Genomic DNA, 144,179 nt, shown 5'->3' with positions numbered 1-144,179 from the left:
ATGATTTCTCCGTATCCACTTTACTCCTCAGTGCAGACATGTAGGCAGTAGTGAAAGCATACAGGCATTTAGCTAATAGTTACAAATGACATATACTGTTTTTATTACAACCATATTGTAAAGTACATACAAAAAGACTTCCTACATTCACTTTTCCCCAAACTCACTAGAGCACATTAGGTGAACCTGGATCTAAGAGCCTCATTGCATACAGTGAAACCACAAATTGGTAGTAGTGGAACACTAAAGTCTAGCCAAGAGAAAGCTGAAGCAGTCATGCTAAGTAGAAATAGACAAGAATGCTACGGCTTACAAATAAAAATGTGACAAGAATGAAATTTTCACTCTGCAGTGGAGCCTGCGCTGATAGGAAACTTCCTGGCAGATTAAAACTATGTGCCAGACCAAGACTTGAACTCGGGACCTTTGCCTTTCTCGGGCAAGAGCTCTACCACTTGAGCTACCCAAGCACAACTCACAACCCAGCCTCACACTCACAACCCAGCCTCACCCAGCCTCACAGCTTCAATTCTGCCAGTACTTCGTCTCCTACCTTCCAAATGTCACAGAAGCTCTTCTGCGAACCTTGTAAAACTAGCAGAATTGAAACTGTGAGGACAGGTCGTGAGTCGTGCTTGGGTAGCTCAAGTGGTAGAGCACTTGCCCGTGGGAGACAAAGGTCCCAACTTCGAGTCTCGGTCCGGCACCAGTTTTAATCTGCCAGGAAGTTTCAAAAATGTGCCGCTCTTAAAGTGTCCACCTCATGTATTTCTGGAATTACACAGTGACATAATTGGAGGGAGACTATCAGGCCTGGAACACTGACCTACAAATAACATTCAAACTTAAGACTCACTACAGCAACTATTTTGTGTTACAGCAAAGAAAACTGAGAGGTGTCCATCAACAGGTGTAACTAGCAGTGACAATACTTGTTTGTTGTTAAAAACCCCATATCAGTATGGTGTGTGAATCAGAGAGGTTCTAATTGTCTGCCTGTAATAGTCATTCACATACCTGTTTCATTGCCTCTCCTAATTAATAAGGCTAGGGAGATGAGAAGGAAATGTTGCTGAGTGACAGAATTATGTTCCAAGTGGGGAATTAACTGTGTTCTAACTGTTTTGAAAACTGTCACAGTAAGAATAAAATCCTACCATGCAGTAGTCTGGCACACTTACAAGGGAACCTCCCCATCGCACCCCCCCTCAGATTTAGTTATAAGTTGACACAGTGGATAGGCCTTGAAAAACTAAACACAGATCAATCGAGAAAACAGGAAGAAGTTGTGTGGAACTATGAAAAAATAAGCAAAATATACAAACTGAGTAGTCCGTGCGCAAGATAGGCAACATCAAGGAGAGTGTGAGCTCAGGAGCGTCGTGGTCCCGTGGTTAGCGTGAGCAGTTGCGGAACGAGAGGTCCTTGGTTCAAATCTTTCCTCGAGTGGAAAGCTTACTTTCTCTATTTTTGCAAAGTTATGATCTGTCTGTTCGTTCATTGACATCTCTGTTCACTGTAATAAGTTTAGTGTCTGTGTTTTGCGACTGCACCGCAAAACTGTGCGATTAGTAGACGAAAGGACGTGCCTCTCCAATGGGAACAGAAAACATTTGATCGCAAGGTCATAGGTCAACCGATTCCTCCACAGGAAAACACGTCTGATATATGCTATACAACACTGGTGACGGCATGTGCGTCACATGACAGGAATATGTTGTCAACCCACCTAACTTGTACACTTGGCGAATGGGTAAAAAGATTCTTCTACCTTGCCCGATTTAGGTTTTCTTGTGGATGTGACAATCACTCCCAAAAAAGTGATGAAAACATAAGCGTTTGTCACATAAACTGAAAAAAAAAAAGTTAAAACTTTTCACCTGAGGGAAGGTTTGAACCAAGGACCTCTCGTTCCGCAGCTGCTCAGGCTAACCCCAGGACCACGGCGACCCTTAGGTCGACTATCCTTTATGTTGCTTATCTTACACTTGGACTACTCAGTTTGTATATTTTGCTTATTTTTTCATAGTTCCACAAAACTTCTTCCTGTTTTCTCGATTGATCTGTGTTCAGTTTTACAAGGCCTATCCACTGTGCCAACTTATAACTAAATCTGAGGGGGGAGCAATGGGGAGGTTCCCTTGTTAGAAGAATATGCAGTGGCAGCAAGACAACAATGGATTGGCAGCTAAGGTGCATGTGGACACCACTGCCGGCATTGAAGAAATGCTTTACCTGTAGTCATTATCTACATCTACATCTACATGGATACTCTGCAAATCACATTCAAGTGCCTGGCAGAGGGTTCATCGAACCACCTTCACAATTCTCTATTATTCCAATCTCATATAGCGTGTGGAAAGAATGAACACCTGTATCTTTCCATACGAGCTCTGATTTCCCTTATTTAGGTCGGTGTCAACAAAATATTTACGCATTCGGAGGTGAAAGTTGGTAATTGGAATTTCGTTAGAAGATTCTGTCGCAGCAAAAAACGCCTTTCTTTTAATGATTTCCATCCAAAATTTTGTATCATTTCTGTGACACTCTCTCCCATATTTCGCGATAATAGAAAACGTGCCGCCTTTCCTTGAACTTTTTCGGTGTACTCCATCAGTCCTATCTGGTAAGGAACCCACACCGCGCAGCAGTATTCTAAAAGAGGATGGAAAAGCGTAGTGTAGGCAGTCTCCTTAGTAGGTCTGTTACATTTTCTAAGTGTCCTGCCAATAAAACGCAGTCTTTGGTTAGCCTTCCCCACAACATTTTCTATGTGTTCCTTCCAATTTAAGTTGTACATAATTGTAATTCCTAGGTATTTAGCTGAATTTACGGCTTTTAGATTAGACTGATTTATCGTGTGTCCGAAGTTTAATGAGTTCCTTTCAGCACTCATGTGAATGACCTCACACTTTTCGTTATTTAGGGCCAACTGTCACTTTTTGCACCATTCAGATATATTTTCTAAATCGTTTTGCAGTTTGTTTTGATCTTCTGATGACTTTATTAGTCGATAAACGACAGCATCATCTGCAAACAACTGAAGACGGCTGCACAGATTGCCTCCAAAATCATTTATATGGATCAGGAACAGCAAAGGGCCTATAACACTACTTTGGAGAATGCCAGAAATCACTTCTGTTTTAATCAATGACTTTCCATCAACTACTATGAACTGTGACCTCTCTGACAGGAAATCGCAAATCTGTCACATAACTGAGACGATATTCCATAAGCACGCAATTTCACTATGAACCGCTTGTGTGGTACAGTGTCAAAAGCCTTCCGGAAATCCAGAAATATGGAATCGATCTGATATCCCTTGTCAGCAGCACTCAACACTTCATGTGAATAAAGAGCTAGTTGTGTTTCACAGGAACAATGTTTTCTAAACCCATGTTGACTGTGTGTCAATAAACCATTTTCTTCGAGGTAATTCACAATGTTCGAACACAATATATGTTCTAAAATCCTGCTGCATATCGACGTTAACGATATGGGCCTGTAGTTTAGTGGATTACTCCCACTACCTTTCTAGAATACTGGTGTGACCTGTGCAACTTTCCAGTCTTTGGGAACAGATCTTTCGTCGAGCGAACGGTTATATATGATTGTTAAGTATGGAGCTAATGCATTAGCATACTCTGAAAGGAACCTAATTGGTATACAGTCTGGATAAGAAGACTTGCTTTTATTAAGTGATTTAAGTTGCTTCACTATTCCGAGGATATTTACTTCTACGTTACTCATGTTGGCAGCTGTTCTCAATTCGAATTCTGGAATATTTACTTCGTCTTCTTTTGTGAAGGCATTATATTGTACACCTGACAGTCTGATGTATTGCTCTATGTTGAGGCAGGCTACATTATCTACTTAACTGAATGTTAAAATGAACCGAATATCTGAATATAGTTAGGGAATGCACAGTGCATTATACAAGGTCTGTTCAAAAAATTCAGGCACATTTGTAATTTAGCACCAATGGTGTGTTGGAGTGAAATGCGGTTGGCGGCCCTGCATATGCCTGTGTTTAATGTGTAACTGCTGGAAGTTTCATTGCTGTATGTATGTAAGTTATTGTTCAGTGCAGTATTGAGTAGAACATTGTGTTGCACAGTTTGTGAATTTTGAGAAGGCAAAGTTAGAGAAGCAACACATCTGCATTAAATTTTACGCGAAACTCAAGAAAACCTTTACAGAGACACACCAAATGATGCAGGAATCCTATGGTGATGAGTGCTTCAGCCATAATCAGTGTGACAAATGGTTTAAAAATAGCCAGACAGAAGTTAAAGCTGATCCTTGTTCAGGCTGCCCTTCAACATCTACCGACGACACTCGTGAGGAGCATCAACAAAATTGTGCCAGTCGAAGACTGAACGTCTGAGAGATTGCATAAGAATGTGATATATCAGTTGGATCATGTCATGGAAGCCTGACACAGCATCTTGGAATACATCATGTTGCTGCCAAGTTCGTCGCACGGATCATGAGTCAAGACCAGAAAGATCTTCACCTCACAATCTGTGAACAGCTTTTGTATCGTGCAAATGAGATTGAGATTTTCCTTACCAGAATCATAACTTTTGATGAGATGTGGATCTACGATTATAATGTTGAGACCAAGATTCAGTCTTCACACTGAGACAAAAAAAAAAAAAAGCTCACAAGGTCACGTCAAATTTGAAAGTCCTGCTGATAGTTTTCTTTGACTTTGAAGGATTAGTTCATCATGAATTTGTGCCACTGGGGAAAACTGTTAATTGATGGTACTACCAAGGTGTGTTGCTGAGCCTGTGAGAAAATGTGAGAAGGAAACAACCTGAAATGTAGTGAGACAATTCATGGCTCTTACATCTCGATAACACACATGCACATTCATTCGTGTTGGTGTGTGACTATTGCACAAAAAATAAAATCACTGTGCTGCCTCATCCTCCAAACTTTCCCGAACTGATTGCTGTGGTCTTTTCTTATTTACAAAGTTGGAAACCCCAATGAAGGGACGAAGAATTGCAATGATAGACAAGGTAAAAGGAAATTCAGAGATGGCGTTCTGCACCATCCAGCAAGACTGCTTGCAAAAGTGGAAACGGATCTGGGAGCAGTGTATCAATTCCAGAGGAAAGTATTTCAAAGGGGGGCATACACAATAAGTAGTAAATGGTAAGCATAGAAAAATTCTGTGTACAAAGTTCCATAACTTTTTGAACAGACCTCGTACATATATGGAAAAGTTTCAGAATATAGACAAATTTATGTTTTACCTAACAATATTTTGTGGTTCTCATTGGTAGATTGAAGTTAGCCAAGTGTGACTGTTGAGAGGCAATAATACTGCAAACTTCTATTTAATGTGAAGAATATTACATGAACTGGAGTACTAGAAACTCTTTTGCCATAGCTCAGACTTTTATCCAACAATGAAGTCAGATATTCAAGCATGGTTTGAAAAATTCTCAGAATCACCACAAGAGGACAGCACTAGCACAAGTTGTTCATGTGATACTCATTAGACTGTTGTCTGTAAACACGTGCTACATCAGTGCTCTTGGAAGAGAGCTGTGGTGGTGACACGGCTCTGTTGTTCCCGCATAGTGACTTGTGAAGATGGGGGGGGGGGGGGGGGGGAAGAAAAAAAAAATCGAGATTCGAGCAGTGATTAACAACTTCATAAAGAAAGGTATGAAAGCAAAGGACATTCATGGCAATTTCCTGAATACACTGGGGGACTCTGCTCCTTCATATTCAACTGTTGCCAAGGGGACAAATGAATTTAAATTTGGGCAGGAGAGCTCAGATGCAGATCCGCGCAGTGGTCAGCCAAGATTGTCACTACTCCAAAAACCATTGCAAAAGTGCACAAAATGGTCATGGAGGAGCACCAATTGATAGTGAGTGAAATTACTCACACTTGCCAGATGTCATCTGAAAAGGTATATCACATTTTAACTGAATAATTAGAAATGAAAAAAAATTATCTGCAAGATGGGTGCCATGTCTCTTACATGGGATCAAAACTGCATGTTGCGGCCATGGCAAAATTATACGAATTAAGATGTGAATTGTGGCCACACCCGGCTTATTCACCTGATACAGCTCCATCCAACTTCCATATCTTCTGAAAACTGAAAATTTTTCTTGGTGGACGAACATTCACTTCAAATGAAGAATGATAGCCAAAGTTGACAACTATTTTGTAGCCTGGAGGAAACTGATTTTCGAGATGGGATCAAGGCCTGGAACATTGTTGGGCCCAGTGCATACAAGGAGACTACATTAAAAAATAAAAAAAAGTTTCAGTGATGTAAGTACTTTTTTTCTATTCTGTTCCAAGAACTTTTTAAACCACCCTTGTATTTAGAGCTATAAATAGACAACTTCCCTTGTGTATCCATTGTAGATTTTGAATATTAGGCTCCATGTCGACGGACATTTCACCTGGATCAAAACTGAATTATTTTTTGACGACACAGGAAATAGGAGTGAGGGAACTGACATGCAGTTAATTAAACTCAGCCCACAAACACCAGAAATGCCACACTAGCAATCCTGCCAGGATCTTACTGGCATTAGATTGATATCACAAATTGTAATGGATGAGCAAGGTGATCAGTGGCAGTATGGGGACTTCAACCTGTATGAGAGACAGTGGATGTGCTACTCAGCTTGTGGCGTCGCAACTAGTGCGCGATCACCCATTTGTCTATGAAAAGCTTTACTTCAGAATGTATGTGGGCTGCAATGTAAGCCGGTGGAGTATTATGCGGTAAGTAATGGACGAGTTGTGTCCTGCAGACTGACATCACGACCATCTGTTGCAGCTGCACATGTGAAAGCAGTGAAGCAGCGCTGGCAGGCCACTTACATTATACGAAACTAAAAATACTAATAACTAATAAAGGAATAACCTGAGGAACATCATATTTGATGTATAACCTTCTGTTGTGAAAACAAATAATATGTCAAAGTCTGAGATCAAAAATAGTTGTATTTTGGAAGTTAGTAAAATTCCATAAAAAAAACAATTTTCTGACAGTCAAGAATTTAAATAAATACAGTGATGTAATAGTTCACCTTCAGTGACTATGTACGATGATCTGATAACACCTTCAGTGTTCATATATAAATTTGGAAAGTTTTTAGTTTCAGAAAACCTCTGTGACTTTTCTATAATAATAATTCCAAGAATTCTAAGTAAATATGTGTATTATGTGTTAGGGTACGTGTGAATGAGAATGCATGTGTGAGAGTATGTGGGACGTTCAGCATTATTAAAAATCATTCATGTAATTCTCTACAGGAACTGGCAAGTGTTCCAACTCTGTAACGTGGGAACAAATCCACTAGTGGTTCCCCTACTAGTGAATGTCGAATGTCCAAGTATGTATGTTTATGTATAAGACAGCCAGAACATTCGCGACTACATAATAAATTTCCAGATATAGAGTAAAGCTTATAGTTCATTTTGTTTTGTTTACTTAATTAGAGAGTTTTGTGTTACTTAATTTGATGACGTCAATGAGCCTAGAGAAGTGATTTGTGCTTGCTAGATTTTGGCGCGAGCCGCACCCTAAAAGTGAGTTCTCATTGGTCGTAAGTGCTGACAGCCAATGAGAAGCGAGACGTTTGGCTGCCTAGCAAGGAGATATAATTTTAAGTGTGGGAGAGTGAGAGAGGTGTCGGGAGCTAGCTTTGATTGGAGGCGGTTGTGCTGGATGTGACTTTTCGCATTATGTGTAAGATGAAGTCTTGGGATGACTTCCGCGTTATGGTCCAGTGTTAATGGTATCTGGTAGTGACCAGAAACTGCTTATGGAAACTTTAGAGTGTTGTGATAATTCGTTCCGACAAAAATAGCGAGTGAACTTTGAATTATATAGCGTGGCGGTACTGAGTATATTCTTACTGAGTATTTTATGGCGAGCATAAACTTTTACTAAAGACAACCACTGAATATCGTGTGCAGAAGTAATTGGCTGATCATTGACTGTGTTACAAGTAATTGGTTTCGGAATTTGGGAAGGTAAAAGTTCTGGCTGTTTTTAGGTATGGTGATAACTGTGAGCAGAAAGTTTAGTAATTTCATAATGTGGGCTGATGATCTTGCTTAACGGCAATAAAGATCTATTGAAGGTTTAAATTTGAACTTCATGTTTAAAGTACGAGTGACATCCCCTTTCCGAATTATTTCTTTAAAGTACATAGACAATTTTCAGCGAATTTTACTTTTAGCGGCCTCCGGCGTGTAGCTATGACGTTACAGTTTCCTCAACACTGCTTTTCTGTGATCTCGTAAGTAGTTGCAGTCAGGAGTTTACGTGCAAAGATCTACCGCTGTAAAGAGGTAGGTGAACAAAAATTATAAAAGAAATTGCATTGCAGCAGCAACGTAACAATCCGTCACAATTGGTACATCGCACGCACGCACATCAAAAATCCGTCGCAAGCTCATCTCTACATCAAGCGTGGCTCAGTTCCTCTCTCACTGCATCCACTGGAACTCTTAGCAAGTTTGGAGTGGAGTTCACAGTGCCAGCTGCCTAGATAAAGGTGTGTGGTTCAAGACTTCGAGGCGGCAGGACTGTTGCCCTTGCAGAGCACACAGTGAGAACACTAGCTAGCTAGCTTGCTTTATTGAGGCTGTCCAGACAACGTTGTGCTGTCTCTGGTGTATTCAGAACCTACCATGAGGGGACACAGTACTCGCTCCAATTCTTGTCAGATGAGGCACTGACACTTGTTGCCAGAAGCAAGTGGTGGCTTCACACTCTGAACCCTATGTGCAAGGGATCTTCCAATAACTTGTTTGGCTGTTTTGCAATCGAGGAGGCTACATGTATATGACAGACTGTGAAGGAGTTTACAAGAAGGATTTGTTTACTTTGTTTGACAAAATAGAAAGTTTTCTAAAAAGATCAGGAACTGTAGAAAGTTACAGTAACAAAACTGTAACTGACAAGGTATGTGTGGGATGAAATGACGAGGAATCTAGTACATGTGGTAGTGAGTCATGAAATGAAAAAATACCCAGTTGGGTATAGCGTATATTGTTCAAATATGACTAATCACAAGCTTACAACTGAAAATTAATATCAGAAATGAGAGCTAATCTTGATAAATTCAATTATGATTATAATGAATTAAAATCTAAATTTGTTAAATTAGAAGATAAGTTAATTATATGGAATTAAAATTGATATACAATTTCATACTAGTGAATTAAGAAATAAAATTAGAAAATAGTCAATTAAGAAAAGATATTAAAACTGATATTAATCAATTACAACATGAGGTTGAAATGACTGGGCTGGAGGTAATAAATAAAACTCGAGATAATTTTGTAAAACGTAAGGAAAGAGACACAGAGGATTTATATGTAGCTTGTAAGAAAGTGCATAGTTTCAGTTTTGACACCACTAATGCTATGGCTGATTTGAGAAAAGAACAAGCTGAAGACATCTGTTCACTCAGAGGTGAAATTTTAAAACAAAAGATTCATGTGAGGCAGCATGCAAGAATCAATCAGTAGTAACTGAAAATTTACCTAATAATTTACGTCAAATGAAGTCTGGAGTGACTGAGTAGGTAGAGGAAATAGAAAATAAGTGTCTAATGCAAACTGATGAGCTCAAATCCTGTGTAGGAACCAATTTTAGTAAAACTCAAGGAACACAATAAGAATTAACAAAAGGGTAAAGATATTGGAACCTGCTATACCTTCTTTAGAAAACATTACATGTCTAACTAAACAAGGGATTACAAAGCAACTGAATCAAGTTAGGAAACACATTTTAAATTAAATTATTGTAGTTAAAGATACCACCTTAGAGGTACAGGAATTAAAACTACACAATTTTGTTCCCTACAGTTTAGCTGGGCATTTGCATCCTGTAATATTTTTTGAAGTCATTCCAGGATGTATTCCCAAAAGGATGGACTGAGGAATGGAAAATTATATTTGCTGTAGATTATTTATAAGAGGTGTTGCAGCACACTTGGGATTTACATTTCATGAATTACAAGTAGCTTTCGAGAACCAATTTTGGACGGAGGGTACTATAAGTAAGATAAGCTTAGATCTAGGGGAAATTAACTGTGTGCTAATTGTTTTGGAAACTGTTGTATTAGGAATGATATGTGATCACAGTGGTCTGGAGTGCTAGGGAAAGATGTACCTGACCTTAGTGATGTGGGCGGTGATAATGGACAAGAAGCCAAGGAACAACCAGGTATCACTGCTTCTGTAAAAGAAATATTTTAAATGCTCTGTACCCATTAGTCACTGTATTGTATAATCAACACACTGAATAACGAAAACATCACAAGGTTCATTATATGCTTGGATCCTACCAAGTAACAAAATCACATCACAGAGGGTTTATATGTAGCTTGTAAAAAAGGTGCATTGTTTCAGTGTTGACACCACTAATGCTATGACTAACTTGAGAAAAGAACAAGCTGAAGCCATCTATTTACTGAGAAATGAAATTTTACAACAAAAGATTCATGTGAGGTAGCATGCAAGAATCAATCATTAATTACTGAAATTTTATGTAATAATTTAATTCAAGTGAAGTCTGAAGTGACTGAGTAGGTCGAGGAAATAGAAAATAAGTGTGTAACGCAAACCAGTAAGCTCAAATTTTATTAAGAAACCAGTTCTTTAACAGAAGCAGTGATGTCTGGTTGTTCCTTGCCTGCTCGTCCATTACCACTGCCTACACCGCTAAAGCTAGGAACTTCTGGAATAGAGCATGGATACTATATTACTACTAGTGCCTGTCTAGTTTTAAAAAACTCACAATTCATGTTTCTTTCACTTGAATGTGCCTATTAGATTTATGATTAGCCAATGACCTTTTTATCAACCCACATCTAAAAAGGACACTGATGTGGTTGTTATGTTGTTCTCAGCTGCAACCAGTCAAAATTTTTGATCTGTAACTTTCTTTATACTGAAGTCAGACACTGATAATACTGCGGGGTCTTCCTGAAACAGCAAAAGTAAGATATCATAAACAACGTGTTGTCTCGGATAGAGAGTTGTCGTCAGATGTACAAGTAGTTTCGGGTGTGCCCTAGGGAAATGTGTTCGGACCCTTGGTGTTCATGTTGTATATTAATGACCTTGCAGACAATATTAATAGTAACTTCAGGCTTTTTGCAGATGCAGTTACATCTAATTAAGTACTATCTGAGAGAAGCTGCATAAATATTCAGTCAGATATCAATAAGATTTCAAAGTGGTACAGAGATTGGCAACTTACTTTAAATTTTCAGAAATGTAAAATTGTGCACTTCACAAAGTGAAAAAAAAAAAGTAGTATCCTACGACTGTAATATCAATGAGCCACTTGTTGGAATCTCACAACACCTGGGTGTATCATTTTGTAGGGATATGAAATGGAATGATCGCATAGGTTCAGTCATGGGTAAAGCAGGTGGTAGACTTTGGTTCATTGGTAGAACACAGGGCAAGTGCAATCAATCTACAAAGGAGGCTGCTTACAAATCACTCGGGAACTGGTTCTAGAATACTGCTCAAGTGTATGGGACCTGTACCAGATAGGCCTAACATGGGATATTTAACATGTACAGAGAAGGGCACCACAAATGGTCACAGGTTTGTGAGAGTGTGTCACAGAGATACTGAAGGAACTGAACTGGAAGACTCTTGAAGACAGATGTAAACTATCCTGAGAAAGTCTATTGACAAAGTTTCAAGAACCAGCTTTAAATTATTACTCTAGGAATATACAACAACCCCCCAATGTATCGCTCGCACAGGGACCATGAAGATAAGATTAGAATAATTACTGCATGCAGAAAGGCATTGAGATAATCATTCTTCTGAAGCTCCATACATGAATGGAACAGGAAGCAATCCTAATAACTGGTACAATGGGACCTACCCTCCGCCATAGACCTCATGGTGGTTTGAAGAGTATAGATGTAGATAGACACTCATGCTCATAAATTAAGGATAATGCTGATACATGGTGAAACAATTCTCTCGTGGGCAGTTTGCGGGTTTAAATCACCTCGGGGTATGACCATGTGGTGCATTTGACCTGCGGTCGTCGCACGGTGGCGCTGGCAGCTGTCCACATACACAGAGGTGTTGGTGCATGTCAGAGTATGGTGCAGCGAGTAAATGTGCAGACATTTTCAGGCGTGCTAACAGTGACTGTGTGTTGAAAATGGCTCAAAGAACACATATGGATGACGTTATGAGGGGTAGAATACTAGGGCGACTGGAGGCTGGTCAAACACAGCAGGTCGTAGCACGGGCCCTCCGTGTGCCACAAAGTGTGATCTCAAGATTATGACAACGATTCCAGCAGACAGGAAACGTGTCCAGGCACTACAGTATGGGACGTCCGCAGTGTACAACACCACAAAAAGACTGATACCTCACCATCAGTGCCCGCAGGTGGCCACGGAGTACTGCACGTAGCCTCGCTCCGGACCTTACTGCAGCCACTGGAACAGCTGTCTCCAGACACACAGTCTACAGATTACTGAATAGACACGGTTTATTCGCCTGGAGACCTGCAAGGTGCATTCCACTGACCCCTGGTCACACGAGAGCCCGTAAAGCCTGGTGTCAAGAACACAGTATGTGGTCATTGGAGCAGTGGTCCCAGGCCATGTTCACAGACGAGTCCAGGAATAGTCTGAACAGTGATTCTTGCTGGGTTTTCATCTGGCGTGAACCAGGAACCAGATACCAACCTCTTAATGTCCTTGGAAAGGGACCTGTATGGAGGTCATGGTTTGATGGTGTGGGGTGGGATTATGATTGGTGCACGTACACCCCTGAACATCTTTTACAGAGGAACTGTAACAGGTCAAGTGTATCGGGATGTCATTTTCCACCTTTTCAGGGGTGCAGTGGGTCTCACCTTCCTTCTCATGGATGATAACACATGGCCCCACAGAGCTGCCATCGTGGAGGAGTGCCTTGAAACAGAAGATATCAGACGAATGGAATGGCCTGCCTGTTCTCCAGACCTAAACCCCATCTGGAATGCTCTCAGTCGACATATCGCTGCACATCTTCAAACCCCTAGGTCACTTCAGGAGCTCCGACAGGCACTGGAGCAAGAATTGGAGGCAATACCCCAACACCTGCTTGACCACCTGATCCAGAGTATGCCAACCCATTGTGCGGCCTGTATATGTGTGCACGGTGATCATATCCCGTATTGATGTCGGGATACATGCGCAGGAAACAGTGGCGTTTTGTAGCACGTGTTTTGGGATGGTTTTCTCAACTTGTCAGCAATACCGTGGACTTACAGATCTTTGTCATGTGTTCCCTATGTGCCTATGTTCTTAGCGCCAGTTTTGTGTACTGCCACATTGTGTGGCACCACATTCTGCAATTATCCTTAATTTGTGAGCACGAGTGTAGATAGAGAAGTGCTCAAAGCTGTTTATACCTTTCTGTACAGGACGTACCATAATTAATGGTGTAAACATCGCGAGTTGAATGTACACAATATTGCAAGCAAAAACATTTCAGTTAACATGGGCTCTAAAATGCATACCAGTACCTTAAGAGCCATGACCACTTGTTTAATAGAAGTGCTCATGTAGTTCCTTAGGTATGCACTTTAAGAGTGCATGTTTACTGGACTATTTTTCTTGTTTTGGTCCATAGTAGCTCCTCAGAAAATATGGAAAGAAAAGAGCTTTCAGTAGAAAATATTTGTTTCAGAGTATTGATGATGAAGCACTCTTAGCTCTTAAGGTCTGCATTTTGGAGGCCATGTTTACTGAGACTTTTTTTGCGTCTAGTACTGTGTTCTTTAGACTATACGTTTTTACGCCACTAATTATGATGCACCCTGTATGTGTTATATTGATGTGATTTACAAGGTGGATCGGTGGAAACCATAATGAAATAGAAGAGATGACAGAACAAGCTTTCTATATTCTTTCTGTATCCTGCTAGTAGTGTGTGTGGGTGTGAGTGGGCGGAGTGTAGTGTCGCTACATGTGTGTACTTAATCAAGTGCCAACTGTATCGGAGCAGGCCGAACACTAGAGGCCACCTGTGGGATACCTGCACCAGGCACGGTCTCTGCCACACCATCTATATATACTGGGGCACTCAGATGTTTAGGATGGGTGGTAGGGACAGAGCATCGAGTGACATTATACTTAGTGCACTATCCGAAAATTACCTCGAGCAATTAAACAGAGAACCGACTCGTGGAGATAACATCTTGGACCTACTGATAACATACAGACCCGAACTTTTCAACTCTGTAAGTCCAGAACAGGGAATCAGTGATCATAAGGCCGTTGCAGCATCCCTGAATATGGAAGTTATTAGGAATATAAAAAAAAGGGAGGAAGGTTTATCTGTTTAGCAAGAGTAATAGAAGGCAGATTTCAGACTACCTAACAGATCAAAACGAAAATTTCTGTTCCAACACTGACAATGTTGAGTGTTTATGGAAAAAGTTTAAGGCAATTGTAAAATGTGTTTTAGACAGGTACGTGCCGAGTAAAACTGTGAGGGACGGGAAAAACCCACCGTGGTTCTACAACAAAGTTAGGAAGCTACTGCGAAAGCAAAGAGAGCTTCACTCCAAGTTTAAACGCAGCCAAAACCTCTCAGACAAACAGAACCTAAATGATGTCAAAGTTAGCATAAGGAGGGCTATGCGTGAAGCGTTCAGTGAATTCGAAAGTAAAATTCTATGTACCGACTTGACAGAAAATCCTAGGAAGTTCTGGTCTTTCGTTAAATCAGTAAGTGGCTCGAAACAGCATATCCAGACACTCCGGGATGATGATGGCATTGAAACAGAGGATGACACGCGTAAAGCTGAAATACTAAACACCTTTTTCCAAAGCTGTTTCACAGAGGAAGACCGCACTGCAGTTCCTTCTCTAAATCCTCGTACAAATGAAAAAATGGCTGACATCGAAATAAGTGTCCAAGGAACAGAAAAGCAACTGGAATCACTCAACAGAGGAAAGTCCACTGGACCTGACGGGATACCAATTCGTTTCTACACAGAGTACGCGAAAGAACTTGCCCCCCTTCTGACAGCCGTGTACCGCAAGTCTCTAGAGGAACGGAAGGTTCCAAATGATTGGAAAAGAGCACAGGTAGTCCCAGTCTTCAAGAAGGGTCGTCGAGCAGATGCGCAAAACTATAGACCTATATCTCTGACGTCGATCTGTTGTTGAATTTTAGAACATGTTTTTTGCTCACATATCATGTCATTTCTGGAAACCCAGAATCTACTCTGTAAGAATCAACATGGATTCCGGAAACAGCTATTGTGTGAGACCCAACTCGCTTTATTTGTTCATGAGACCCAGAAAATATTAGATACAGGCTCCCAGGTAGATGCTATTTTCCTTGACTTCCGGAAGGCGTTCGATACAGTTCCGCACTGTCGCCTGATAAACAAAGTAAGAGCTTACAGAATATCAGACCAGCTGTGTGGCTGGATTGAAGAGTTTTTAGCAAACAGAACACAGCAATGGAGAGACATCTACAGACATTAAAGTAACCTCTGGTGTGCCACAGGGGAGTGTTATGGGACCATTGCTTTTCACAATATATATAAATTACCTAGTAGATAGTGTCGGAAGTTCCATGCGGCTTTTCGCAGATGATGCTGTAGTATACAGAGAAGTTGCAGCATTAGAAAATTGTAGCGAAATGCAGGAAGATCTGCAGCAGATAGGCACTTGGTGCAGGGAGTGGCAACTGACCCTTAACATAGACAAATGTAATGTATTGCGAATACATAGAAAGAAGGATCCTTAATTGTATGATTATATGATAGCGGAACAAACACTGGTAGCAGTTACTTTTGTAAAATATCTGGGAGTATGCGTGCGGAACGATTTGAAGTGGAATGATCATATAAAATTAATTGTTGGTAAGGCGGGTACCAAGTTGAGATTCATTGGGAGAGTCCTTAGAAAATGTAGTCCATCAACAAAGGAGGTGGCTTACACAACACTCATTCGACCTATACTTGAGTATTGCTCAACAGTGTGGAATCCGTACCAGATCGGGTTGACGGAGGAGATAGAGAAGATCCAAAGAAGAGCGGCGCGTTTCGTTACAGGGTTATTTGGTAAGCGTGATAGCGTTACGGAGATGTTTAGCAAACTCGAGTGGCAGACTCTGCAAGAGAGGCGCTCTGCATCGCGGTGTAGCTCGCTGTCCAGGTTTCGAGAGGGTGCGTTTCTGGATGAGGTATCGAATATATTGCTTCCCCCTACTTATACCTCCCAAGGAGATCACGACTGTAAAATTAGAGAGATTCGAGCGTGCATGGAGGCTTTCAGACAGTCGTTCTTCCCGCAAACCATACGCGACTGGAACAGAAAAGGGAGGTAATTACAGTGGCACGTAAAGTGCCCTCCGCCACACACCGTTGGGTGGCTTGCGGAGTATAAATGTAGATGTAGATGTATATACATGCAGAGCAATGCTCACCCAGCCTCACTATGTTCTTTTAGTTTGTATCACTCACATAAGTTGTTCTGTGTATCACTTATGCTGCACCTTCTGTAGGATTGTTTAATCTTGGTATGTGTGGAGTCACGAGAGGCTTACTCTTCTTAATGTTCAGAGGTTTACGAATAGAGTCATATTTGTGATACCTGGATCGGTTTAATCTATTACTCAGTTACTCACGACTGGCAACGAGTTTGGAACAGTTTCTGCGTGTGCAGTCTTTAAGTGCAGTTTCATCAGGTGTAGTCATTATGGACACCATGCTACTGTCCCTGACTGAATGGCTGACTTCAGCACTGACCACCTTGTCGGCTTCCATTGACAGATAGGATACAATTCCACTGGTCTACCCACCCACTTTTCTTCTGTACGATGATTTGACCAAGGATTGGGGAGCTTACATAAGAAAGACTCAGACTGCAATTTTTTGGCTTTCAGTGTGACAGATCTGAATTTTTGCAAAGCCTTATTCCTCTCGTGGGTTCCACCTTGGGTGTATCATTTACTGTGTCAGCCTGCCCCTTCACAAGAACTGGCAGCTCTTACTTTACTTTCAATCACACGTGCAGTTTATTGTTCAGTTACCATCGCAAACGAATGTACATTGTAGTGGCACACCTTGAATTCTACCGGTGCCGCAAGAAACCAGACCTGTCATACAGGGCAACAAAACTTCACTGCCTTAGCCGTAAGTGTCAATTTATTACTAACACCCATAATGACTCGTAGGCAAACTCTGGTACTTGACGCAATTATCTGTTTAGCTCTGGCCAAGGAAGACCACCAGGTTTTTGTCCGTGAAACAGCCCCTCCCCCCTCCATTGGCAGAAGTTTTGCAAATAGCACAATCTCTTGAAGTTTCTCTGGTAACAGGTGACCAAATTGAGGTATGGGACAATGTGGCAGTAGTGTCACAAGATGTGCCCACTAGGATGACAGATAGCTTGCACAAGGAAGTGACAGTGGCAGTGGTAAATGTGCAGGACCAGTGAAGAGCAGCAGGTTTAAGCAGGTTAGTCATTATGTACGCCACGCTATCAGCCCACGTTGAACAGCTTACTTTGGCACTAACCACCTTGTCAGCTTCCATTAACAGACAGGGTATGGTTCCACCAGTCTATCCACACTTTTCCTCCGTATGATGATTCAGTCGAGGGTTGGGAAGCTTATGAAAAAAAGACTCAGACAGCAGTTTTTGGCTTTTGGTGTGACAGCCTCAAATTTGTGAAAAGCCTTATTTCTCTCACAGATCCCACCTAAGGAGTATCATGTACTGCAACAGCTTGCCCCTTTACAAGAAATGGCAACTCTTATTTTTGATCACATGTCCAGTTTACTGTCCAAATACCACCAGAAATGAAAGCACATTGCAGTAGCATGAGTTGAATTCTACTGATACCGCAGGAAGCCACACCTGTCATATAGTGTGAGGACGGCTGAACTTCACAGCCTTATCTGTAAGTGTTAATTCATTAGCAATACCATAATACTCTTGTGCGCAATCTATGGTGCGTGATGCAATTATCTGTTTAGCTCCAGACATGGAAGTGCGCCAGAAAACTCTCTGTTGGCAGAAGTTTTGCAAATAGCACAATCTTTTGAAGTTTCTCAGGTAGCTGGTAACTAAATTGACGCATGGAGGGATGTGGTAGTAACATCAAAAGATGCGGCCATTAGGATGACAGATAGCTTGCATGAGCAAGTAGCAGTTGTAGTGGTAAACATGTGGGCCCAGGGCCGAGCAAACCGAGGCCGGCCCAAGCAGCTGCGACCGCCACACTGCCAGCATCAGCATTTTCTGTTTCCGTATTGTCCTTTATGTTTTGTCCAGCATGAACATTTGGCATGCCCTAAGTGCTGGGCTACTGTAATGCTTGCCAGAATAAAGCCCACATCACCTAAATGTGTTGTCGCTGAAGGTTGCTCAGAACAGGAACACGGACACAAACTGTGGGACTCCAATGCTTGTGACTTCTCCCAAGTTGTTTATCGAGTTAAGCTTTTTTCGCCAAGTGCTCCGACTGCAGGTCGACACAGATGCTGCAGTGATGTTATTGAATTCTCAAACTTATGTGAGTTTAGGCTCGCTGCCATTGACACTGGTCACGCAGAAGTTGTTCAGTTACAGTAAACAGAACATTGCATTGTCGGGACAGTTTGCGGCATCTGCCTATTACAAGTCAGTGGTTCATTCCATTATATCTTTGGTGGTTGCTGATTCGGGTGTTGAGAACACATTACGGATGGATGCATTTCAGGAATTTTGATTTTCTATCACTACTATACTTCACCTTGCGTCCGATCAGGCACCAAATTCTCAATTGAAAACACAGTACGAGATATTTTAGAACTTGTTTTCAGAAGGTATAAGGGGTGCTACAAATTTGCTGCTCATATTTCTTGCAAATCCACAGCTCAGCACCTGATAAAAGATCAAGTGAAAGCAGAATTGTACAGACTTCAATCTACATGGGTTGTGCAATCTGTTATGGCTTGTGAATGGTTGTCTCTGCTGGTTGTAGTTCGGAAGCTGCTGAGAAAAAAATCACCTCTCTAGCGACTTCGGTACTACTGTCAATGTGTAGTCTATCGCAGATACGTATCCTCTCCCATGCCAGGAGGATCTGTTGGCAAAAACATTGTGTGACCAGTACTTTTCTAAAATTGATTTGCCTGAAGCATATCTGCAGGTTCTTGTGGATGAAGAGTCTCAACAAGTTCTGCTCTTGAATATTCCTTTTTGTGTGGTCAGCGCCCCTGCTATTTTCCAAGGTGTTTCAGGGCAATCGACTATGCCTCTCCTGGGTTGCATTAATTATCTGGACGATATTACTGTCATAGGTTTCTCCACCCTAGGGAAGATAGCTAACTACCATACACTCCTGCCAGTGGCAGCCACATTGACCCATCCACTGCCTGCCTTGTTATGCAAGAATGTAACTTTTGCTGGAGCCCGGACTACAAACGTGCTTTTCAAATGTTGAAACCCAAACTACTCTCAGCCCCTTGTTTAGCTAAGTTCTCTCCAGAACAGCACATAGTTCTGACGATGGCTGTCTTACAGTACAGCCTCGGTGTGGTCCTAACACACAGATATGCCAATGGCTTTGAATGACCTGTTGTTATCGCCACTAAGTCTCTCATTCCGGCCCAGCAGCATTATTCTCAAGTGGAAAAAGAGGCTCGTGCCACAGTCTATGCTGTCCAGAAATTTCATGGTTTTCTCTCTCCCCCTCTTTTTTTTTTTTTTTTTTTGGCTCCAAGTTTCACCTTATTACTGACCATAAACCCTTGGTTTCCTTGTTTAATCCTCACATTTCTTTCCCTGAAAAGCCCACACAATGCCTACAATGCTGGGCACTCTTCTTGTCTCACTACAACTACAAAATGCATTCTCAAACTCAACTACAAAATGCATTCTCAAACTACGTCTAAACATGCCAATGCGCACATGTCTAAACATACCAATGCAGATGCCTTGTCCCACCTTCCCTTCAGTCCTGATCCCAACTTTGATCATGAAGAATTGCTTTGCTTCCATCTTGATAGTGAAATGCAGGCTGTGGTTGAGGGTTCCCCAATTACGAGCTTGTGCATAGAAGCTGCTGTTGCTGCTGACCTGGTTCTCCATCAGGCGGTTCAGTTTGTTCAACGGGGCTGGCCAGATAAACCACCAGGTCGGGCTTCAGACCCCTTGCTCAACTATTTTTCCTTACAGTATCACCTCTCTGTTTATGAATGTTTTGCTATTGTCCACAGAACCCCTCTCTCCCAGAACAATCAGCCCCGCCGTGTTACAGTGTGAGGTTCTATGCCTTCTCCACCAGGACGATTGGGAAGTTTCACACTTGAAACTGTCAGCTAAAAGACATGTTTTTGGCCCAAAATTGACAGTAAAAGTGTCCATTTTGTCACAACTTGCCAGCAGTGTGCCCGAGAACAGGCAGCTCCCACAGTGTCTCTGTTCCCCTGGTCCACTCCATGCCAGCCATGGGAACACATTCGTGCAGAGTTTGTGGGACCCTTCTCAAATTTCTATTAGCTCTTGGTTGTGAATGCACTTTCCCAGTTTCCTTACAGTCTCTGGTGTGCATCAACTTCGGCGTAGGTCACAATTAATATGCTTTTGAGGTTTTTTTTGTACTGAGTGGTTGCCTTGTACCTTAGTTTCTGATAATGGGACCCAGTTCGTTTCCCACACACTTTTCAATTGGTTTGTTCCCATCATGGCACACCTCCGCAGTTCCACCCTCAATCAAGTGCCAATGTGGAATGACCAGTGCATACATTGAAGTCCCAAATGAAAAAGGCTGTCATTGATTCTTCGCCGGATGACACCCGTCTCTGTTTGCTGACGACCTTTCGCTTCATGCCTGCGGGGGACCAGCCATGCGCACTCCTCCACCTTCTGTGGCCTGTGCCACACTTGCCATAGTTGGGTTCATCCTGCCGCTTCATGCCAGGATTGTCGGTACGGGCGTGAGGACTGGTCACCAGACCAAGTGCATACTGACCACTGTTGTCCACTGCCGGGGATGCTGTCTTTGTGACATCCGTATGGCCAACAGGCTCATGATGGGCCACTTTGATCAGTTGCGGCTCCACTCGCTGCTGGAAGCTACCAGTTTGCAGGTGTGGCCCCCATCGCTGCAACCCGCTCCCACCAGCCACCGCCTCAGGCCCGTCACCACCTGCTGGGAGGTGCCCCCATCTCATTGGCTGAATCCTCCATGTGCAGCAACATAGGGTTCCAGCTTCCCAGTGCCAGGTGCCGATCCGTCTCAGGCGTCAGGTCTGTTGCCACAGCCTGCTGTTCCGTTTGGACCACCTGTACCGGCCCCGACCTTCATCACTGGTGGGTCAAGCCCCATTTCCTCCACGCTGGAACCTGCCTGCTGATGATGGCGCAGAGATGGAGATGGCACTCTCCTCCCTGGTGCTGTAGTAATTTCTTGACAGTTCACATATTATTGGTGTGCACTGCCAAAAATGTACAGGAAATAGCTACAATATTATAACAAAATATTACACCACACTGTATAAAATAGCATAAAATCAATGTGAAATTGATATTTTTGAACTTCACGTGAAGTATAATGAGAACAGTCCACAGATATAGTCACACCAGATGTTATATATACGTCACGACAATTTAGATATCCTTGAAAATGAAAATCTTCCAAAACAGCTGTCATAATAATCAGTAATTGGTTTACGCAGTGATACAGGAACCTTACTTACAACGTCCTTTGAAGACATTTATTTCATTGTAGGCCCATTTCTTCAAGTAAGTTTATTCTTTTTCCTTTGTTGGCCAGTTGGAGTATTTGTTTGTCACAAGATATGTCTGTCACTTGATGTCCACTTTCAGCTACATACAGGGCAAATGTGGATTTTCTTATGTTTTTTAAATGACAAGCATCCGTGTGTCTCCAGGAACAAATGTTGCAATTTCTTCCTGTTTGGCCAATGGAGACCAGTGAATAAATAAATTATTGTTGAAACATTTATCCCACTCTCTTTCTCCAACAAACAAGGTTACATAGTGATTGCACAAATCTCTGAAATTACTACAGAAGCAGAAGTTAAGAGCAGACCAAGTGCCATCCAGAATGTTTTTCCTCCACAGCACCTAAATTCCACAGTACCCCAGCTCTGCCTAGTCAATGGGAAAACAGTTTCAGGTAACTGAGATGGGAGAATATAAGTGAGATGTTTGGTGGTGAAAATGCAATCATTCAATATTGTTTGAAGCTCATTCATTGCATTCTGCCATGTCTCGAAATACACAGTAGCCCAAGGCGCTATTACACTATGAGTTCAGAGTTGACTTTACTTTACTGCCATTGAAGTAACCTAGTCTTGCAGTTGTGCAGTTGCTGCTGCAGGTTATTCACCACTTGCTTCAGAATCTACTCCACATACCAAACATGTATTATGCTCATGGTATGGAAGATTACTTTCAGTTCACAGCTGGGCAACAAAGACTTCTATTCACTGTAAAGATTTCACATTGAGTTGCAGGCAGGCACAATGAAAAGATTGTCACACTGTGCTTTCAGCCAAAACCTTTTTCAGAAAGGACACAAAGCAAGCAACACCTCAGACACATATGACCTCTATCTCCAGCAGTTCTGTGTGTGTGTGTGTGTGTGTGTGTGTGTGTGTGTGTGTGTGTGTGTGTGTGTGTGTGTGAAGAAGGCTTTGGCCGGAAGCTTAATATGTAACAGTCTTTTCATTCTGCCATCTGTAACTCAACATGCCACCTTCATGGTGAGTAGCAATTTATACTTTTCATAACATTGTTGATATTCCAATCAGAACTTTCCATTGTTTTAAACAAAGACTTCTGTCATGTGTTATCTAACTGCTTGCTTAAGACTAGCCATCTATGTACATCACCATTTTCTGATCAAAGATCACATACAGTGCCAACATTAACCCGCAAATAAATTTGCTTGACAGTCCTACTGCAATTCTTACTTTTACAAGGGTTGACTGAAAAGTAATGCCTCCGCCTTTATAACTCTTCAACTGTTGGCAGCATTGGTATGCAGCAGGTACTGGTTTATTCCGTAGCCTCTTCTCTACAGCTCCAGTTGGCGGGAAGCCAGTTGTGTTGTACAGTGTAAAGTATGGAACCCTGGGCAGACAGTTCGTCAATGTGATTTAAGCAAAGTGCAGTCATTGAATTCTTGACAGCTGAAGGTGTTGCCCCAAAGGAGATTCATCTGAGAATGAAAGCAGTTTATGGTGATTGTGTTGATCCGAGTACTGTGTGTCGTTGGGCGAGTAAGTTTAAAGATGTTGAGGCGGGAACATCTGACCTGCTTGATAAACAAAGAGTTGGACATCCTGTGACAGCAACCACTGAGTTCCACAAGCAAAATGTTGACAAATTGATTCAGGATGATTGTCGTATCACTCAGAGAGAAATTGCAAGCACAATCGGCATTTCACAAGAACGTGTGGGTCACATTATTGCTTTGCTTGGCTGTTGGAAGATCTGTGCATGATGGGTACTCTGGATGCTGACTCCTGAAATGAAAGTGCACAAACCTGAAATTTGCCAGGAACTACTCTCGTGTTACAAGAATGTAGGTGACGCCCAACGACACACACAGTACTCACATCAACACAATCGCCATAAACTGCTTTCATTCTCTGATGAATCTCCTTTAGGTGACACCTTCTGCTGACAAGAATTCAATGACTGCACATTGCTTAAATTGCACTGACCGACTGTCTGCACAGGGTTCCATACTTTACACTGTAACAACACAACCGCTCAATGCTAAAGCTTCCTGCCAACTGGAGCTGTAGAGAAGAGGCTACGGAACAAGCCAGTACCTGCGGCATACCAATGCCGCCAATTGTTGAAGAGTTATGAAGATGGAGGCATTACTTTTCGGTCAACCCTTGTACCACAATCTGCTCATTTTGATTTGTGACATGTCTGCTTAATTAAACCCCACTGCAACTGGTCAAATGGGATAGCATCAATAACACAAGGAAATTTTCTTTCTCAGAATTTACTAAGAGCTCTACAGTGGACATATCAGTTCAAAAGAAAATGGTGGTACCCCCTGCAACAAATTACCACATGATACAGTGAGGTAACCAATATACGCTTTCAGAAACCTGACGTACGATCAATATTTTGTTTTCCCTCAAAACATGTTACAGACAATGTTAAATAAACTCTATTTCTTCCAAAATAATAACCCCTTATCACATGTAATCACAAAGAAATATCAGCAGTGAGTGTATATCACACACAAGCATAAACTGCTTAATTCACTACATTAGCATCTGGCATTTGGAAACATGTATAACCAAATAAAAACATAGTCTGTAAGCTACAAGGTGGCATGCAGATACTATTATCAATTATTAGTGATTACATGCAAATGAAACTAGCACACACTACTACTTATTGCGGTTTGTGCTACTGAAGTGCAGTTTGTGTGTTTTACACCAGGTGATAACAGCAACTGTATTCTGTTTTTCAGAATAACTATTGTTTACTCATACGAAACATTTACAAGGAACATGGAACAGCTAAACACAAATTAGAGTGTTATATCGACTATAACTGCCATGTTAATCACACACCAGTCCCAAAAGACAGCCTGGCTGACACTCGTATAGTCTGCCATACTGGATAAAATCTAGACCCACAAATAATACACACTATCAAACAAGGGAAACTCCAGATAGGAATATCAACAACATAGGAAAAGACAGATTGCTACTCACTGTAAGGAAAACATGCCAAGCTGCAGATAGGCACAATTAAAAGACACATAAAGCTTTTGGCCTTCATCAGCAAAAGAGAGACACATACCATTCACACACACAAGCAAGCGCACCTCCTGCACACACAACCCCCAACTCCAGCATCTCGGGCCTGAGATGTGGTCATGTGTGCATGAGATGTGCCTGCTTGTGTCTGTGAATTGTGTGTGTCTCTCTTTTGCTGATGAAGGCCAAACGCTTTATGTGTCTTTTAATTGTGCCTGTCTGCAACTTGATGTGTCTTCTTTGTGGTTAATAATACAGTCTGCTTTTTTTAACAAATATAACAGCAAAGCTTTTCTGTGCTTCAGAATACCACTCACAGCTGCAGAAAATTGGGGAATACTCCTCCACTGTTCGTAAAAGGACTTCAGTTTTAATTTGTGATGTCATCAAAATGGTGGACAAAAGCAGCTCACCTAAATCCAATACAGCAATTATGTCTCTCTCTCTCTCTCTCTCTCTCTCACACACACACACACACACACACACACACACACACACACACACACAACACACACAGAACACACAGATGCTCAAAATAGTTTATAAACCAATAAGTACTAACATAACATCCATGTAAAGTGGAGCAGTTTGGTTGAGGACACACTGCTCATATAATACAACCCAAAAATGCTACAAACTTGGTACTGTTATACCTAGATTTAACTTAGCTAAACTGAAATCTGCAATAGACCCAAGGGGAAAAAAAAAAAAAAAAAAAAAAAAAAGAAGACGGAATAAATTAAAATATATAAATTGGTATTATGAGGGTTGTACCAAAAGTATGGTTCCCATTGAGCTACAGCCATGAGGGAAGGTGCTAGGCAAAATCCGACAATAGTGCCGTGCACATTGATTCCCCCTCTCTCGAGCCCACCTGTCCGCAATTCGCTATGTCGCTCAGTGTTGGCTTGGCAGCCGTCAGAGATGGAAGTGTTGATCACCACCCCCAACAAGTGCGAGGTTCAAGCAGTAATCCAGTTTCTCCACACAAGGAAGTTACCGCCCATGGAGAATCATCAGCAACTGACATGGTGAAGAGTGCATGTTCGTTCAGCACGCCCCACAAATGGCGCAGGGCTTTCGCCGAGGGTCGCACGGAAGTTCACGATGAAGAATGGAGTGGAAGACCACCGATTTCAGATGTAATCGTCCAGAAGATCAACAGTGAGCTGCTCAGAAATCAGAGGGTCACTGTCCGTGAACTTGTTCAATGCATTCCTGAAGCTTCCCACAGCACAAATGAAAGAACTTTGACAGAAACGTTGGGTTATTGCAAGGCGTGTGTTTGCTGGGTCCCCCAGATGCTGACTGATGGACACACGGAGCAACGCCTTGACTGTGCTCGCAAGTTTCTTCAACAATGTGAGGGTGGAGGCAACAAGGAGAAGTTATTGGACTCTATTGTCACGCAAAATGAAACCTGGGTGTTTCATTATTACCCCGAACAAAACAACAATCTCGTCAGTGGTGTCACTCTGGTCACCGCCACCAAAGCTATTCAAACAAATACAGTCAGTAGGAGAGAATGATTGGAAAAGAGCACAGGTAGTCCCAGTCTTCAAGAAGGGTCGTCAAGCAGATGCGCAAAACTATAGACCTATATCTCTGACGTCGATCTGTTGTTGAATTTTAGAACATGTTTTTTGCTCACATATCATGTCATTTCTGGAAACCCAGAATCTACCCTGTAGGAATCCACATGGATTCCGGAAACAGCTATCGTGTGAGACCCAACTCGCTTTATTTGTTCATGAGACCCAGAAAATATTAGATACAGGCTCCCAGGTAGATGCTGTTTTCCTTGACTTCCGGAATGCGTTCGATACAGTTCCGCACTGTCGCCTGATAAACAAAGTAAGAGCCTACGGAATATCAGACCAGCTGTGTGGCTGGATTGAAGAGTTTTTAGCAAACAGAACACAGCATGTTGTTCTCAATGGAGAGATGTCTACAGACGTTAAAGTAATCTCTGGCGTGCCACAGGGGAGTGTTATGGGACCATTGCTTTTCACAATATATATAAATGACCTAGCAGATTATGTCAGAAGTTCCATGCGGCTTTTCGCGGATGATGCTGTAGTATACAGAGAAGTTGCAGCATTAGAAAATTGTAGCGAAATGCAGGAAGATCTGCAGCGGATAGGCACTTGGTGCAGGGAGTGGCAACTGACCCTTAACATAGACAAATGTAATGTATTGCGAATACATAGAAAGAACGATCCTTTATTGTATGATTATATGATAGTGGACCAAACACTGGTAGCAGTTACTTCTGTAAAATATCTGGGAGTATGCGTGCGGAACGGTCTGAAGTGGAATGATTATATAAAATTAATTGTTGGTAAGGCAGGTACCAGGTTGAGATTCATTGGGAGAGTCCTTAGAAAATGTAGTCCATCAACAAAGGAAGTGGCTTACAAAACACTCGTTTGACCTTTACTTGAGTATTGTTCATCAGTGTGGGATCCGTACCAGATCGGGTTGATGGAGGAGATAGAGAAGATCCAAAGAAGAGTGGCGCGTTTTGTCACAGGGTTATTTGGTAACCGTGATAGCGTTATGGAGATGTTTAGCAAACTCGAGTGGCAGACTCTGCAAGAGAGGCGCTCTGCATCGCGGTGTAGCTTGCTGTCCAGGTTTCAAGAGGGAGCGCTTCTGGATGAGGTATCGAATATATTGCTTCCCCCTACTTATACCTCCCGAGGAGATGACGAATGTAAAATTAGAGAGATTCGAGCGCGCACGTAGGCTTTCCGGCAGTCGTTCTTCCCGCGAACCATACGTGACTGGAACAGGAAAGGGAGGTAATGACAGTGGCACATAAAGTGCCCTCCGCCATACACCGTTGGGTGGCTTGCGGAGTATGAATGCAGATGTAGTTGTAGAGATTATGACAACTGTGTTTGTGGATCAGAAGGGGGTACTCCTCATCAATATCATGCAACCTGGGACGACAATAAACTCAGACAGACATTGTGAATCATGACCCAACTCTGGAGAGCACTCTAGAATCACAGGAGGGGATGACTGACGGCAGGAGTAGTGCTTCTTCACGACAACACTCGGCCCCAGGTCTCTCGTCAAACACACGAGCTTTTGAAGAAATTTTGGTGGACTTTATGCCCCATCCCCCGTACAGCCTGGACGTAGCCCCCAGCAATTATCACCTATTCCCCAAGATAAATGAACATTAGGTGGCAACCGCTTCAAGAGTGATGAAGTCCGAGCAGAGGTCACACGCTTCCCCCACAGGTTGGCGGGAGTATTCTACGACTTAGGAACGCGAAAGCTGGAGAACCGTCTTCAAAAGTATGTCGAAAAAAATGGAGACCAAGCTGAAAAATAGACAAAAGTGTAAACTTTTCAACGATGTATAAATTAATAACAATAAACAATGTTTTCTATTTGTAAAAAGTATGGGAACCTTACTTTTGGTACAACCCTCATACCTTCAATGGAAATACGGAAGCGTGCGATCCCGTCCGTCTGCTTTGACCCATGACGTCACAAATATGGCACAAACGACCATAAACCACGATTCCAATATGGCACATATAAAGTCATTACGTACACATTATGAGGACGAAAATATATCGAAAAACAAACACATGCACGTTCCACAAAAAGCCTAATGACACTAACGGGACAAGCGCGGGACATGGGGTGTTTTTGGGTGGGGGCAAACTAAATATACACAAATTTAGACACCCACCCCCATACAAAACCACACAAAAAAAAAAAAAAAAAAAAAAAAAAAAAAAAAAAAAAAAAAAAAAAAAAAACGACATCACAAAACTCCCCAAATACCACTAAACACAACATCATCTGGAATCGGACACTTCCCTTGACCTATATAGCTCAACAGCAGCTTCCGTTCAAATAGGTTAGGGTCAAACACTTCCCTTGGCCTATATAGCTCAAAAACATCTCCCAGTACCAACACCAACATACACAGCCACACATTGGGATCGAACACTTCCCTTGACCTGCGCAGTGTTAATTTTATCCGTCATATCCATTTCTGAACAAAAAGAACAACCGATTAGTTTTACTAAAATTACCACACAACGTACAGCGAACAACACTAAATGAGCCTTCACACAAAATCGTTAACTCACTGAAATGAATTCCACTACAAACACAGCCGACACTCGAACAATTCTGGATAATGAGCAAAAGCAAACTGAGCCCATAACACCACACAAACGAAAACCCTGAACATACCACCAGAGAGCACAACAAACCACAACACGACTACATCTACAAACACGCCACACTCACAAACCGAACTTCGCGCCATCATGATGTCACACACGACAACACCTTTACGTCACAGGTCAAAGTCGACGCGTGGGATCTGACGCTTCTGTCGACCCCCATACAAAACCACACAAAACGATGAAAAAAACCGACATCACAAAACTCCCCAAATACCACTAAACTCAATATCATCTGGAATCGACCAAGATAGCCAAATTCTAATCCATATTGCCTACAGAAGGGCACAGAGACAAACACAAAAATGATGATAAAAAAGATAGGTTAAAAAACAATATAACAAACTTGACACCTTAATTTTTCAAACCACTTGTCCCTGCAAATCAGTCTTCCTATGCTGTCTTTCTAACGCCACCACAAAAACTCCTTTGCTGGTACAGCCAGCCAAAACATTCATCATTTTCCTACATTTCAGCATTTATGACTATTAACATAAGCGGTCAATGCACCACACTTTTGAAGAAAAGATATGGTACATGGCACATCTAACATTTCAGACTACTTGAAATGCAAGATCGAATAAAAACAATGTGAATTAGGACTCTGATACCTAAGTATTCTCTTAAATGTGCATGTCTGCCTCTCAGCACCCCCTCCACAGGCAGAATAGCAATCTATCATATCACATTAGAATCTGTGGCAATTACCCAACATACCAAAGACATAGAAGAAATCTCTAGATACAACTTAGAAATTATTTAAGACTCCTTCCTGCTGTAATTTAACACAAGAGAGTGCTATCTCAAACCAAGCGTACTTCAAAACAATCAATTCTGCACACCTCTCTCTCTCTCTCTCTCTCTCTCTCTCTCTCTCTCTCTCTCTCTCCCCCCCCCCCCCTTCAGCCCATCTCAGCTCAGCTATTTACTCGTAGGCCAGCATAATTTGAACTGAGCTACCTAAGACAGCATGTTGCAGTAACTTATAGGAAACTCGGGTCAAATGGAAGTGTCCTATTCCATCTGTCCGGTTTGAACTGTGACATAATAGTGGTGTGGTGTGGGATTAACTAGGCCCAGTTTTTGAGTTGGTTGTGTTTGCATGTCGTGTTGTTGTACTTGATGGTGCACCCTATTGTGGATGTGGGCGTGCTGAGTTTAACATCTGGTATCAGATTCATTTGAGTTTTGGTTGTAATCATGCTACCAGAATTTTGAGTTTAGGTAGTTGGTGTGATAATGTGGGTTATGGAAGCATTTTCAGTGAGTTATTAAGAATTTTTTTGTTTGTGTGTTTGATGTTTTTGTTAGGTCTGATTAGTCTGGTGTTTGTTATGTGGGATGAAGTGTAATTCTTGTAATTGCCCCCCCCCCCCCGCCATTTCTTAAGGGCCCTGTTTTTAAGCTCACAAGAGTATCATTACATTCGGAGATGGAGATGATATGATGTCTGTCATATAGCTTCTGCAGATGTTTGGTCTTCCTGTTGAATATGTTAGATGTCACGTTTGTGGCAACAACATAACATAGACAAGAGCTCTGGAGGCTTGGGCCAGGAACAAGTACATGTGGTTTCCTCAGTGCATATGCGTGCATGCATCTATGTGGTATTGTGGGAAACTTTTGTTGGTTAGTAATTTTTGCTTTGGTTTTTTTCCTACAGTACTGGTGATGTTTTGTATGTTGTATATTTATGGCAAGTCAGTTGTGTTTTAAAAGGTGTAGTGAATATGGGGTATTTGGGTTTTCGAGTTGTTGGGGCTTTGGTTCTGGTTTTTGGAGTTGTAGGTGGTTTTTTGGTACGGCAGCTGTGGTTGAGCTATACAGGTCAAGGGAAGTGTCCGATTCCTATAGTTTTGTTGGTGTAGCTGAATGCTGCAAATGAAATTTTTTTAATATTTTGTTTTGGGATGTAGTGGTGTTCTTTTATTGTTGTATATTTAGCTCGTTCCCACCCTAAACACTCCATTTTCCGCGGTTGTTCCGTTAGTTTCACTTTATTTTTGGAGTGAGACATTATTGTATCATTTGTATTTTTTGTTCGTGTTTGTTGGCGTGTGTATGTAGAGCTGTTACTGTCGTCATTTTGTATACGCTAGAAGTGGCCATTTCGGCCATACTGATGACGTCATGCGTCAAAGCATGTGGGTGGAATCAGACGCTTTGGTAATGCCGGAAACTGTATAGAGGAGAAACTCATGAAAATTGCTTACCGTGGAGCTAGGTTCCAATTGCATCACTTCTTTTTTCACCCAACCAATTGTTTCATGTTCCATAGCTGCTGCAATTCTAGTTTCCTGGAAACAAACCAATTAATTTAAACTACCTGAATCTAATTTCTTGTACTACTGTGAGATGCAAATTAGTATTTTAAACCTATCTTTGCCGAAAGCACAATAAAAAATAGACAGGGCTGGAAAACCTTCATAACATAACACTTACTTGAAATAATTATTTTCTATAATGGGAATAATCTATACGTTCTGAACACTATAAAATATTTCTTTAATTGTATATGCACACAATTCAGAGTTAATTAGCTGCATCTTCATATAAAGATCTAACACACACACACACACACACACACACACACACACCTGTTGTATGGATGGACACTAATTAAAAAAAAAAAAAAAAAAAATACTGCATTAAAGATGTAATTTCTTAGTACTCACAATTTGGGCAGACACGCGAAATGCACTGGGCCTATCTATCGTGGCATTTACTGAAATTGTTTAACAAGTTAGTGCCATGACTCAATTATGTAGCGGTAAAGCAATGATTGAGTTATATATTCGGAAAAGCAACAGCAGTTTGGAGTAATATAGGCCTTGTCGTCCTCTAAAAACACTTATTATGTCATGCACAGAGTACATATATTTGCTGTGTTGAATAGAAGATTTTGACTTTACATATTATCTACAATATAAAAATGAGTACAAACCTGTTTAATCTTCACATGACACAACACGATACAACAGCCATATGCAGTATTATAACCGCTACTTCAGTTAAGAACTCATTATTTAAATCATTACTGCACTAATTAATTGCACCACAACACGCGTAATTTGTGATGATTAAAGAAAACGGAGGCCTATCTAAAATACTTAGATGCATAGTGGAACTAGAATTGTTTGGTACTGGTGAATATAACAGTCACATGATATCAGCTAGCTGACCTATACATCGAAATTGTCAACACTAATTCAACCACCATAATCGACGATTACGATTACTTTGGAGCGCGTTGAGCCAACAAGATCAAAACAGTATATTTTCGACGTTACGTTGACCAAAAATGCACGATGTTGATAAAATCGCTTTACGAATAATCACGAACTATTTCTCGGGTTTACAACGTTGAGATAAGTATATATGTGACTATCAGCGTCAGCCTGTAATTTTATTTTTTATTATTATTACGACACTGATGTATTTCTGCAAAATTCAAGATCGCGTCAATGTACACATAAACATTCCCACCATGACAGAACGTCTGCTTTCTCTGGCTGATTGTCTCTTGTTCATCATGGAACTTAGAACTTCACTTCGCTTAACCATCGACACTTGGCACGAAGTAAAAAACAAGCAAGCAATAAAATAAAGATCAAGAATACACTAAAGCAAGTCATATCATGAGTAAGTGCGACAATAATATGTTAACTTTACATGTTAGTAGAAGACAAAACTGACTACAGATAAATCACTATGTGGAATAAAGAGGTTTTATGACATGCTATGTAACCGTATTTTCACTGTACAGTATACTATATGTGAGACGAGACAAGAGACCGGCGTTCTAAGTACCATGATCAACAGCGGCCAATCACATGGCCGTAGGCCGTATCCAAATATTTACGTGTCAGTTTTGAAGTGTGTGGAACTGCTTCATAACATACCAAATGATCACAAATAAAAAGACAAACTTACACCAGTGGAGGAAATACACATACTACAGAACTCCTACGGTGCGACGAGGCACCTGAAATGGTGTTTATAAAGCAGTGTAGTCAACAGTAATCATTTCTCGTTATAAATTTCAGTAAACTTAAAGACGAGAACACACAGTTTCAAAGTTATTTGCTACACGTAATCGAATCATAAGCACAGCTGCAAAAGACTAACGCGAATTCTTTACAGACGAATGGAAAAAACTGGTAGAAGCCGACCTCGGGGAAGATCAGTCTGGATTCCGTAGAAATGTTGGAACACGTGAGGCAACACTGACCCTACGACTTACCTTAGGAGATAGATTAAGGAAAGGCAAACCTACGTTTCTAGCATTTGTAGACTTAGAGAAAGCTTTTGACAATGTTGACTGGAATACTCTCTTTCAAATTCTGAAAGTGGCAGGGGTAAAATACAGGGAGCGAAAGGCCATTTACAATTTGTACAGAAACCAGATGGCAGTTATAAGAGTCGAGGGACATGAAAGGGAAGCAATGGTTGGGAAGGGAGTGAGACAGGGTTGTAGCCTCTCCCCCATGTTATTCAATTTGTATATTGAGGAAGCAGTAAAGCAAACAAAAGAAAAATTCGGAATAGGTATTAAAATCCACGGAGAAGAAATAAAAACTTTGAGGTTCGCCGATGGCATTGTAATTCTATCAGAGACAGCAAAGGACCTGGAAGAGCAGTTGAACGGAATGTACAGTATCTTGAAAGGAGGATATAAGATTAACATCAACAAAAGCAAAACGAGAATAATGGAATGTAGTTGAATTAAATCGGGTGAGCTGTGGGTATTAGATTAGGAACTGAGACACTTAAAGTAGTAAAGGAGTTTTGTTATTTGGGGAGCAAAACAACTGATGATGGTCGAAGTAGAGAGGATATAAAAAGTAGACGCAGCGGCAAGGAATGCGTTTCTGAAGAAGAGAAATTTGTTAACATCGAGAATAGATTTAAGGGTCAGGAAGTCGTTTCTGAAAGTATTTGTATGGAGTGTAGCCATGTATGGAAGTGAAACACGGATGATAAATAGTTTGGACAATAAGAGAATAGAAGCTTTGGAAATGTAGTGCTACAGAAGAATGCTGAGGATTAGATTGGTAGATCACATAACTAATGAGGAGGTATTGAATAGAATTGGGGAGAAGAGGAGTTTGTGGCACAACTTGACTGGAATAAGGAATCGGTTGGTAGAGGCATGTTCTGAGGCATCAAGGGAACACCAATTTATTATTGGAGAGCAGCATTGAGGGTAAAAATCGTAGAGGGAGACCAAGAGATGAATACACTAAGCAGATTCAGAAGGATATAGGTTGCAGTAGGTACTGGGAGATGAATAAGCTTGCACAGGATAGAGTATCATGGAGAGCTGCATCAAACCAGTTTCAGGACTGAAGACCAGAACAACAATCGAAAATAGAGGAATGCGCTGGATAGTGTAGCCAAGTAACTCTATTATCGAGTTCATTAACCACTATAACTAACCCCAAAAAGTAGGAAACTAGTAATTTTACCACAGGTTTTTCTGTTGACTTAATAGGAATCTCGTTTTGTGCATTTCCTCCAATTCTTATAAGGAATTAATAATGATATAGCTCAACAAATCAAATGATAATCATCAGACATAGTTTAAAGTTATTTGCCCGCTGTTCTGTAATTCATTGCATGTCAGCAATAATGCAACCCCACTGTGCATGCTGTTCTTGAAGGGATGAGTCAGTTGATGTGCATAAGTACATAGAAATCAGCCTGAATGCAGTAAAGTATTTGGCAGCTGCTGCGATTAATGTGTTGGAAGAGCTCCCAAGAGTCATGTACCTGTGGTACCAGTGACAAAGGTACTATCGTTTCCAACAGAGCCTATCTCCTCTGGCGAAAGTATAAGATCTGTCATCATTCATCCACTTCACTGCAAGTAGTGTTTCAATGGTAGACCTAGGAATCCTTTACAGGGTGGATGGGAACCAAGGAGGACTCAGGTTATACTGATCCCCCTCACCAACAAGTTTGAGGTGCTGTCTTTCACTGAAACTGAAGCTGAGCCAGTGGGGTGCCCTTCACCTGTTTCAGGGAATCCTGTTTTATCTGGTGTCAAGGACGCAAGAATAGGGGGCTATTAATCATCGGCAGCTCAAACATAGAGTGAACGATCTTGGGGAAATGGCAGGGAGAGACTGGAGAAGACACCAAGTGCACTCAGTGTGTATGAGGCCTTGTTCAATGTGCTAAATAGGCTATTCCATCAGTATTGATGACACAGGTTGCAAACAATTGCAGATTGATTGATTTATTGATCCATTTTCATCTACAGCTGCACAATGTGCAAAAGATATTTGGATTTTTATGTTAATATTACTTATAATATACCTTTGTACATAACAATATAATTGAGGGAAACATTCCACGTGGGAAAAATTTATCAAAAAACAAAGATGATGTGACTTACCAAACGAAAGCGCTGGCAGGTCGAAAGACACACAAACAAACACAAACATACACACAAAATTCAAGCTTTCACAACAAACTGTTGCCTCATCAGGAAAGAGGGAAAGACGAAAGGATGTGGGTTTAAGGGAGAGGGTAAGGAGTCATTCCAATCCCGGGAGCGGAAAGACTTACCTTAGGGGGAAAAAAAGGACGGGTATACACTCGCACACACACACATATCCATCCACACATATACAGACACAAGCAGATGTGAGTGCACGACACCAAGTCCTTATGCAGAAATACAGGATGGGGGCGAGTGTGGTTGAGGTGGAGGCACGCAAATGTTAGTGATTGGCTCCTTGACATGTCCGACACATGTTGAGTTGCAGATTTGATCTGGAGGAAGTGAAGGCTCGACTAGCTCTGCTGGGGGTGTGAGGAGCTCTCCATGCAGTACTTCTGCCAGGGACGCACCGAGGTCCTCTTTGTACACGGCCTGAACGCCTAACATTACCTGTGGTAAGGCGCCGGCCCACTCACCTCTGTGGCACATCAGGGAAGCTTTAAGCATTCGGTGCCAGTGTTTGACAAGCCCATCGCTCTGGGGGTGGTATGCAGCAGTCCTAAATCATTTCACCCCACACAGTTCGCAAAGCTGTCAGAAGAGGGCGGACTCGAACTGGTGGCTCTGGTCAATGGCGATAGAAACTGGGTAGCCGAAGCACGAGATCCACATTAATAAAAGGGCTCGGTCCACTGTGTCGGCTGTGATTGTAGTGAGAGGAATTAACTCTACCCAGCGGGTAAACCTGTCAATGGTGGACAGTATGTAATGGAAGGGGCCCGAGGGGGGTAAGGGCTGGACAATATCGATGTGTATGTGCTGGAATCTTCTTCCGTGGGGGGTTATACATGACGTCCTGCTTTTGTGCACTGACAAGCCACACACACTCTCGTCCAACTGTGACATTGTTTTATCAACCCAGGCCAAACGAAATGTTCTGATACCAGACGTGCGGTGGCGCGAATGCCAGGGTGTGCCAAGTCGTGGATACTATTAAAAATGTCCCAGCGGAGAGATGCAGGAATCACCGGACATATGCATCCTGTTGAAATAGTGCACCAGATGGGTGATGAAAACCCAGGAAGTGTCCGTAACTCTAGTTTGAGTCCTGTTTTAACATCAGAGCGCAATGCGGCGAGTTCAGTATCCTCTGTTTGCAAATTAGGGAGTTCACTGAGATCTAGTTGTGAAGATAAAACTGACACACGAGAGAGAAAATCAGCAGTGACATTGTGTGCCCCTCTGAGTAACATATGTCATTCATAAACTGACATACGAGGTCCATATGTCGAAAACGTCTCGAGGATGAGTCCTTGCCTGGGTTACGGAAAGTGTATACCACTGGCTCGTGGTCAGTAAATACCACGAGATGGTGGCCTTCGATATTGTCCTGCAAATATTTGGTTGTTGTGTGATCTAAGAGAGAGCTCTGCAACAGCAGTTTTAGCTAGCTCACACAATAGACGCACCAACACATGGCTAAGAAAAGGCAATATATACAGTGAGACGGAAGGATTCATGATTGCAATACAGGATCAAACAATAAACACCAGATATTACAGCAAGCATATTATTAAAGATCCCAATACCACAACAGATAAATTCAGACTTTGCAAACAACAAATAGAAACAGTAGATCACATCACAAGTGGATGTACAATACTAGCAAACAGAGAATACCCCAGAAGACATGACAATGTAGCAAAAATAATACATCAATAGCTTGCCTTACAACATAAACTTATAAAACAACACGTTCCCACATACAAGTATGCACCACAAAGTGTACTGGAGAATGATGAATGCAAATTATAGTGGTACCGAACCATTATAACAGATAAAACAACACCACATAACAAACCTGACATCATACTCACCAATAAAAAGAAGAAATTAACACAACTAATTGAAATATCCATACCCAATACAACAAATATACGGAAGAAAATAGGAGAAAAAATTGAAAAATACATCCAACTGGCTGAGGAAGCCAAGGACATGTGGCATCAGGATAAAGTTGACATTATACCAATTATACTATCGACTACAGGAGTCATACCACACAATATCCACCAGTACATCAACGCAATACAGCTACATCCAAACGTATATATACAACTACAGAAATCTGTAATTACTGATACATGTTCAATTACCCGAAAGCTCCTAAATGCAATGTAACATATACCATACAGTTAAAAGGAAGTCACGCTTGATCAAGGTCCGCATCACTTTCCATTTTTAACCAGACCTAAGGTCTGAGAAAGGAAAGAAGATAATAATAATAAAGCTATAAATACTTATGCTATACAAATATTGACCTACTCATTTGGAATAGTGAAATGGAGTAACACAGACCTAGAAGCACTCAATACACTTACATGATCACAATGCCACAAATGTAGAATACATCACATACATTCAGCAACAGAAAGATTCACATTAAGCAGAAAGGAAGGAGGAAGGGGATTTATCAACATAAAAAACCTACATTATGGACAGGTAGACAATTTAAGAAAATTCTTTATAGAACGAGCAGAAACTAGTAAAATACACAAACCAATCACTCATATAAATACATCGGCTACACCTTTGCAATTTCTTGCAATTTCATAACCACTTCTACAACCCTTTAGATCACATAACATCAACAGATACGAAGAAAGTAAATTGGGAAAAGTAAACACTACATGGCAAGCACCCGTATCATCTAACACAGCCACACATCGATCAAGACGCATCCAACACACGGCTAAGAAAAGGCAATATATACAGTGAGACGGAAGGATTCATGATTGTGATACAGGATCAAACAATAAACACCAGATATTACAGCAAGCATATTATTAAAGATCCCAATACCACAATAGATAAATTCAGACTTTGCAAACAACAAATAGAAACAGTAGATCACATCACAAGTGGATGTACAATACTAGCAAATACGGAATACACCAGAGGATATGACAATGTAGCAAAAATAACACATCAACAACTTGCCATACAACATAAACTAATAAAACAGCACGTTCCCACATACAAGTATGCACCACAAAATGTACTGGAGAATGATGAATACAAATTATACTGGAACAGAGCCATTATAACAGATAAAACACCACATAACAAACCTGACATCATACTCACCAATAAAAAGAAGAAATTAACACAACTAATCGAAATATCCATACCCAATACAACAAATATACAGAAGAAAACAGGAGAAAAAATTGAAAAATACATCCAACTGGCTGAGGAAGTCAAGGACATGTGGCATCAGGATAAAGTTGACATTATACAAATATACTATCAACTATAGGAGTCATACCACTCAATATCCACCAGTACATCAATGCAATACAGCTACATCCAAACGTATATATACAACTACAGAAATCTGTAATTATTGATACATGTTCAATTACCCGAAAGTTCCTAAATGCAATGTAACATATACCGTACAGCTAAAAGGAAGTCACGCTTGATCAAGGTCCGCATCACTTTCCATTTTTAACCAGACATAACGTCTGAGAAAGGACAGAAATAATAATAATAATAATAATAATAATAATTTGACCCATATCATGATTACTGGTGAGAATAATCTGTTAAATGATTTCAATAAATGGATATGCAAAATTGAAATGAAATATTTTGTTTCAGTGTGCTTCACATCATGACACAGAACTCTGTGTGTTAAGAAATCAGTTCCTTCACTCAGCATAATTGGTGATGGAATATTGTGCCATAAAGGAGGATTCTGCACTACTAGCTGTCAGCTATGGCTAATGTCTTAATGTTAATGGATGCTGTGATGTCAATTTGTGGTGAGTATTGTGAACAGAATTTCCTCATAGTGATGCTGTCATGACTGCATTGTTTAGAGAGAAAATATTTCTTTACTCTCTACTGTGTGTAAGAAATATTTCTTTTTCATTAGTTTGTACTAACAGTTAACCAACTTGATGACGAAAATTGAAATTGATCAACTGTCCTGCTTGTTATCTGTACACTGTTTGTTAGCCAACTGACCTGAGTGGCACAGTGAAGTCAAGAACGACCATCCCGATTTATGTTTGTATGGTTTCTGTAAGCTGTTTGAGATAAGTTACACAGTGTTTCTTGGGAAATGATACTGCGTGTTTCCTTCCCCATTTGTGTCTTTAAATGCATTCGTGCATTGTCTCAAGGGACTTCCTTGTCTTTGGGACTATATATGACAATCCTACTCTCTTCCTTTATTTTGCTCTTCTTAAGACATTTTGGCAACACTGAAATTATTGGCAAGACATAGATACTAATTTCTTTAAAGGTTTTTATGACAGAGTAGACCCAAGTTGTATTTTTCTTGACATTTACTCTGGTCACTGTAATTTTGGTTTATGGAACACTCACATATTTTGAAAAAAATTAACTCAAATAACTTTTAGTAGTAAGTTGTATTCTTTGGATATTAATCTACTGAATTATTTCAACAGGATGTCTCTCTCTCTCTCTCTGTCTTGCTATTTGTTTAGTTGATTCAGGCTCTCCATAACTCCATGAACTAAAGCATGCCAATGTCCTCTGTCCTGCACTAGCCCACACAGACCTTCCAGGTCAGAATCCACTACTTACATGGCACAGTCAATCCATCTCATCCTTTGCTGCCCTCTTCTCCTCATGCCTTCGATCTTCCCCAACATATTTTCCAGCAAATCATGTCTTCTCATGATGTGCCCAAGGTAGTCAGTATTTGTTTCAGTATCAGACCTTCCAGGGAGCAGTCTGATTTTATTTGCTGTAATACTGATCTATTTGTTCTCTTTGCGGTCCATGGAATGCTAAGCAGTCCCCTCCCCCCCCCCCCCCCCCAATACCACAACTGAAAGGGGTTTAAACTATGCCATTCAGCCTTTCTTATAGTCCAGGTGTCTCATCCATCACAACACAGAGGATCATAGCCCTTACTATACAGATCTTTGTTGTTAAATGTATGTCTCTATTCCTTCATACTGAATAATAGCTATATCAGTGTAGTAGAAAACTTAAAATTCGAAAGAAATAGTCAAAAACAGAAGGGCATTAAGGTAGCAAAAAGATCATGCAGTACTATGTTCTTAAGACCAGTCACGGAAGATGAATTGCGGAAAACTATACAGAAACAGAAATCCAAGAAATCACCTGGTGATGATGAAGTATCAAATCATGTAATTAAGGTGGTAAGTGAGGAGATAATAACACCACTGCTGAACATAGCAAACTGTTCTTTCAGAGATGCAGTTTTTCCAGAAGAACTTAAGATAACGAAGGTAGTGCCAGTGTACAAGAAAGGGTATAAGGATGATCCCAACAACTACAGACCAGTTTCACTGATATAAGGTTTCTCAAAAATCCTAGAATTGCTTATGTATACAAGATTAAGTTAACTATTTGGACAAACATAACATTCTCATACCCTCACAACATGGTTTCAGAAAGGGTAAATCTACAGAATCAGCAACTGCCAGTCTAACAGAATACATTTTACAGTCCTTAGATGAGAAAAAGGTTGTCTTTGTAATGTTTCTGGATCTTTCAAAGGCATTTGACACCATTGACCGTGAAATGCTGATAAAAAAATTAAGCAACTATGGCATTCGAGGGCAACCAGGTGAATGGATAAAATCATACTTGCGCAACCACAAGCAGTATGTATCATTAGGAAACTCATACCAGTCAGAAACCAAATCCATCAAATATGGAGTGCCGCAGGGTTCGGTAATGGGGCCATTGTTATTTAATGTGTTTGTTAATGATATAGGTGTTGAGGAGGAAGAAAAGAAAATATTGTATACTGATGACATGACAATACTAAATAGTGACCAAAATATAGAACAGCTTGAGAGAAGAGCATACATATCTGCAAATGTCACAGCTCAATGGCTGTTGTAAAATGAACTGGTTACAAATCTAAAAAAGACTATGTATGCAGTGTTTGAAAACAAGGAAAAGACTGCAGACATGGTTTTGGAGGTTGATGGAACAAGGCTGGAAGAAGTAGAATTGGCTAGATTCTTAGGTATTCTTGTGGATAAGGAACTGAAATGGAAAAAAACATATTAATAATATCTGTAAGAAACTGAGCTCTGCCATATTCTTAATGATGCAGCTATCACAGTATTCAGACAAGAACCTTCTGTGTACAGTGTATCATGGACTTTTCAAACCATACTTACAGTATGGAGTGACTGTGTGGGGAAACTCAAACAAACAAGAGACAAAACGAATGTTCACATTACAAAAAAAATCAATTAGGACCATTTTAAGAAGAAAGACCTCTGAAATGTGCAAAAACAGTTTCAAGAATTTAGGTATCTTAACTTTTTCATTGTTGTATATATACAAAACAATAATGTACATCACAAAAGGTAGTGAGGACTGGATTACAAATGCTAGTGTACACACCCACAATAAAAGAAGGAAGAATGAAGTACAGAGCATACCCCACCGACTGGCAGTGCTAGAAAGGGACCCCAGTACTCTGGTATCAGACTACTAAGAAGTCTGCCCAAAAACCTGCAAGATAGTGTACTTCACAATGACTTTCGAAAGAAACTTGAAGACTATCTCATTGAAAAAGAGTTTTACAGTGTTGCAGAATACTTATGCCATTAAATTTATATATATTGTTATTCATTAGCAATGATGTAAAAATGTAAGCTAAAGGTTTAGAAAAATAAGTGATAATGAATGTTAATACTTTGACATGTCCTATATTACACGTACATTTACTGTACACAATGTAATATTACACGATCAAATAAAATTCAATTCAATTCAGTTAAAACATTGTCAGGGCTGGACATTGCCTTTCTACCAAGCAACAAGCGCCTCTTGATTTTGTTGCTGCAGTCACCATCGGAAGAAACAGGAGAAATCTGGGAGATAATTGAACATAGAAACTACCTCCCCTGTTTCTCCTCTTTTATGACATGAAGTGATAAGCGTAGTTGCAATAATTCTTGTTTTATTTATATGTACTGAAGCAGTGAGTAAAAATTTTTACCTAGCCTGGGAATCGAACCCCGGTCTCCTGCTTACGAGGCCACTGAGCCACCCTGGTAGAACGGTTCACACAAGTGCATGGATCACCCTGGCATGCCTCCCTCCTCTATCCAAATTCTCACTGCCACCCCAGTCTAGTGTAAATTCCCCCTTACCTACGAACAGAATTGCTGAGGCTCTTCACGTTCTGGAATATCACTACAGCATCAAAGATAAATGGGGGATCCAGGCTGAAACCAAGGTGTAGATAGTTTCACAAATGAAAATGACACAACTTCAGAGCCTTTAGTGGTATTATCAAGCAGATATGATTTTTATTATATAGATTGAAGCAGTGAGTGAAAGTTTATACCAAGGCCGGGAATCAAACATGGGTATCCTGATAACTAGGGATGTGCATTAGCCAGTAAGCCACCTTGGCACAGTGATTCACACAACTGCACGGGTTATCCTGGCAGGCTCCCTCCTCGACCCAAATTCTCACTGCCGCCCCCAGTCTAGTGTAAATTCAAACCCTGACCTTGGTACAAATTTTCACTTGCTGCTTCAATCTACACACATAAAATTGTATCTGTATGAGACCACTAAAATCTCTGCAGTTGTGTCATTTTCGTTTGTATAAATTCTTGTTTTGTTGACACTCAGCATTAGACCAGCCTTTGCACTTTCTTCTTTCATGTTCACTACGAGGATCTTCAAACCTCCTTCACTTTCTGCCTTCAAGATGGTATTGTGGTGCTCTGCATACAGACGGAATAAACAAGATGGAATGCATATGGGAAAGACAGATTAGAGGCCACAGGAGGGGGAGTCTTCATTGCAGTTGACAAAAATATTATTTCTATTGAGGTCAAAGTTGAGTGTGACAGTGAATTTACCTGGATGTGGATAACAAGTGTAGGTGAATCCGAGTTAATTGCTTGATGTTCTTACTGGTCACCTGATTCTGTTGTGACAGTTCTAGAGACATTCAAAGAAAGTCTATGGTCAGCAGCACATAAATACCCAGATCTTGCAGTACTAATTCGGGCAAGTTTAATCTGCCGCAAGTATAGACTGGAATGTCTATGGATTCATTGCAGGGAGGGGCAGGGGGGGGGGGGGAGCAGACAGACAGTTATGCAAAATACTTTTGAACATGTTTTCTGAGAACTGGCTTGAGGAGCTAGCTTGGCAGACCACACACTACAGAAATATCTTACACCTTGTAGCAACAAATAGGCTGGATCTTATCGACAATGTCAGTATAGAAATGGGGATTAGCAATCATCATGTTATTATAGCAACTATGATTACAAAAGTTAATAAATCAGTCAAAAAGGCTAGGAGAGAGTTTCTGCTAGGAAGAGCAGATAAGCAGTTTGTACCATCTCAGTTAGAATTGTGCATTGTCATCACGTAGATCCAGTAAGACAGGCGTAGAGGAATTAAGGGCAAAATTTAAGGAGATTTTAAACCTCAGTCTCGAGAACTATGTGCCTAGTAAGTAGATTGAGGATGGAAAAGACCCACCCTGGTTTAATAACAAGGTATGGAAAATGTTGACAAAGCAAAGGCTGCTGCACTGTTGGTTCAAAAAAGCATGCACAAATGATGACAAGCAAAGGTTAGTAGAGATTCGTTCATCTTTTAAAAGATCAGTGTGTGATGCATACCATAATTACCGCCACCATACCTTAGCAGATCTGGCACGGAACCCGAGAAAATTCTGGTACTATGTAAAATCGCTGACCAGTCTGGTGTGGTAGTTGATAATAGCAAAATGAAAGCCAAAGTTTTGAATTTGACATTTAAGAAATTGTTCACACAGGAGAATTTTACAACCATACTGTTATTTGACCATCAAACAGACTCCTGTATGGACAACATAGTAATAGGGTCACTGGCGTAGAGATACAACTGAAGTAGCTGAAAACAAATAAGTCACCAAGACTGGAAGGAATCCCAATTCAGTTTTTCAAAGAGTACTTACTGCATTGGCCCCTTATTTAGGTTACGTGTATTGTGAATCTCTTTCCCAGAACAAAGTCCCAAATGACTGGAAAAAAGTCCAGGTGACTCTGTGTATGAGAATGGCAAAAGAACAGACCTGCAAAATTACAGACCAATATCGCTAACATCGGATTGCTGCAGAGTCCTTGAACATATTCTCAGTTCGAATGTAATACATTTCCTTGAGGCTGAGAAGCTTATGTTCACATATCAGCATGATTTTAGAAAGCATCACTCGTGCAAAACTCAGCTTGCCGCTTTCTGACATGATTTACTGCTAACTATGGATGAAGAACAACAGTCAGATTCCATATTTCTAGATTTCTGGAAAGTGTTTGCCACGGTGCCCCATTGCAGGCTGTTAAACAAGGTATGAGCATGTGGAGTAGGTTGACAGATATGTGAATGGTTTGATTTCTTATGTTATAAAACCCAGTATGCTGTCCTTGGCGGCAAATGTTCATCAGAGACAAGGGTATTGTCAGAAGTGCCCCAGGGGTGTGTGATAGAACTGTTGCTGTTCTCCATATAGATACACAGACAGTGTGGGCAGCAGTCTGCAGTTGTTTGCTGATGATGTGTGGTGTACAGTAAGGTGTCATCATTGAATGACTGTAAGAGGATACAAGATGGCTTAGACAAAATTTCTAGTTGGTGTTTTAAATGGCAGCTACCTCTAAAAATAGAAAAATGTAAGTTAATGCCAATGAGTAGGAAGTAGACAGTTGTAATATTTGAGTACAGCATTAGTAATGTCCTACTTGACACAGTTACATTGATTAAATATCTAGGCTTAATGTTGCAAAGCAATACGAAATGGAATGAGCATGTGAGGACTGCGGTAGGAAAGGTGAAAGGTCAGTTTCAGTTTATTGGCAGAATTTTGGGAAAGTGTGGTTCATCTGTTAAGGAGGCTGCATATAAGATACTAGTGCAACCTATTCTTGAGTACTGTTTCAGTGTTTGCAATCTGCACCTGGTCAGATTGAAGGAAGATACCGAAGAAAATCAGAGATGGACTACTAGATTTCTTACCGTTAGATTCAAACAACACGCAAGTGTTATCGAGATGTTTTGAGAACTCAAATAGGAATCCCTGGAGGGATGGTGACATTGTTTTTGAGTAACAGTATTGAGAAAATTTAGAGAACTGGCATCTGAAGCTGACTGCAGAACAATTGTGTTGCCTCCAAAATACATGCTGCATAAGGACCGTGGATATAAGATACAAGAAATTAGGACTCACATGGAGGCATACAGACAGTCATTTTTTGCTTGTTCTATTTGCGAGTCGAACAGGAAAGAAAATGACTAGTAGTGGTACAAGGTACCCTCCAGCAAATGCCATAATGTGGATTGTTGGATATTGATATAGATTTAGATTTAGATGTAGACGTAAACAATATTCAACCTTGCTGTATTTCTTTCTGAATCTTGACCCATTTCATTGCTCCATATATAGTTATGACTGTGGCTTCTTGGTCAGAGTATAAATTCCATATGAGATAAATGAGGTGATCTGGTACTCCCATGTTTTTGAGTACTTACCATAGTTAATTGCAGTCAAATGCTTTAGCAAAAAAAAAAAGGTTCACATCTCTCTAGAATTCTCTTGCCTTCTCCATAATCCACTGAATGCTTGCAAATGGATCTCTGAGCCCTGTTTCTGTATGAAATCCAGCATGCTCTTCAGGTGGCTCTTGGTCTGTATACTGGCAGAGTCTATTTTGTAAGATCTTAAGCACAGCACTGCTAGCATGTGAGATAACTGTGACTGTTTGGCGGGTTGAACACTCGATAGAAATTCCCTTATTTACACCCTGGATGAATACAGAAGTTTCCCAGTCTTTTGGCCACTGTTGGATTCTCCATATTTTCAGAAATATTGAGTGCAAGGCTTTCGCAGCATTCTTTACAATTGGTTTGAACAATTGTGCTGGGATTCCATCATATCCACAAACCTTGTGTTTAGCAATATTTACAGAGCCCTTTCATAAGTATACATTGGCCTTTTTACATTAAATCATATTAAGATTTCTTCTTACTGGATAATTTAACCAATTTTTTTGCATGTTTCCCTTTCGTTCTTACAGTGCAACATTATTGTGAAGTTTAACACGGAATAATGTGAAGATGTATGGTTTCCACAGTACACCATCTGTGTGAGTGGAAATAGACTCCACAATAAACTGCATCTAGTAGGTGTGGCCACTGTCAGTAGTCACAGATTTATGAGAATTACAAGTGATTTTTTTTAAATATGAAACAAACCATTTAAAAAACACACAAATAGAATTGAAGCTCGCACAGTTGATATGTAAATACATTATCAAGTATGTACATTAACTGCTTTTATTACCTTTTTTTGGAATATAGAAGTCAGTATCACATGGATTGTTGACCACTGATTAGCAGGAGAAGCATTTGCGAGCAGAACCTTGATCGAGCTCACCTCACTACAGCATATTTCACTGTCTGCTGTTGTTAATAACTGAATTGGTGGCATATTCTATATTTTTGCTGCATATTTTTAACATTTGTCTACACATAATTTTCTGTAGTCATGACTGACAATCTGAGCCACTAAGCAGCTCACCCATTACAAACACATTACCTTTGGAGTCACCGTTCTTAAAAATGCTGCAACTTTTATTTGTTCATTTTAAATGTTATTCTGCATGACTTATTACATGATTCACAATCAGTGCCAGTCTGTAGTACTTTAAGACAGATGTGGGACAAGAATTTTAGGACAAAAGAACATAGATGACAGTTTTGGTGGACATAATTTTCAGTATCCTGTATTGTGTTTCTAATTTCCAAATGCCTATGTAAATTGTTGATATTCAATAAAGAAGTTATTATGGACAATGAAGGAAAAGACAGATTGCTACTTACTGTAAATAAGACATGTTAAGTTGCAGACAGGCACGATTACAAGTCACTTACATAAAGCTTTTGATGACAGCCTTCATCAGTAAACGAGAGGCACATAAACCATTCATATACACAAGCAGGCACACCTCTTGCACACATGACCATCATCTCCAGCATTTCAGGCTGGAATGCCAATGCTGGAGTTGGCAGTCATTTGTGCATGAGGTGTACTTGCTTGTGTATATGAATGCTTTATGTGCCTCTCGTTTACTGATGAAGGCTGTCATCAAAAGCTTTATGTAAGTGACTTGTAATTGTGCCTGTCTGCAACTTAATGTGTTTTTTTATGTTAAGTAGTAATCTGTCTTTTCCTACATTTATGATATTTCTACCAGAGCTTCCATTGTCAGAAGTCGTTATGGGGAACACATTAAAGAGGCAGTTACAGCTGACACCTCGCTTCAAACACACCTCAGTAAGACAAACAGAAATAGTTAGTTCATCGCATTCATCAATACCTGATAATAATCAGTGCATGCCTTCTCTCATCTTATAGATTTAATGTTTGCTTTGGTTGCATATTTGTTCCACTTTCACATGATGAGCCATCAAGTAAGGTCCTTTATAGTCCATTAAATTTTGGGCATCAAGCCGCCCAAATAAAGTTTCCTCCACTGGTATTTCAGCCACATATCATCCAACCATCCCCAGAGTGAGTCACAAGACTGACGACAAGATGCCAAGTGCCTTATGTGCTCCACCACGGCAGCACTGTACATGCGGGTCAAAGATGCTGGTCAGCAACAAAGAAATACGCTTACACATGCACTGCCTGTGGCAGAGGTGCACAGACATTTGATTCGCTTATCAATGTATGTTCGGAGTCCATGATACCATGATGACTGCTCTGCAGTTTAATTACCCCAAGAGCCAGATTCCATGCTTTGTCCAAATTAGAACCATTATCTCTATTTATTAAATTATTAGCTGTAGCTTCCTTGAAAACAGACTCCCAAAAGGAAGAGGTGGATGTCAAAATCTTCACATCAGTGTAATTCATGGAATGCCCTGTATCAGTACAATGTTCAGCCACAGCTGACTTGTCTGGCTGTGATAAGCATGTTCAATGCTCCACACATCTATCATGAACAGAGTGTGTTGTTTGATCTGTGTAAGACTTCTCACAATTTCCACAAGGAATCTGATACACACCTGCTTTATGAAGCAGTAAATCGTCCTTTACAGAGCCAAGTGAAGCTGCAGTCATTGTGGGTAGCCGGAAGATCACCTTAACACAGTGTTTCTCAAGAATACGGCCTATCTTTGAGGAAAGAGCACCCACATAGGGCAAAAACGCACTTGATCTCCATCACATACTTACATTCTAGGTTTTGCATTAAATGCTCTATGAATTTGTTGTGGAGAAAATCCATTCGCTTTAAAAATTTTCTTGAAGTATGTGAGCTCTTCTTGCAAATTATCTTTATCAGATATACAGTGCACCGTATGCACTAAGGTCTTAAGGACACCTAAGGTCTGTGAAGAGTGATGGTAGTTACTGGCATATAGATATAGATTTGTTTGTGTTGGTTTCTGATATACGCCATATCCTGATGTGCCGTCAACTTTACGGTGAACGACAACATCCAAAAAGGGGAGGCAGTGGTCTTTTTCTATTTCCATAGTAAATTTGATACTAGCATGGCTAGAATTCAAATGCTCAAGAAATCAATGTAATTCATCCATCCCATGCAGCCATACCACAAATATGTCATCCACGTACCTCCAAAAGATGGTTGGTTTAAAATTTGGTGAGTCCAGTGCCTTGTCCTCAAAGTCTTCCATGAATAAATTAGCTATCAGAAAGGAGAGGGGGGTTCCCATAGCAACGCCATCAATCTGCTCATAAAATTCACCATTAAACTGAAAACAAGATGATAAAAGCACATGTTCAAATAAGACCGTAATGTTCTTACCAAATGGTGGTCAATAAGAAATAAAGAGTCCTTTAAAGGTACTTGTTATAAACCTCATAGACAAGTCCTCTAGACACTCACCCTTATCCGTCTTGTGACAGAATTAAGTAGACCACATATCCTTTCCTTGTAGACTTCCTGAGGCAAAAGGACAGCAGCATTACCTTTATCAGCACGCAGAACAACTGTGTCAGTACCTTCATGCAGCTTCCGTATCACATATCTTTCTTCCTTGGAAACATTACTTCTTTGTGGACAATGTTTCGTAATTACTTGATAGGTTTCACATCTGATTTCTTCAGCAGAATCCTCTGGTAGCAGTCGGACTACTTCTTCAATGGCGCTGATGAAAGATGATGTCAGCAAAGTCTTTGGAATAGGGGCAAAGTTTAGCCCTTTATGTAATACAGATAACGTAGCTTCATCCAGATACTTACCCATCAAATTTATGAGAGGACATTGAATGACAGAGTCCACCCGTGAAGGCTGGTCCAATCGGCTGTACTTCGCAATCTGTCTTTTTGTAGCCACTTCGCGAACCCAGTCAGACTTAGCCCATGTCATGCCATCAATCCAGTCCCATGAGTCAGGAGATAAAACAGCTGCTACCTTCAAATGCAGATGATATAGGTGTTCAGAAACAATGACCAACTTCCGATGAGTAAAACGAATTCTTTCTCTGACAATAGCAGAACTAACCCATGTAAAATATCAGTGGAGGAAATTTTATTTGCATGGCTGCATGCCCAAAATTTAATGGACTATCCATTATGCGGTGAAGTTCAAAATGCACAAGGACCTTTATGCTTTTTTCTAGTACACTTATTCACCACAAGTATCTGTAAGTGATTAAATACGGCAAGGGTTAGTTGCAGTTGGAAGACAGGTGTTTATTCAACTTCCTGCTACGAATATTAAATATTAGAAAACTCTGTGTGTGCTTTAATGGAAAAGCAAGAGGCTGTCTCAGTGACATAGTTTTAATTAATGAGTCAGATAATAGCAGGCAGAAGACTTTCTTCACAGTCATGACCTGAGGGTAATCTTCACTATCATGACTGGTGTACATATTTCGAATATGCAATATATTCTAAAAGATGTAAGGAGCATAGTAAAGTAAACTCTTACCTCCCAGCATAGTCACACTGTGGACTGCACTATATATTCCAAGAAATTGCAGAAAGCAATGAGCAGTGTTTAATAAATACTAGAATTCACCTGCAAAAAGTCATTTTTTTGCATCCTGCACAAGTACAAGGGATGCCCAGAAAGTAATGTACTGCATTTTTCTTCAGCAATCCTTTATTGAACATAATGAGAATTACAAACACAAAAGAATGGTGTTTTATCTACACACCCTATTTTTCCACGTAATCTCCGTCCTGTTATATCCATTATGTTTTATAGGTTCCGGATGTCAGTTTGTAGGATGGAGTTCCATGCCTGTTCCATTTGGTCAGTCAATGCAGGGATGGTTGTTTCTGTTTGTCGATTTTGTTGGGGTTGTGCTCTGATTATGTCCCACATGCAGTCAACTAAAGGTAGATCTGGAGATTGAGTGGCCCAAGACAACACGTCGACTTCTGTAGACCATCGGGGTTGAGTTACAGCAGCAGTATGTGGGTGAGTGTTATCCTGTTGGAATATACCCCGTGGAGTGCTGTTCATGAACGGCAGGACAACTGGTCGAATCACCAGACTGATGCATAGTTTTGCAGTCATGGTGCTTGTGATAACCACGCAAGTGCTACTTCTGTCAAAAGTAACCAAACCCAAACTACAACTCTAGAGATTGATCCAGTGTGTCTAACATGCAGACAGGTTGGTTGCAGTCACTCAACTGACCTCACCTGCCTCGAGATGACTGGATGTTTGTGTTGTCCTCATCATTTCATCATCATTCATGAAAGTGGTGAAATTGGACTGAGTAAAGTTTGAGCAGTTGAGCACCCCACAAACCAATCATCATCATCAACTGGCCTCATTCTACTCAACACACAGCCATCACTGGCACCGAGGCAGAACCAAATTTTATCAGAAAAAACAACATACAGTTTTCCGATGAGCTCTCTCTCGACACTAATGGAGTTGCAAATGACGATGGTTTGGGGACAGGGCATCTGGCTTTGAACTGTCCTAGAAGTAACTGATTTGCAACAATTCCTTGCATCACTGTGGTAACAACTGCTGCTCAAATTGTTGCTGCAGGTGTAGTATGATGAGACAGAGCCACATGTTTGACATGATGGTCTCCTCTCTCAGTAGTCCCACGTGGCACTCCATAGCCTGATCTTCTTGCGACCGTACATTCTCATGATGGCCACTGGCAGCAATCGTGTACAGTGGCTGCATTCCTGCCAGGTCTTTCTGCACTACTGCAGAAGGCACATCCAGATTCTCATAACCCTATTACTTGACATCGCACAAACTCGGTGAAGTATTGACAACTGTGTCTTTGTCACCTTCAAGGCCTTTTTGACTAACATGAGCTCACTGCATGTAATTCCAAAGGTAACTAATGCTTATGAACATTACAGCTTGAATTTAAAGCAAACATGATATTTATCTTCATAGTTGCACTACTAACACCACTGTTGTATGTCTGGCACTAAATTTGAATAGACATCATGTCTCGGATGTAGAAACACACCTAACCACCTACGTTTATGTCGCACAACTCCTCCTTGGTGTTGTAATTTTTTTCCCCCATCAGTGTACTTGAGCTATTTATTTTCACTGAATTATGATAACAAACCTTTTGTCATTGTGAGATGTCCATCCCCCGGTAGCTGATTGTTCAGCACAACAGAATGTCAATCCTACGGGCCTGGGTTCGATTCCCGACTGGGTCAGAGATTTTCTCCACTCAGGGACTGGCTGTTGTGTCGTCCTAATCATCATCATATCATCCCCATTGACGTGAAAGTCACAGAAGTGGCATCAAATCGAAATACTTGCACCCGGCGAACGGTCTACCTGACGGGATGCCCTAGTCACACGTTGTTTACATTTTACATTGTGCGATTGATTGCGGAGTGAATATATAAACACTTCACTGCAATGTAAAAGATTCAATCTGAAACAACCCCTAGGCTGTGGACAAGACATTTCTCTGTGGTAACCTCCGTCCAGGGAGGACGACGGTTCAATCCCGTCTCCGGCCATCCTGATTTAGGTTTTCCGTGCTTTCCCTAAATCGTTTCAGGCAAATGCTGGGATGGTTCCTTTGAAAGGGCACGGCCAATTTCCTTCCCAATCCTTCCCTAACCTGAGCTTGCGCTCCGTCTCTAATGACCTCGTTGTCGTCGGGACGTTAAACACTAACCACCACCACCACCACCTCCGTCCAGGAGTGCTAGACTAGCAAGTGTGCATCACAGGAGGGAAGTTCTGACTAGTGAATCTGTGAGGGTGGTCTGTCAGTCACAGTTGTACACATTTCCCACATATTGTAAGGCTCTGGGTTTGTGTCCTGGTATGGCACATGGATTTAATACATCATCATATTTTAAAAAGTGCACGTCTTGCTCCAGAGTGCGACATTCACTCTTCTCTCTCCCTCTCACAGAAAGGATTTCCCCAGATGACCACTAGCTCTAAAATCCAGGTTGCTACTGCCTCCTCACACTCTTCTTTTGATTGCTATTTACCACCTCCATCCAGACAATAGCTAATCTGCAAGCAAACAAGGCACTTCAGTCTTACTACAGTTGCTCAAATTTGTGAGAACCTATACTTCACAATCAATAAAACACATTCAGTAATTACAGTTACAGCAGAAAATAAGACTAGACCAAATGTCAGACAGACTGCTCTTCCTCCAGTGCACAAAAGTGTGGCAATGCACCAGCTTCTCCTAGCTGAGGATTGCCCAGAATGTAATGCACCAGGTTTTGTTTCTCAGCCAAAAACAATGCTATGAATATGAAACATTACTTATGTATTATTTGAAGTCTCCTGAATGAGTGAGTGTACCAAGCTTCCATCACTTCCAAGAGGTAGTGTAGCTGCAGGACAGTTTCAAAATGGCATCTGTAGGTGATGTATGTTACAAGTAATGTGCTGTCATTGAATTTCTCACTGCAGAGAAAGAAACCATGGGGAATATTCACAAACACTTGTGCAAAGTCTATGGAGCATCTGCTGTCAACAGAAGTACAGTTAGTGGCTGGGCACGGAGGGCAAGGCCATCAGAAGGTGATTTGGCAGAGCATCATGATTTGCTGAGGTCGGGGAGACCATCCATGGATGCCGATGTTGTCATCGCATGCTTGCAATGAACATCTGGCAGTTACAATGGTTATTAATGTACTGCATTTTATATGTTCAATGGCTTATCACACATCTTAAATTAACCTGTGATCTTGCAATGTTACATAGACAAATGTATGTTGAAATTTTCATTACTCTACATTAATTATTTTTTTGGTGTTGCAATGTCTTTTCCATTAGTGTGTACATATAAGTAGAATACTGGTGTATAAGGATGTTTTTTTGAAGTGCGGTGTAACATTTGATTGTTTGGAATGATATGTTCAACTTTTACCCTCTTAGGCTAACAAAGGATGTTCATGAGAGTTGAAAACATAATTTAAGTTAGTGTTGAGTGAAAAACATCCCACTGTGCATGCTCTCTCGTCCTGTACATGCAGATGAAATGTCAGGCACATCAGTTCCAGATATCAACAAGGTGTGACAGCGAATAAACCTCTCCACCTGCTGGGCTGGAGCATTTGTTCTTTGGAAATCATCGCTTGGCAGTGCATCTGAGATCAAGGAGCAAAAAGGGCGTGCACAAGAATATAAACAATCAAAACAACTAAGGAATCATTGAAATAAATGTCTTTCATTCAATTTCCATTGTCAAAGCAAAACAGATATATATTGTAATCTGTCATGGGCTATAAAGTAGGATAGACATATTCACCCATCATTGTAACTGAAGCTGTACAATACGTCATTTAGTGGCTTGGACAGATTGTAGCTCTATTCTGGTACCCACACATCACAAGGTGAAGTCCAAAGGCATGGCCCTGAGGCACTGCATAACAAGACTATGATAGTAATTAACCTTGAGAATGGCAACCAAAAGTTATTCATGAAAAACTATTGATATACACATGTCGGGATGACAGATAGTACATGGAGTGTATCCACATTCCTAAAGCAACTGAAAAACACTCCAGAGGAGAGGAGAGGAGAGGCTTAAGTTAGGAACCATGCTGGCATCTACCTGAAATAATTTACGAAAGAGATACAAAATATAGAGCATGATGTCTCCTCACATTTCTACATTATCACTGCACACACTAGGGGAGACAGTTACTGATCTCTGGCTCACGAATATGCTGAGTTTCTTGCACGTTTCACTGATTCAACAGTTGAAGTGCACTTTCAGTCAGAATCAAACAATGGAAAATACAGGATGGAAAGATTACAATATCATGAAAAGGACAGATTATCACTCACCATATAGAGGCGATGTTGAGTCGCAGACAGGAACAATAAAAAGGCTGCTAAATTTGATCTTTTTGGACAAATGCCTTCTTCTAAAATAGGCAAACACACATGACCAGTGACTCTAGCCAGAGAGGCCAGACTTTCAGGCACTTTGACTGAGTCAGTTTTTTTGCCTCTGCATGCAGTATTCTAGTGTTGAATTATCATTTTCATTGCAACATTGCTTTTTGTTATTGTGTACAGTTATTTTGTTTTGGTCAGATTAGATACAGGAAACCTGTATGTGTAAGCATTATTATGTCATAATGTACTTGCATCGTCACGTATATGTTCTTTGAGTCACAGTGATTATAGTGGAAATTACAGCACTAAACATTTCCAAAATCTGGCATTAAGTGCATTTATTTAGATGAAAGTAACTTAATTTTGCATAGGCAGGGCTGAATTTGCAATGCATTTGCATAATAGCAAATGTGTATGTATAACCAATTTACTAGTACCAGTGCTGGAATACATAACTAAGTTATCCAGCAAAATTGTCCACACTGGAGCGGCGGCAGTATTAATTAGTAATAATTATTTTTAGCGAACAGTGAGCACTGTGAGCATTTTGGTCATATCAGACACACAGAAATTTATACATATGTATACATAAATTACAACATATGTTACCTGAAGTCTGATGGGAGAGGAGACAGTTGTGGCGCCCATGAAATAGACACCAACATCGAAATGCATTCATCTTTGGACTCTAAGCATTATGTCAGTTCTTTGTGATCCTTGTATGTGTTAAAGTTAATAAATGAACTATTGCTAAATGGGTGTGCTTATTGGTGCAACCAACCTGGTAATCCTCCTCACTGGTGACCCTGAGTTGTAACATCTTCTGTTTTCGCCGTTTTACTGTGTCTGTGACCTCCACGTCGTTATTTTTGGGTGTATTACATTGACACAGCATTCAAACAATGACTTCAGCCCAGTACCTAATGCTGGATTTTGTGATCGACATGCATCATGTTGCGGGCGATGTACACTCGCCAGGACTGCAACATGATGCCTCTCACTTGATGATTCCGCCGATTTCGCCGGACGTTTTCGAGCATGCAACAATAAGTGAGGTTAGGAGTATGCATGACTCCGGCTATCAAACGCCTTTGTTCCCGCCACATGTGCCTCCCTCATCTACTGTTGAGTTACCTCTTATGGATCTACGTGCAGTGCAGGACCAATGCCGATTTCTGCAAATGCTTCGTCAGACAACCTAGTACCACCAGAACAACGATTTGCCACGCCGCAATCCATGCAGTACCACATGGATACCTGCCATGTGGACAGAACTGCTTCGTTCACAGGTCTACCTCCTCAGCATCCGACCACGCCCACGCCTGCCTCGGATCAGCATCAGCACGTGCCTTCCTACTTCGATACCTCGGCCTGCAACAGGAACAATAACTTGTTATCTGTGCCTGACCTCCACCTCCATCCCACTGCTACACCTCAGTGTTTTGTGCCATGACATTCACCTTCTCCGCACACCATTTTGAGTGGAGTGACTATGAACAGTGAACATTCACACACTCCGTCCCACATTCAACATCATTTCCCACACTGTGCTTCTGGACAGCCCGCACCTCCGCAGCCAACACAGGTGGCCCCGGCTCTGATCATATGTCAAGCTTTCCACGGACTAAGACACGTTCTCAAAATTTGAACTTTTTCTCACCTGTCATCTGCGTTGGTCTTCCGCACCACATGAAACCAAATCCATCCGCAACGTGTTGAGCTTCTGCAACTGCAATCGACACATTAGGGTGCCCCACCAGCGTCGGCCTTCCGCATCATGACGGCTCGCGCTCAACCACATGTCACCTTCACGCTGCCACCTGAGCAGCCGTCATTGCCACATCCCCTGGAGGCACACTCTCCTGGAATACTACAGCATTAACAGCTCAGTTCCGGCAGTGCCCCAACGAACTCAACTCAACCTGTTCTTCTGAACATTCTACAATGCTTACTGACGCTGCCGCCATTTAATCTCGACAGAGCAACAACCTGGTTCAACTTGGTGGACGAAGTGTTCGACCATTACAAACTCGACGAGTCAACCAGGTTTCTGTGCCTCATCACCCACCTGCACGACCAGGATGACTTGATTGTTGACCTGGTCGATGCCCCGGACTCATCTACATGGTACACTCTAGCCAAAAAGACAGTTCTACGTCGGCCTACATGCTCAGCTGAGGCAGCAATACGGCAAGTGCTCCACATCGAGCAACTAGGCAATGACAAACCTTCCCACCTCTGGAGACGGCTATGTGCTCTGGTCAGCGACAATCTACTCTGACACAGCTCTCCTCGCCATCTGGTCAGATAAACTGTCTCCTCACATCCGCTTTGCTCTGGCTCAAAGGTCTCCTGAACCTGTCGAGCAAAGAATGACAATTGCTGACAAGCTACACGATGCATCACTGCTCTATTTCGCCAGCCACTGCCTGCCTGATAAGTCTCAGGTTCAGGCTCATCGCCATGCGTCTGTACGCGGGTTGGGCCATACTGTGCCGACCGTTCCGCTTGCTCCGGGAAGCAGTAAACAAGCAACTGGGATGTCACCGGCTCCGCCCACGATCACGCCACCTCCTGCGCACAACATGACAGGCACCCCCCAGTGCTCCATTCTGTCTGGGAATGACCGGATAATTGCAGACGACTTTACATTAAAGACATTTCGTTGGGATACCTTTTCCTAGTGGACACAGGCGCCCATGTTTCGCTGCTGCTTTCATCCTTAGCGTTCTCGAACATCTGCCCTCATCAATCGAACATCTGCCCTCATCATACTTCACTGCAAGCTGTGAATTCAACTAAACTACAATGCTCGGGTTCAACTTCCCACGTCGTCTCACTCTCCGCAAACTGCAAACTCGAGAGGACTTTTTTAGTGTGCAAAATTGCGAACCTATACCAGGCATTGACTTCTTGCGACACCACAAACTTTCACCGGACCTAGTGCGGAACACCGTGTTTCATCACCCGTCCAAAACTCACTTCCCCTCTGCTCAGTCGAGCAACCTCCCCTCCCCCCCATGACATATCAGTCCGGGCTCATCTCATCCGTACATGCTCGTCTCTGTCGACGACATTACAAGAAACCACGCACAAGTGCCTTGTCGAGCTCGAACACGTCACTCGCCTACGAAAAAAAGCTTCGAGCTCTCCCTCCAGCTCCATGAAACACAGCTCGAGCACTCCGATGCAGCAAAGCAATTACAGACACTACAGCATGGACAATGCAAGGTCATTAAGTGTGCCGAATCTGCTTGCAATCAAAGCAATCGAGCCTCCGTGTGTTTACCTCCCACTACCCCTCGCAACTGTGCTATCGAGACAGCCATAACGTGTACTGACAGTTCCACAGGATCACACACTCCTAACACGGCAGCATTGGACACTCGGCTGGACACAAGTGCGCATGCATCACGTGTTCCTGAACTGACGGCTCCTACCCCGCCCCTCGCGGACAGCACCTCAAACTGTGCAACTTCAGCTCTTGCGCGCTGCTGTGCGACCACCACTAACAACACAAACAGTGCACTCATGCCAAGCATTTCGCCCGCCTCCGTGCTGCCATAGGCCGCGCCCTTGGACAATGGACTCACTAATGGCTCACGAGCTCTACCGAGCTCACCCGACCATGGTGCCACTGCTTTGGGCCGGCGGCCATCTTTTCACATTGACTCCTGGTACACTTCGCCACCTCGGCTCCCATTGGATCCGGCGAGTGGCTCCGAACACCACGAAAATGCCTCGCCTGCTCCGCCCACCGCACATTGTAAACAAACCGCCTCCCGTGTCGCCGGCAACATTTCCGTCGTCACCAACGGCATGGTTCACAAGCTTCGCCTCATGCCAGGTCCCCCGATCTCCAGTAAACCATGTCAATGTTGTCCCTAGCGCCTCTCTGACCTTAAAAATCAGATTCCTGAACTACTAAGCTCCGGCGTCATTGAACCCTCTGCCAGTAGCTGGTCTACGCCCATACATATGACACCCAAGAAAGACGGGTCCTAGTGCATGTGCGGAGACTACCGTCGACTAAACAGACAAACAATTATGGACACCTACCCCATACCCAACATTGTGGACTTTACCAGTTCCCTCGCAGGTGCGTCCACATTCTGTGTCATTGATTGCAAACGGACCTACCACTAGATCCCCATGGTACCTGAAGACATCGAGAAGACAGCAATCACCACCCCAATCGGGTTATTTCAGTTTCGATTCATGCCCTTCAGTCTGAAAAACGCAACCCAGACCTGGCAACGCTTCATCAACGAAGTGCTATTCGACCTAAAATTCTGCTTTGCATATCTTGATGACATTCTTGTGTTCAGCTCCTCCCTCGAGGACAACATTCGACATGTGCAAACTGTTATGAACACTCTCATGGCAGCAGGCATCGAGACCAACCAGGACAAATTACAGCTGCATCAACCCACTGTCACTTTTCTTGGTTTTCAGGTCTCTGCCAACAGCATTTCACCACCCCCTGGGAAAGTACAAACAGTACTGAACCTACCCAGATCTTCGTCATTCAAAGAGCTCTGGCACTTTCTGAGGAAGGTTAATTATGATCGCCGACATCTACCTCAGCTGCAGAGATTCAGGCTCCACTGACGGACGCCTTGGCAGGCACCAACACTTCCGGATCTCGGCCTGTTCCATGGACCCCTGCTACGACTGACTCTTTCACTGCCCTCAAAAATCTTCTTGCCGAGGCCTGCACAATCGCCCATCCTCACCACAGATGCAAGCGATACTGCCATCGACGCTGTCCTTAGCCAGACAATCGACGCCCAAATTTCGCCTCTGCAGTTTTTCTCGCGCAAGCTCACCAATGCAGAATAGAAGTAGTCTGCATTTGACAGGGAGTTGCTCGCGGCCTACGAAGTGATTAAGCATTTTAAGACTGACGTTGAGGGACACCCTTTCTATGTTTTAATGGATCACAAACCCCTGGCTGTGGCCATTGCAAACTCGCCAGCTGACCCGCCTCCTCGCCGCTTCAGATACATGGACTTCATATCTCAGTTCACCACTCATGTCAGACACACAAAGGGTGCTGACAATATAGTCGCTGATTTCCTTTCACGAGTCGACGCCGTTCATTCGCTGTTAGACCTCTCTGAACTGCCTAACATCCAACCCGCTGATGAGGAAACACAAAACCTGATCTCAGACACTACCTCTTCATTACACTTTGTCCGCACTGCCTTCCCTGGCATTTCTGGTGAGATTTGGTGTGACGAAAGTATGGGCATGTTGTGCCCCCTCATCCCAACCATGCTCCGTCTTCAACCCATTGCTTAATTTAGCCCACCCCTGTGTTCGTGTGTCCGCCTGCCTCGTAGAGGAGTGCTTTGTGTGGAGAAATATCAACAAGGACTGCCAGCAATGGGCACGCTCCTGCGTCGCGTGCGAACACTGCAAAGTACACAAGCACACTTCATCCCCCCTCGGCGCCTTTTCGATCCCTCCTGGGCGTTTCCAGCATACTCACATTGACATTGTCGGCCCTCTCTCCCCCTCCACTGGCTTTTGTTATGTTCTCTTGTCTATCGACTGAACAAATCGCTGGGTCAAGGCTGTCCCCCTCCCCAGTATTACGTTTCCGATGTCCAGCTATCATCACGATTGACCGGGGCAGACAATTTGAGTCAGCCCTGTTCAACGGGATTTGTAACGTTTTGTAACATTTGCACCCGTACCTTAGCATAACACCCGCAAAGTAACAGGCTAGTCGAGCACTGGCACCGCACATTCAAGGCAGCTCTTCAATGCCACGACTCTCTTTGGATGGAGGCCCTTCCCCTTGTGCGACTCGGCATTCAGACGATCTATAAGGAAGACCTCAAATGCACAATAGCCTAGTTCGTATATGGCCAGAACATTGTTCTCCCTGGCGAACTTGTGAGCCCTTCCACTTCTCTCCCTCAGTCTGACTTACCTTCCTTCATGGACTACATCAGATGCCACTTCATCAACCTCCATATCCCTCTAGTCATTCCCGCCCTAAGGTTCATGTCCTGAAATCTTTGGACAATTGCGAGTACATCATGCTCTGAGATGACACTGTCGGTGCTTCCCTCCAATCTCCATATACCGGCCCGTACCGAGTTCTCCGGCACTCAGCCAACACCTATGACATCCAGATGAAAGATTCACCTGTTACAGTCTCTCTCAACACACTTAAAACTGCTCATGTCGAGCCTTCTTCTACCCCTCTTCAGGCCATGACCACGCCACTCATTGTCGTAGCTCACGATGCTCTGACCACTCCCTCCAGGTCGGACTTACACACTCGATCAAGTGACTTCCAGTTCCAATCTTCAAGCTCCCCTCCAACCTCGCCCTCTACTCCGGTCTCACGCACTCCGTCGAGTGACCACATACTCCCCACGTCGAGCTTGCTTACAATCACACCCTTGCCGCTGGACCCTTTGCTGGTCCCTTCGACCTCTCCACCATCACCTGCCTCGCCCTGTCGAGGTTTCTCACACCCCCCGTCTTGAACGTGCCCTTGCTCGAGGTGTTCGTGCCTGTCCCACCAGACATAATCCATGACATCTCAATAATACTGCACGATCTACACTGTTTGTCGTGTGTTTCTCTTCATCCAGTGCTCATGACACGATTCCCTGCCTGGTGAAATGTGTTCCCCTCCCGCCCGACGTCGACCTGGACATGCTTCGTGTGTTCGCCACACCCACTGGTGACATCACCGTCGTTGCTCCGTTCCACCTGCAAACTGCTGGCCTACCTGTCGCTGCACGACCAGCACGCACAGTAAGACGCCCGGCTCACTTCAACGACTTTCAGGTTCGGTGGCCGAACCTTCCTTCACGACATCTACCCACACAGCTCTCCGACGATGCTGTCGAGCTGACCATGGTCGACTCCTGCGGGCCACGCCACACCTGCTGACGCCATAGTCCCCCCCCCCCCCCCCCTGTACTCTTCTGAAGAGTACTCTGTACAGGTGGGAGGCTACGTGCCACCGATGAAATCGACACCAACATCGATATGTGTTCATCTTTGGACTCTAAGCATTATCTTTGGCTGTTCCACAATGTTCAAGTCATTTCTTTTTGATCCTTGTATGTCTTAAGGTTAATAAATGAACTATTGCTAAATGGGTGTGATTATTGGTGCAACCAACCCGGTACTCCTCCTCACAGTCATTTTTAGCCATACTGGTAGATTTACATTTCCCCAGGCCTCTTCAGTTGTTTCAGAACCAGCTGCCTTATTTCCAAACTTTTGGCTCATATACTGGTGTTGACTAGTTTTCTGTTCAGTGTCAATACATTTGAAGTAACATTATGTAAAGTTTCCTTTTACTTCACATTCCTCAAGAAAGAATTTGTGACATACCTGGACATATATCAGCTTGTAGTTCCTTGATGGCAGTGGTCACAGCAATAATTTGACTGTAAATATGGGGGGATACAGTGTTATCTACATCCAATAATAGTGTAGAGAGACAGACAGACTGAGTTTCACAGATTTTACTTCCATAAACATCAGCCCTCCCTTACTGAATTAGTTATGACCAGTCTGTGTCTTTCTTCTTCTTCTTTCGTTTCACCATCTTTGGGATATGCTGGATCAATCATTTCTTTGTGTGTTGTTCTTTTCTTAGGGCCCAGTATTTCTTCATTCTTTCTGATCTTTTCCTCTCTTCTTCCGAGATGCAGGGTTTGGACTTTTGTGTAGATTTGTATTGTATGTTTTCATTTTTAGTAATTAATGTAGCTATTCGGTCAATAAGTGAATTTTCTGAAATCTTTAATTCTACTAGGTCTTCCTCATTTTCTTTAAACCAGGTGGGTTTCATTTTGCGGTTATGGAAAAAGTCAAAGATTTGTTTAGTTAATCTGTTGGAATTCATTATGAGAAGATAACCATAAAAATTTATCCTCCTTTTTTGCATAGTATCTGAAAGTTTTTCAATTTTTTTGTAGAGTGTTTCATTTTTTATGTAAATAATCATATTGTCTTGAAATTTTGGTCCTATGATTTTTCTTAAAATTTTTCTTTCCCTTAGCTTGAGTTTCTCCATTTGGCCTCTGAAATTGATCTTTAGTGTTTCTGATGCATACAGTGCTTCTGGCTTAATCGCTGTCTTGTAATGTGTAATTTTGTACCCCCATGAAAGGGATTTTTTGTTGTATGTATTTTTTGTTAGTTGGAAGGCCAATTCAAGTTTTTTTTCTATATTCCATTGCTTTGCTTTCCCCAGCATTCCAACTAATCCATTCTCTGAGATATTTGAATTCTTTTGCTATTTCAATCTTTTGTTCTTGAACTTTGAAGTATTTACATGAATGCTCTTGATGTTTGTCAATACCTTAGTTTTTTCAAAGCAGATGTGAAGACCTATTTTAGCTGCTTGTTTCTTTAGTTCAAGGATTTGCTCCCATGCTTCTTCCATTGTTTCAGCAAACAGGACCATATCATCTGCAAAAGCAATGCAATGTACTTTAAGATTCTGCTTTTTGCAACCCAGTCTTATACCACTCTTAATATTTGTGTTCCATTCTCTGACTACTTTCTCAAGCACACAATTGAACAGCAATGGTGAGAGCCCATCCCCCCGGTGAGAGCCCATCCCCCTGTCAGACTCCTGTTTTTATTTCAAAGGGTTACAATAATTCTGTCATAAATTTAACTTTCGAAAATATATTTGTAAGTGTCACTTTTATAATATTTTAGATGTTCTCTTACCCAAACCAATTTCTTCCATGACTGATAATAGAGATTCTCTATCAATCGAATCATACGCTTTTATGAAATCAATGAAGGAGATTATGTATGTCTTTGCCCTTGATTTTTGGTATGCCATGATGTTTTTTGAAGTTTAGTATTCGTTCCAAACATGATCTACCCTTTCTGCCCTGTTCAAAAGGACTTTAGACAGAATTTTGTATGTTATATCCAGCAGTGATATTCCTCTGTAATTGTTGGGGTCTGTCTTCAAACCTTTCTTGTGGATAGGGTGGATGAGAGCTGTTCTCCATTCTTCTTCTTTCCAGATTTTATCAAAAACACACTGAAGGGATGTAATTGCGTTTTTGTCAGCCTTTTTCCATAGTTTGGCCACTATTTGGTTTTCTCCGGACACTTTGTTGTTTTTAAGTTCTGAAATGACCTTCTGTAGTTCTTCAGTCGTTAGTGGTTCTGAATCCGGCTTCTCACTGTTATTTGGGATGGATTCAAAATTTTCAAGGATGGGTTCACAGTTCAAGAGTTTCTCAAAATAGCCTGTTAGTATTTTGCAATTTTCCATATTACTGTGAGCAATGGTCCCATTTACATCTCGAAATTGGAGGGTGGGTGCTTTGTATCTTGATAACCTTTGTTTGGAAGTTCTGTAAAAGCATCTTGTGTTGTTTGTAGCAAATTCTTCATCAATTTGGAGGGGAGTTTTGTTTTTGTGTGTCTCCTTAACCCTTTTTATATTTTTATCTACCAGTTTTCTAACTGTAATGAAATTCAATCTGCTTTCTGTGATTGCCAGTTCTGCCATGCCAGTTTTCTTGTTTCAATGATGGCATCGCATTCCAGCGACCACCAGGCATGGTTTTTACTTTTTATGTTCGGTGCTATCCGTTCGGCTGTAGTAATGAGGCTTTGTGTCTGAACGGTTTCTGTGGATTTTGTGAATTCATTTGATTTTAATATATTTTCCGCGCTGTACTTCTGACCCTTAATTTGTTTCATGCTGCCTTTCCTGTTTTGGATGACTTTGAACTTAATTTTAGAAAGGTAGTGGTCTGAATCCAAGTTTGCATCCCTGAGCACCCTAACATTCAGGATATCCTTGCAAGAAATCTTGATTGCCAGATGATCAAGATAAAACTCCCCCAAGGCTAGGATTTGGGGATATCCACATCTTTTGTCTTCGTGGTAGTTTCTTCAAAGCTGTGGATTTAAGAATTAAATTGTGTGCTTGGCGAGGTTCTACACTCCTGGAAATGGAAAAAAGAACACATTGACACCGGTGTGTCAGACCCACCATACTTGCTCCGGACACTGCGAGAGGGCTGTACAAGCAATGATCACACGCACGGCACAGCGGACACACCAGGAACCGCGGTGTTGGCGGTCGAATGGCGCTAGCTGCACAGCATTTGTGCACTGCCGCCGTCAGTGTCAGCCAGTTTGCCGTGGCATACGGAGCTCCATCGCAGTCTTTAACACTGGTAGCATGCCGCGACAGCGTGGACGTGAACCATATGTGCAGTTGACGGACTTTGAGCGAGGGCGTATAGTGGGCATGCGGGAGGCCGGGTGGACGTACCGCCGAATTGCTCAACACGTGGGGTGTGAGGTCTCCACAGTACATCGATGTTGTCGCCAGTGGTCGGCGGAAGGTGCACGTGCCCGTCGACCTGGGACCGGACCGCAGCGACGCACGGATGCACACCAAGACCGTAGGATCCTACGCAGTGCCGTAGGGGACCGCACCGCCACTTCCCAGCAAATTAGGGACACTGTTGCTCCTGGGGTATTGGCGAGGACCATTCACAACCGTCTCCATGAAGCTGGGCTACGGTCCCGCACACCGTTAGGCCGTCTTCCGCTCACGCCCCAACATCGTGCAGCCCGCCTCCAGTGGTGTCGCGACAGGCGTGAATGGAGGGACGAATGGAGACGTGTCGTCTTCAGCGATGAGAGTCGCTTCTGCCTTGGTGCCAATGATGGTCGTATGCGTGTTTGGCGCTGTGCAGGTGAGCGCCACAATCAGGACTGCATACGACCGAGGCACACAGGGCCAACACCCGGCATCATGGTGTGGGGAGCGATCTCCTACACTGGCCGTACACCACTGGTGATCGTCGAGGGGACACTGAATAGTGCACGGTACATCCAAACCGTCATCGAACCCATCGTTCTACCATTCCTAGACCGGCAAGGGAACTTGCTGTTCCAACAGGACAATGCACGTCCGCATGTATCCCGTGCCACCCAATGTGCTCTAGAAGGTGTAAGTCAACTACCCTGGCCAGCAAGATCTCCGGATCTGTCCCCCATTGAGCATGTTTGGGACTGGATGAAGCGTCGTCTCACGCGGTCTGCGCGTCCAGCACGAACGCTGGTCCAACTGAGGCACCAGGTGGAAATGGCATGGCAAGCCGTTCCACAGGACTACATCCAGCATCTCTACGATCGTCTCCATGGGAGAATAGCAGCCTGCATTGCTGCGAAAGGTGGATATACACTGTACTAGTGCCGACATGGTGCATGCTCTGTTGCCTGTGTCTATGTGCCTGTGGTTCTGTCAGTGTGATCATGTGATGTATCTGACCCCAGGAATGTGTCAATAAAGTTCCCCTTCCTGGGACAATGAATTCACGGTGTTCTTATTTCAATTTCCAGGAGTGTATTAGCCTCACACCATTTCTGTTTGTTCTCTTGTGTGCAGGATAGTCTCCAACTATTTTCTTATATCTTTTCTCTTTACCAATCTGTGCATTAAAGTCTCCAAGAAGAACGATGATGTTTTTATCTGGAATTTTCTGAATAATGCCATCTAGATGATTTCAAAAGGCCTCCACTTTTTCTTTGTTTTTCCTGTTATGTGCATTTATAATTGTGTAGATTTTGTTTGTGCTTGTGAATGTAAGACTTGAGATTCTTTCTGATTGGGAATCAAAGTCAACTATTGAGTTCAAATTTGTTTGTTGATTATAAAGGCTGTTCCAATGTGTGGTATTTTTTTCATTACTCTCAGTCTCACTTTCCCTTTTTATATCCTATAACTTTCAGAATCAAAGGTATCTGTATCCATGTATCACGTTTCGTGAATGGCTGTTATGAGTATGTTGTGGTTCTTTAGCATATCTGTTAGATGTTTTAGTTTTTCGGTTTTCAACAATGAGTTCGCATTGAAAGTTGTTAGTTCTCGATGGAGGTGGGAGGATTAGGGGTGTTTGAGGAAATGCTGCAGGAAATATGTCTGCTGACTAGATTTGGGGGGATTGTACCCGCCTGTGTAGATCTTCATGAGTCCAAGAGGAAATGCCACAGAGGAAGAACAGGGAATGTACATTATGTATTTATCAGTGGTCAAGCATTTTTGCTTGTGTTACCATTCTTTAAAACTGTGCCGTGATGAATGTTTCTTCAGTTTAGACTGAGAGGAGTAAGAACAGTAGAGAACACTGTTTGAAAATGTTCTTTCATTTTCAGTGTCTTCCAATATTTGGCTATGTCTGCACTGTGTTAGATTAGATAAAATCTGAGTTTGTGAAGATAGACAGTACTAATTCAGGAAATGTTTTCATAATGGACAGTTGTGTAGTATTTATTCAAGAATGCACAAACTTCACAATTTGCTAAGAAGTGGCAAACGACTAAAAAAACCTCTACCCAAGAAATTAAAGATGGAAACCTGGTTGCTAATAGCTAACAATAAGGCAATAAAATAAAGTCCCGCTCTTCTTCACAGCCATCATTATTTCTACCCTACACTTGGTTGCTGAGGAAGTTGAAATAAAAGGAAAAAACATGTTTGTCCAAACTAATGAGTACATAGTGAAATACTTTCTTAACTGGAATAGACTGCACCAAAACCGCTCAATAACTGGTCATGTGTGTGTGCATCAGGTTGGATTATGCCTGTGTTTGTGTAGATAGAAAGTAATTGCCTAAACTTAAAACAAAGTAAACAGTCTCTAAAAGATTTAGTAACTCAAGAAATATTGTTTCCATCTAAAAAACAATTACCATAGCTGAAGAAGTGGAGAAACATGAGGCAAGTCTGCTGCAGGTAATTGAACGGACCAGTGACAGCATCATGGAACTGCAGGCAGCAGTACTTCCTCCAAGATATGGGTGATCAGAGAAGGAAATAGACCAGATGAAGATAAGGAACTCAAAGGAAGAAATATATGAATTAGGGATGCTTAAATGTTATTGAAAAAAATGTTTTACAATTACTAAATGCTGTGACACCTGGCAAACAGGTGATACTGTCACACATTTTTCAAATATGTGTCATCAAAAGTAAATGAATACAACAGTGATGTACAAAGTGTTAGCCTGTTCAAGGTGCAGTTAGTAGTGCATAATATGAAGTTGTATTTTCAACCAGTTGAAATACTTCAGGTACAAAGTCTCCTGCACACCATCCATTTCAGACTACTTGAGTAAAGTGATATGTTTTTGCACCACAGTTTTCCCTTCAGAGTTTGGTTATTTTTAGTTTACTTTGTATTTCCATTTTTAAGTAACAGCATAATAATTTGCCTCAAAAATAATCAAATAACAATACAAATAGGCACCTATTATCTTATAAGGTAAAATTAAGAAATAATAAACCTTATTCTCATAGGATATACCAAATATAAATATTCACTCCCATTATTATTTTTATCCTAGGAAGTTCCGATGTAACTACTAAATAAATTTTTCTTGATCACACTAATGAATCAATTTGCATTCAAACTGACAAGTAAAATTGTACAAAATGTTGAAAAATTAAAGCCTAACACACTGCAGACACCATGAACATTCTGCAATGTAGTGGCTGTTGAACAGCAATATAAACATTTAAGATTAGTATAATGAGGCAGAGTACAAATGCATCCTTTACTACATATAACAATACTTGTTTGCAGTTAGTGTCCTACATTGCATCTTTACCCTCAGTCATTGTAAGCACCCAGTAAAAGGGATCTACCAACATATGTGTAAGAATCTGAAATCAGACTGAGGAAGGCTATGTCATGAGTTTTCAGAACTTTACAGCTTGTGTAAGAATCACTTCAAGCAATGAAATCCCTATTTTACTCATGTAATCGACCTGTTTCCAATACTCATGATAATTTATTTATTTATTTTTATTTATTTATTATTTGTCCCGTAGATCAAATCAGTACAATGGCTTGTACAACTGATATGGGATAAGTCAATACAAATATACAGTTTACAGGAGTCTAAAATAGTAAACAAGAATACAGAAGAAAGTTTATTTTACATTACCTACAAAATTATGTTACTTAAAGTTACAGCTTTACAGAGAATTGTTACATGATGTGACAAAACTGACTTAACAACATTCAGCTTTGATACATTATCATGCACTAAGACAATTTTGATTCCAAATATTCCTGGGTGGTACAAAAGCATTCTTTTATTAAAAGAGATTTCACTGTCTGTTTGAATTTATTTATTTCTTGGATTTCTTGTATAAAAGTTGGAAGATGATTATGTAATTTTATTCCCATGCACTTGACACCATCACTGTACAGTTTTGTTGAGTGGGGAAGTATTCTTAGAGAGGTTTTTGATCTTGTGTCATAATCGTGGTAGTCCATATTTTTGCTAATTTTGTTGATACTTTTTTTGGTAAAGAATAATAATTCTAGTATGTATTGGCATGGGAGGGGCAAAATATTTAGTTTCTTAAATAATGGTTTACTAGTGTCTCTCTGATGTTTGAACGTAATTGTTCTGACTATCTTCTTTTGCAGTTTGAATATCTTAATTAATTCAGAATTTTGGCCCCAGAAGATGATTCCGTAGTTAAGTACAGAGTGAAAGAGTGCATGGTACATTGTGGTTAGGGTACTTGTGTTAGTGACGTTCCTTATTGATCTAATCATGAAGCATACTTTACTAAGTTTTGTGCTGGTAACGTCAATGTGCCTTTTCCATGTGAGCGTATCAGTAATAGTGACCCCAAAAATTTTATTTCATTTTCAAGTTTAACATTATTTTTTTCCAGTGATATAGTTGGTAGTAATGGATTTCTGTTTTGGGCAGTGTGAAAGGTTATTCCAATTGTCTTTTTTGCATTAATTAGCAGCCTGTTACTTTGAAGCCATCGACTTATTTCATCTGTGGTTCTATCTGTATTAGATTGGAGAATTTGTTCGGGCGCAGATATGAGTATAGAGGTGTCGTCAGCAAATGAAAGGGTTTTTGTGTTTGGTAGGCTGTGAGGAAGATCATTTATGTAAAGTAAGAACAGCAAAGGGCCCAGGACGGGGCCTTGGGGAATGCCTTGCTTTATGGTATGTATGGAGGAATGTACAGTGCTAGCTGTACCTGAGAGCTTAGTTTCATTTAATTCGACATACTGCTGTCGATCTTCCAGATAGCTTTTAAACCAGTCATAGGCATTTCCTCTTATTCCATAGGAATGCATCTTTTGCAGAAGTATACTATGATTAAATATGTCGAATGCCTTTGTTAGATCTAGGAAGATACCTATGGCTGGGAGTTTTTTGTCCACAAGCTCCAGTGCATGATCTAGAAATTCTTGTATTGCATCTGTTGTAGCTTTCTTACTTTGGAAGCTGAACTGAGCAGGTAACAGGATATTTTCTTTGTCTAGAAAGGACATGATTCTGGTGGCCATTATATATTCAAATACGTTACTAAAAGTTGAAAGCAGTGCAATGGGTCGATAATTACTGGGATCCTCTTTGCTTCCTTTTTTGTGGACAGGTATAATTTTTGCAATTTTGAGCATACCAGGAAATGTACCATTCAGGAATGAGAAGTTTATTATGTGAGCTAGGGGTTTACTGATAAAGTTACTGCAATTATGAAGGAGGAAGCATGGGATTTGATCTTGTCCAGCAGATGATTTTTTTTAAATTTTGCTATGAAGTGTCTTTTCAATTTCAATTTCAGATGTAGGCCTTAAAAATAGAGTCTCAGAGCATAAGTTTGGTTCTAGTTGTATGGGACAGCTATTTTTCAGATGGTTAGCTAGGTTTTCTACTGTTTCTGTAAAGTGGTTATTGAATTCCTCTGCTGTTTCTTTCCCACTGGAGACTAATTTTCCATTTATTTTTAAGCTAATATCACTTTGTAGCTGTTTTCCTCTATTAGTATTCATATTAATAAGTTGCCACATGCTTTTGCTCTTATTTGATGACAATTTGAGGTAGTTATCATTCTGTAGCTTTTTGGCTGCATTTACTACGTTCTTTAATATCTTTTTATATAGAGTAAAGTATGATTTAAATGCTTCACTACTGCCTAGTTTGGATTTGCTCATGTAAAAAAGTTCTCTTTTTCTTTGTGATGATCAAATGATTCCTGGGGTGATCCAGCTGGAGAGTTTTCTATCTTTGGTGATACGTTTTGTTTGTAAGGGAAAGTGGCAATTAAAATAATAACAGAAAATATCCAAGAATGCTTCATATTTGCTGTCTACTGATTGAGCCTCATATACATTTTGCCAGTTTTCATTTTGTATATCAAAGAGGAAAGTATGCATGTGGGTTTTATTGAAGTTTCTCCTCCGTACAGTGATTTTATTGAGTTCGTGGCTGTTATTTTGCAACCAGACCTGCATAATTAATGCATTGTGGTCTGAAAATCCTAGTTTGACAGAGGATACAGTACAATTTATATTGCTTGCTACTTGATCCAGACAAGTGGTACTGTGATTTGTTATCCTGGTTGGAGTGTTAACCATTAGGTCTAGGTGGTAGCTGTTCATAAAATTTTTAATGCTGAGATGGCTAGAGTTTTCTGAGAGAAAATCTATATTATAGTCACCACATATTAGAACACTATATGATTTTCTTTTACTTAGATTTTCTATTACCGGTGCTAGATTTTTGTAGAAAGACCCTTTGTTACCAGAGGGTGACATGTAAAGTGCTATTATATAAACATTTAGATCTGTAAGCTCTACACCTGACAGTTCTATATCTTTTTCAATACTATACGAATTGCAAATATCAAGAGGTGTAGCAGTAATGTTGTCTTTTACAAATATGCAACTGCCTCCACCTTTGTAAGATGTTCTTGAGAAGTGACCCACGAGTTTAAAATTTGGTATCACAACGCTTTCTATTTCAAAAGACCTCATGAAATGTTCATTAATACATAATATCTGTGTATCTGACAGTTCACTTGCACTTGATAACAAAATTTCTAATTCATTAAGTTTGGTTTTGAGTCCTTGTACATTATGGATGTATACTTTTAGATCAAGAATTTTTTTGTTTAATTTTTTTACACATTGGTGAGGAGGTTCATACTTTACCTTATTTACTACAATTTGCTGATGGAGTCCTTTGCCAGTTTTATGGTGTATCTTTAACTTGTTTGATGGTGCTAAGTTTTTTCTTTCCTCAGAGGGGGATAGAAAAAATCCTCCTTCTTGGGTATATTCCACCTTGATCTTAAATTTACTCTTACAGGTGTAGCTGCTGCAATCCTTTGTGGATCTTCTGATGTCTCCTCTTTCCTGCTTTCTTCGTTCTTGTCGAATTTGCTTTCCTCATTTTTGCTTGTAAGTCTTTCAGGAAGCTGATAGACTGATCTATTTCGTAATAGTCTTTTTTTAATTGTTTCACTGATGTGATCGCTCATAGTACTTTTTCCGTCATAATTAAGGTGCATTCCGTGTTTGGTGTGTAGGTTTCGATGTAGTTTACTTATGTCCAGTACATCGCATTTTGGGTATTCTGCACACAATTTCTTAATTTTGATGTTAGTTTTCCTAATTTCTTTATTAACACACGATCTGTAAATTAGGTCGTGTCTATGAGGCACAGTGGCTACTATTATGTTCCTAGGTTTATTCACTTCTAGAAAGTTCTGTAGCATTTTAACGCAGGCATCGGCTTCATTTTTAGCTATGTCATTCGAACCCGCTATACATACAATAAAGTCATTATCCTCTATTGTGTTCATCTGAAGATCAATGTCTACGACATGGTGTGTTCCCGCTCCAGGTTTCACTATGCTAGTCACTGCCATTTCTCGATTTTTCTCTCGGAGCATGCTTGATAGCTTTCTGCCGTGGCTGTCGGCAAGCAAGAGAATACCACACTTTTTCCTTAATGATACGTGTTTGCCCTTACCACTGTTTCCAAGTTTACTGTTGGTGTCCGGATTGCAGGTTTTTACAACGTCACAATCAGTTGTACACTTGTTATGATACATCATATTTGGTTTTTTTTTCTAAGAAAGTAACACTTTTAACAGTTTTCGTGATTTGAGACCGAACTTTTTGCGACACTGCTATCCACTCGGATGATTTATCACGTGTATCTTGTTTCACTTCACACGAATTTTCCACTGTTTGTACTTCGCCGATTTCTTTCTTCAGTCCAGCTATTTCCCTTTTTAAATTATTGACTATGAATTGTAGGCTTGAAATTCATTCGTTTAGGGTTGTAATTTCAGCCTTACAATTTTCACAGGTTTTCTTTTTAACTACATAACTATAACTATTTCTCGTGTTAAAATGATCAACTTCCACACTCGTGGCCATCTTGATGTGTGTAATGAATCTGTACCATAGAGAAGTCTATTCAACAGTAGATCATGATATTTTATGTTTAATAAACTCTCCACTTCTCTTCATTTTTCAACTATATTTCTTCAAAAATTGCATATCTTACATTTATGAAGAGTGTTTTTGAGATCAGTATGCTGTTGGAGACATTGTTTTGAAATTTCTTTCATCTTTTTATATTTTTTCTATAATATTTTGGAAACCAGTTTCATTCATCTTTTTACTTTTAAGAACCTTAAGTAGACTTGGATGTCATGGCCTGTACTTTTTACTAGTTTTCTGAAATTTAATAACTCAGAAACTTTTATAGATTTTGGAATTAGACTCTGTGTTCAAAAATTAAAAACTGTGGAATACATAGTGGAGTGAATACTGGTATTTATCTTTTGTACTGAATTACATGTAATTTTTATTTTAGGTACACTGTACTGCCACACTATTCAAAATAAATGATTGACACAAATTTTATTCTTTTTATCATTCATTATTTGTTGTGTGTAATTTAAAAAAAAAGTTTTTAGAAGTAAATTCTTTTCTCCTAATAATTTAAGAAAATGTGACATGCTCCAGCTTAGAATATTTAATATGTTTCTGAATGATGTGGTTTACTGTGTAGACAAGCACTATATTACTATTGATGCAAAATTTTGTTTTTGTAGCTTTAGTATTATATGAGATAATTACACCTAAATATGCAAAAATGTTGATCTGGAAAATTGAAACGAAAGATTTATATGTTGTTTTCTTCTCAATGATAACATTTCAAAACATTCCAGCTCAATAATCTTGTTGATTCTGGATGTTCAAAAATGGTTCAAATGGCTCTGAGCACTATGGGACTCAACTGCTGAGGTCATTAGTCCCCTAGAACTTAGAACTAGTTAAACCTAACTAACCTAAGGACATCACAAACATCCATGCCCGAGGCAGGATTCGAACCTGCGACCGTAGCGGTCTTGCGGTTCCAGACTGCAGCGCCTTTAACCGCACGGCCACTTCGGCCGGCGATTCTGGATGTTCTTTCATGTTCCCTAGTTTCTTTCTTTTCTTTTTATTCTGGCCTCTTTTGTCATGCTTTCAGCAACTTTTTCAGTTTCAGTGACACATTGCCTCACTTCACTGCAGTGTAGCAATTTCTTCATTTTTACGATTTCCAACATGCTTGTGCTGACTACCATACAATTTATGATTGCTATTTTGGAATTTTACAATGTAATGTGATTGAAATACACAGTCACAAGAACAAGCTTTCAAAACACACATGAAAAACATAAGTAAACTTGTATTGATAGAGAGATCAATTTCAATAAATCCATGCTCTTAGTACAGTCCTTATGTTCTTTGAGGATATTACACACAAAAATTGCATACACACACATCACTGACTATTTGGTGAGTAGTAGTGAATTGTTGATTACATTGAACATGGAAATATCCTACGAGAATTTATTTTGAACAAATTAATACCTATTTGGAAATGTGTAAAACCTGAAGCTATTGAAGTATGATATTCTTGCAAAATTTAGGACAAAGAGTTGAGCCACAAATTCTACAAGATGATTAAGATGAGTATTTTCATTGTTTTCTAGTTTATGCAATAACTAACTTTGAAACAGTTATTCTAGATTGACATTTCCCAACATCTACCAATTTAAATTTATAATCTGGTAGTCCAGGTGAAGAAATGTTCCTTTTAAAATGAAATAAAACAACAATCACTCATTGATAGGACAGTGAAGGTGGACTGTTAGATCATGCAACACTGAACAAGTCAGAACTTAATTAAATAAGGTATCTGTCCATCAACAAAACAACTTACCAGAATATTACTGAGCAAAAGTTATTTAATTACATAGTTTCTGCAATACATCTGCTATGACATCATTTGACCTCATACTGAATCAAAGTAGAAACATACTTCTTGCATATGATAAGTTAATATCTTGATCACATCTCAAATTCTTTCTACTAGTTCTAGAACAATTTTTAAGCTGAGGTTTTTTGCACGAATGGTACTAATGAGGGGAAGTCAAATGAAAACCAAACACTCGCCACAGTGAGACCATGGAATTATTCCATTGAAAATTAATCACCATGTACATTAAAACATTTACCCCACTTGGGACCCAGGATCACATTCCCTTTTGTACTTCCTTGTCCAACTGAAAACAATGTCCATGCATTTCTTTCTTCAGACTGCCAAACGACATTTTTATCCAAGTGTAAGACAACCCTGAATATAAGAAGACCCCCTCCCCCCTTTTTAAGAGGCTCCTTGAGAAAAATGTATTTTTAATATATTCTGACTAATCAGAATTACAAACTTTTGTGCATGTGAGACATCTGACTAAAAAGTTAACAATGGATCTATTTTAAACGTATGCAATTTATTCACTGTCTACATTTTGATAATACAAGGACAAATAAAATAGCCTAAACAAAAAAAAATGGTTTACATTAATTTTTATCTTCACTGCCTTTTTTGTTTACTGTCACCTGTGGTATCACTATTTTTAATCATCATCATAATCATCATCATCATCTTAATAGGGAAGCTATGAAACTTATATCTTTGTTATCATAAATATTTGGATATTTATTCTGAATACGTTGCAACTTCTATGGTTGTGGTTGTGGTTGTGGTGGTACCTGAGAACAACACTGTTTTTACAATTTAAAGAAAAACAGCCCTCGGTCATTATTTTTAAGAAATTAACCTAGTTTCAACACTGCTAGGAGTGTCTTCTTCAGAATTTAAAATAAAGAATGGTCTATATTCTATAACATGGTCACAGAATAATGACTAAAAACGTAAGATAGGGTATAAGTATGGAATCGTAAAAGACTGACAGTACTTATATGTCATTTATAAAATAATAAATATGCCAAACAGGCATTAGTCAAAAAGATATTTAAGATAACGAAAACTGTGATTGCGAGCCACTAAGGGCTGCTCGTTACTTGCGTGGTGCTGGTTGCAAAAGCTGTTTTTTTTCTGAACATACAGCAGATTTTGTGTCTATCCTGACATGATAATTTTACAATTTCTCTTGGTTCCAAACATATTGTCTGCCCACAGCTCTTGTGAAGAACCAGAAGCTGACATGTCTTATCGTTACTTCATACCTGACGGTGAGTGTTGACAACATTGCTAAACAAAACTCGTAAGTACGTCGCTGGCTCCAGTCTACACTTTAGCTGCCTGCTTGCAACTCCTTTGCCCACACTCAAGGTAGTTATCACCCAAGATGTCACTGTTCACCTTCCAACCCTTCCGTACTGCTGTGCTTGAAGAATAGTGAAATACATACAGCAATATCCCCTATGGTGCAGCTCATATGCAACAGCAGCAGCTCAGTCCAATTGTCGAACTTTTGATTGTCCTGTGATTTAGTGAGGTATATTGATACTATCTCCACAATGATCTTACCACTATTCTTAGGATAACAATTGCTGTCAGTTTAATCCTATTTCTTTCTTATTTCATCTGAATGTTACCATCTTGTTCTAAAACCAATTAACATGCTAGTGATGCTATTCACCGGTATTCTAAAATGTGAACAGTCTCCGAATTACTCACTTGCAACCCCCCTGGGAAATCATTACAGTTTCTTGTAACCAAATAAAATATTGACTTCAGTTCAGAATCAAATAAAGGTTTTTGAAGGAAAGATTTTCACCTTTTAATGTTACTTTTATTTAAAAACCAATAAACATCCATATGCTAATGAGAAATTTTGCTGCAAACCTGTTGAAATCCAACAGAAGTTTTTATGTTGATAGAATTAAATTCTTTTTCCTCCTGAGTTTCACAAAACTGTCAACTTTTAAACAGAGCATTAGACTGTTGTAGTGGCTATCATAGTGACTGCTTCATAGTTTCTCATTTATCCCTTGCACTACAGTCATGATTCAATTGTCACACAATTGTTCGAGTAAGGTCAATACTGTACTGAGTGCTTCAGCATATTGGGAAACCTTGAGCTTATTCAAATGAAGTCATCACTACACCCTGTCCTTTGGAATGCTTCAAAATAAATTTGTTTGTGCGAAACCTTAATATGTGTGTGTGTGTGGGGGGGGGGGGGGGGGCATTACCAACAAAAAGTATGATTCCATCTGACCGCATCCTGGATCTTTTGACTTTACAGCACGTCACAGTGTCTGCACAATGTCTTTGCAGCATTGAGCATTGACTGTGGTTCCACGCTCAAGGAACTCAATGAGCAGAGGGCCCCTGAATTCGAAGGAGGATGTCATCGTATCTTACCTGAATTTGTGTTAACAGCTTTGGCCTTCCTTGGCAGGGAGAAGTGGAATGTTTCTACTGTTGACTTTACCATTTGCCCTCAGGCTTGAAATGGTGCCATCACCTTTTGTCCCCTGTGACAATGTGGATGCCCTTTCTTGTGGTACCACAGTAAATGACTCAAGACGTGACACCATTCTGTGGATATTTGTTCCTCATTCAGTGGATGTAGCACCCATTGAGCCAAAAATTTGTAGTAATGCAAGCAATCTTTGATGACAGCATGCATGGAGCCATGACTAAAGCTTACCTGAACACAAATTTCATCCTCTGTTATTCATCAGCGTACTCAGATATGACCATCAATCTGCCCCCCACATCAGGGTTAATAGCTCAACAGGTCTGTCCTGGGCATGGATCTTGCAGTGTTATGTGCCCTTCCTGGAATCTCCTCTGTCACTTGTGCACACATACCAGGGATGCAGTGTTCACCGTACACAGCTGATATGCGATGATGAATTTTGTGTACTCTAGCACCCTCAGCCACCAGAAAATGAACCACACCTCCCTGCTCTTCTTCACTTGCCTCCAAGTCAACAGCTGCACGAACACACCCCACCCGTACACCAACAACCAAGGCCATTACCCAACGCCTCTCATGTGGCACTATGCCGTTACCATACCACAGCGGTAACAGTACCGAAACATAAGAATAGTGGAGCCACCTGTCGCTGGGACAGGTATTATGGTGGGTCTTTGGTTTTCATTTGACTGGCTTTTATATTTAGTTACTTTTGTATTTTATGCAATATGAGAAGCACTGAACATCATAGAAGTAATTCCTGGAACTATTTTTGCACAGTCTAATGTATATCTTAACTCGCTTAACATTCCAGTATAACTGTTCCACTGCACACACACAATTTTCTCTACTCTGATATGAATAAAAGAGCTGAAATATTCATTTTAAGGATTGCTGGCAGTGTTGTCCAACTGATTATATATACTCTCTCTATATATAAAGAACACTCTGAAACAGCAACAACAGAAATTACACCTTTTACATCCACTTTGCTTGTTTGCAAATACACTTACAAAACAAAGCTAACAAAATGAAATACATATCACAAAATGAATTTGTCAGAATAAAAATATGAACTGTCACAACAAACAGCCAATTCATTATTCACAGTAAAGCACTTCATTACCAATCTTGCACTGAAGTTCAAACACTGAATTAAGTGCAAAATTTGCTGTACATCTAACTAGGATGGGAGCTTTCAATATGTGAAGCTACATGCCCTTTCCTCTTAAAATGTGCTTGCATATGCCTCCTGAGATCAACAGCCCGTACAAAAGATTTGCTACAACAATTGCATTTGTGTGGCTTCAAATCAGAATGCACTAACAAATGAACTTTGAGCTCACTACGTCTAGCAAACAATTTGCCACACACATCACACTGGTGTGACTTTAACCCAGAATGTACTATCGAATGGTACTTGACCTCACGAAGTGTAGCAAACAATTTGCCACAAACATCACATTTGTGTGCCTTCACCCCCAAATGCAATAACGCATGGGATTTGAGATTACTGAGTAAAGCAAACGATTTTTCACACACAACACATTTGTGTGCCTTCACCCCAGAATGCACTAATTCATGGTTCTTGAGCTGCCCAAGTCTAGAAAAAAATTTACCACAAACATTACATTTGTGTGATTTCACTGCAGAATGTAGTAGGGTATGGGCTTTGAGATTACTAGGTCTAGCAAACAATTTTCCGCAAATATCACACTCATGTGACTTCACTGCAGAATGAACTAGGCCATGAACTTTGAGTTCACCAAATCTAGCAAACAATTTGCCACAAACATCACATTTGTGTTTCTTCACACCAGAATGAACTATTGCATGGGATTTGAGCTGACCAAGTGTAGCAAACAATTTGCCACATATAGCACATTCGTGTGCCTTCGCTGCAGAGTGCACTAATGTATGAGCTTTGAGGTTATGAACTGTAGTATACAGTTTGCCACATACATCACATTTGTGTTTCTCTGCAGCAGAATGCACTGATTTGTGATTTTTAAGATGATCAACACTAACAAACATTTTTCCACAAACATCACATTTGTGCGACATTACTCCAGAATGTACTAAGGAATGGGTTCTGAGAAGAGATGCATAAGCAAAAGATTTGCTGCATACATCACACTTGTGTGGCTTGGTGTGTATAGGGCATGAGGAAACTGTTTTACCATTTTTTTGACAGAGAGACCAGCTACTGGGATCACAGTAATATCCCTGTGAGGCATAATAAATGTTTGCAAACTGTCCACATGAATCACTAACAGTGGGTGCAGTTAGAGCAACAGGCATGTGATCTTTTGCAGTGAATATATTCTCGCACACATCTCTACAGCTGTACACCTCCCTGGTATCAGGAAATGGTTGTGCAATCAAGGTCCTGCCATCCTCCTTCATACTGACATGCTTATTCAGGGCATCATTGTCAAGAAACACTTCACCACAACATCTACAAACATGTAATGGTGGCTGTGCAGTGTCAATGTGAATGAATACATGCATTATGAGGCTGTATTTTGAGGAAAATCTTTGCAGGCATGTATCACAGGTGAAGTCACAGAATTCATTGTCCATCTCACTCATGTTATCTGCATTGCAGAAGGAATTACTGTGTGTGACAGTTTCCTGTGTCAGCTCATCACAGGTCACAGCTGGAGAAACAGTTTCTTTAAATGAAGAGCCATAGTTTTCATTGGACAGATGAGATGATCTGAAACATCGAGATAATCAAATAAAAATGAATAAGACAACTCAGAGTGAAGATATATAATTACTTCTACATTACTTGTTATGAACATAAAAACAATGACTCAGTTACTTTATAAAATTTGAAACACACAACTGAAACCATGGCTGTTGAGAGAAACGCACAGTAACACCTGCAGGAGAAGCACTGGAAGGAAACACACTTGAATTTACCTCAGAACATCAGAATCATAACGAAAAATCTAAATCACATCAGCTCCACCTAGACTTCAATTCAGTCCCCCTGAGAGAAATCGAAACCCTGGTTTTACTTTCACAGTGAACATATACCAGCAACAGCTGAAAAATAGATCTGAACATCTTATGCTGATCATGCAGAAACAAATTGCTGGACAAAAAAGTATGTAGGAATTCGCCACCAGTTCTCATTCAATAATTAAACCAGAGCAAGTTGCATAGAATAATTAATATTTATGATACTAATGATCGTGGATAACTTAGAACAATCAACAACTAATAATTAGTTAATTTATTAGTTTCCTTACATTTCAGTCTGAAAACAATATCATCAGGGTGTGTAAAAGTCAATTTACATAAGTAATGAGAAAACACTGACCAAATCTAGTACTGTGCACCATATTAACAATTAACAATCACTAAAATACTAAATTTTATTCACACTTACACAAGGCAAAGTGAATACAATGTTAGAAAAAAAAGACTCTTAGTCATCATATATTAATATTGGCTACTTCTCACATTCAATCACAGATTGCTTGGGGTATGGCATGAAATCTTCTGGCACACAAACACAATTCAATCAGGGTTCAATGTTCCATCTAGGTATGTCAGAATGAGTGAGTCAAATTATCAATGTACATAAAAAGTAAATTTGGAGTTCATATGTTCATCACTGACCTTTTCCTTTATCTGTAGTACATACATTTTTTTAAAAATGTATAATGTGATCATAACAGCAATCAAACTTTTATAAAATTTAGGGTTTCGAAAAATAGTTTGCTGTAAAACTAGTGTGTCAAATAACATGTCTATCAAGTCTTCTAGCCACTGGGATTCTTATAAAAATCCTATTCAAGAAAACCAACTGTACAACATTACACTGATCAGCAGAACATTACAATCACCTACCTAATAACCAGTATGTTCACCTTCCACATGGATAACAGTGGCAACACATCATGGCATGGAAGCAATGAGGCCTTGTTAGGTTGCTGGAGGGAGTTGGCACCACATCTGCACACAGAAGTCACCTAATTCCCGCATATTCCAGGGAAAGGGGTGATGAGCTCTGATGCAACGCTCAATCACATCCGAGATGTGTTCGATCAGGTTCAGATCTGACAAGTTGGGGAGCCAGCACACCAAACAGAAATCATCACTGTGTTCCTTGAACCATTTCATCACACTCCTGGCCTTGTGACGTGGCATATTATCTTATTTAAAATTGCCACTGCTGTCGGGAAATGTGATTGTCATGAAGGGATATACGTGGTCTGTAAGAATGAATGTGGTCTGCAACCAGTGTACGATAATTCCTGGCCATCCTGCTGCCTTCACAAGCTGCACTGGACTTGCAGATGCCCACATGAATGTTCCCCAGAGCATAATGAAGCCATCACCAGCTCATCTCTGTCCCACAGTGCAGATATCAAGGAGCTGTTCCCCTGGAAAATGAAGGGTTTGCACCATCCCATCAGCACGATGAAGAAGGTATCGGGATTCATCATACTGTGCAATGCTCTAACACCGCGCCAGTGTCCAGTGCAAATGATCACAAGCCCAGTATAGTCATAGTTGCCGATGTTGTGGTGTTAACATTGGCACATGCATGGGTCATCATCTGCAGAGGCTCGACGTTAAGCATTTGGTGCACTGTGTGTCCAGATGCACTAGTAATCTGTCTAGCATTAAAGCCTGATGTTACTTCTGCCACAGTTTGCCACCTGTCCTGTTTTGCCAATCTGCCCAGCCTATTACATCCAACACCTGTAATGAGGGATAGCCACCCAACCCCACAATGTCTGGACATGGTTTCACGTCACTAACCACAGCACTCCTCAAACACCTGACAAGTCGTACAGTTTCTGAAACATTTGTGCTAAGCCTCTGGGCCATCACAATCTGCTCTCAGTCAAACTCAGATAGATTGTGCACCTTCCCCATTCTATGCAAGGATGGCACACTTACTGATACTACATGCACCATGTGTGTGTCTGACTAGCAGTCATTGCTCGGCAGGTGATCTTGCTATCACCTGGATGAGTTTATGTCGATAGCAGGTCAGTGGTCATTTTCACTGATCAGTGTATGTTATCCAACAGACAGTTCTACTTTGTGGTGTATATTAATACATTATATATAATACATGATATTTAACATGGTCATTGCTACAATAAAGGTATATTGTTAGTGTTATGCAACTTTCAGAGAATAACATACAAGCAGATAAAGTTGATTTTTTTTACAGAATAATGGACTACTTGTTACATGAGCCTGCATTACACAATATCATAAGTAACTAGAATAATTAAATCATTGTACTATAATACATGGTCTCTATAAGTCCTAATTGGTTTCTAGAACATCACTACATGTCACGCACTGTGTACAAAATACAAGGCAGGCCGTGAAAAGTGCAACATCATGAAGGTGCCATGTAACAAATGTCAAAATGGTGAAAGGTGTACCGGATGCCTAAATATGCAAATAATTGGCATTTCAGTGCAATGTTGAGGTGGGAGAGGAAGGACTTAGGGGTGAGCAATAAAGAGATTATTATTGAAATAAAAAGTGGAAGACATGGTAAATAGAGAAAATGTAATTCATTTTACAAAATGCAGGGGGTAGTCAAGTTGCCGGTGGCTTGGAGGAGTAATTCAAACAAAGTTTTGGAGGAGTGACGAAAGGATGTACATGTCCAGATCAGAGGCTGAAGGCAAAGAACTTCAATTCTGGAATCCACACTTTGCCCACGACCTCTAGCTACTCGTAATATCCTAACAATATTGTGAAGAGGAAAGTTGCTACTCACCATATAGTGGAGATGCTGAGTCACAGATAGGCACAACAAAAAGACCATCACAAATATAGCTTTCAGCCAGTAAGGCCTTTGCCAAAATTAGATGACAAACACACACATTCACACTCATGAAAACGCAACTCACACACAAATGACTGTAGTCTCAGGCAACTGAGGCCATACGTAACACCCTACTCCATTTCCTATTGGTGGCCTACAATAAGCAATGTGTCCAACTGGGGGAACTATGTTTGGCCAAGAAGTATGTGTCTGTACTAAGTGTGAGCTGCAAGAGCAGTCTTCCGATAAGTAACTCAGAGAGAAAAGACAATCCTTCCATCCAAACACTTTGCAATAAATTACTGCCACTTTTCTCCAACTGAGTGGCCATCTACACAGCAACTGCACAAAGCAGGTGGGAGAAATGTTATCAACATTCTGGATGTAAGAAAAAATTATGCAGCCAGTTTCTGGTTTGTTGTTTGTGACAAGACTGCGTTACTCCTCATGTAAAAAGGAGGAGAAATGTCCACCAGTATGTGTCAGAATTTGACAGGTCCAGGACTGTGACCTGTTGAGACAGCGATTTACCATTCTGTGATATTGACACTTGCATTAGTGAAGATCCCACGACTATCCTGCGAATGTGGGATCAATAAATTCAGGTGGGCCACGTGTAATTTTGGAGCCTGCAGCAATTAGTTCACCATGAAGTCTGATGTCCAAGCACATTGTCAGGGTATGAGATTTTCCAGATATTTTTGGAAATAGATAATTTCATTATGGGGATGTGAAATCCCATATTAATTTTGAATGTAAATGAACAAGCTTTATTGGTAGAATTGTATGAATTTTTGCTATCCAGAATAAGGAATTAGAATGTAAAGTTTTAATTATCATGGAAGAAGATTTATTAGAGGGCAAGTCCTGTTTTGTATGTTTTATTATTTGCATCGGGTATTCCACCTAGCCTCCATGCCATTCCAAGAGAGTAGAAAATGGTCTTGCAGTCTTGATGGGCAAAGTAATCAATGGCAGCAAACGGTCTTCTGCACCAGCAATGCTGCCAAGGAATACCAATGACCAGAAGTTTATATCATCAACTTATATATGTATGTATTAAAAAAACAGCTGTTATTCATTATCCAGAAGGTCTCCAATGACAACATCCTTACCATCTAATATGTGTTGTATTTAAAGGCACAATAAAAGCCTTAAAAGATCAGAGTTGCAAGATCCTGGTTTTTAGTAAAAATTAAGTTATTCTACACATAAGAAGAATATTTAACAAGTCGGGGGTTCACAGACTACTCCAAGCTGAAGATCACAGTGAGGTAACTTAAAATAACCCTCTCAATATATAAAACTGGCATGCCTGTAGTAATTGATATTCACGTGGTTGTGAATTAGGAATTGGGAGCCGGAGAGACTTACTGGAAGGAAAGCCATGTTATGAATGCAAGTTATATGCAAGGAAAAAGCTTTTAAAGCATGGAATGAGAAAAAACTGAAACATGATGATGAAAATGAGAGTGGACTGGAATGAAAGAAGACTCATTAAGTCAAATTAAGGCAAATGATTATGCTCACAGTGAAATGGCAAGAGTTCTGATTCACAGAACTGGGATAATATGTAACACAACACTGCTGTTAGTCAGACAGAATGATGTCAAGGATTTGCAGACACTATAGTCATCTTAACAAACAATGAAAATGAACTTTTAAGAAATGTTGAAAACATTACAGTCTTCTGTAAATGAGTTGGTGTGATAAAAGGTAAAGTACAATTAAATAATAGAAACATGTACCAAAGAGAATGTAAAATGGAGGTATGTAGCAGAAATAAAAATATAAATATCAGTGGCAAAGTTGGTATTTGCAAATACTAGGATATTTGAAACTCCCTGACAAATTAAATTTATTTGCCAGACTGGGACTCGAACCTGGGACCTCCACCTTTCACAGGCAGGCATTCTACCACTTTCCCATCAAAGGCGAAGATCCTTGGTTTGCACTCAGGTCTGGCACACAGTTTTAATCTCTCAGCAAGTTTCATATAAGCGCACACTCCACTGCAGTGAAAATTAATCAGGGATAGAATCCCCCAGGCTGTGATTAAACCATAAACCATGCCTCTTCAGTATCCATTATTCGAGGAGTGCTAGTCTTGCAAGGTATTCAGGTGAACTTCTGTGAAGTACTTGCAGAAATAAAACTGTGAAGATGAGTCATCAGTCATGCTTGGATAGCTCAGTTGGTAGAGCGCTTGCCTTCGAAAGTCAAATGTCCCAGGTTCGTGCCCCAGTGTGGCACACAGGTTTAATCTTCCAGGCAGTTCCTTATCAGCGAACACCCCATTGCGGACAGAAAACTCATTCTAGTAGGATATTTGGCAGCAATACTGATTTCACATCAAGAGCCTATCAGTGATGTCTATTGTGTGGATCATTCTGTTATAAAGAACTCGGATTCTGTGGAAAGAAAAGAGAATCCTGGGGATTTTGAAATACGGGTGTGAAGATGAATGGGGAAGAGAAAATACAAAGTTGCATGTGAGTGTGCTGACCACTTAGCAAAAACTTTATAAAATAGACTGGCTGTTGATTTTTTTTTCTTTGGAGGGGGGGGGGGGTGAGTGGTCTCTGGAGAAAATTGGGGAACATTGTAGGGTGGGAGTTGAGATCCATCATTTGAATCTAATAATGGATCTCTGTATTCATATCTTCAAAATGATAATGTAAAAAAATCAAGACAATTTCATAGAATGTAATGGGATAAATAAAAAATCTACTCACAAAGTGGTAGCAGGAGAACATACATATAAAAAGTATTACAGTTAACAGTTCAGAACCAGTGGTGCCTTCTTCTGGTGGAACAGTTGAAGGGGAAGGAAGGAGCGCGAAAAGATAAGGACTGGCGAGGCATATGAAAAGGGGTAGAGTTTGGAAAAGTCAACCAGAACCCCAGATCAGGGGAGACTTACCAGATCGAATGATAAGGAAAGAAAATTACTGGTGAGGTTTGGGAAAAGTGGTAGAATTGGGAAAAGTGGTAGAATTAGGAAAAGTTTCACAGAAATTTGGGTCAAGGAAAACTTACCAGATGTGTCTGGGTGACAATTCCAAACACTATCCCTTTTCCTAAACCATACCAGTCCTTTTCCTTCACACCTCTTCCTTTGCCTTCAACCCTTCTGCCAGAAGGAGCCACTGGCTTTGAAAGCTTGCAAACTGTAATACTTTTTATATGTGTGTTCTCCTGCCACTGCTTGATGAGCAGACTTTTTTAATCTATCCCATTACATTATATTTTCAATACAGTTTCATAGGAAATCTTGACCCAGAAAAAGTGTTCATCAATGTAAAATAGTTCAAGGTGTATGAAATTCTCAGAAAAAGAACTCTACTCACCAAGTAGCAACAGGAGAACACACACATAAAAGAGGTTTCCCTTCTGCATGCTCTGGGAGACAGTGGCTCCTTCTTTTGCCAGAAGAGTTGAAGGAGAAGGCAGAGGAGTGAAGGAAAAGGACCGGAGAGGTTTAGGATAAGGTGTACAGGTCGGAAAAGTCACCTAGAGCCCCGGCTCATAGAAGACTTACGGGATGGGATGAGGAGGAAAAACTGATTGTTGGGGACTGTACCAGATGAGGTTTGAAACCTGAGAGCTTAAAGGTGGAAGATGGTGTAATATGCAAGACAGAGATTACTGCTGAAACATCAAGCACAAGCTAATAAGAGTGAAAAGCTAAGTGCATTTTATGTAACAAAGTTGGGGGGGGGGGGGGGGAGAGGGGGAAGGGGGGATAGCGAAAAATAGACAGGTCAGAAAATAAAACATGTCGAAGACTAAAATGGAGTGAAGCAAGGAGTAATTACTGTGAAGAAATGCTGAGATCAAAGAAATTTTTGTAAATAAAGGCCAGGTGAGTGGCAAGAAGGTTGGGCGTGTTGTAGTGCCAGTTCCCACCATTGGAGTTCTGAGAAACTGGTGTCTGGTGGAAGAATCCAGATGGCACCTGTGGTGGAACAGGCACCGAGGTCACAACTGTCATGTTGTAGAGCATGCTCTGCAAGAGGATATTGTCTGTTGCCAGTATACACCCTCTGCCTATGCCCAGTCATCCTAACTGATAATATGGTGATAGTCATGCTGATGTAAAAGGCCAAACAATGATTGTATAATGGCTGGTATATGGCATGTGATGTTTCACAAAGGGCTCTCCCTTTGATAGTATATGTTTTGCCAGTTATAGGGCTGGTATAGGTGGTGGTAGGAGAGTGCACAGGGCAAGTCTTGCACCAGGGACGGTCACAGGGGTGAGACCCATAGGGTAGGGAGATGGGTGCAGAAGGAGCATAGAGTGTGACAAGGATATTGCAGAGATGGGAGCATGATGAAAAGCTATTCTAGGTTGTTGTTGTTATAGTCTTCAGTCCTGAGACTGGTTTGATGCAGCTCTCCATGCTACTCTATCCTGTGCAAGCTTCTTCATCTCCCAGTACCTACTGCAACCTACATCCTTCTGAATCTGTTTAGTGTATTCATCTCTTGGTCTCCCTCTATGATTTTTACCCTCCAAGCTGCCCTCCAATACTAAATTGGTGATCCCTTGATGCCTCAGAACATGTCCTACCAACCGATCCCTTCTTCTAATTAAGTTGTGCCACAAACTTCTATTCTAGGTGTGGTAGGCAAAAACTCAGACAGAATAAATCTCATTTCAGAAGTACACTGGCACAGGAAAAGTGATCATTCCTAGCTAAAATAACTCTATTAGTGTCGAAAATAGAACTCAATCTGAGGAAGAAAGTTCTAAAAATATAAATTTTGTGCACACCGTTGTATAGTAGTGAATAAGACCATGGGAAAACCACAAGGGGGAAAAATCAAAGTATTTGAGGTTTGGTGTGACAGAATGATGCTTAAAATTAGTAGATCAACAAGATCAGAACTGAAGAAGTTCTCTGCAGAATTTGTATGGAAAGGAATATGTGGAAAAGACTTACAGTAGGAAAGGGCAGGATATGTTTTAAGACACCAGGGCATAACTTCTGTGGTACTAGAGGAAGCTGTAGAGGGTAAAAACTGTAGGGGGAGACAGAAATTGAAACACTTCCAATATACAATTTTGCAGTTACTCATATGTCCTCTTGAGGATCACATCTGTGTGTGTCACACTCTCAGTGAATAGATAGAGCATCTTGTTATTACCTTACCATACTGAATATGTTTTGGTGGGTGATAACTGTTTCATTAACTGATAGCCATAAAGCTGAATATGAATGTTATTTAACTTGTTTTTAGTGGTATGGCGTTGCACTAACAGTGACTTCAACACTAACTAATCTGATGTTAGATGAAAGGTTAAATACTGAGAACATATTTATGATGAAGTAATTAACCAGAACTAGTCTCGTATGGAAAATATCAATCCTCGCACCTGGAGAGAATTCAAAAAGAGCTAAGATTAGAGAAGACAACCAATTACTGGCAGTGGTGAAAGCAAAAGGACAAAATGCTGTCTGGATATATTTAAAGGGGAAATGATATCATAATGGCCATTATTAAAGGATATACAGTGTGGCCCACTTAAGCAACTACAAATATTGAAAAATGATTTTCACAGGTATGAATATAAGGTGGGGGCTCATGAATGTAAATAGTATGAGATATTCTAAAACATAAGCAAATATTATTGCCAATATAAACTTATGTTTTTTTTTAAATGGACACCCTGCATTATTTCTTACACAATCAATAACATGAAAAATTGCAAAAAGAATGGCATTTGTTACATTGCAATATCTCAATTACATCCCAAGAAATTGCAAGGTGAAGTTGACACTTGAAATAAATTAAAGATGCCACTATTGCGTGTCCTCAGATGTGAGCATGAACTTCATGTTTCTCATAATTGTGATGTGATTGATGTATTACAATGCAACAAACACTGTACTTACTGCTATTTACACTGGTCTTAAAGTGGACTGGAAACAATACATATGTCCAATCACACACAATGAAAAATAAGGAAAGGGGTTACTTGTTTGTGCTTTACTGATCTTTATTACAGTACTAGAGTGGACATAATGCTAACGAAAATCCAGGTATCACTGGCCAGGGTAAACATAATCAACAGCTGACTAAGCATATAACAGAGGAGTAAATGCGAGTCGTATGAATTTGTGTGACCAGACATCTGTGTTGTTTCCAGTCCAGTTATTAAGTGTGTAAATAGCATTAAGTATAGCATTTGTTGCAACGTAGTACATTAATCAAACCACAATTACGAGCAACATGAGATTCACACTTGCATCTCATGATGTGCAATGGTGGTGTGTTCCATTTGTTTCAAGTGTCAACTTGACTTTGAAATTTCTTGGGATGTAATTGTTATATTGTGATGTACCAAACATCACTTTTTTGTGATTTTTCATCTTATTGACTGTGTATGAAATAATATGGGGTATCCATTTAAAAAAAAAACATAAATTTGCACCAAAAATAATATTTGTTAACATTTTACAATGTCTTACAGTATTTACTTTCAAGAACACCAGCCTTACATTCATACCCGTGAAAGTCATTGTTGTTCCAAAGGTATTTGAGCTGAAAAATTTGAATGGACCACCCTGTATACACTGATAGAAAAAAACCCACAACACAAAAAATAATTAATGTAGAGTAATGAAAATTTGGGAGTCCATTTGTCTAGGTAACATACTTAAGTGGTTAACATTACAAGATCATAGGTTAATGTAAGTGCAAGACAAGCCATTGCAAATGTGAAATGCCGGCACATTAATAACCAGTTTAACCACCAGAATTCTGAATGCAAGCATGCAAACATGCATGCTTTGTATTGCACAGGTGCCGGATTTCAGTTTGTGGGATATAGTTCGATGCCTGCTGCACTTGGTCAGTCAATACTGGAGCAGTTAATGCTGTTGGTGGATAACACTGAAACTGTCATCCCATGATGTTCCATATGTGCTTGATTGGAGACAGGCCTGGTGATCAACAAAGGAGAAGGAAACATATCAACTCTCTGTAGAGCACACTGGGTTATAACAGCGATATGTGGGTGAGTGTTATCCTGTTGAAAAACACCCCATGGGATGCTGTTAATGAACTGCTGCATAACAGGTCAAATTGCCACCAGGCTGGTGTACAAATTTGCACTCAGGGTACTTGGGATAGCTACAAGGGTGCTCCCACTGTTATTCAAAATCACGCCCCAGACCATAATTCCATGCAGACAGGTTGGGTGCAGGCCCTCGACTGGCCTCCTCCTAACCAGCACCAAGGTAGAACCATCTTTCATCAGACTGACCTCCACCCTACCCTCCAAGGAGCTCTCATTTGACACAACTGAAGAAACAAATGGTGGTGGTTTGGGGTCAGTGGAATGAATGCTACGGGGCATCTGGCTCCAAGCTGCCTAAAAGTACTCAATCTGTCACTGTGGTGCCAAATGCTGCTGAAATTGCTGCTGCAGATGCAGTTCGATGGGCCGGAGCCATACACCGAACACAATGGTCTTCCCTCTCGGTACTGCCACGTGGTCATCCAGAACCTGGTCTTGCTGTGACTGTATATTCTTGTAACCACTGCTGCCAGCAATCATACACAGTGGTTGCATTCCTGTCAAGTCTACCTTCAATATTGTGGAAGGAACATCCAGCTTCTTGTAGCCCTATTACACGACCTCGTTCAAACAAAGTGAGGTGTTGATAATGACGTCTTTGTCGCCTTAAAGGCATTCCTGCGTAACATCAGCTCACCATGTCCAGTCTCAGAGGTAACTAATGCTCAAAACTGTTTGAAGTAAACCTGATTTGCATCCTCATAGTGACACTAATAGCACCTCTCCTATGTGACTGGAGCAAAATTTGAATTGATATCATCTTTCAGAAACACACCTACCAACTTTCGTTTATGTCACACAACTTCTTTGTGGTGTTATGATTTTTTTTTTCCTTTTTTTTACATCCGTTTATAATGGGGAGGGGAAAAGCAGAAGGAAGAGAATCTGGATCCTAACGATTGAAAGGTAAGCTTTAAACACTGAGGAGGAAATAATGGGTCACATGCTTTCCAAGTAGAAAACTTTCCTTAGGTTTTGACATTGACACCAACGTGAACACCAGCTATGATTGTGGACGGATGGGCAACACAATTTTGCATGTCCTCCTCCATCCAAGCATTTATTCCGGTGTGGCACGTTGTTCATAGAACATTTACAAAGCAACACCTGAACAGATTTGGAATAAAACCTGGCAGGCAGGTGAAACAAATGTGTGAAAAAAATAATGAAGGTCTTACCGTGCGCTATCTGATGCAAGTCCTCTTGTGGATGCCTCCTGGAACAGTTGGCAGCAGTATCAGATCACAAATTCAGCGAGATAAAACAATAAAGAAAGGAAACTACACTAAATCTTGTAGAAACCGAATACCCCTGCAAGATTTCTTTCAGACAACATGTAGCAAAAATTGCAGAGTACGCATTCTGAAGACTAAAGATTATTTACACTACTCAGAACATAACACATCACTTCTACTTTATTTTAAATGTCTACAACATTTTTTACTTACTTTAAACATTCTGTAAATCAGCACTACTACAAATTTTGTCAGCTGGTGAAAATTCCTTGTTACATGCATACACTACTTCATTTTATTACAGCATCATTTGGTGTTTTTAATTCATTTTGTGACACTTTTTAACACTACATACATACTACTATACAAATATGTGTTGCTAGTACAATACACAATTCAGTTTAGACACGCAGCAAGATAAGTGGGAAGATGTCACTCCCCGCCCCCACTTGGCCAACATCCGTTACTACAACATGTGAGTGGTTGCCACAGTCATTCAAGTGATCTTATGATGCAATAAGTGAGATTGTTTACACAGTCTTACAACGAATGCTTCAAAAATGCAGTGGATAGGTTTCAAGCAGGGATATAACATTTCACACATCCTAGGAGGACATGTTTTCATTGCACACTGATTATTGCAAAGTTCCATCATTAAATTACACCTAACATTAGCCATTAAAATTGATAAATAATCAGGATTATTAAAGCACATCAACAATGATAGTATAGCAATCATGGACAAAGCCAAACTAACATGTACAGGGGTATCAGATATATTTAAGCAATTAAAATGATATCTGAACCCCAACTATGAGGAAAATGGAATGAAGATAAAAGTGGAAAACACTAGTACAATGATTTTTACAAGGAATTCCAGGACCATAAAAATGAAAATCAGTGATGAGTTGGTGAAACAAGTTGGCAACTCCAGGTATCTAGGATCCAAATAACCAGCAACATGACACATAATCAAGAAATCAAAACAAGAATACCTATCGAAAAAGAAATGTTTTACACAAGTAGTATTTTCTGTGGTCCATTAAATAAACAACCAAAGAAAATATTAGTTCAAATGAATCAAATGGTTCTGAGCACTATGGGACTTAACATCTGTGGTCATCAGTCCCCGAGAACTTATAACTACTTAAACCTAACTAACCTAAGGACATCACACACATCCATGCCCGAGGCAGGATTCGAACCTGCGACCGTAGCAGTCGCACGGTTCCGGACTGCGCGCCTAGAACCACGAGACCACCGCGGCCGGCGAAAATATTAGTGAACTTTTTTGTGTTGTCCTGTATGGTGCCAAAATATGGACAGTAGGATGCAGAGAGGAGAAATGCCTAGAAATCCTGTGAGACATGTATATGGAAAACAAGGAAAAGTGTGAAATAGACAGGCAAAATAAGATTGTTGTGACACAAAGAGTGAATGGGAAAAAATACTGGAAACAATTGTTGTTGTTGTTGTTGTTGTTGTGGTCTTCAGTCCAGAGACTGGTTTGATGCAGCTCTCCATGCTACTCTATCCTGTGCAGGTCTCTTCATCTCCAAGTAACCACTGCAACCTACATCCTTCTGAATCTGCTCAGTGTATTCATCTCTCGGTCTCCCTCTACAATTTTCACCCTCCACGCTTCCCCCCAGTACTAAATTGGTGATCCCTTGATGCCTCAGAATGTGTCCCAGCAACTGATCCCTTCTTCTAGTCAAGCTCTGCCACAAATTCCTCTTCTCCCTAATTCTGTTAGATCTCTTCATTAGTTACATGATCTACCCATCTAATCTTCAGCATTCTTCTGTAGCACCACATTTCCAAAGCTTCTATTCTCTTAATCACTTAATCAATATTCAATGTTAACAAAGTTCTATTCTTCACAAATGCCTTTCTTGCCATAGCCAGTTTACATTTTATATCCTCTCTACTCCAACCATGATCAGTTATTTTGCTCCCCAAATAGCAAAACTCATCTGCTACTTTAAGTGTCTCGTTCCCTCAGTATTAACTGATTTAATTCGACTACATTCCATTATCCTCATTTTGCTTTTGTTGATGGTTCATCTTATAACCTTCTTTCAAGACATTGTCCATTTCGTTCAACTACTCTTCCAAGTCCTTTGCTGTCTCTGACAGAATTACAATGTCATCAGCAACCCTCAAAGTTTTTATTTATTCTCCATGGATTTTAATTCCTACTCCAAAATTTCTTTTGTATCCTTTACTGCTTGCTCAATATACAGATTGAATAGCATCGGGGAGAGGCTACAACCCTGTCTCACTCCCTTTCCAACCACTGGTTCCCTTTCATGTCCCTCAACTCATAACAGCCATCTGGTTTCTGTACAAATTGTAAACAGCCTTTCGCTCCCTTTATTTGACCCCTGCCACCTTCAGAATTTGAAAGAGAGTATTTCAGTCAACATTGTCAAAAGTTTTATCTAAGTCTACAAATGCTAGAAATATAAGTTTGCCTTTCCTTAACCTCTCTTCTAAGGTAAGTCGTAGCGTCAGTATTGCCTCACGTGTTCCAACATATCAACAGAATCCAAACTGATCCACCCCGAGGTTGGCTTCTACCAGTTTTTCCATTCATCTGTAAAGAATTTGAGTTTGTATTTTGCAACTGAGACTTATTAAACTGATAGTTCAGTAATTTTCACACCTGACAGCACCTGTTTTCTGTGGAATTGAAATTATTATACTCATCTTGAAGTCTGATGGTATTTTGCCTGTATCATACATCTTGCTCACCAGATGAAAGAGTTTCGTCATGGCTGGCTCTCCCAAAGCTATCAGTAGTTCTAATGGAATGTTGTCTACTACCGGGGCCAAGTTTTGACTTAGATCTTTCAGTGCTCTGTCAAATTACTCATGCAGTATCATATCTCCAATTTCATCTACATCTACATCCTCTTCCATTTCCATAATATTGGTCTCAAGTACATTGTCCTTGTATAGACCCTCTATATACTCCTTCCACCTTCTGCTTTCCCTTCTTTGCTTAGGATGGGTTTTCCATCTAAGCTCTTGATATTAATACAGGTGGTTCTCTTTTCTCCAAAGGTCTCTTAATTTTCCTGTAGGCAGTATCAGTCTTACCCCTAGTGATACATACTTGTACATTCTTATATTTGTCCTCTAACCATCCCTGCTTAGCCATTTTGCATTTCTGTGAATCTCATTTTTGAGACATTTGCATTCCTGTTCACCTTCTTCATTTACTGTATTTTTATATTTTCTCCTTTCATCAGTTAAATTCAATATCTCTTATGTTACCCAAGGATTTCTACTAGCCCTCACCTTATTACCTACTTCATCTTCTGCTGCCTTCACTATTTCATCTCTCGAAGCTACCCATTCTTCTCCTACTGTATTTCTTTCCCCTGTTCTTGTCAATTGTTTCCAAATACTCTCTCTGAAACTCTCTACAATCTCTGGTTCTTTCAGTTTAACCAGGTCCCATCTCCTTGAATTCCTACCTTTTTGCAATTTCCTCAGTTTTAATCTTCAGCTCATAACCAATAAATTGTGGTCAGAGTCCACATCTGCCACTGGAAATGACATACAATTTAAAACCTGGTTCCTAAATCTCTCTCTCTCTCTTATCATTATATAATATATCTGAAGCCTTCCAGTGTCTCCAGGCGTTTTCCATGTATACCAACCTACTTTCATGATTCTTAAACCTCCTGTTAGCAATGATTAAGTTATGCTCTGTGAAAAATTTTTCCAGGCGGCTTCCTCTTTCATTCCTTACCCCCATTCCATATTCACCTACTACTTTTCCTTCTCTTCTTATTCCTACTTTCGAATTCCAATCGACCATGACTATTGAATTTTCGTTTCCCTTCACTATCTGAATAATTTCTTTTATCATATCATACATTTCTTCAGTCTCTTCATCTGTCTGTCTATCTTGGCTTCAATAATCTGTTCACTAGGCTGTTCATAGCAAGTTATCCAGATTCCTATTTTTTTATTCATTATCAAACCTACTCATGCATCACCATTATTGGATTTTGTACTTATAACCCTGCATTCACCCGACCAGAAGTCTTGTTCCTCCTGCCACCAAACTTCACTAATTCCCACTATATTTAATTTTAACCTATCCATATCCCTTTTTAAATTTTGTAACCTACCTGCCCAATTAAGGGATCTGACATTCCATGCACCAATCCATAGAATGCCAGTTTTGTTTCTCCTGATAATGATGTCCTCCTGAGTAGTCCTCACCTGGAGATCTGAATGGGGGACTATTTTACCTCCAGAATATATTACCCAAGAGGATGCCATCATCATTTCACCATATAGCAAAGCTGCATGCCCTTGGGAAAAATTATGGCTGTAGTTTCCCCTTGCTTTCAGCCATTTGCAGTACCAGCACTGCAAGGCCGTTCTGGTTGATGTGACAAGGCGAGATCAGTCAATCATCTGGACGGTTGCCCCTACAACTACTGAAAAGGCTGCTGCCCCTCTTCAGGAAGCACACATTTGTCTGGCCTCTGAAAAGATACCCCTTCATTGTGGTTGCACCTATAGTACAGCTGTCTGTATCACTCAGGCACACAAGCCTCCCCAGCAATGGGGCAATGTCCATGGTTCATTGGAGGGGGGATTGGGGGGGGGGGGGGGGGGACAATTCAGAGGAAGAAAAGAAATAGGGTACAATACTGTATGAGAGGACATTGCCTACTAAAGGATGCAGCATAGAGAATGAAGACTGGAACAATGACATGAGGGAAAAAATATACTAGTTAACTGACAACATCAGGATAAATGAATCACTTGCAGCTACAAAAAGGATGGCAGAAAACCAGCAGGGCTGAAGAATACTAAATGTGCAGTGCTAGACCTGCCTATTAGGCAGAACAATACCTTATCATCATCTGTTAGAAGTCAGTAATTCTCACATGGCTGTGTAATGGAATGTCATTCTTTGTTCTGCATTATGAGCTAAACTTGTGTTTTCCAAGGTTACCACCTCAGCATGTACGGTGCCCCTTACTTGGAGATAAGAGTGCATTTTACTTTATTTCCAGTTTTGCTATTTCACATATATGAAGTGAGTGCATCAGTGCTGCAATTACGTACAGAGCAAGGAAGAAGTGGTAGGTTCCCACACTGGCTGGCAGAGGCAGTTGCCTATCTGGCAATTCCAGAGGTAGTGGGATGGTGTTCCCAATGCAGAAATCCCTCATGATCAGCAAAGACAGATAAGTAGGAAAAGTACATTTATTCTGCTTCAAATAAAGTAACTATTACTAATAAATATTTGCTAACAAAAGTTACCTTTTGCCACTCAGACATTAGGAGGAGTCTATGGGTCATAAATACTGTCTTTCAGAAATTTTACAATGTCAGGAAACATTGATGCTAATAAATAAATGAATAACTCTGGCATAACCAAAGATGTACGATCTTATAGAAACTGTTCGGATTGTTTGCTCAAGTTACGGATGACGCATTATAGTCGGCAGTTGTCAACAGGATGCCATTCGATCTGCTATGTGGTACCATTAATAGTTAGCTTATAACCAGTGTGAACAAGTTCATTTTACAGTGTTTCTTAAATATACACACCATAATGGCATCCCATGTAAAAATTATTTGCACAACAGGTAGGTTGTATTCCTATGTGGTAGTTCACTATGTCAGTTCAAGGATGAACTGGTTTAATTATCGCAAAACTCAAGGGGGGGGGGGGGGGGAAGACTTTGGGACTTTGGCCAGTTGCAGGAAATCAGCATCGAGATCCACTTTGATGGAAACTTTCACCACTCCCAACATTAATCGGCGTTTGCAACAGAATGCAGAATGATTCTACTGGCACCAACACACTTCTCAGTTAAGGACCATGAAGACTAGCTAAGAGAAATCAGGACTCACTTGGAGGCATATAAATAGCAATTTTTGCCTCACTCAATTTACGAGTCAAGCAGGAAAGAGAATGATCAGAAGTGGTGCGACATACCACTTGCCATACACCATATGGTGGTTTGGCAAATATGTATGTAGACCTACAGACCTATACAGTATGTTACGCAGAACCATAGTCGTGGACACTGGTCCCAATAGGTGACCCCTTCATAATGAGAAAATTGTTGCAACAAGTTCGACACTCCGTAAACCAGTTTTCGTGGAACAGATGTGTTTTTCCTTGTTTTTTGTATGAACTGATACATCAAGAGAAACAAATACTATAGAGGTGGTCAAACAATGCTAGTGATGATAAATGTGTCAAAGAAGAACAAGAGAATGGCAGGTATGAGGTCAGCATGCTTAACTGCACAGGAAATTTTTGTGGCTGGTGTAGACATAGGTACCGCCCCACTGTAGACGGTTAGAATCCGGACACCTAGTGGCACAGACACATGGTAATTTCAGTCAAGCAGTAATGACCTCTTCGCACCAGAAGTAGACATTATTTGTCATGCACTAAATGAAGCACAGTGTGTGAAATTCCTCAGGATTTATCTGCATTCCAAATTAAAATGGAGTCATCAGGTAGCCCATCAGCCCAATATGCACTGAGTGATAGTGGTTTTAATGCTTTAGGCATTCTGTACAGTCTCCTCTGCCTCGAGTACAATGCAACACAACACGCAAACAAATGAATGAGTGAATGAATGGCCTGTAAGCATGGTAAATGGAGAATAACAAGTAAATGTACTTATTGGCTGCAGATAATTTATTTGTACAAAATGAAACTGGAAGGTGAAGGTCAAGTGACAGGTGTCATGATTGAAGCTACAAAGTAGAAATGCTAATCCCACTAGTAAAATCAAAGAACTTCCAGGTGTTTCAAGATGAATATCGTGGTTTAAAGGATTTATAGCATTCATTACATGCAACTTACAAAAAAAACACACACACACACACACACACACACACACACACACACACACACACACACACACACACACACACACATATATATATATATATATATATATCACTCCAAAAAACACACACACACACACACACACACACACACACACACACACACACACACACACACACACACACACACACACACACACACACATATATATATATATATATATATATATATATATATATATATATATATATATATATATATATATCACTCAAGCAGGCTCACCTTGCACGTACATGGCCACTGTCTCTTTCATTTGGTGTAGTGTGGCCCGAGTGGCCAGATACAACAGTCACGTGTGTGTGAGGTGCACTTTACAGTGAGTAGAAATTTCCCTTTTCATAATTATCAGTATTCTAACCTGGATTTTCCATTGTTTAAACAATGTGTTGAATGAGTGTGAGAGCCTGTCATGTGTAGCCCCAAGGTATAAGTTCAGAAGGCTAGTTGTGAAATAATGATTCCAGTGACATCTATGTTGAGCCTTTTAAGGAGGTGTGTATAACTACATCCATATTATTTGTAGTTGTTACAAGCTATAAGGCCTATAGAATACAGTTTATATGCAAACTTTGCAAACAAAACATTGGTGCACAATGATCTGGATCATGTTATCCTCAGAGGTGTATCACCATTTCACCTAAGTGGAAAAGTGAACACACATAATGTATGCATCTGGGGGTCAGTAAATCACCACAGGATGGTACAGCTGCAAGAAGACTTTTCTAAATTGAATGTTTTTTTGTGCCATATCCAGGTGGAAACTTTATGGGCACCTTTTTTTTTTTTTTTTGTCAAGCAACTTAACAACGTGTTTTGTATTTTGGTGAGACAGAGCTATGCCCCCTTCCTCAATTGGAAGAAGCTGAACAACAGAACTTTGTCATTATTATGGTGCAATGTATCACTGACAACTCAGGTCACGATTGGTCAAATGACGTTGTACCAGACTGATGGATTAGCCACAAGGGGCCAGATGACAGAACTTGTTAAGCACAGCCTTAATATTCCCCCAACCTGAGACCACACGACTTTTACCTTTGGGCATTTATAAAGGATCATGCGTTTGTGCTTCTGCTACTAGTTGACTGAGCTAATTTACGAGACAGGACTGAAATGGTCATTGCAACACAACAATTACTCCAGAAATGCTGATGAAGGTGTGTGTGTGGTGGTGGCGGTAGTGGTGGGGGGGGGGGGGGGGGGTGCTCCACTATATGGTGTGTAGCAACTATCCTTTTCATAATACTGTTACACTCCATTCTGTATTTTCCATTGTTTGTTACCAGGATTCGTCACATGTGAGAACTTTGTCCAAATAATCTAGTCCCCTTGAAGCCTTCCTTTCATTGTTGACATGCCATCACACAGTGAACCTTCTGTTCATCACTGATCACATGAGGCAGCCATTTTGCTGCAACTTTTCTATACCCTAGAACATTTGGTAGAGTGCCTTCAGCTGATCAGTATGACATATTTATAATTTCTGACATCTCTGTGAATGACAAATGATGGTCTTCCTGCAACATGACATCACTTGTGTTGACAATGGTTTCAGTCTTAGATGATGAGGGCCTTCCAGGACATTGAGCATCCGCAAGTTCATTTTCACCCCCACAAATCATTTGTGACACTCAAAAACTTGTGTTTTCCCCATGGCTTGCTCTCAGTAGGCTTGCTGCAACATTTCCAGTGTTCGTGACAGAGTTTTCTCAAGGAGAACACAAAATCTAAATGTCACATGCTGCTGCAACTTGGGATCTGTGTTGCGTACAGTAAACATGCCCGTACACTTTTCCTGCATACTGCCAGGTAACTGACACGTTCAGTATTGCATCATTCAAGATCAGACCTCTCTGGTACTGCCAACACCAATCTCAACTGCAAGCACAATAAAATGCAAAAAAATAATTCTCTTATATTTTCTGACACCCCCTTGCACAAGATTACTTACACCATTGTCAGTTGCATCCACTCCCAAATCTAAGTCTGGATCTTCTTTAATATAGACATAGACCCTTGATGTTTCAAATGGATCTTCGACAACCTGGAAAAAGGAAAACAATCTATACTACTAAATCACTATCCTAGAATCTGGTATCAGTTGCAATTTGCCTATCTAACAATTTCCAGGAGCAACAAAAATTTTATTTTCAATATTTTGCATAATTATTGACCAATTTAAAAAAAATTATAATGCTGTCTTTGTCTGCTCATTAAGAAATGTAATCCCATGTTAAAGTTTGGCATAATAATACAAGCATTACTATTGGAAACTGTGTTTCTCTTGAGGCAGCTTATTGATGGTGTACAAATACTGAAACTATACTCATTCAGTATTTGAGAATTAGGGCACTTAGCAACTTTCAGCAAACTTTAAACATAATTTTAAACATCACCTAAAGTGGTTCTTGCTTACATGCTTAAAGCCAAATATTTATCACATTAACTTGTTTGAAAGGTAATCAGACGCTTGAAACTGTGTTACACAACGGAGTTTGATTCTTTAAAGAACTGAGATTTACTGATTTAGTTTAAACTGAAGCTGCAAGAATACATTTACATCTCCTAACTTCTCATTTTACAGGAAAAGGGTAAATTAGTTAGTTAGTTAGTAATTCAATAAATCAAAGTTACTAGAAATGTTATGATATGGAATGTGTCAACAGATTACTGACAGAACACTTACATACAACTTAAAAAATAATAAGTAATATTTCTCTACAAATGATCAATTTTATGTATTCAAGAGTTATCCTATGATATAGAAGAAGATGTTAAGAAGAAACATCTTCAATACACATTTGAAAACACTTCTGTTATACATTTTATTTCTATGGACAGAATGTCAAAGAGTTTTATAGCTGTGTATTTGACTATTTTCTGTGCCAAAGCTATATTTATGAAAGGGTAATGCAGATGAGTTCTCCTTCTAGTTTTGTACTTGTGAAACCCTCTGTTACTCTCCAACTTAGATGGATTGTTGATAAAAAAATTTCATACGTGAATTTGTGTACTGTGAGGCTGTGGTTAATATTTCCAGCTGGTTAAAGTGAAACCTGCAAGATGTATGTGTGTGTGTGTGTGTGTCATCCACAAGTAATGCCAAGTGCTTCCTTTTGTGCAATAAATGCTTTTTGCCTAAGCAAAGAGTTGCCCCAGAATGTTATCCCACAAGGCTTCAGTGATGAAATATGCAAAATGTGTTAATTTATTGCCTTTTATATCCTCAATGTTGGTACTTATTTTTGTGCCAAAAATAGCTCAACCTAAATGTTTTACCAGACCTACTATTTTGTTTTTCCAGATTAATTTTTCATCTATATGCACACTAAAGAATTTACAAGTTTCTACCTTGTTTATCATTTCTTGACAGTATACTAGGCTAACTGTGAGTGGAATACTTTCAATAGTACAAAACTGGATGAGCTACATTTTTCCAACGTTTAAAGCTGGCCCATTTGGGCAAAACCATTCAATAAATTTTCTTTGTTGGTGTTTCTTTGCTCAGGCCCAGAACAGCATTTATATCATCTGCAAACAGGGCTAATCCTGCCTGCTAGGTGAAATAAAATGGCAGATAATTAATATAAATCAAGAAAAGTATTGAGGCCAATTATTGAACCCAGTGGGACTAACCAATGTGATCTCTCCCCATGCAGATCACATAGTGTTCCTGTTTATATTACTCAAATACCCCTAGGGTAACTTCCTACATTCTATCTCTCAAATAAGATCTGGACCATGCATTTCTGCATTACATGTTCCATAAAAGTTAATTTCTTTAATAGAATATTGTGACTGACACAATCAATTGCCTTCCATTTGTCACAGAAGATATCAGTTGGTGATATATGACCATTCAAGTATTTTATTACCTGCACAGTAAATGTACACAAGGTCTATTCAAAAAAAATTCCGGAACTTTGTCGACAAAATTTTTCTGCACTTATGTTTTACTTATGGACTCCTTTGAAATACTCTTCCCCACAATTGATACACTGCTCCCAACACCGTATCCACTTCTGGAAGCAGTCTTGATACGTCTCTTGCTGGATAATGTGAAGTGCCCTCTTCTAATTTTCTTTTATCTCATCCATCATTCTTCATCCTTTCAATGGGGTTTTCAACTTTGGAAATAAAAAAGGGTCCACAAGGGTCAGGTCTGGAGAGTGTGGAGTATGAGGCAGCACAGCAGTTTCGTTTTTTGTGCAATAGTCACGCACCACCAGGGATGAATGCGCAGGTGCATTACTGTGATGCAAGAGCCGTGAATTGTCTCACCACAATTCAGGCCGTTTCCTTCCCACATTTCCCAACTGAAATGTTACATCCTTCTGAAATCTCTCGGACAGTCAGTCTTTGGTCGACACACACATGAGCATCGTCAGTAGACGTCAATGGGGCGTCCTGAGCAAGGCTCATCTTTAACTTCTATCTGGCCATCTTAAAACTGTGTGAACCATTTGTAACACCAAGTATGGCTTAAGCACTCATTATTGTAGGCTTTCTTCATCATTTCGTGTGTCTCTGTAAAGGTTTTCTTGAATTTCATACAAAATTTAATGCAGACCAGTTGTTCTCTCCTATCTCGAAATTTGCAAACTGTGTGAACAACATTCTGCTCAATATGGCACTGAACAATAAATAACAAACAGACATACAACAATGCCAGTTACACAACAAACACAGGTGTGTGCAGGGATGCCAACCACATTTCGTTCCAAGACACAATTGGTGCAGAATTACGAATGTTCCAGAATTTTTTTTAACAGACCTCATAAGTAGCTGACTCAGTAGAATGGTCCTTCCAAAATCCAAACTATGATTAGCTAAGTATCTCATCACTATACAAGTGGGTAAAACCCTGGCGTACATTACCTTCTCAATAATTTTAAAACATCATGCGAGGAGTGGCGTTGTGTGGTTGTAACTGATATATGTGGAGCCATCCTTTTTATAGAGAGGTTTGACAATCTCTATTGGAAAACATCCTGAATTAATGATGCATTACACAGTGACGAAGAATATTACACATTGCAGAGCCACAACTTTTTAGTCACTTATTGGAGATATTATCTATCCCGCACGAAATTTTACTTTTTAGATGGAGTTGTGACATTAATTTTTAATTCCTAAGTATAATTTGTATTGCTTCTTCAGTATACTGTTTTGCTTTCTCTTCTGAACTATCTATACCAATTTTCTCACCTATTTTTGATCAAAAATATCTGCTACATGTGAACTTTCCTTTACAATGCTCCCATTTTTTTTTTTTTTACAAAAATATTGTCACCTTCTATGGCTTCTTTCCATGTCCATATTTTAACAATATTCCATACTGATTTTGTTTTAATATTTGTTTGTTGATTTCAGACATGATGAGTGTCCTGGATATTTTACAACTTTTCTTAGTATGTTGCAGCACTGTTTATAATAATTTAATTGGATAGATACAAAAAATCTACTCACCAAGCAGAGCAGAACACAAATATAAAAGATGGTTGTAATTGGCAAGCGTTCGGAGCCAGTGGTTCCTTCTTCAGGCAGAAGGGTTGAAGGGAAAGGAAGGGTGGGGGGGGGGGGGGGGAGGAGTGAAGGAAAAGAACTGGAGAGATCTAGTAGGAAAAGGGGTAGATTTCAGGAAAGTCACCCAGGACTGCAGGTCAGGAGAGACTTACCACATGGGTTGAGAAGTAAGGACTGCTTGTCTTCAGTCAGCCTTTCCTTCTCATCCCCTGACCTGCAGTTCTGGATGACTTTTCCGAAATCTATGCCTTTTCCTAGATGGCTCCACGCCTTTTCCTTTAACCCCCCCCCTCCCCCCTTCCTTTCCCTTCAAGCCTTCTGCCCGAAGAAGGAGCCACTGGCTCCGAAAGCTTGCCAATTACAACTGTCTTTTATGTGTGTGTCCTGCACTGCTTGTTGTGTAGACTTTTTATCCATCCAATTAAATTATTTTGTCAGTAATTAATTGTTTCAACTGTTTATAATAAGTATTTATACATCATTACTTATTCTGGACGTTTTGTACTCCAGTCCTTTATTTGCTGTCAAGAGAGACTGATACCTATTATGCCATGATTCTGCAGTGAGGTTGTCTATGCGTTGACTAGAAGGGCCAATTAATAAAACACAGAAATATGAAATAATATATAAAGAAGTAATGTAATAAAAAACGTTCCAATCTAACATCTGTAATTGATTTAGAGAACAGAGAATTGTGCTGAATAATGTTTATTGATTAAAGTATGTCTCAACTAACCAGAATGTGGTCCTACAATATTCTATTAAAATACAGACAGAAAATAACCTTTTTAAATGCAGTAAAGTTGTTCTGAGAGCATTATGAGGATAGCAGCAGAATCCCCACACTAAACAGTCTCCGAGACATGCAAAAACTAAGCTCATTTTGTGATCACAGTACACGAAATATTCATTAGCTCAAAATAGCTCAGTGTTCAACGTGATGATTTGCAGATTAACACACACAAGGTGACAAGGTGAAACTTACACTCTGTCTATTCTCTTAACTTTAAGGCAATTGGAAAAAGCTGGAGTATTGTAGCAGCCACTCACAGCCCAGAATCTATCACCTACTCAATCAAAAGAAGCACTATATCACGGGCAGGTCTTCCTTCTTCAGGAATACAATATGAAGTCTCTTCTTCAAGATATAATGAAAAGTGCCTTGAAAGTTAAAGTCTTGTAGCAGCTGTTCACTGCCCAGAATATATCACTTATATGACTGATGCATGTTACCACACGATGGTCCGCCTTCTTCCAGAACGAAGATTCTAGTGTTTAGTATCACTCCCTTATATTTAAATATATAAATTTTATAAGCATTTGGTCACACTCAGGCCACTCACAATAATTACAAATAAATGTCTATTCATAAATAAATAAGCTAGTATTCTTACACAAGAGCACTAATGTTAAATGATGACAGACTGTCACTAAATATTGTTCAAACAATTACTTATGCCTGCTTGACAGAAGCATCTTTTGGCACTCTTTTTAGTGGCAGTGCCAGTTAACACATGCAACTGGCCACTTTTAAATTTTCAGAATGAAATTTTCACTCTGCAGTGGAGTATGCACTGATATGAAACTTCTTGGCCGATTAAAACTGTGTGCCGGACCAAGACTCGAACTTAGGACTTTTGCCTATCATGGGCAAGTACTCTACCATCTGAGCTACCCAAGCATGACTGATGACCCGTCCTCACAGCTTTACTTCTGCCAGTACCTCGTCTCCTACCTTCCAAACTTAGCAGAAGCTCTCCTGTGAAACCTGTAGAACTATCAGTCCTGGAAGAAAGGATTATTGAGAAGACATGGCCTTGTCATAGCCTGTGGGATGTTCCAAGGATGAAATTTTCACTCTGCAGTGGAGTGTGCGCCGATATGAAACTTCCTGGCAGAATAAAACTGTGTGCCGCACCAAGAACTTGGAACTTTTGCCTTTTGTGGGCAAGTACTCTACCATCTGAGCTACCCAAGCATGACTGATGACCCGTCCTCACAGCTTTACTTCTGCTAGTACCTCGTCTCCTACCTTCCAAACTTCACAGAAGCCCTCCTGCAAAACTTGCAGAACTAGCACTCCTGGAAGAAAGGATATTGTGGAGACATGGCCTTGCCATAGCCTGGGGGATGTTCCAAGAACAAAATTTTCACTCTGCAGTGGAGTGTGCGCCAATATGAAACTTCATGGCAGAATAAAACTGTGTGCCGGACCAAAACTCGAACTTGGGACTTTTACCTTTCGTGGGCAAGTGCTCTACCATCTGAGCTGCCCAAGCATGACTCATGACCTGTCCTCACAGCTCTCCACTCTGCAGTGGAGTGTGCACTGATATGAAAATTCCTGGCAGGTTAAAGCTGTATACTGGACACTTTTTAATTACCAAGGTCCTTTAATAGCAGTTGTAATCAAGTTACTGGCAAACTTGGAAAATATTCCTTAAATGACTACACAAGTATGAAATACATGAGGTATTCATTCACTGTGTTACTGGGGAGAATACAATGTTTTGACGGACATTTCCATAGCGAAGAGGTATGTAAAAAATGCAATAAGTAAAAAAAAAAAAAAAAGACACAGATACGTAACGGTACCTTTCACGGATCATAGCTATAGTTCAATGCTATCATCAGTGATATTGTTTGTTAAAATCACATGAAGTGTTTAAAAGTTGCTAATTCAAAGGTTCATCATAAAACATACTTAATGCTGTACAATATTAACTTTTGTAGTTTTGAAGATATCGAAAAATTGTCGTGTAACTGGATGCATCTCATCTTTCTAGTGTCGCAGATGTATTCAGATTTGCTTTATTATTTGACTGTGAATTATTGTGGAATTTCAAAGAACTGTAAGAAGCCATCTTGCAGCTTGTCTGACACACTGTGACTGCTTGGGAATTGCCTATTCTTGAGCGAGTGCTGTCCAAAACCCGAGCCTTTGTGCCCACACCTGGACTCGCCAGCAGTGGTTGCTGTGGCTGGACCGGATGCGGTATTTTGGTGACCCTGGGGCTGTCTGCCAGCTCTCAGCCTCACAAGAAACTTCGCCTCAGCTTTTAGCAATCCAGCTGGCTGAATAACTCACTCGCATACACAAAACATTACATGTTACACAGTACTGAAAATGAACAAGTGCTCATAGGTCTTCAGGTATGCACTTTAGAGCCCATGTTTACTGCGCATTTATTCTTGTTTTGGTCCATACTACCTCCTCACAAAGTATGGAAAGCAAAGAGCTTGCAGTAGAAGCAATTTGTTTCACAGTATTGAAGATAAAATGCTCATAGCTCTTAAAGGTATGAGGCCATGTTTACAGAGACCTTTTTGCATCTATAGTTGAATTCTTTTATCTTGGCGGCTCGCCCATGCCCGCCCAGACGCGGGAGATTGCTGTGTTGCCAGTTGCAAATGACGCACGCGCCAAGAGAAGCAGCGCCATAGTATAGTATAGTATAGTTCGCAAACTTACGTTTAGGAGGGAGCGCGCAGTTTATGAAGTAAAGCCACCACGGTCGCATTAACCCTTTCGCTGCTACAGAGACGTGCTCCCCGCATTCCGCGCTGTACGTGATTTTGTCATCACTGCACTGCTCGCCTGTGCAGACACATGGTGTTCCGACTGCTTTGACACGCTTTGACACACTTATCAATCAATTTCACAAAAACTATTTGGCCCAAAAATTTTATTTTTACACATCTTTTTGGCTGATACCTTCCCCCCATAAACGACTTAATTTTGTTTCGATGTTCAACGCAGTTATTGTGCAGCATTAAATGTAGTAAACCATTGCATGAAATTTTGAAGGGTTTGCAGAGGTAAAAGTCCATAGCGTATACTTTCCGTATGGTCCATTTTAGTTGCCACAATGTTGAGAATGGAATGTGGACAATATACCTAAATTTCATATAAAATTTACAGTATAACAATGTCTCATTTAATTTAAGTACCAGATAGGTGACGTATGTAATATTGAGAAATATTCCGTCTTTCGTGACTGTAATAAAAGTTTTATTTATACCAGAGTCATTTCGCTTTTTTCTAAAAAGTTCTGATTAAAACAAAATTTGCGAAGTACACAAAACTGAGTTGTGGACATAATAAAACATAGAAACTAAAATATATTGTCAGTGAGGCGCAGTGTGCAAAAAATTTGTGTTTGTCACAACGGACAGCAAATACTTGCCAAAACATAGATCAGTTACCAAAAACATTGAATATGATGATGTTGCCAAAGCAGCGAAGCAAAGAATTGCGTCAGACAATCAAGTAGCTCGGCAACGTAGGAGCCGAAATTCTGCTCTAAATAATATTTTTAATACTGTCACAAAGAATATATTTCAATATGAATAGTAAAACAGTGACTGCGGAAGAGAAGATATACAAACAAAACAGATAACATGAATATTGTATGTGTGCCTCTTCATTGTTTTTAATTGCCGTGAAAAGAAATATTGGAGGACAAAATTAGAAAAACCGAAAACTTATTATGGTTATAATGAAGAGACAAAGAACTAGAAGTTTCAAAAAATGACATTCAAAGGAATAAAATTCATGAAGTAAGACACTTCGATATTGTTAACCATTACGCTACCGCAGCTCATCATTTAAATATACTCCGGGAGGACTCTAAAACATCACGCACAATATCGACAAACGCTGTTGCCATGACTATGAATCATTCACGTTTCGTCGAAGTACAATAGGAAATAAACAATTACTGCTGTTCTTTATTGCGATAAAGCAGTTCCTGAGAATGATACAAACACCTTTCCTTGCTATCACCTGAATTAGGAGGCTTATTGCTTGTTTGGTTTAATTAATTAATAGAATATGAAGTAATTGGTATAAAGAATGCTTTTTCCAAACTTTCTATAAAAGAAAGTCTGCTATCAAGACATTGCTTTTGTTCCATTACTTTATTTATGACTCAAAATTTCTAAAACTGAAGCCACTCATCCATGCTCTGCAGTGCAGTCGAGCTCTGGCAACGTCGTTCTCTGTTCATTGGCTGACTGTGTTTTGTGTCAGGTGCGCATATCGAAACTAAACTCGGCCGCCATCATAAATGACGCGCACTATAGTATCACAGATTTAAGTCATTAATTATGATACATTCTCTATGTGTTATATCAATGTGAATAAAGACATGGATGGGTGGAAAGCATAATGAAACATCAAAACAAACTTTCTGTATTCTGAAGACAGTCTTTCACACACATGTCCACATATTCCTTTACATGCATGAAAATTTCTCTTCCCCAAAAGTACAGGGTGTTTACCAATAAACTTCCACTACTTGAGAGAGCATCTGCAAAAAAGAAGAAATTGTAGGACAATGAAACGCGAAAACGTTTGTAAGGACAGGAGGAAGAGAAATAATGAATAAACCATTGAAAGAAACATGTATTAATTTCCTCATGAAATGGTAACATTTCTTAATTGCCTACCATGTTTATATGAGGGTGTGTCAATTATTATCCACAATTTAGTTATATTTGTGTTTATTTTGGTAGTAGTGTCATTTTACGTTGATGACACATGCTTTGTTTATTTGTTTTTATACCTTTGCAATTTTCAAGCTGCTTGGTTAGTTTTGTCATTGCTGCCGTGGTGTTAATCACGGCTGCTCTGCTGTCTATTTTCACCAAAGAAGAGCAATGTTCAGTGATCCATTTTTTGTGGTCGGAAGGCGTATCAGGGGCCAAAATTCATCGAAGACTTTCAGTACAGTACAGGAACAGTGTTTTGCCACAGCAGAGTGTCTACAAATGGATTAAAAAATTCCGAAGTGGTCGCACAAGTGTTATGCATGATCAAGGAACCGGACAACCATTCACTGCTACAAATGAAGAAACCATTGAACATTCATGTGAAATGATTCTCTTAGACAGACAATTAACTATTGATGAAGTGGCACATCATCTGCAAATTAGTCACGGTTCTGCCTACAAAACCATCCACAACAGACTTGGGTTTCATAAAGTTTGTGCAAGATGAGTCCCAAAACAATTCACACAGTTGTATAAAGAAACACACTTGGACATCTGCAAAAAACATTTGGATCGCTATGGTAACAAAGGAAACAACTTCTTAGACAGGATCATTACTGGTGACAAAACATGGATCCATCATTATGAGCCGGAGAGTAAACAGCAGATTATGGAATGGAAACATCCAAATTTGCCATGCAAGAAAAAGTTCAAGACCCAACCGAGCGCGGGAAAACTGACGTTTATGGTTTTTTGGGAGACAAGAGGTCCAGTACTGGAACATTATGGGGGAAGAAGAACAATAATAAACAGTGCAATTTACAGTGAGATCCTTACTGCCAAGCTGAAGCCTGCAATTCGAAGCAAATGCCGAGGATTGCTGTGAAAAGGTGTTGTGTTGTTGCACGACAATGCCCGTCCACATACTGCTGCCCACACTGCTGAAACACTCCAGAAACTGAAGTACTGGATCATCCTCAGTACAGTCCCAATCTTGCCCCTTCTGTCTATCACTTATTTGGTCCACTCAGACAGACATTAAGGGACCGTCGATTTGCCTCGGATGAAGGAGTGAAAGAAGCGGTGCATTCCTGGCCCACAGCTCAATCGAGAACCTTCTTTAATGAGGGCATCGGGAATCTTGTACAGTGAGGGAACAAGTGCATTGAAACACAAGGAGACTATGTCAAAAAATGATGTTCTTGTAAGTTTCCTACTTCATTACAATAAAATTTCGTAACTACTTTGCGGATAATAATTGACTTACCCTCGTATTCAAGGTTCCTCAATGTGATGATCATCTGCATTCATGGCAGCTTGAACCCACACTAGAGATTACATTTCACAACTGCTTGCAGCACTTTTCAAACAGTGAACCATGGAATGTTCAGCTGTTGTGACACAGCTCGTGCACTGATTTGAGATCACACATGGCATCCAGCAATCTCAGTCATGGCAATAGTAACTTCTTCAACAATTTAAGATGCAATTGAACATCTGCATCTCCCAGAAGCAATTCACAAATCACCATTTAACTGAGACTTCCGGATCGTGTTCATCAATCCTGGTGTGGAAGGAGGACCTCTCCATATTCCTTTAATGCACTGATACTTGCGAAGAGCAGCTGCATTGCTGCTGTTGTTTTGATAAAACAGATCTAAGAGTAAAGGATCGCCCACCTTGTACGGACCCATGTTGACTGACTGCTATTGTGGTGGACACTGATGCTTGTGTTTCAATCCTACATTACAGTAAGTCATGACACTAAAAATACTAACATTGCAAATAATTCTGCAATGCACTGTCTGATCGTCATTCCTATAAAGTTGGGTACCCATATGGTAAATAGTTTTCCGTCTATATTGGATCAAGTAGCAAAATTTTAATTATAACCATGCTGTACATGACACTGTTTCATCACCTCAGTTGTGTTGCCACCACGTAATGGGACACCTTCCTCTAACATGACCCTTTTTTTTAATATAGAAGTAGGTGATACCAGGATTAATCCTGAAACTTGTATAGGTTAAAATTAATTATCTCACCTGTTTCACTAAAAGAATTTCATATGATTTTGTATGTGATGTATTATATTTCAGGCTAAAATGTATAAAAAGAAATTAATTTGTTACACACTGTATGTATGATTAAAGTTACTCTTCTTTTAGAAGTGTTTGAAATTACGAAATATCTGGCATACTTAAAATTCCTATTATTAATTGCACAGTCTGCTGATATTTATTACACTTATTTCTGGATTCATTTAGAAAACAATGATAGAGCTTGGTAGGGATTCATCTTTTATCAAGAAAGTTTGTAAGCTTTTTTGCTTTTTGAACTCTTCAGAATATTGTGAGCACCGCAGAATGTTAGTAGTAGTGGGCATGCCTCTGATGGAATTGGACCTATTTTTATGATTGACACTAACAATGTAATTTGTGGGGTTATACAAGTGGAAATTGTAAAAATGGTGTGACATTGAAAAATGTGACAAAGAATAAAATTCAAGAGTAAGACAGGCAAATCTTCATCAGTTATTTAGCTATCAGAAACCCACTAAATCAAAATTTCAGCCTCAAGAATATCACTAGATGCAAGATCTGCAGCCAACAACAAGAGAAAATGAAGATAAGTAAAAAGCTTTTCTTTTGTATATCTTAGGCCTCTCAAAGCTTTCAAGACTTTTCAAGAGACAGGAAAAATTAATGTTGATGTGTGGGAGGGTAAGATTACAACCACATGTATCATTTCTTACAATATTTCTGTCATCTCCATTCCTCAAACATCCCAACAATGAATCCCAACTGCTTACCACCATGTCACAAGACTCCCATAATAAACTAACAAGACAGGCTTTGCTCTCTCAGGTTTTCTTAGCATGGCTGATTCATGATTTACTTCCAGCTGTCAAGTAGTCATTTCCATTTTCTGCTCAATATTTTGTTGAGCAAGCCAGTCATCTCTCTTGATTTCTAAATTTCAATGGCTGTTTCAAAGCAGCATACGTGCCACAACAGAGTGAAAGATCATTCTGGAAACAACTCCGAGGTTACGGCTGAGGCATTTTTGTATGATATGCTTTCTTCCAGGTGTGCTAGTCCAGCAAGTGTGCGTAGCAGAGGAGAGATGCTGGCAGAAGAAAGAATGTGAAGGTAGCCGTGAATCATGCCTGTACAGCTCAGCAGGTGAGAGCATTGCCCACATATTGAAGGGTTCTTGGTTCGAGTCACGGTCTGGCACGCAGTTTCCATCCATCACAGAATCTTTAATGCAGAGTGAAACAGTTGCTTATTGTTTTAACAAATATAGCAACTATCTGCTTTTTTTACATATTTTTATTCATGCCAATATGCATTTCACACTTTCACCAGCTTTCGATTGGTGTAATACATACCTGAATCTTCAGAAGGTATATCGTTTAAACATTGACAGCAAACTGGATGCTGCTGTTGCCCTTAGAAGATGACAATTTATTTATTTACTACACTTTGAGAGAGGTCCGTTTGTAATATATTGCTGATTTCTTGTACTCACTTCCTATTTGGCTTATTGTTGTTATGATTTTCATGTTTATAGATTTTGCACAAATAAACAACACAGTATCCACAACATTGCTGACTGACATCTTTATTTACCGCAGACCACATTATCTACGTCTATGTTATTTACATCCAAAAACTATATTTTAGTTACTATTTCTAGTTTAAGCTTCAGTATGACTGAAAAGACTGGAAATTGATAAGCATTAATGTGCTGAATACTCTTTATTGTGACTGCATAAGTGCATTTGTGACTGTTAATTAGACTATATGGAATATAATAATACTAATTTTATACAAAAGAATTAATATTACACATTTTACTCAAGAGCTGGAGCAATATTTACAAACAATAAAGACAGACTAAAAGATTTACATGATGCAGAACTACTATATACACTGGATAAATTCGCACTGGCTTATGTTCCTCAATGGCAAATTTCGGAAAATCCTTCGAAAATTTTTGCAAGGTTACTCTGGTCATTTAGGATGTTATTTGGGGATGCACATTTATGAGAATAAGTTTCACTTTCTTCAATTAAGTTCCTTTTTTATCTTTGTTGGCAGGTGGAAGAGCATCCATTTGCCCCCAAAAACATATGTTGAAATTTCTTCCTTTTTGGTCAATGAATACCAGTAAAATGATAAATTATTGTTGAAACATTTATCCTGCTCTCTACCTCCCACAAATATGGTTCCATAGTGATTACAAAAATCTCAGAAATTACTACGGTAACTGAAGTTAACAGCCAATCAAGTGCCATCCAGAATGTTTTTCCTCCACAGCACCTACATTCCGCAGTGCTCTGGCTGTCTAGCCAATGGTAGAATAGTTTGAGGTAACAGATGGAAGAAAATAAGCGAGACATTTGGTGGTGAAAATGAAATCTTTCAGTACTGTTTGAAGTTCATTCATTGTATTATTCCATTTCTTCAAATACACAGAAGCCCAAAGTATCATTACATTGTGAGATTGGAGTCAACATTACTGTCAGTGAAACAACCTGATCTTACAGTTCTACAGTTCCTGCTGCAGGTTATTAACCACTTGCTTCAGAACATACTGCACATACTAAATATATATTATGCTCATGGTATGGAAGATTACCTTCAGCTCATAGCTGGGAAACAAAGACTTCTATCATATCTTATCTAATTGCTTACTTAGCCATCTATGTAGGCCTCTGTTTTCCCATCAAAGCTAACATACATTGCTGGCATCATTGATCTGTAAATAATTTTATTGACAGTTCTGCTTCTTATTCTTACTTTTACCACAATCTGCTCATTTGGATTTCATACAGGCCTACTTTACTGAACCTGATAGTAACTGGTCAAATAGGGTAGTATCAGTAACACGTGGCAGTCTGCTACCTCGGAATTTACTAAGAGGCTCTACAGTGGACATATCCATTCAAAACAAAATGGTGAGTCCCTCCACAGTCAGTTTCCACATGGTACAGTGATGTAACCAATATACACTTCAAGAAACCTGGCATACAATCAGTACATTGTTTCTCCTATAAATCATGTTGTTCAGAGACATAGCTGAATAAACTCTATTTCTTCCAAGTATATCTAACTCATCTCACATGTAACCATTCAAAAACCTCAGTTGTGAATGTGCATATTACACAAAAGCATGAACTGCTTTACTCAGTACAACAACATGTGACATTTGGAGAAATGTGCACCCAAGTTAAAAATACAGTCAACATTATAATCTATTGTTAGTCAATGTATGCAACTGAAACTTGCAGACACCACTAATTATTGTTGTTTGTGCTACTGAAGTGCAGCTCATGTATTTTAAATCAGATGACAACTGCAACTGTCTATTCTGTTACCCAGAAAAACTATCGATATGAAATATTTCCAAGGAACGTGGAAATGCTAAACACAAATTAGGGTGTTCCAAACTTATATTGATTATAAATGTCACCTTAGTCACACACTAGTCTCAAAATACTGCCATACTTGGTAAAATAATGAGAAAAAGATAACTGACTCTGCATTTGTAATATTCATAACACTAAAGCTGTTCAGAGTTCCTCTCACAGATACAGAATTTCAGCTTTAATTCAAGACCTCATCAAAATGGTGGACGGGAGCAACTCTCTTAAATCCACTACAACATCTATGTTGCACACATAGTCACAATAACCATACAATAACAATAATTTCCTAATAACAAAAATATTCCAAATAATTTAGAAAGCAATACGTAACTAACATGAGAGCTTTGTGAAGTGGAGCAGTTTGGGTGAAGATAATTGATCAAAAAATAAATAAAATTAAAATAATAAAAGCTACAAACTTGGCTTCATTAGCTAATTTTAGACTATAGGCCTATAGCTAAATTGAAATATATGAAAATAAATAAAAAAGCTAATTCCCTAAACTTGGTATTATCTTTGATTAATCTATACAGCCAGGTTTTAATCTACGGTACATTGCCAACAGCAGTGCATAGAGCCAAACACAAAAATGATGACAAAAAAGATATGTCCACTACAAATCACATCTTCCTAAGCTGTCTTCTTGACACCGCAACAAAAATCCATCACAGGTACAGGTAATCATAATTTTCAGTGTTTACAACAATTAACATAATTTGTCAATACACCAGACTTTCCAGAAAAGATTAGATTAGTACTTGTTCATAGATCATGAGTACGATACTTCATAATGATGTGAAATGTGTCAGGTTAATAAAAGGTGCCTATACAGGATATTACATTATACAAAATATTACATGACTCTTAATCTTTTTTATTTTTTGTGTGGGGGTTGGGGAAATTACCCACTTACTATATCCAAAAACTCATCTAATGAGTAGAAGGAGTTGCCATTAAGAAATTCTTTCAATTTCCATTTAAATGCTATATGGCTATCTGTCAGACTTTTGATGCTATTAGGTAAGTAACCAAAGACATTTGTGGCAGCATAATTTACCCCCTTCTGAGCCAAAGTTAGATTTAACCTTGAGTAGTGAAGATCATCCTTTCTCCTAGTGTTGTAGCCATGTACACTGCTATTACTTTTGAATTCGTTCGGAATGTTAACAAATTTCATAAGTGAATGTATATATTATATCTAAAAACAAAGATGATGTGACTTACCGAACGAAAGTGCTGGCAGGTCAATAGACACACAAACAAACACAAACATACACACGAAATTCAAGCTTTCGCAACCAATGGTTGCTTCGTCAGGAAAGAGGGAAGGAGAGGGAAAGACGAAAGGATGTGGGTTTTAAGGGAGAGGGTAAGGAGTCATTCCAATCCCGGGAGTGGAAAGACTTACCTTAGGGACTTAGGGAATTACCTTAGGGACTTAGGGATTGGAATGACTCCTTACCCTCTCCTTAAAACCCACATCCTTTCGTATTTCCCTCTCCTTCCCTCTTTCCTGACGAAGCAACCGTTGGTTGCGAAAGCTTGAATTTTGTGTGTATGTTTGTGTTTGTTTGTGTGTCTATCGACCTGCCAGCACTTTCGTTCGGTAAGTCACATCATCTTTGTTTTTAGATATATTTTTCCCACATGGAATGTTTCCCTCTATTATATTCATATGAATATATATATTGTGAGACTACAGTGTACATCTCTAGCTATTTAAATAAGTGTCTGCAGGATGATCTCAGATGAGTTCCCACAGTTATTCTGATTCCACGCTTTTGTGCAATGAACACTCCTTTACTCAATGATGAGTTACCCCAGAATATGATGCCATACGAAAGCAGAGAATGAAAATAGGTGTGGTAAGCTAATTTACTGAGATGTATATTGCCAAAATTTGCAATGACCCTAATAGCATAAGTAGCTGAACTCAAACGTTTCAGCAGATCCTCAGTGTGTTTTTTCCAGTTCAACCCCTCATCAATGCATGCACCTAGAAATTTTGAATATTCTACCTTAGCTACCGATTCCTGATCAAAGTCTATATTTATTAATGGGATCATTCCATTTACTGTGTTTTGTCAAACTTTAATGAGAGCCCATTTGCGGAGAACCACTTAATGATTTTTCTGAAAAACATCGTTCACAATTTCACCAGTTAATTCTTGTCTGTCGGGTGTGATAGCTATACTTGCATCATTGGCAAAAAGTACCAGCTTTGGATCTTCGTGAATATAGAATGGCGAGTCATTAATAAATATTAAGAACAGCAGAGGACCCAAGACCAAACCATGCGGCACCCTATTCTTGATTTTCCCCAGTTTGACAAATCACCAGTTTTTTGCATATTATGTGAACTGTTTATTTCAACTTTCTGCACTCTTCCAGTTAGGTATGATTTAAACCATTTGAGCACTGTCCCATTCATACCACAATACTTGAGCTTATCTAGAAGTATTCCATGATTTACACAATCAAAAGCCTTTGATAGATCACAAAAAATCCCAACGGTTGACTTCTGGTTACTCAGGGCATTTAATATTTCATTAGTGAAAGTATATATAGCATTTTCCGTTGAAAAAAGCTTCTGGAAACCAAACTGACATTTTGCTAAAACTTTATTTTTGCAAAGGTGTGAAGCTACTACACTATACATTACTTTTTCAAGAATTTTGGATAAGGCAGTCAGAAGAGAGATTGGATGGTAGTTGTTGACATCAGACGTATCCCCTTTTTTATGCAGTGGTTTAACAATGGCATACTTCAGTCTATCTGGGAAAATACCCTGCTTCAGAGAGCTGTTACATATGTGGCTAAGAATCCCACTTATTTCTTGGGAACAAGCTTTTATTATCCTGCTAGAAATGCCATCAATTCCATGTTAGCTTTTATTCTTAGAGTTTATTATCTTCCCAGTTTCAGAAGGAGAGGTGGGTGGAATTTCAACTGTATCAAATGGTGTGGGTATGGCCTCTTCCATCAACTGCCTTGCTTCTTCTAACGAACATTTAGATCCTATTTTCTCTACAACATTTAAAAAAGGATCATTCAAAATGTTTTCAACTTCCAGCTTGTTGTTTATCAAGTTTCCATTTGCTTCGATGGTGATGCCATTATCCTGTACTCTTGGTTGCCCTGTCTCCCTTGTAATAATATTCCAAATTTTTTTGATTTTGTTATCAGAGGTATTAATCTCAGACATGATGCACATGCTTCTGGACTTTTTAATAACCTTTCTTAATGTAGCAAAGTAGTTTTTACAATATTTGGCTGCTTCTGGGTCATTACTCTTTCTTGTTATTAGATACAGTTCCCTTTTGTGTTTACAAGATATTTTTATTCCTTTAGTAAGCCAATGTTTTTTGCATGGTTTCTTATAATTAGATTTAACTACTTTCTTGGGGAAACAGTTTTCAAATTCTCTTACGAGTGTATCATGAAATAAGTTATATTTTAAATTAGCATTTGGTTCCTTGTACACCTCATCCCAGTCTAACTGCTGAAGATTTTCTCTGAAATTTCTAATTGTTGAGTCATTAATTGAACACACAATTTTTGAGGGTAGTTTTGAATTACTGAATGGAGCTATGTCATATACTGTAACTAGCTGAGCATCATGACCAGAAAGGCCATTCTCAACAGGACAAGAATTTATGTTATTAAACCTATCTTGGTCTATAAAAGTGTTATCTATCAATGTGCTGCTGTCCTTCACTACCCGAGTAGGACAATTAATGACAGATGTCAAATTGAAAGAAGTGAGTAAGACTTCCAGGTCATTCTTCCTATTACACTCTTTCAGTGAATCAACACTGAAGTACCCACAAATAATAATTTGCTTTCCCCTATCTGACAGATAGCACAACAAGGCATCTAAGTTTTCCAGGAATAAATGAAAGTTTCCTGAAGGGGACCTATATACTGTTACAATTTTAAAAGAGCCCTCCTTCAGTTTAAGTTGACAGTTACATGCTTCTATATGTTGTTCTAGACAAAACTTTTTAGTATCTAAGCTTTCTACACAGTAATAACTTTTGACATGTATGGCAACTCCTCCTTTCACCTTATTCTCTCTACTCATGTGTGCAGCTAGTTTATAACCACTGATATTTATCTTTTCCATATCAGACACAATGTGATGGTCAGACAGGCATAGTATATCTATTACATTATGAGATTCAATGTCATCTAAACAAACCAGGAGCTCATCTACTTTATTCTTCAATCCCAGGATATTTTGGTGAAAATGGTAACATTATCTTTTACTTTACTTTTGTGAGAATCTACGTTTTTCTTTAATCCACCAATATTTTGGTTAAATATGGTAACATTATTATTTACTTTCCTGTTGTGAGAATTCTGTGAGTTTTGGACCTCTTTAGTACCTGCCTGCCTCAACTTTGCATTGGACACTGATGTTAGTCTAAAAAAGTGGTACATCCACGTATTTAGTGTCCCCCCCCCCCTCCCTTATGGATTTCGCTAACAACCCTGCCAGTATACCCTTCCCTTTCCTATTGAGGTGTAGGCCATGCCTTGTGAAATCCCACCTATCAATAGCCTCGACAGGAACCAATCCAATGTCTGACATTATACATGCCTCATCACACATCTCCTTGTTCATCATGCGACTGCTATACTTCATACAATTGAAAATCCAGGGGGGAATGAGAACAACATGAACCAGGTCATTGTCTGTTAGCTTAGTCTTCTTTTAAATGTGCCTGTCTGACACTCGCTGCCTCCTGTATATGGAGAGTATCCTGATTCAGATTATACTTCACAGTAGAATCCAAGGAGTTACTTAGCAAAGACATATGACAAAGCTCTAGATGCAATTTAGAAATAATAAGATAGCTTTCTGACACTGTAATTTAACACAAACAACACATACTACAAAACACCCAATTCTACACTACTCATAGGCCTACCTCACATATCCAACAGCATAATTGGAACTGAGCTACCTGAACCAGCATGTTGTAGTAACTTATACAAAAACTTCATTGAGGAGTAACTCATGAAAACTGCTTACCACGGGGTTACATTCCAGATTCATCTCTTCTTTTTTCACCCAGCCATTTGTGTCATGTTCCATAGCTGCTACAATTCTAGGTACCTGAAAAAAAAAGTACTTTCATGTAGTTGCACCTAATTTCCTGTAGGCCTACTACTGTCAGATGTTAGTTTGTATATTAGGTCTTTTTTTGCCCACACCAGAATAAGAAATGCATCGGGATTCCAACCATCTGCTTTGAGCCATGACACAATGGTGTTGTGTTTGAGGTCACTATAGTGCAGTGCTTTTGAGATGGTTCACATTTGTAGATGTTGTGTCGTCATATGTGATGGCATCCTCTGGTCATGGATGTGGACACATTGAGTTTGATGTCTTGGTTATCACTGTGGTAATGCAAGTTTATTTGTCTCGGTAGTCAGTACTCTAATGGGAATTTGAAAGTGTTTTTTTTTTATGATGATTTTGTTTTGTTTTGTTTGTGCATGTGGCATCTTTGTTAGGTATGATTAGTTTGGTGCTCATCATTTTTTTTTTTGGGGGGGGGGGGGGGGTTTGGAGTGACGGCCAACACAGGTGATTTTGTCAGAGGCCTTCTTGCTGGCAAGAAAATTTTGTTTCGATTTTATTCCATAGTAATCTGTCCTTCTGTCTGTTTTATATTTATGGTATTTCAGCTGTGTTTTAATTGATCTTGTGAAAATGTTTTTTTTTTTTTTTTTTTTTTTTTTTTTTTGAGTTTCTGGGGTTTTGGTTTCAGTGGGGTTTTAAACAAGTTATGTAGGTAAGTGAAGTTTGTGGTTGTGTTTTCCTGTTTTTTAGTTTGCTGGTAGGTATCGAGAGCTGCATTCGAGTGATACCGATCACGGTAAATGTCTAACACCACTTTTTGGAACTGCAGATGTTGGATTTTTTTTTATAAGCTGAGGTTTTTTTGTTTTGATGGGGCAATGTTTTATATTGTTATATATTTAACTTGTTCTCGCCCTAAACAACCTACATCAATACTCTGGAAGCCACTGTGAAGTGCATGGCAGGTATTAATGTGTACCACTTCTTGTCATTTCCCCTCCTGTTCCACTTGCAAGTAGAGTGAGGACAAAATGACTGACTGTATGCCTGCATATGAGCTCTAATTTCTTGTATCTTATCTTCGTGATACTTAACACGCAATGTATGTTGGCAGCAATAAAATCGTTTGGCAGTCAGCTTCAAATGCTGGTTCTCTATATTTTCTCAATAGCGTTTCTTGAAATGACGTCGCCTTCCCTCCAGGGGTTCCCATTTGAGTTCCCCAACCTCATATTTCCTGCAGTTGTCCTGATAGTTCCATTATTTCTTGGAGTGAGAAATTCTTGTGCCGTTTTTATTTTTGTTCACTTTTGTTGGCATGTGTATGTAGTGACGATACCGTCACCATTTTGTATAAGCTGGAAGTGGGCACTTCCGCCTTATTGAGACGTCATGGGTCACAGCAGACGGATGGAATCGGACGCTTCCATAATGCCATGGCAAAACCTACCTAACTATAAATGTTCACTTGAAATAATTAATTGCTAGAGTATGAATGTTCTGTAAGTTCAGAACGTTGTACAATATCTTTTGTCAGTTAGATATGCATACAATTCAGAATTTACCCTGGAATAATTAATTACCTGCAACTTCATACAAAGCCGGTCTACACTGCTACACAAGATTGAGCTCACACACATTTTTCTTGACACTGCGGCTAGTTAGAAATGATACTGAATTATGGACGTTACATCTTAATACGCTAAATTCTGGGCAGGCACATGAAATGCAATATCTAACGAAGCATCTTTCGTGGCATTTCCTGAAATGGTTTAACACGTTGTTGGCAGGTAAAGCAATTATTGTATCACATATTCGGCAAAGCAAAGGCAGTTTGGTGTAATCTAGATCCTCGCTGTCCTCCAAAACCACTTACTACGCCATGCATGGAGTACAAGCATATATAGTTTAAGCCACTATTGCACTAACTAATGGCATCATAGCAAGTGTAATATGTCAGAATTAAAAGAAAGCGGAAACCCATAAAAAATGCTTACATGCACAGGAAACAATTTGTCTGTAGTGGTAAAACACAACTAAACACAATCGCACGAAATAAAGTTGCTATCCTATACATCAAAACTGTCAACAGTAACCCAGCCACAATAATCGACGAATACGATTACTTTACGGTGCGCTCAGCAACAAGATTAAAGTTTTGACTTTTCGGCGTTAATTCTGCCAAAATTACACAACGAGAGATATACGGTACTAATGAGACTGGTTTGTAAATAACCACAAAATATTTCACGGGTTTATCACATTGGGATACGTGTTTATGCATCTATCGGCGTCAGTCCGTCGTTTTATTTTTTTATAATTATGTAACTGACGTATTTCTGCAAAAATCAAGACAACAGCAGTGCAAACGTAAACATTCGCATCATGACAGTTCGTCTGCGCTCTGTGGTTGTCTGTTGTTCATCATGGCACTTAGAACGCCTCATCACTTTCCTTCGCTAAATGTCACGAAGAAAAAATAACCGAGCAACAAAATAACACTGTATGACTAAATATACCACAACACGAATGTGTGCGGCAAGAACATGTTAACTTTCCATGCTAGTAGAAGACGCCACTGACAAAATATAAATTGACATGTCGAATAAACCTTTTTATGACCTGCTTGAAACCACGCTTCAGCTGTTCAATACATTTTTGTCATACGCGACATGAAGTTGGCGTTCTACGTACCACGATGAACAGCGGCCAATCACATGCCATGTCCCGATCCAAATATTTACGTGGCAGGTTTGAAATGTGCAACTGCTTATTATTAGATAAGAACTTAACGAGCATTACTTGACTTCGACATTGAATACTTGTGATGTGCTGATTGCCTCTAATATTTGACCCAAATAATAATAACTGATGGCAGGAATCTGTTAAATTCAAGGAATGGAAATGCCACAATAGACAATGTTTCCGTAGGGAACCACCTTATTGTATTAAGAAATCAGTTTCATAATTCTGCGTAAGTGTTCATCGAATATTGTCTCAGAGGAGGAATTTGCGGTACTGGCATGGCTTTGACCCATGTATTAATTGTAATCGATGCGTAGTCACTTCAAGGTGAGTATTTTAAATTGAATTTCCCTATAGCGTTGCTGTGATAATCACGAAGGTTTAGAGTGAATTTTTTTAATGTCTGCTGTGTGAGAGACAAAACACTGTCTCTTCTGTGTCGCCAGAATTCAAAAATTTCGTCAGTTTATATTGAATTCTACATTCCTTGACTGCTGAAGTTAAACCTGTTTACAAGAAGGGGGATAAAAAGATACCATCAAACTATCGACTAGTTTCACTTTTTCCGGCTTTCTCAGAAATATAGATTTATTTATCACCATACCAATTATTACAATTGTGATGCTGAATTCATATGAATCTATCTTATGTTTAATACAATATACAACTAATAAGTGTTTTTATGACATAATTTCTTATGTGCTTGACAGACATATTCCTTGATGTTGTGATTTCATTTGTCACATTTATGATATCACATATTCTTATACAGTTGAGCAGAGCTATTCACTTATACTGTAGTGACATTTGTTAAGCATGTGGTTCTTAATCTTCTTATGTGCTTGACAGACATATTCATTGATGTAATTTCATTTGTCACATTAATTTAAACATATATGCTGTAATAACATTTGTCAAGCATGTGGTTCTTTATATTATAATATAGTTGAGCATAGAAATTCACTTACACTGTAATAATATTTGGCAAGCATGTGATTCTTTATAACAGTTTTAAATTTATCCTCATTTTCCAGCTCTTTGATATGTTTTGGTAGTGCATTAAAAAGTTTGATACCTTGATTACATACATGTTTCTGACTTCGGGTTCTTGTTACAGCACGTAAGTGGAGATCTTTACATTGCCGTGTATCGTAATTATGGTAGTTGTATTGGTTTTCATTTTGTCCTGATTTCTTTTGATCTCCAAGAGACATTTCAGAATGTATAATGACGTCACACACCACAACACGCTTACGTCATGGGTCAAAGCTGACGAGTAATATCGAAGGTTTCTGTTGACCCGAAAGTTTCATATGAAAAGGTTGTGTTCAAGCATCTCCTTCCGCATCTGGCTGCAAATAATATATTGCCCAAGTCACAGCTTGGATTTATAAAGGGTTCTGATATAGAGAAAGCTATTTACACTTCCAGTGAGAATAATACTTAATTCAATGGATAATAAATTAGAGGCTGCTGGCATGTTCTATGACCTGTCAAAAGCCTTAGATTGTGTGAACCAGAGAACTTGTCTTAAGTAAATTAGAATATTATGATGTCACCGGCAATGCTGTGAAACGGTTTGAGTCTTATTTATCTAACAGGAAACAAAGGGTGTCATTACGAAATACCTGTGCAGCAAGCAGTTTGTCTTCATCTGACTGGGGATTAATTACATGTGGTGTTCCTCAAGGTTCCATTGCTTTTTCTTGTGTATGTTAATGACCTCTCATCTGTTACATTGTCAGATGCTAAATTTGTTTTGTCTGCAGATGATACAAACCTTGCAATAAGTAGCAAGTCAAGTACAGATTTATAAATAGCTGCTAATCAAATTTTCACTGACATTAATAAGTGGTTTAAAGCTAATTCACTGTCATTAAACTTCGAGAAGACTCAGTATATGTAGTTCAGGACCTGTAAGAGATTTCCTTCCAGCATGTGTATAACATATGAAGACATTCAGGTTAACAGTGTTAAATTTCTGGGATTAGAACTTGATAATAAATTCAGTTGGGAAGGGCATACTACAGGTTTGAGTAAGTGCCTACACAACTCTGTTTTTTTCCATGAGAATTGTCACATGTAGGAGATATTAATATAAAAAACTTACATACTTTGGTTACTTTCATTCTATCATGTCAAATACTACCATATTCTGGGGAAACTCATCAAACTGAGCAAAAGTTTTTATGGTGCAAAAGTGTGAGATAAGAATCATTTATGGTGTAAATTCAATAACATAATGTAGAAACCTGTTCAAAGAACTTTGTATTCTAACCACTACTTCTAAGTATATTTATTCTTTAATGACATTTGTTGCAAGTAATACATCTCTATTTCCAACCAATAGCTCAATACATAAGTGTCAATATTAGGAATGAGAACAATCTACATAAAGACCTAAAATCACTTACCTTGGTCCACAAAGGGATCCAATATTCAGGAACAACGTCTTCAATAATTTGCCAGCAACTATTAAAAACTTTGTTTCAGATCAAGCATGGTTTAAACAAAGTTTGATAGACTTTTTGACAGGCAACTCCTTCTGCTCCACAAATGAATATCTTAACAGAGACTGTTAAGCTAGCTTAAGTAAAAATGTGTGTTACATTTCAGTTTTACAGCACTTGGTCACAACAATCAAGATTAGGTATTTCGTGAATGATAAATTTATTAATAGTGCATAAGTGTGTTTCATTCTGACAGCGTGTTAAGTCTGTAAATATTAGCTGTTCCGGATTACTGCATTGTATTCACCTATTTCGACAATCTCCTGACAAATGATCAGGGTGGTAAATTTAAATGTTTTGTGTTATATTTTCTGATGACTTGTTCCATACCCATTGAGCCCTGCAGCCAGGCGACTAGCGCGAGTTTTGGTGTTGTCGTAAAGATAAGTCATTTTAGATTATAAAACATATAGATTAGTACTGAATACGTGGTAAATAAGTGTATTAGTGTGCCGTTTAAGTCTACCATTAAAGGTTTCATTCTTCTTTACGTAATATAGCAGAAAACACGAAAAGACCGTACAGTCGTATTTTCTGTTTATGTTCTGCTGAAGCAAATCTATAGAATTTCGTTTAGTTGTTCCTTGCTCTCTCCAGCAATTTAACTTAGCGTACCTCTTCATTATTTAACTAGCATTTCCGGAAAGTAGCGTAAAGTTTAAGTTGTTGTTTCAGAAACTTTGCACTTTTGTTTTTGTTTACACACAGTTGCGTAAACAGTTGCGTATAGGCCAAATTTGTGTAACCATATTTTCGTGTTTATGTGTAATTTAACTGACTTATTCTTAATAAACTATTACGTTTATCATGAGTGAAAAGTGCTTGACTTGCCGTAGAATTGTTAGGTCGGGGCTTTGGTGTGATGGGTGCTGTAGTTTTTTCCATGTGGGTGACTGTAGTGGCGTGGGAATGGGGGAAGTAAATGAGACTCATCAGTGGTTTTGTAGGATTTGTAGTAGAGATAGGAAGATACTAGAACAGGAGGGGAAAATTGCCGCCCTTCAGGCTGAGTTAGACAAGGCCAGGGGAGATCTTGACAGGTTAAGGAGGGAGAAGGGTAAAGAGAGGTGGGAAGTGGCAACAGGCAACAGGAGGAACAGGCCTAGAACTTTGTCTGACAGCTTTATGGTGAATGTGGAAAATAGATTTGACCTGTTGCTTCAGTTAGAAGCTGGTGAGCCTCAAGCAGTTGCAGGTGTAGACAGGGCACAACAAACTTTCAGCAGCAAATTGAAAAGTAAGAATGTAGGGAAATCAGTAAAGAGAAAGAAAGTGTTGTTGTTAGGTAGTTCCCATGGAAGAGGTGTTGGCCAACTTTTGCAGGATGAACTAGGATCAGAATACCAGGTCACCAATTTTTTTAAACCTAGTGCTGGTCTGGAGCAGGTGACAGAGGATTTAGGATCACTTTGCAAAGATTTCACTAAGGAAGACACCGTGGTTATAGTGGGTGGGGCAGGTAACAGTATTGACAGAGATCCTGGGTACAGTATAGAGTGTGACCTGGCGAAGATTGCGTCAGCATCGAAGCATACTAGTGTTGAGTTTGTATCTGTTCTTGGGCGCCATGACCGACCTCATTTGAACTCTTCTGTCAAGAGAGTTAATTTGGAGCTGGAACGGCTGCTCATGTCGGGTACGGGGTCACACATTGGTGTGGTTCCTGTTGATTCTCTCAGTAGGTGGGATTATACTAGGCATGGCCTTCACCTCAACAGGAAGGGGAAGGGTAAATTGGCTGGGGAAATAGCAGGAAAGTTAAAGGGGGGAGGCACTATCATGAGTGGTAAAATACCAGTGGTTATAGGATTCAGAAAAGACCCTTTTTTAGGGTAGGGAGGACAGAAAGAAAGCAAATTTTAAGAGAGGTTAGAACTGAGACAAATCTTCAGTTTGAGAAAGAAATCAAAAAACATAATTCCAGCTTATTACATCAGCATAAACAGCAATTGGTTAAGAATTTTCAACTGTCAGCAGATATTTTAACTCCACCCAATCTTAACTCAGTCAATGAGAAATGTCAGCTATCTTTATTGCATCAAAATATTCGAGGACTGAGAAATAAAATTAATGAATTAACTATCTGCATAGATGAATTAGAGTCTTCAAACCCAGCTGACATAATCTGCCTCTCTGAACATCATGTGACCACTGGTATAGAACTTTTAAGTGTTACAGGGTTTAGGTTAGCATCTCACTTTTGTAGATCAGAAATGGAGAAAGGAGGAGTTGCCACATTCATCAGGAACTGTCATAAATTTAAGAACATAGACATTCATAAATTTTGCCTAGAACAGCATATGGAAGCATGTGCAACAGAATTAGAATTTCACAAAAAATCCTTCATAATATTAAGTGTATATCGAGCACCTGCAGGTAACTTTAATCTGTTTGTCAACCACCTTGAAGCTGTACTGGCCCATTTAACAACCAAAAACAAAGAAATAGTGGTTGCTGGTGATTTCAATGTAGATTTCCTTAAAGACTCTCCCAATAAGAACTTGTTTGAGTTAGTAACACTATCATTCAACTTAATTCCCACAGTAAAGTTCCCCACTAGGATAGCCACTTGCTCACAAACAGCCATTGATAATATCTTTATAGAAAAGTCCAATGAACAAAATTATATTACAAAACCAATAGTCAATGGCCTCTCAGACCATGACATGCAGTTCCTTCTGTTAAATGTTAATACTGAACAGGATATAAAATCTGTTAAATCTGAGCTCAAAAGGGTAATCAGTAAGCCAAAAATTGATTATTTTAGGACACTCCTCAGAGACATTCACTGGACTGATGTTTACAGCGTTCATGGCATGAATGAAAAATATAACATTTTTGCTAATAAAGTGCTTACCTTATTCGAACACTGCTTTCCCCCAAAACTTACCAAGGTTAGAGCAAAGTCTACAAAGAAGCCGTGGATTACTCGAGGAATAGGGGTATCTTGTAAAACAAAAAGAAAACTGTATCTGTCACTCCGAAACATTTCCAATGTTGATGCTATAGCACATTATAAGAAATACTGCAAAATATTAAAGACTGTAATACGGATGTCAAAGCAAATATATTACAAGGAAAAGATAGTCATATCAGATAACAAAATAAAGACAATATGGGATATAGTGAAGGAGGAGACTGGTAGAACCAGGCATGAAGAGGAACAAATAGCATTAAGAGTAAATGATACATTGGTGACAGATGTGTATAGTGTTGCAGAACTTTTTAACAAACATTTTATAACTGTTACTGACAAGATGGGGTTGTCAGGTTCGGTAGATGCTGCTATGGATTACCTTAGACCAGACATTTCAAGTAACTTCCTTAATATGAATTTGACCCTCACTACCCCAACAGAAATAATGTCCATCATAAAATCTTTAAAATCAAAAACATCTAGTGGGTATGATGAAATATCAACAAAGTTAATTAAAGAATGTGATTCTGAGCTAAGTAACATATTAAGCTATCTGTGTAACCAGTCGTTTATTAGTGGAATATTTCCTGAATGGCTGAAATATGCTGAAGTTAAGCCACTGTTTAAGAAGGGAGATAAAGAAATAGCATCAAATTTCCGTCCAATTTCACTGTTGCCAGCATTCTCAAAAATTTTCGAAAAAGTAATGTACAGTCGTCTTTATAACCATCTTATCTCAAATAACATACTGTCAAAGTCACAGTTTGGATTTCTAAAAGGTTCTGATATTGAGAAGGCTATCTACACTTACAGTGAAAATGTGCTTAATTCATTAGACAAAAAATTGCAGGCAACTGGTATATTTTGTGATCTGTCAAAGGCATTTGACTGTGTTAATCACAATATCCTTTTAAGTAAACTAGAATATTATAGTATAACAGGAAATGCTGCAAAATGGTTCAAATCTTATATCTCTGGCAGGAAACAAAGGGTGTTATTAGGAAAGAGACATGTATCAAGCTATCAGGCCTCATCCAACTGGGAACTAATTACATGTGGGGTCCCACAAGGTTCCATTTTGGGGCCCTTACTTTTTCTTGTGTATATCAATGACCTTTCATCAGTAACATTACCAGATGCCAAGTTTGTTTTGTTTGCCGATGATACAAACATTGCAATAAATAGCAAGTCAAATGTAGTCTTAGAAAGATCAGCCAATAAAATATTTGTGGACATTAATCACTGGTTCCTAGCCAATTCTTTGTCACTAAACTTTGAAAAAACACACTACATGCAGTTCAGAACTTGTAAGGGGTGTCCCAAGAGTATATGTCTAACATACAATGACAAGAAGATAGAAGAAGTGGACAGTGTTAAATTCTTGGGATTACAGCTTGATAATAAATTCAACTGGGAGGAGCACACCACAGAACTGCTGAAGCGTCTTAACAAATCTCTGTTTGCAATGCGAATTTTGTCAGACATAGGGGATATAAAAATGAAAAAGCTGGCATACTATGCTTACTTTCATTCCATAATGTCATATGGGATTATTTTTTGGGGTAATTCATCAAGCCAAGCTAAAGTTTTCCGGGCACAAAAACGTGCAGTGAGAGTTATATGTGGTGTGAACTCAAGAACATCCTGCAGAAGCCTGTTTAGGGAACTAGGGATACTAACTACTGCTTCCCAATATATTTATTCCTTAATGAAATTTGTCATTAAAAATATATCACTTTTTCAAACCAACAGCTCAATTCATGGAATCAATACTAGAAATAAGAATAATCTTCACAAGGATTTAAAGTCACTTAGTCTTGTACAAAAAGGTGTGCATTATTCAGGAACACACATTTTCAATAACTTGCCAGCAGCCATAAAAATCTTAACAACCAATGAAATTCAGTTTAAGAGAAGCCTAAAGGATTTATTGGTGGCCAACTCCTTCTACTCCATTGATGAATTTCTTAGTAAAACCAACTGATTTGTATATAAGTACAACATAACTTCTGCACAATTTCAGTGCAGTAATGTGTTCATTGAAAATTTGTGTGTGTGTGTGTGTGTGTGTGTGTGTGTGTGTGTGTGTGTGTGTGTGTGTGTGTGTGTTAGTATAATCTAACTTCTGCACCATTTCAGTGCAGTAATGTGTTCATTGTAAATAAGTATTACAGTAGTTGTATTGCCTTATAAATAAATAAAAAACTTTTTTATTTTAAATTCAGTGCATTAGTATTTGTAAAACTACTCTTAGTGTTCATTAAAAAATGACGATCATTCCACTTGGGACCTGTGGAATGGTACATTAGCTTATTTGTTTTAATTGTAAATATTTGTCATGTATTGTTGTTTTTCTGACATGTTCCACATCCTGGAGGACCTCCTCACTACGGATCAATTGGAATGAAAGTAAATCTAATCTAATCTAATCTAATCTAATCTAATCATCTCATTTTTTGGGTCTGTGGAATGAAAACTGAATCTAATCCAATTTAATCTTTCCATTAAGAAATGTGGAGGATGTTGTAGGTCATTCTGTACAAGGAATTAGATGTGGCTGCATTAATATACTTGGTTTGTTTCCAGAAATGTAGAAATGAAGCAACCATTGAATAAGAAACAACTGGTTGTGTGAAGCAAGATGAAGCATATGAGATCGACTTGAAAGCAAGTCCCCTGGTAAGCAGTTTTCATTAGATTCTCCTCTTTTATTTTTATTTATTTATTTTCCACACTGAGTGCCCCTTGGAGTTGTATTGAGTGTAACAACCTAGTCAACGAGACCCAATATGGGTTCTGAAGTGGGCTGCCAACAATTAAGGCTGTACAAGAAATTGTATCATCAACACTACATGGATCTGAAGCACCTGGGGTCACCTTCTGGGGAAACTCTAAAACAGCTAATAGCACTTTTAAACTACAAAAAAGGGCCATTAGAATCTTGTTTGGGTGCAAGCCTAGAGATTCTTGTAAACCCCTGTTTAAGAAATCTGGTATTCCTCCATTATCATGTGTATAAATTATGGAAACCCTTTTGTTCTTTAAATTAAATGTAATAGGTAAGGACCCGAGACTGCAAAAAAACTGTGATATACATGATCACTTTACCAGACAAAACAGAAAATTACATATGACTCAAATCAGCACAGCACTGTGCCACAAAGGTACTTTTCACATGGGAGTTAAGCTTTATAACAAACTTCCTGAAAACATAAAAGCTATCACAGAGGTCAATACATTTGGAAAATCTCTAGTCATATTTACAGCATCACTGCTTTTACTCCATTGAAGAATATCTAAATTTATGAAATGTGTTATATAAATACTTATGTGTAAAGTGTATTATTGTAACCTTAAATATGTATGCCTTGAAATGACTTTCAGCCTGTATATTTATAACTTGACTGGTCCAATGTCTTATGCATAAGCTGCTATGTAGACAACAGGACCAATAAAAAATACAATACAATACAAGTAGCGCACCTATACTACTCTAGTGGGTCTCATTAAGGCATTGGCACTGTCTCATGTAGTATCTTGATTAAGGAACTTGAAAGATAAGGAATAACTAAAACAGAACTCACATTACTGAAACCATATTTGGCAAATAGAAACTGGATGGTTGTTGTAAATCCAAATGATAAATCTGTTAATCTGAAAGTAAAATATGGAGTCCCACAAGGATCCATGCTGGGACCTTTCTATTCACTGTTTGTGCGAATGACCTCCCTAACTCATTATCCTATAAATCTTTGATGTATGCTGATGGCACAACTTTTATCACATCACATAATGATGCGAATGCTGGCAAACAAATGAACAACTCCATTATGGAAAACTGAGCAAGGTGGCACAGTGGTTAGCACACTGGATTCGCATTCGGGGGGACAACTGTTCAAACCCTCATCCGACCTTCCTGGTTTAGGTTTTTCGTGATTTCCCTATATCACTTCAGGCAAATGCCAGAATGGTTCCTGTCAAAGGGCATGACCAGCTTTCATCCTCATCCTTTCCTTATCTGATGGGACCAATGAGCTTGCTGTTTGGTCCTCTCCTTCAAATCGACCAACCATTATGGAGAAGGCAGCTCAGTGGTACCAGAAAAATTGGTAGACATAGCTAGAAAAACTGAACATATCCCCTTTTCTCTTAGAAATATTAACAATGGACAAAATCACTCAGTAAATTTGTTAAGCATCTACCTTGATAGGCTGGAACACCCACACAGAAAAACTCTGCAGTAAACTGGCAAGAGTTTTATATCTCTTGAGGAAACTGGAGTAATGATCTCATACTTACAGCATACTATGGCTTTTTCCATATGGACTTACATTATGGGATACTTCTCCGGGGAAACTGCTCAGGCAAAAGAGGTCTTTATCTGAAGAAGTCATCACATCTATATTTGGTTTAAGCAAATTAACTTCTTGTGAACAATCCTTTGTTGGACATAAGATACTTACCATCTCCAGCCTCTACATACTAAAGGTTCTTATGCTTGGTAAACAGAATGACCATGAGTGTGAAAGTAGGTCAGATGTGAACTTATAAGGTACCAGAATGAGGAGCTTCCAGACATTGCTTGGATTTAAGTAAAAAATAAATAAATAAATAAATAAAAATAAAAAAGCTTTGCATTCTGCAAAACATTTTTCAACAGTATGCCTACCTTATAGACAAACAAATTACATGAAAATAAATTTAAAATGGTGGGAGAGACATGGCTGAAAGGAAAAGCATTTTATAACACAAATGAATTTATATGACCAAAAAAATGAACTTTTAATAAGGTGACTGTGAATACAAGTTTATATGTAGGCTGCATAATCTATGTAACACAACATGGGATAATCTAAATCTAATTATATGATTCAACATAGTTATCCACAGACAAAAAACATCAGTTTCAATTTCCAAATAATTAACACTGGATATGTTGGCAGTATTTTAATGAACTGATGTAAGAATATACATTACAGTTGTTCAGTGTGGCAGTAATTGTTGCAGTGTGAGTAGTTAAAATAATTTTCTTGCCCATAAGAAATCTTACAGTAATACTCAGTTTTTTCAAGTGTTTATATATTTCTGTACTACTTCATATGTGCAAATCTGTAATAGGATAGTACCATTAATTGTTCCAGGAGATGGCCAAATGAGAACATGCTTCGGGTATTACATGGCTACAGCTTCATTATTTTTTACCTGACGGGGTTGAAGCTTTAGTGATTGTTTCTACACGCATCCAGATGGTCCCTAAGAAATTCTCACCGATTGTGGTGGCAGAGTGGGGTAAATAATAAGATAGTTGAAAAGGACATGACCAATCTGTTCGTATCTGTCCCCAACCTGAGCTGGTGTTGAGGCCCTAATTGTGTGTCTCTTGTTGTTGATGGGACATTAAACCATAACAGTTCTTTTCTTCGGTCACAATAGCCACAGACACATGAGTCTTAAATTCTTCAACAAACTGCCAAAAAGAGCTCACTAGATTCCCTTACTCAAATGCTAGAAAATATTAGAAACTGTGCTAAAAGAGCAAGACTTTTATAGAGTTGATGAATTCACGGAGAGTGATTTCCAAGGACTGTGCTTTGGATAGCTGCCTGTGTCAGTAAAATTGCATGTAATAATCATACAATTAGAATTTGGTGTTTATACAGGGTGAAGCAAAATTCGCACTCTTGGGCTTCGCAGTATGACTCCTCACACGCCAGCAATAAAAAAATGTCTCTCTCAAAATTTAGTCTGGCAAGAACACCCGGCAGAAAAAGGACGTTAAAAGATTGACAATGTGGTAACACTGTAACCACATGTATGGTATATTCCTCTGTCAGCGTGGATCAGTTGTGCTGTATATGTGGTGCAGTGGGTAGAGTTTTGGGTTATCATGCAGAACGACGATGGTTCGATCCTGTGTTAGGGCATATGTTTTTTATATGGTAAATGTAGTCCGGATGGTACAGTATCTGGCATCTTAATCGTCAACAGCGATTGCAGCAGGTCCTCTAGAAAACATTTGCACTTACATACTACAATTGTAGAAATGGAAGATTGGTCAGCTTTGAAAGAAGCCCTTTCCACATTGCGGGCTTGAATTTATTCGCACCACTTCATCTACTAGTCGCAAAAGCTGTTTTTGTTTGTACCCTCCTCCAATGGTCCCATAGATTAGTAGCAACTATTATTCTTGCCTCGTTCAGGTCCTTTACTTTTCGTTAGGGCCTTACGTTAGCATTAGGACTAGCAACGTGCTTTGCGAATAATGTCCAAACTCGGTTACTAATTGTATGTGTTATCACAATGGTCCCACTAATTATGCCTTTCAACACTGAGTCTGATAATCGCATGCTGTTTACTACACATCTCAATGCACTGACAGGACATTTGTTTCAACTGTCTATTTCTTATTTGTCTAGACATATTTGTTATGTTCAGCGTTACAAAATATTGTAAATTAAGGATACAGGTAACCTATGAAATGGTGTATATTACAGTAGAAATGTCAGAATGAAAATAGCAAATTAAAAAAAAATGCACTCCAGCCAGGATCGAACCCTCGACCTCCTGCATGATAACCCAAAACTCTATTCACTGCACCACATATACAGCACAATTCATATGTGCTGACACAGTGAGTGACCATATATGTGATTACAGTGTTGCCAGACTGCCACTCTATATCGTCCTTTTTCTGCCAGATGTACTCAGAGATTTTTTTATCACTGGCATGTGAGGAGTTGCACTGAGAAGCCCGAGTGCGTGGATTTTGCTTCACCCTGTAAACACTATGTGATCAAAAGTACCCATACACCCCCAAAAACATAAGTTTTTCATATTAGGTGCTCGTGGCAGAGTGGTTACATGACAATAACGTTCCTGTAATGGACTGGCCTGCACAGAGTCCTGACTTGAATCCTATGGAACACCTCTGGGATGCAGGCCTCACTGACCGATATCGATACCTCTCGTCAGTGCAGCACTCTGTGAAGAATGGGCTGCCATTGCCCAAGAAACCTTCCAGCACCTGATTGAACATATGCCTGCGAGAGTGGAAGGTGTCATCAGGCTAAGGGTGTGCCAACACCATACTGAATTCCAGCATTACCAATAGAGGGTGCCACAAACTTGTAAGTCATTTCCAGCCAAGTGTTGGGATATGTTTGATCACATAGTGTACATGTAAATATAAATACTTGGGTGTATTGCTTCAACTAGCCATAAGTAATCATAAACAGTAAATGTATGTAACTGATATTTAATTGTAATTTTGAGTGTGTGTTTCACTCATAAATCAAAGCTGGTTCATTTAATTTCATTAACTGTACTTTACACGTTGACAAGGCCAATTGTATCAAAATATACTGAACAGCTGATGATAAACATTCTAAACGTAAATTTTCTTTACATTTTACGTTATGTTAAGCAAGAAAATAAATATTCAGTAATGTTAAGAGTTCTATTATGATAATTAATTTTCTTTCCAGTATGCATATTTTTGCTGTCTCTATTTCTTGTGATCCATTGTTGTGTCTTCAGTTCATTGTTTGTGCCTTCTTTTCCAATCATCTAGCAGTCACATCCTTTCTCTTCCCTATTATGTATCTGTAAGTAATGGTGTTTATGGTGTCATTTCCCTTTCACATATGTCTGATTTACTTTTCCCTATTGTCTTTATCACTGCCCGTAGTTAGGTGTCTTCTTGCATTGATGTCAGGTACTTCTAAACCCTACCCATGTACAAACATTCAGCACTTTTAATTAAACTCGTTCCTGTTTGACGAGTTGTGGTGTATTTCATTCTTGAACATACCTGTTTATATTTAACCATTTAGCATCAGATTTCTACAAATGAAGTCACTGAAGTGCCAACACCAAACTGCCATTAAATCAAGTCAATTAATATTCAGCTTCAGAATTATTAGTTAATAGAATAATTCGCAGACAAGAATGTAATATCGTTCTCTTGATTCTGAGGTAATAACAGAAAATGAGTGTGACATACAGAGGTGCGATGCTCAAGACAATGGGTGAGCAACTGCAAAATTACACTTATTTGAAAGATACAAGCCCAGAAATTCGCAAATAGATTTGTGGTATGAATAGCCACCCACTATATGACACATCTCAGTATTTCGAGCCTCCCTCCTACGGTCATGCATAGCGATCAGCAGTCTTGTCTTCTATGGTCAGTGTTGACTGCTGTCAACACTGGGAATAGAAGCAACAGCTGGTCTATACTTTCACATGTCATCCCATTTGATCTTTGCCATTCTCCTCCACACCCGTAATGAGCAGCCCATTACCACTATCTGTTGGTAACACATGCAATTCCAAGATCTTCTCCTAGTCCTTCATGACAATAGGAAGATGTAGCATTCCTGTGGTCTCCCAGTCACATTGGGATCATGGGAAACTAACCTCGTTGATCGGTTCACTGACGAGGCTACTGGGGAGGACGATCTGGAAATAAAGATGCTGGTATATGATATGCAGAAGAGACTCTGTCACTGACTCTTAGCAGCATGAAACAGAGAATGGAGTGCCATGGCCACAACCAGTAAGTTACAAATACCAATTTTCAGATAAACCAGGGACATTTTCATTGTGTAAGTTAGTTAGAAACTGGGTAAGAATAGCAGCACATACAGGTAGTAACTTAACAAAATGTAACGCGTGAATCGTATTACTAAAATAGTGTAAAGCTAAGTGTTACGTTTCTAAGGACCTTTTTATAAGTTTGGCGTATAACACCATAAATATAATGGGACAATGTACATGAATGTATATTGTGTCAAATTACATATTCTTAGTAAAACATAATGGTCAAAGGATGCAAAGGCAGCAGTGCCTAAATATTTTGTTTTTAAGTAATAAGTTGCTGTCTAGGTGTGTTAAACTGACATTGTCTAACACTGATTAATGAAAGAACAGAAGTTAACCATCAGTATCAGAAGACTTGGTGTGCAACACCACAGTCCTCAATCATATACATTTTTTTGACTGGCATGAGGTCAAATTTGCAATTAGGCATTTAAATATGTGTTTGTGCTTACGAATAACATTTAATATCAGTGTGATTTGGGCATGTAATGCCACAGTCATACCAAAAAGTCAAGATTACATTTGCACATTTAAATATACATTTCTGCCTATGAACGAGACAAAGAATATTGTCTCATTAAGATTATTTAACAGCTAATGACACGATGAGTGTGTGTGTATCCCACAGTCACATTCCAGATTGGATAAAACTATCCAGACTGGCTACAGGTAACAGATAAGTAATATCTACAAGTGGGATAAAAGAACATTGTTTCACATGGGTAAGTGTTAGCATAATCTTAACAGCTAATGACTGTACCTCCCAGTGAATGAAAAAAACCTCTTTAGTAGTGAGGACACACACACACACACACACACACACACACACACACACACACACACACACACACACACACACCTACTGTTGAATATTATAACTTTAAGCTCCCTTGGCAATACGTGTTCACTGCTGCTGGAAATTGAATATCACAGTAACATTGACAGAAAAGGTGTAATCATACAAACAGTTTAACAGAATGGAGTAACTTCACAAATCTGTTTCATTCTTACACATATTACATTGCCAACCATTCATTTTTCTGCCAGCAGGTTTGAAAACCAATAACCACTTAAGCAAGCTTGTAAACTGCTCATCTTATATCTGTGCACCCTCACACTGTGAACAACAGCACTAAGGAAATTTTAAGAGATTTGAGATGTGAGAAGCTGGGTGCAGAAATCATACTGTGGTACACATGGAAACAGCCTGTGGCTCTAAAGTATTACTAAAAATTAAAAATTCCTTTGTAGCAAAATGTGATGGTAGTTGTGACATACAAGTAGAGAAAACACCAGTAGCTACAAAACTAGTGAAGAACACACAGCATCTGGAAATCACTTCACATTTCATACTGCATCCACATTAACTAAGCAAAACTTATTCTATATGCTTAATTTCGATGTTAGCCAGTTGCATCTTCTTCACCCTGCATCTGCTCCAGCTTTAGGTAAATATTCAAATTATTCTCATTTGACCCATTTCAGTTTTTTACTTCTGGGTCTTCCTTTACACAATTACTTGAACTTAAGGTTCCAGCTAGATCTATGAGAATCTGAAAAAGAAGTAAAAACAAGATCATCTATATCTGGTTACATAGTTTTCTAACACATCTATGTCAAAAAGTTATGTTAACATCTATTCTTTCTACTTTGTAATTTCTTATGGTCATGCTTCAAAAATTCCCTACAGATGCTAATTCATTTACAATACTCACAAACCACAACTTCCTTATTGTAAGGTAAAAACCGTGTAGCTTTGATTCATTAACATTTTTCAAACTTTTCATTTAATTTTACAGCTCTACCACTCTGTGTATTTGATAATTTTTTGTGCTTTAATAATGAAATATGGACAAAAAGGTGAATGGTCTAGGGAAGAGCAATAAATAATAGAGTAATGTTGGTAGATGAGATGGTAAAAGAAAGCAACAAAGGGAAAGAGACCAACATATGAGATTCATTCTAAAAATAGAGTGTTTATTTCTTTGGAAATATTATTCAACATTATTTTAAAACATATTTTGATACCTCAACTATTTTTATGCCTGGCCATCATTCAAACTTAAACATCTACTATAACACTCCAAAAGCTTTCCTATGCCTTGTGCATACTCTATTGCCACTGAGTTGTTGAACCTGTCACTGACTTTCTCTTTCAGTTCATTGGCATATCCATACTGCTTTCTGCCCAAATAAATCCCTCAATATGGGAGAAAAGATGGTAATCACTTGAGGTCAAGTTCAGGCTATACACATTCAGCAATTTCCTACTTAAGCTGCCAAAGAGAATTCTTTGTCTATGCAGCAGAATGTGATTGAGTACGTGAGGATACACATTGCCACCAGACAAAAATCCATGCTATTTGTTTTGAATGACGCGGTGTGATCAGTGAAGGGGTTGACAGGAGGCCACTGCATTTTATGGTCTCCCCTCTAGCCATCACCCTTTCTATCCCAAAACATGGTGGACATAACCTTGTAGATGGTCAGAATTTACATTACCCTTTTCTTGTTCTGTTGGGGCTCACAAATGAAGTCATTACACTGACTGTTACTTTGTTTCTGGACTTTTATGCAAAACCCAGCTCTCATCACCAGTAACAAAGCACTTCAAAAACTCCTTGCCACTCATGTCGTACCTAGTGAAAAATCACAGCAGCTCCCATTTGTTGTTTTTTGTGTTCACCTGCTAAAAGTGGAGGAACCTATGTGGCACATACTTTTTATAGCCATGTCACCACTAACAGTTTGATACGGAACTATTAGCAAAATTTCAGGGAAGCAAAAGGTTACGCCATCAGTAGGAAACCGTCAACCCTGTTGAATTCTTCCTTCAATCCTCGATTTGAGTTCTTCACTCATAACTGAAGATCCACCTAATCATAATCCATCATGGAGATTTGTACATCTGCCATGAAACACGATGTATCAAACTCGATTCAGCACTTTTCTGTAAACTCTGTTGTTGTTGTTGTTGTTGTTGTTGTAGTCTTCAGTCCAGAGACTGGTTTGCTTTTATATCCTGTGCAAGCTTCTTCATCTCCGAGTAACTAGTGCAACCTGTATCCTTCTGAATCTGCTAAGTATATTCATACTTCGGTCTCCCTCTATGATGTTTACCCTCCGTGCTTCCCTCCAATACTAAATTGGTGATCCCTTGATTCCTCAGAACTTGCCCTAGCACCTGATCCCTCCTTCTAGTCAAGTTGTTCCACAAATTCCTATTCTCCCCAGTTCTGTTCAGTACCTCCTCATTAGTTATGTGATCTACCCATCTAACATTCAGCATTATTCTGTAGCACCAAATTTTGAAAGCTCCAGTTCTGTTCTTGTCCAAACTATTCAACCTCCATGTTTTGCTTCCATACATGGCTACACTCCATACAAATACTTTCAGAAAAGACTTACTGATACTTAAATCTATACTTGAGGTTAACAGATTTCTCTTCTTCAGAAACACTTTCCTTGACACTGCCAGTCTACATTTTATATACTCTCTACTTCAACCACTATCTATTATTTTTCTCCCCAACTAGCGAAACTCGTTTATTACTTTAAGCATCTCATTTCCTAATCTAACTCCCTCAGTATCACCTAATGTAATTTGACTACATTCCATTATCCTCGTTTTGCTTTTGTTGATGTTCATCTTATATCCTCCTTTCAAGACACTGTCCATTCTGTTCAGCTCTGCTCTTCCAGGTCCTTTGCTGTCTCTGACAGAATTACAATGTCATCGGCAAACCTCCAAGTTTTTATTTCTTGTCCATGGATTTTAATTCCTACTCCAAAGTTTTCTTTTGTTCCCTTTACTGCTTGCTCAGTACACAGATTGAATAACATTGTCTCAGTCCCTTCCCAACCACTGCTTCCCTTTTATGCCCCTCAACTCATACAACTGCTGTCTGGTATCTGTACAAATTGTAAATAGCTTTTCACTCCCTTTATTTGATTCTTGCCACCTTCAGAATTTGAAAGGAGTATTCCAATCAACATTGTCAAAAGCTTTCTCTATTCCTCTATAAATGCTAGAAATGTAAGTTTGCCTTTGCTTAATCTATGTTCTAAGATAAGTCGTAGGGCACTGCCTGGCGTGTTCTAACATTTCTGCAGAATCCAAACTGATCCTCCCCGAGGTTGGCTTCTACCAGTTTTTCCATTTGTCTGTAAAGAATTCGTGTTATTTATTAAACTGATAGTCTGTCAACAACTGCTTTCTTTGGGACTTTAATTATAACATTCTTTTATAATCTGAGGGTATTTCGCCTGTCTCATACATTTTGCTCACCAGGTGGTAGAGTTGTCATACCTGGCTCGCCCAAGGCTATCAGTAGTTCTAAACTCTGGTTATCTGTCTGTAACTTTCGATAGGACAAACTTTTGTGCATTCAGAAAACACATTACACTGAGAACCTCTCACTTGATGAGATTATAAGCTTTGGCTCACATTTTAAAATCGCACCAATAAACAGCTAATGACAATTTCTGCCCACTTTTAGTGTCGCACTGCTGCCAACAATTAAGGAGGCCCAAGATATAGCGGCACGGATGGGGAAATAATTGCACGGCGCATCAGATAGAAATGCACTTAAGTTTTGGAATGACCTTCTCCTGCAAGGATAGAGGGTAGAGGAAGCCAAGATAGCTGTAACAGAGGAAACTATGGGGAAACTTGAAGCTGGAGTCAGAGCCAGGACTGAAATGTGGCCACAGTCAGACAGCAGGTGCCGGTCACTGAACTGTGTGATCAGCTCCCTTATGGTCTGACCGAGAGCACCGAAATCAGGCCTCGGGCCACAGACACTGGCCACAGCTGGCAATGGCCTTGCTTAATCGGCACCCCTCAGTGGCAAGGGACACTTCTGTGATACCATTCTGGGTGTCACTGCCGCAGGACCACTCTCCAAGAAGCCACTCCGGCTCAACTGACTTTCACATCATTGACAGACACTGCCGATTGCGCACTGCCCCAGCCACTGCCCTTTTACAGCAGATTCTCATTGACACCGAAACGTAGCACAATCCGCAACTATCAGTGAATGGAAGTATCATTTAACCACAGCTGTATCTGCCTGTCAGTCTCTTCGACCAGCTGGGCAGTAACTGACACCTAGTCTGTGTCAATCGGCACCACTTCCATAACTCTGCCTCCACCGGGTTGTAAATGAGAGACCTCTGCCAGTCTGCCCAGCCCTGGCAGTCCACCTCAGCTCTTCAACATCACTGTGACAACGTGAGGAGACACAGTAGCCACACGTCACCACAGCGTGGCCACATCGTGCCGTCTCAGCCTGCCTCACATACCGGAATGCCAGCGCAATGCCATATGTCGACACCTGCAGCTACAGTGCCGGAATATTATGAGGGAATTCTGGGCCACGCCAGAGAATGGCACGCATTCTTAAGACTGAACTCTATGAATGAGTAAAGAACTAATAAAGAGTTGGTGTGCCTTCACTACCTCTACAGCTGTCCACATCCCCCATCTTCGGCAAAGAACCCAGCCCACACCCAGTTGTAACATTAGAAGCAGCTGATCTTACTGCTGCAGGATGGACTGAATCTGACAGAGCCTCAGTGGGTCAGCACAAATGCAGGCAGAAATACACGGTTGTGGGACGAGTTATTGTGGAGGGAATAGTTACTTGAAATGTCGTCACTAATATAACTTTACTGAAAATACATAAAATTCATTGCAAATATCCTAGAGGGAAACCAATGACAGTTTGGGAACCGCAGCAATGGGGCAAACACATTGGTCATAAATCCGTGTCTGAAGCTTTAATAGTTAAAAAGTTACTAACGTTATTACCATTATTGTTTATAGTAAATTGTAACAACTGAAGCCATCACAAGAGTCACACTCATAATGCAACAGATTAAAGAGGATAATGCCTGCAATTTAATGAACAGATTATTTTTCTAATAAACAAATACACTACTGGCCATTAAAATTGTTACACCACGAGGATGACGTGCTACAGATGCGAAATTTAACCGACAGGAAGAAGATGCTCTGATATGCAAATGATTAGCTTTTCAGAGCATTCACACAAGCTTGGCGCCGATGGCAACACCTACAACGTGCTGACATGAGGAAAGTTTCCAACTGATTTCTCAAACACAAACAGCAGTTGACCGGTGTTGCCTGGTGAAACATTGTTGTGATGCCTCATGTAAGGAGGAGAAATGTGTACCATCACGTTTCCGACTTTGATAAAGCTCGGATTGTAGCCTATTGGGATTGCGGTTTATCATATCGCGAAATTGCTGCTCGCATTGGTCAAGATCCAATGACTGTTAGCAGAATATGGAATCAGTGGATTCAGGAGGGTAAAACGGAACGCCGTGCTGGATCCCAGCGGCCTCGTATCACTAGCAGTCGAGATGACAGGCATCTTATCCGCACGGCTGTACCGGATCGTGCAGCCACGTCTCGATCCCTGAGTCAACAGATGGGGACGTTTGCAACACAACAACCATCTGCACGAACAGTTCAATGACATTTGCATCAGCACGGACTATCAGCTCGGAGACCATGGCTGCAGTTACCCTTGACGCTGCATCACAGACAGGAGCGCCTGCGATAGTGTACTCAACGACGAACGTGGGTGCACGAATGGCAAAACATCATTTTTTTGGATGAATCCAGGTTCTGTTTACAGCATCATGATGGTCACACCCGTGTTTGGCGACATCGCAGTGAACGCACATTGGAAGCGTGTATTCATCATCGCCATACTGGCGTATCACCCGGCGTGATGGTATGGGGTGCCATTGGTTACACGTCTCGGTCAACTCTTGTTCGAATTGCAGGTCCTGTATGGGTGTTTCTGGATACAGAAAATGTTCGACTGCTGCCCTGGCCAGCACATTCTCCAGATCTCTCACCAACTGAAAACGTCTGGTCAATGGTGGCTGGGCAACTGGCTCATCACTATATGCCAGTCACTACTCTTGATGAACTGTGGTACTGTGTTGAAGCTGGATGGGCAGCTGTATCTGTACATGCCATCCAAGCTATTTCACTCAATGCCCAGGCGTATTGGCCGTTATTACGGCTAGAGGTAGTTGTTCTGGGTACTGATGTCTCAGGATCTATGCACCCAAATTATGTGAAAATGTAATCACATGTCAGTTCTAGTATAATATATTTGTCCAATGAATACCTGTTTATCGTCTGCATTTCTTCTTGGTGTAACAATTTTAATGGCCAGTTATAAATAATTTACACAAAGGAAACTCCAGGTAGGAATATCAACAATGTAGGAAAAGACATATTGCTACTTTCCTTAAAGAAGACACGTTAAGTTGCAGACAGGCACAGTTAAAAGACACT

The 144,179-nt window shown here is 39.7% G+C and overlaps 2 protein-coding genes across 9 annotated transcripts in view; both read right to left on the bottom strand.

Annotated features, from left to right (window-relative positions):
- Nucleotides 1-32,520, bottom strand: part of LOC126212827 (zinc finger protein 99-like) — a 103,841-nt gene extending 71,321 nt beyond the window's left edge. For 4 of the 6 annotated variants that reach the window (XR_007540923.1, XM_049940238.1, XM_049940234.1 and 1 more), the window contains exons 1-2: nucleotides 31,970-32,520; nucleotides 31,240-31,322 (exon numbers count right to left, since the gene is read on the bottom strand). Coding sequence is in view for 3 of the 6 variants with exons in the window: in XM_049940238.1 (XP_049796195.1) it covers nucleotides 31,240-31,301 (62 nt within the window). In the remaining 3 variants the exon portion in view is untranslated. Of the gene's footprint in view, nucleotides 1-21,745; nucleotides 21,963-31,238; nucleotides 31,323-31,969 lie in introns of all 6 variants that reach the window. The other 2 variants (XM_049940235.1, XM_049940236.1) reach the window with 2 other exon arrangements.
- A 42,294-nt stretch (nucleotides 32,521-74,814) lies between these two features.
- LOC126212826 (zinc finger protein 665-like) lies at nucleotides 74,815-122,391 on the bottom strand. 3 transcript variants are annotated; one of them, XM_049940231.1, is made up of 6 exons: nucleotides 122,065-122,391; nucleotides 121,651-121,829; nucleotides 120,014-120,097; nucleotides 100,471-100,563; nucleotides 91,553-91,590; nucleotides 74,815-80,188 (listed from the first exon to the last, which is right to left on the bottom strand). In XM_049940231.1, exons 2-6 carry the CDS (start codon nucleotides 121,705-121,707, stop codon nucleotides 78,649-78,651), a joined length of 1,812 nt encoding a protein of 603 aa, XP_049796188.1. In that variant the 5' UTR covers nucleotides 121,708-121,829; nucleotides 122,065-122,391; the 3' UTR covers nucleotides 74,815-78,648. The 3 variants fall into 3 exon arrangements, with proteins under 3 accessions (XP_049796188.1, XP_049796189.1, XP_049796190.1); XM_049940232.1 differs by lacking the exon at nucleotides 121,651-121,829; XM_049940233.1 differs by lacking the exons at nucleotides 91,553-91,590; nucleotides 121,651-121,829.
- Nucleotides 122,392-144,179: the final 21,788 nt, after the last annotated feature.

This window comes from Schistocerca nitens, chromosome 11 (genome assembly GCF_023898315.1).
Source record: "Schistocerca nitens isolate TAMUIC-IGC-003100 chromosome 11, iqSchNite1.1, whole genome shotgun sequence".
Taxonomy (NCBI): Eukaryota; Metazoa; Arthropoda; class Insecta; order Orthoptera; family Acrididae; genus Schistocerca; species Schistocerca nitens.
This window is presented reverse-complemented; position numbering and strand designations above follow the sequence as displayed.

Excerpts from the sequence above, each read along its gene's own strand:
- LOC126212826 (XM_049940231.1), bottom strand. The coding sequence starts at position 121,707 with ATGTGTGTGAGCTCAATCTTGTGTAGCAGTGTAGACCGGCTTTGTATG. Across the intron at positions 100,564-120,013 it reads ATCTGGAATGTAACCCCGTG|GTTGTCGAAGATCCATTTGA; the intron begins GTAAGCAGTTTT and ends TCCTTTTTCCAG. Across the intron at positions 91,591-100,470 it reads TGGATGCAACTGACAATGGT|GAGGCATCCACAAGAGGACT; the intron begins GTAAGTAATCTT and ends CAACTGTTCCAG.